The following is a 144,179-nucleotide window of genomic DNA, read 5'->3' on the forward strand; positions in this document are numbered from 1 at the left end:
CAGCCAAAAATAAATAAATATTTTTAAAAAGATGAATAAATAAACTAAATGTGGTATATACATACAATGGAATGTTATTTGAGCTTAAAAAGGAATGAAATTCTGATACATGCTATAACACGGTGAAAACTTGAGGGTGAAACTTGAGGACATTATACTAAGCAAAATAAACCAGACACAAAAGGACAAATACAGTCTGATCCCTCTTTCATGATGTTATGGACTGAACTGAGTCCTCCCATGGTTCTCATGTTGAAGCTCCAACCCTCAATCTGGCTGTATTTGGAGATGAGGCCTTGATGAAGGTAATTAAGATTAAATGAGGGGGAAAAAAAAGAAAAAACAGGACTTCCCTGGTGGTCCAGTGGTTAAGACTCCACGCTCCCAATGCAGAGGGCATGGGTTCAGTCCCTGGTCAGGGAACTAAGATCCCGCATGCTGCATGGCGTGGCCTTAAAAAAAAAAAAAAAAAGGTTAAATGAGGTAATAAGGGTGGGGCCCTAATGCAATAAGATTAGTGTTCTTATAAGACACCAGCTAGTTCTCTCTCTCCCTCTCCTTCCCTCTCCCACTCCTTACCAGGTGTGGACATAGTGAGAAGGTGGCCATCTGCACGTCAGGAAGACAGCCCTCACTAGAACCTGGCACCCTGATCTCAGACTTCCAGCCTCCAGAGCCATGAGAAAATCAATGTCTATTGTATAAGCCATCCAGTCTGTGGTCATTTGTTATGGTGGCCTGAGCTGACAAAGACATATGGGGTATCTAGGTAGTCAAATTCATAGAGATAGAGAGTAGAACAGTGGTTACCAGGGGCTGCAGGGAGGGGAAGTGGGAGTTCTCATTTGATTGGCACAGAGTTTCAGTTTAGGAAGATGAAAAGGTTCTGGAGCTGTATAGTGGTGATGGTTGCACAACAATGTGAATGTACTTCACGCCACTGAACTATATGCTTAAAAAAATAATTAAAACGGTAAATTTTGTTATGTATATTTTGCCACAATTAAAAAAGTAAAAATTTTTTAAAACAGGAGGAAAATCTCCAACAACCTTAACAACTAAAGAATCTCAGGGGCCTCTTGTGGCCTTTCTGAAACCCTGATTCTGCATGATCATCCAAGGCCAAGGTGGCATCTCTCCCACGGCCATGGACACAGTGAAGCTGCCCCCCTACTAGGGCCTTTGGAAGGTACACAGTTCAGCAGATAACAAACTGGAGGACAGTTTAAGTTCTTTCTGAATGGGCTCTGGAGCTCTGCTGTCACTGAACTGAAAAGTCTTTTTCCCAAGAGGGAAGGAAAAATTAAGAAGAAAAATATGTTCACAGCTGGAGCCTGAATTCGCAGTTTTGTCTCCAAAAACCGGAAGGCACCTGGTCCCAGCAGACTTTCTATTGAATTTTATATGGCCTTCAAAAATAGGCTCATTCTGAGCTGACTGGCAAGATTTCGTTCTGTTTGGTTGTCTAACACAATTTTATCTAAGCTCAAGCCATCACACAACATTTTATTTATTTTTTAGCAGGGAGAAGGCTACACAAAATTACTGTCATAGCTTTCCTAGATTGAGTTGTAGTTTTGAGAACTCAGGAAGCTTAGAACAGAGCAAAGCCCATGGTATCAGAGAACACAGCAGTCAGGGGTACAACAGACCAACACTGCAAACCAGGGAAACCTGCTTCTCTGAGCAGGTTCTGTGTCAGGCAGTATTTGCATGTTCTCAGAGCTTGTTGGAAATGCAGGACCTTCCACCCAGAGCCACTGAATCAGAATGTGCATTTTAACAATTCCCTAGGAATGCATGTTAAAGTTTGAGAAGCACTGCTCCTCAGAGGGTGCTCTTCAGACCCCCCTCAGCCAAACTGCCTGGGAATATTTATTAAAAATGCATCTTCCATATACCTGGACAAAACTCTAATTCGAAAAGATCCATGCACCCCAATGTTCACAGCAGCACTTTTCACAATAGCCAAGACATGGAAGCAACCTAAGTGTCCATCAACAGATGAATGGATAAAGATGTGGTACATATATACAATGGAATACGAGTCAGCCATAAAAAAGAATGAACTAATGCCACTTGCAGCCACATGGATGGACCTAGAGATGATCACACTAAGTAAGTCAGACAAAGACAAATATCATGTGATATCACATATGTGGAGTCTAAAATACAACACAAATGAACATATCTACAAAACAGAAACAGACTCACAGACATAGAGAACAGCCTTGTGGTTGCCAAGGGGGAGGGGGTTGGGGGAGGGATGGAGTGGGAGTTTGGGATGAGCAGATGCAAACTAGTATCTATAGGATGGATGAACAACAAGGTCCTACTGTAGAGCACAGGGAACTATATTCAATATCCTGTGATAAACCATCATGGAAAAGAATATGAAAAAGAGTGTGTATATATAAGTATGACCAGGTCACTTTGCTGTACAGCAGAAATTAACACAACAGTGTAAATCAACTATACTCTAATAAAACATTTTTTTTTAATGCTCCTTTTTGGATCCTGCCCAAGAACTAGGAGAACTACCTCTTATGATTCTTAGGCAAAGCAGTATGAGAACTGTTGCTGTAGTTCTCCCCCAAAAGCAGCTTAAAAACTCGCTGGAGGATTCGGCTTCCCCTACTCCCAGCCCAGCCCTCCCCTTTGGGAACGGGGTTCTAGAACGTGAGGTCTCCTGAGGGGGGGAGGAGGGAGGGAGAAGTGAAACTGTGCAGGCGGGATTCTAGGTGGCGCTGACTCTACACACCCGGTTTGGATGGATTTGTGTGTGTGTGTGTGGTACGCGGGCCCCTCACTGTTGTGGCTTCTCCCGTTGCGGAGCACAGGCTCCGGACGCGCAGGCTCAGCGGCCATGGCTCACGGGCCCAGCCGCTCCACGGCATGTGGGATCTTCCCGGACCGGGGCACGAACCCGTGTCCCCTGCATCGGCAGGCGGACTCTCAACCACTGCGCCACCAGGGAAGCCCCAGACATTTTTCAAATGTCATCAGTTGCCTCACGAATATCCATCCAAGAGCTCATATCATACTTAATTGTCCTGCCCTTTCAGTTTCCTTTGATCAGGGACAGAGTCAATGAGAGGCTTTCAGTGACAGGTGGCTATGACAACAATGACAACCCACTTGAATTTCTTGCTCATCTTTGAATTCACGTGGTTCTCAAACATCAGCGTTCATAAGAAACACCTGGGGAGCTTGTTTTAGCACGTTCACTCCCAGAGAAACGGAATCTGTAGGGTTTGGGTGACGTTTGGGAATGTGCATTTTTAAAAAATATTTATTTATTTATTTAGGCTGCGTGGGGTCTTTAGTTGCAGCAGGCAAACTCTTAGTTGCAGCGTGCATGTGGGATCTAGTTCCCTGCCCAGGGATTGCACCCGGACCCCTGCACTGGGAGCGAGAATCTTACCCACTGGACCACCAGGGAAGTCCCCGGAATGTGCATTTTCATCAGCGGACTAGGGACTATGACGCAGGCAGTCGGATGGAGGACCGGACTTGGAGAAACATGCGCAGGTGAGGCTGGCACAGCTTCAGTTAACACTTGCGGCGCAGTCCTCCTTCTACAAGGACAAGCTGCCTCTGTTTCTTAACAACAGTTTCGGAAGCGTGACATTGACTCAGCACACTCCCAGAGACAGTGTAGACCTGCGTACCACCACTGCCCCCATTCCTGGCACAAGTGCCAGAGCCGCAGGTCGCCCTGCTCTGCGTTTGGTGCCACCTTTCCTCTTCCGCGTCTTCTGGGCAGTTGGGGGTTTGCTCTTTTGCCAAGTTCGCCACGAGGGGGCACCAGTGACGTCCTCCCGGTGCTCATGTAGTACCAGTGCTCGTCAACGTTGCCAGATTAGCAAACAAGCGGCAAGTCTTCGCAGAGGGAGCCATAGGACACCTCATTAGCCGGACTCGACCACCTACGTCCTCAACGATCTGGACTGTTTGCCTTTGGCGGCATTAGGATGAATCCAGAACCACTTGCTTTGGGCTGTCTGCCCGCTGATCAGAGAGGGATCTATCTGCACAGAGTTGGGTGTGCAGGCTTGGTTCGGTCCGCAGGGGTTTGATCTGGGCTGTCCCGTGCAGCAAGGCCACTGTGAGTGATGCAGCAGTTGTGCAGAGGCTGAGACACAGAACTGCAGGCTTGACACACTCTCTCCATCAGGTCCTTGCGATCTTTTTCTGTTTACATCCCTTTCCCCCGGGGCCAGTGGCGGAAGTAAAGCTCTTTACACGTCTCAACACTCACCCTCACTATCCTGAGCACTGTGCCAGTGGCGAGTTTGTCGTTCAGTGGCAGACAGGACTGAGACCAGCATCTATGCTGAGCCTAGTGGTGGCTGGTACATGCTCAGCAACCAGCACTCCAAACAAACAAACAACATACAAACAATTTTTAGTGTTTCCCAGTCTCTGCGGGGGTAAATACTCCCATCATGGCCGATTTCAAGCTATGAAAGAGATATCATTGAACGCCGAGTTCGGAAGTGCTGTGCAGAGGCCCAGCTGTACATAGTATGTCTACCTCATAAACACAGTAGAAGTAAGCTCAAGAGTGTAAACTGGATAGAGCAAAGTAACTAGGAAATGATGAGGTCTGTTTGTTTATTATCTTTGATTTAAAAAATTTTTTGTGATAAAACACACGATATAAAATTTACCATCTTAACCATTTATTTCAGTAGCGTTAAGTATATTTACATTGCTGTGCAAGCCCCAGAACTGTTCTCATCTTGTAAAACCCAGTCTCTGTACCCATTGAAGAATATCTCCCCATGTCTCCCTTCCCCCAGCCCCTGACAACCACCATTCTACTTTGTTTCTATGAGTTTGACTACTTTGGATACTTTATGTAAGTGGAATCATACCTTGTCTTTTTGTGGCGGGTTTATTTCACTTAGCATAATGTCCTCAAGATTCATCCATGTTGTAGCATGTGACAGGATTTCCTACTTTCTAAAGGCTGAATAGTATTTCACTGTATGTATATAGCACGTCTTCTTTATCCATTCTTCTGCTGATGAACACTTGGTAGTTTCTACCTCTTGGTTATTGTGAATAATGCTGCTGTAAATGTGTACAAATAGCTCTTCTAGACTCTGCTTTTAATTTCTTATACATATGTGCCCAGAAGTAGAATTGCTGGGTCATATGGTAGTTTTGTTTTTAGTCTTTGGAGGGACTATCACACTGTTCTTTAGCATTTGAACCACTTTACATCCCCACCAACAGTACACAAGGGTTCAAATTCCTCTGTGTCCTCACCAACACCTGTTATTTTTATTATTTTTTTTTTTGCGGTACACGGGCCTCTCACTGTTGTGGCCTCTCCCGTTGCGGAGCACAGGCTCCGGACGCGCAGGCTCAGCGGCCATGGCTCACGGGCCCAGCCGCTCCGCGGCATGTGGGATCTTCCCGGACCAGGGCACGAACCCGCGTCCCCTGCATTGGCAGGCAGACTCTCAACCACTGCGCCACCAGGGAAGCCCTCTTTTTTTTTTTTTTTAACAGTCATTATCCTAGTGGGTATGAGATGGTAGTATCTCATTCTGGTTTTGGTTTGCATTTCTCTAGTGGTTAGGCATGTCGAGCATCTTTTCATACGCTTGTGGCTATTTGTAATCTTCTTTGGAGAAATGTCTATTCAAATCATTTACCCATTTTTTTATTGGGTTATTTTGTTGTTAAGTTATAGGAGTTCTCTATATATTCTTTTATTTAAAAAATACTTTATAATTGTAGTTGATTTACAATGTTGTGTTAGTTTCAAGTGTACAGCAAGGTGATTCAGTGATACATATATACATATATCCATTCTTTTTCAGATTCTTTTCCCATATAGGTTATTACAAAATATTGAGTAGAGTTCCCTGTGCTACACGGTAGGTCCTTGTTGTTTATGTATTTTATATAGTAGTGTATATATGCTACTCCTAAATTCCTAACTTATCCCTCCCCCCCCCACCTTTCCCCTTTGGTAACCACAAGTTTGTTTCCTATGTCTGTGAGTCTGTTTGTTTTGTAAATAAGTTCGTTTGTTTCAGTTTTTAGATTCCACATATAACTGATCTCGTATGATATTTGTCTTTCTCTGTCTGGCTTATTTCACTTAGTATGATAATCTCCAGGTCCACCTATGTTGCTGCAAATGGCATTATTTCATTCTTTTTTTATGGCTGAGTAGTATTCCATTGTATATATGTACCACATCTTCTTTATTCATTCATCTGTTGATGGATATATAGGTTGTTTCCATGTCTTGGCTATTGTAAATAGTGTTGCAATGGACATTGGGGTGCATGTATCTTTTTGAATTATGGTTTTCTCCAGATATATGCCCAGGAGTGGGATTGCCGGATCACAGAGCTTTGTGGTAAGCTTTAAAATCAGGAAATGTGAGACCTTTAACTTTGTTCAAGATGGTTTTGGCTCTTCAGGGTTCCTTGAGATTCTATATGAATTTTAGGATGGATTTTTTCTATTTCTGCAAAATTTGCCATTGGGATTTTGATAGGGATTGTTTTGAATCTGTAGGGTGTTTGGGGTTGAACTGACATCTTAACAGTATTAAGTCTTCCAATCCATGAACACAGGCTCTTTCTATTTATTGATGTCTTTATTTCAGCAATGTTTTGTAGTTTTCAGTGTATGTCTTTCGTTTCCTTAAGTTTATTCCTAAGTATTGTATTCTTTTTGATGATATTGTAAATGGAATTTTTTTTCAATTTCCTTTTCAGATTGTTCATTGTCGTTGTATAAAAATACCACTTACTTTTGTGTTTTGATCTTGTATCATGCAACTTTGCTACTTTTGTGTATTAGTTCCAACAGGTGTTTTTGAGAAATCTTTAGGGGTTTCTCTATATAAGGTCATGTCATCTGTTACAGAGATAGTTTTACTATTTCTTTTCCAATTTGCATGCCTTTTCTTTTTCTTGCTTAACTGCTCTGGCCAGGACTTCCAGTACTATGTTGAATAGGAGTGGTGAAAGCAGGCATCCTTGTTTTGTTTCTGATCTTAGAGGAAAAGCTTTCAGTCTTTCACCACTGAGTATGATGTTTGCTCTGAGGTTGTCCCATAGGCCTTTATTATGTTGAGATAGTTTTCTTCTATTCGTAGTTTGTTGAGTGTTTGTTATCATGAAAAAGTGTCATATTTTGTCAAATGCTTTTTCTGCATCAGTTGAGATGATCATGTGTGTTTCTTCCATCATTCTGTTAATGTGGTGCATTATATTGATTGACTTTTGTATGTTAAACCCTCACTTCATTTCAGGTCACTTGGTCATAGTGTATAATTCTTTTAATGTGCTATTGAATTCTGTTTGCTCATATTTTGTTGAAGATTTTGCATTAATATTCATCAGGGATATTGTTCTGTAGTTTTTTTTGTATCATTATCTTTGTTTTTTTATAATTTATTTACTTCTAAGTTTATATAATTTACTAATAATGGCTGTTTAACAACCAGTTCATAAAATTCCCGAAAATTTAACAGTTGATTCTCATGAGTCAATGTGAGCTGGTTCCAGCATATTACTGTCCAGACTTTTCATGTGTCTTTTCCTTTTGCAATTTAGGCCACAGTAAATTGAGAGACTTACTTAATTTCTCATAATAATAGGAAGGGCAAGACACGAAGGGTACTTCTGTGTGTCAACTTATTTGGCAAAAAATAAAAACAAAACCCCAGAACAAGTATTAAGCTGTGAGTTATTTTCCCAGTTCCCACCTGACTGCATCATCTTGACAAAATGAAATTTAATTCTTTTTAGGGGAAGGCACTACATTCTTTTTGGTTTTTTTTTTAAACATTGGCCTGAGTACTGTACTTGCATGGTCTCATTTAAATCTCCCAACAATGTAGGTGCTATTATTTTCCTCGTTTTAGAGTTTAAGACACTGGGAGAGGTTAAGTAACTTACACAACGTCACACAGGCGTACAGCCAGAATTTGAACCAGAGCTGCCTGGGCTTCAGCTGTCATCTGAACACACACTGGCACATGCTAGGTTATATGGTGCCCCATCTGATCCTTGGTTTCTGATACAGAACTGTGTCCCTTGTCCTCCGGTGCTGACTCTCTACAGCTCTGGCTCCATCTAAGTAAGCTCTATCCACACCTCCTTAGAAGCATGGGGTAAATTTCAGCTGCTTTACGATGCCACTCCTGGACCGTGAGAAACTATGTAGGTATCTCAGGCATTAGTCACCTAGATATGCCACACAGTCATTTTTGATTCTTACTGGTCATAATGTCATATCATTTGTATATATTGTTGCAACTGACTTGCTAAAAAATGTTTAGCATTTTTTGTGTCAATGTTCATGAGGCACGTTAACCTGTACTTTTCTTTTGTTGTAGTTTCTTGTTTTTGTTTTTAAATCTATTTCTTCTGGAGAGAGCTTTGGTAATTTGTGTCTTTTAAGGGATTCTTCCATTTCACCTAAGTTGTCAAATTTATTGGCATATAGTTTTTAATATTTCCTTGTATTTGAATTTCAGTAGAATCTGTAGTAATGTTTCCTCTTACACTCCTGATATTGGTAAATTGTATCTTCTTTTTATTCTAATTTGTCTGGCTAGAGGTTTATCAATCTTATTGATCTACTCGGAGAACCAGCTTTTGGTTTCATTGGTTTTCTCTATTGTTTCACTTTTTAAATTTTCCTTCCATTCTGATCTTCATCATTTCCTTTCTTCTGTCTGCTTTAGGTTTAATTTGTACTTCTTATTCTAGTTTTGTAAGGAGGTAGTTTAGGTTATTGATTTATTTCTTAATTTTTGGTATAAATTTCCTTCAAGTGCTGATTTAGCTACATCCCACAACTGTTGATATGTATACTTCCATTTTCCATAGTTTTCCAGTGTCCATAGTTCAAAATATGTTCTAATGCCCCTTTTGACTTCTGCTTTGACCCATATTATATTTAGAAGTTTGTTTTTAGGTTCCAAATATTTAAGGGCTTCCTAGATCTTTCTGTTAATAATACTAACTTAATTCTATTCTAGTCAGAGCAAATACATTGTATGATTTAAATCCTTTTACATTTATTGAGATTTGCTTTATGGCCCACAGTATGGTATACCTTGCTAAACATTTCATGTGCATTTGAAGCAAATGTGTATTCTGCATTTGTTGGATAGAATGGTCTAAAAATGTCAATTAGGGCAACTTAGTTGATAACGTGGTTCAAGCCCTCACTGATTTTCTGTCTACTTGCTCTATCAAGTATTGGAAAGGGGATACTGAAACCTCTAAATTTAATTGTATATTTGCCTATTTCGCCTTTTAATTCCATCATTTTTGTTTCATGTATTTTTGAATTTCTGTAATTAGATGAGTAAATGTTTAAGAATGTTATGTCTTCTTGATAAAGTGATCATTCTATCATTATGAAGTGACCTTTTAAAAGTCCTGGTAATATTCTTTGCTCTGAAATGTACTGATATTAATATAGCCACTCTAGATTCTGATGAGTGTTAACATGGTATATCCTTCTCCATCCTTTTACTTTTGTCCTATTTTGTGTCTTTAGATTTGCAGTGGGTTTCTTGAAGGCAGTATATAGACGGGTTTTTCTTTCTTTATACCATCTGACAATCTTTGCCTTTCACTTGGGTTGTTTAGACCATTAGCATTTAATATTGATGTGGCTGGGTTTAAATCTACCATGTTCATATTTGTTTTGTATTTACTCTGTCCTCTGTTTCCTTTTTCTGTTTTCTTTTGGGTCAATAGAATATTTTTTACGATTTTACTTTCTTTCCTGCTTATTAGCCGTACCTTTTTGTTTTGTGATTTTAGTGGTTGCTTTAGGACTTAAGTATACATCCTTAACTTAGCACAGTCTACCTTCAAGGGATATTATACCATTCTGAGTGTAGGATCAGGCCCCTAGGCCCTCTTCCTCCCCTGACCTTTGTGCTACTGTTCTCATGTATGTTCCTTCTCCTTGTGTTATAATGCCATAATACACTTATTATTTTTGCTTCAAAAAGCCGATTATCTTTTAAAGACTTAAAAGATCAGGAAGAGAGTTTTAATGCGTACACATATATTTACCATTTCTGATGGTCTTTGTGTGCACCCAGATTTCTGACACCATTTTCGTCTGCTTCAGGGACATCCTTTAACATTTCTGGTATTGGCCGTCTGCTTGCGATGAATTCTGTCAGATTTTGTAGGTATGAAGAAATATTTCACCTTCGTTTCTGAAAAACAATGTTGCTAGGTTTAGCATTCTAGGTTGAGAGCTTTCTGTTCAGTAAGGATGTGGCTCCACCGCCTTTCACTTGCATGGCTTCCGGTGAACATCTGCCGTCACTCTTATTTTCCTCTGTAGTACGTCTCTTTCAGAAGGTTTCCCTCTTCATCACTGATAGTGAACACTCTGATTGTGCGCTTTAACAAATGTTCTCCGTGTGTGTCCTTGTGGCTCGCTGATGTCCTGAGGCCTGTGGATGGTCCTCATCACATGTGGAGACATGTTGGTCCTTTACTGTATTCTGACACCTAAGCCGGGGTGAGCCTGTTCTGACCACATCACTCCTCTGCTCTGAGATCCTACGTCCTTAAAGTCACCTACCAGGCCCGCCACAAGCAGCCTCCCCGATGCCCTCTGACCTGACCTACTCCTCTCCTCTTTGCCTGTGCGCCAGAGCCACACTGCTGTTCCTGCAGCAAACCAGGCACACCCCGACCTTTGTATGTATCCTCTCCACCCACCCTGCCCCATCATCTCTGTGGGCGCTTCTCTGCCCACCCTACTGGAAACGGCAACCTCCACCCCATCCTGGCACTGCTTCTCCCCTCTCCTTGCTTTACTTTCACCCCAAATACTTACCATAATACAATTTAAATTTTACATATTCATCGTGTTTTTATCACTCAATGAAATTATAAATTCCAGGAGGGCAGGAATTTTTTTCACCGTAGTAGGACCTAAAACAGTCCCAAGCATACTAGGTAATCATTCAATAAATAATTGTTGAAAAAAGTGAACTGGAAAGTAATTGCTCACGTTCCCATGACCGGCCCTGCCCCCCCCCTTTACTAAATGATTTTAATTAAAGTCACACAAAAGTTCTTGGGTTGAAAAGAAAAGCAAACGACCACTACACATTAGTTTGTCAACATGTAATGCCCTGGGTTTATTTTGTGAGAATTCTATCACAATTTTTCCAGGTGGGATTAAAAACCTTACGGATACTGTATGCCACTGGACTGGGCATTCGGACTTCGGTTCTGACAAAGCAGTAGTAGTAGTCTGTTAAGTACCATTCTCTTCACAGAAGAGAGGGCAAATATTTCCAAAGGAAGGCACCCGATATTCGTGGTTCTGGCCTCGCAGCCTTCTGGAGAATCTGAGAAGGAAAAACGCTGGCTGGCTGTTCTTAGAAACTGGAATGATGATACACGTACAGCAATTACTGCATTCTTCTCCCTTATATCCTTTTTGTAAGAACAAGTAAAGAATGAAGTCTTTGAAACAATTCGACAATAAAAAAGTACAATTGTTTTCTTGTGCTAAAAAAAGGGCAAGACAACATAAACTCCAGTTGTAAGGACTCCATTTGCATACTTGATTTAACACTTTCTGGTGTGGAAGGAAATGGGACTACTGGGCTGTTTGCAGAGCAGCAACATAACATTAGTGCTTTAAGTACCAGAAACTACCCACAGCTCTGTGGGCAGGTGGCGATGGGAAGATTCAAGAGACTTCATGTGTAGCTCGTTACTTGTCCGAATGATAGTAGACCAGGAAGATCCCCATTTAACAGTACATTCCCCATTTTTAAAAAACTGATGCCTTTTTTTTTTCTTGTAAAATTCTGTATGTATGTCACCATTTTTGTTCACGATACACAGAAAACTCAGGGACCCAGAGGGGAACCAAGTTATGTTATACCATTTACAAAATACCAAGGAGTCCACAGCTACCTAACACATTTACTACAGCACAGGAACCAATGAAGGTACAGTGTACAAAACTGTAAACACGGCACAATAAATAGATAAAACAGCAGGTTCTGCACCATGCACATGATGTGATGACACCTCATCTCTACACACTCTCACATCTCACACTCTTTGTTGCAATTTATTTCCCTCCCCCCCACCCCCAAGTGCAAAGCATCACAAATGAACATCTCTGTATTCAAGTAACATATATACAAGGGTATTACAAATATGCAGTACTGTACAGATAATTGCTGTATTCTTAATTTACAGATGTTGATTTTTTCCCCTATTAACAGTAAGAAAAGAAAAATTGAAGCATGAGAGATGAGCATTGCTGTCAAGTCCCCACAGCTGCCACAGAAACGCATGTGCTGCATTCCATCATCCCTTGCATTCAAAATGCTACTGATGCATAGCACCTAATCAAGTCCCCAGGCTGCGGCTCCGCTCCTGAGGAAGCTACGTCACCTCCATCGCTACTGTATTGTCCGCTATGTTGTTTAGTGCTGGCTTTTCTGATTCATGGCTTTCCCTGTTGAAAAAAGTTCAATAAATTACTTATCTGCAATCAAGTTAACAAATCAAGATGATCTTCCCAATAAGAAGTTTAAATGTTTTTAATAATAGAAAGAGATCTGACTCTTCTGGGGCAGGATAGCAAGTAGAGGAATATGAACTTTTACGGTTTATTATTAGGAACACACAACCGGAAGTCAGGCTTGTGTCCGCTGCACATTCCATGGTCAACTACATTACCAACAAACCTGTAGTAGCACCCAAGCAACCGAGATGTTACAACACACAAAGAATAACCGAGGTTTAGTTTAGAGTTTCAACCTCCTCCTCTATTAAACCTTTCCTGAGAGTTTTAAAAAGGAACCACGTGAGTGAAGCTCATTCACGCCAGGACTTCTAAGTCCGAGCTCTTTCTCTACGTGGAGCTCAGCAATCAGGAGACCAGGGTCCCCGCTGCCCCTACCCCTCGACTGCCCACGTGCTCGGAGAGCTCAGCTCCTCCTCTGGGTCTCAGTTCCCTCGTCTTTATTTATATATTTATTTATTTTTAAAATTTTATTTTATTTACTTTTTTATACAGCAGGCTCTTATTAGTCATCCATTTTATACACATAAGTGTATACATGTCAGTCCCAATCGCCCAATTCATCACACCACCATCCCCCCACCCACCGCGGCTTTCCCCCCTTGGTGTCCATACGTTTGTTCTCTACATCTGTGTCTCAATTTCTGCCCTGCAAACTCAGTTCCCTCACCTTTAAACAGGGGGGCTAAAGTAAGTGATGTGAACGTTTCCCTTACACTTTGAGTCTCCCGCGGTTACAGAATTCTGTAGTGATGAAAACCACGTATTATGTATTTAAGTAAGAGCTATAGTTGTCTGGCTAGCTATGACTAGATCCAGAATATTAAGAATGGATGAGCACCGAGCAGATGTGACTACCACTTAAGTTCAGAAGCAGAAGGGATGCACGGGTCCAGAAACTAATAGCTGCAGTCTGTTGCTACGAAGCCTGCTCCCTGCCCTGGGCCACTCCCAGCTGAGGAAGTCTACGTGTCAGAGCGGCAGCCAAGACGCCTCAAAGTCCGGCCGCCAACCCCTCCAGCTTCTACTACGAATCTTCCCAAGTCTCTAGACAAACTAGGTTACTCGTTAACCCCTGAAACACATACGGATTTCCCCAACTCTTCTTCCTCCCTTCTGCCCAGCCAAGACGAAATCGGATTTTCTTTTCTTTTTTGGTAGAACATTCCCAGAATATCCCTGGTGTAAAAAATATCTCTTACATGGAAATTAGAGCCACACTCTATACATGCTAATTTGACAAGCATATTATATTTCGTGACACCTCTAGAACAATTTTTACCTATTACTTACAATTAATATTATTTAACTTTTCACACTTTTATGCTCATCTTCTAACTCAACTGAAAACTCCCATCTTTCTCTTTTTGTTTCTCCTCAAGTAGACAGCAAGATTTTAATTCCTGTCAATATTTAAAACAGAATAGAGCCTGAGCAAACATTCTAAACCGTCTACTGAAACCTAAGAAAACAAGTTAGCATAGAAAATAATGGTTTGATTAAAAGTTGACCTGACATGAATACTATAACCCTTTACATTATTTACATTATTAAGAGAGGCTTAATTAGTGCACTAGCCATGGTGGGTTTTATCAATTCTGTCTACGTGAGAAGCTGTGGAAGAAATCATAAGCAAAAGAAACATTCTAAAGAGAACTCCTTCGATCCAAAGGTGAAATAAAGAGTGAGAATATTATAAGCTCTTATTATACTAAGTCATGTCCCAATCATACATGGAATATTCACTATACTCCCTTTAAAGTTCAAATCCTCAGCAATATTGAATTACAACATCTATCTGTTTAGTTCTTACATAAATAAGGAATTCTCATCTATACATTTTTAATGTATATAAGGAAAAGAGCAAAAAACACAAAGAAATAAGTAGAAATGCCAGAGAATTTAAGTCAGATTTCATATTTTTCAAACACTCTGGGCTTAAATAACGACTCACCGTGGAACTGCATCTACAGAGGATGAAGACGGGACCTTGGAAACTTGACAGTTCGCTGCGGCAGCCAGCTTTAAGGCAGACGATGGGACAGCACTTAAAGTCCTAGGTATGTGTCGTGCGTTTATGGGGGCGAGAGAGTTTACAGTGGCGACTGATGAAGGTACAGTTAATCGGATGTTGTTCCCAATCAGAACCTGAGTTGTTGCAGAACTGGCAGCAGTCACTGGGTGACTCGGCGCACTGTGGGAACCCGCCGTCTGCGTCACGTTCGCAGGCTGTAGCAAAGCTGGCCCTGCCGTCGACGGACTCGTGTGGACAAGTGCCGGGGGTGCAGTACTACTGAGGTGTAAGCCCTTGTATACTCCTAGGGAAAAGGAAAGCAGCAGCTGAACAACTGTAACCCTGCTCCTTGTTTATTACAGACATACCTTACAAACATTATCACAACACCTTCAACGTCTTTGCCCTTTTACCTGAGGCTGGAAGGACGCCATTCACCCCGATTCCAAGCACCACATCCTCCTTCATCTTGAATCCCATCAGTTGTTCTGATGTCACCAAAGCAGAAGCAGCAAATTGAGCACTAGCAGAATCCAAAGTCTTGGAAACAAAACCCTAAAAAGAAAATACAAAACAAATCTAATCAGCATCACTTAGTCTCAAATTATTATTAAAGCTACACAGGTTACCAAAATCAGTCTGAATATAAATGAAAGGTGCAAACCACTGAAATATCTTCATGTCTCCAACAGGCGTAAATTTGATTAATGTTCAAATCATCTTATAACTCAAGGATTATGAATTTTGATCTTCTTATGTGACAATATATAATATGGAATTACCAAAATAAACCTTTTATAATGTGGAAACAGTAAACCTCCAACACAAAGTGTTAGACACGAAATATGCTAGTAAAACATTTCAGTGATTTGCAATGAATGAATCAATGAATGAATAAATTCATATAATTTGAATAAGTATGTAAAACTTCCTTCATCTAACTTACACATACATATACACACGTGACCAAAGGCACCTTTGGGACAGTAAGGTAACTATCCCTTTAGAACAGAAGGAACAAAACATCACATTCTAACTCAGCCTAGAAATTAAGAAGCGCCTTGAGTTTTTTAAAATGAATTTTTCCTCTAAGATGCTTAGAGACACGAATCTCAGCCTTTAGTTAAGCCTTAAATATGTTTAAGTGGCAAACACTTATCATGCTTCAAGTTCAAAAGTGATTTAATAGTAAAAGAGGTTATTTTAGCATAAATTTTAATAATAATTAAAACTCTCCACATAGAGAGCTGGGTGGGGTTGTATAGTAAAGAGGTACATTCACAGACTACAGGTCAGACTTGAAGACAGGGTCCCCATCTCATCTGACTATGCTTTTTAGTTTTACTTTTTAAAACAGGGAGCAGAGGGCAACAGCTTCTATACTCACCTGTAACATTCTTTCTAAACCCTGTTTAGAATGGCTATGATGTAGATTCAGGTGAAAGCCACTTTTCTGCTGGGTAGATGCAAGGCTCTATGACAACAGTTGGTAATTAGAGATGAACTCTGGTGGGAAACCATGAGGGATAATCATAAGACAGACAAATCCCTCACCTGTGACGTGGTGGTGGAGGAATTACTACTTGCTTGCTGTTGCTGAATTTGTGCAAGCTGCTGTTTCTGCATGAGTGCCAGCTGCTGCTGATGTTGCTGGTATTGTTCGGCTGTAAATGCTGAACATAAAATGAGAAAACACTTTATAAAAAGGCACAGCGATCACACACATCTTACAGTACACTAAAACAAATTTTAGCATTTAAGAAAAAATTTGTGCAGAATTAAAGCATTTTAGCATCCTGTTAAAGATCACTTCCGAAAGAAAATTTCAGCATTTTTATAACCACACTTATCGAGAGTGGCTTGAGTTTAAAGAAAAACAAAATGAAACTTTCCGAGCTGCAGATAGGAAAAAGCAGTGCTCACTTCCCAAGTTTCAAAACCATTATTTTTTGTAAGCTGTGACACTTGTGCTAGACAGTGTAAAAGGTAACACCAGCTTTTTTCATCCGCATATTTGAAATTCAACTTTGCACTGAGCTTGAGAAGAAATCTGATAATCACCACTTAGTTTCTAGTTTATTCATACTACTGTCCCAATGCATTCAGATGATCCCTAGCAGTTCTGTGTAGAAATACTAATTGTTCTACATATTTTCTAATTTTAGTCATTACAAAAATTTCCTTCATATGAAATATAAGGTTGTTGGTTTATTACTTTTTTTTTTTTTTAAAGAACCCATCCTTTAAGTTTAACAGGAAGAAAAGAGGCTCCAAAGGTTAATTAATTTTCCCCACCCAATTAACCCACCTGGAAAAAATCCAGTCAATAAGAACGGAGATGTTTATGTTGGTTTACTGTACAGAATGATGTCTGAGGAAAGACACTGTGTTATGCTACTTATGTTTGTCTATGGAGAGCTCAGTTCTAAAAAAAACAAACAAAAAAATGTTCATTTATTACTCCCCCAAAAAGTGTGTGCAGTTTTTAAAAAGGAAAACTTTTTCTTTTTCTTTTTTTTGCCAATTAAAAATAAAGAAAAAAAAAAAAGCACATACAATCTCACAACATCTGACTTTAAGGCTTCTTTTAAGAAGCCTGTGATGGTTGCATAAGAACTATTTAAAACAGAAAAAAAAGGGTTATCATGCATCCCTGGGTACTAGGGAATCTATAAATCATGCATATTTCCTCAATCTAAAGTTTAATGTTTTCAAAATTCTGTCAGCTAATTTGTTGTTGTCTTTAAAGACATTTTGATAATTTCTTTAGAATATTACTTCATCAAGTTTTGCAATTTTTACTTATAACTCATAAGAATCTTTATCCCCCAGGATACAGCTTCTGCCTAGGACACCTACAAAATGCTTAAGATAAATGTTAAGTAGAAATTCTACCATATTTTGAACGAATCAGAAAACTGGGAAATAATGTTTAAGAAAACCTCAGAAGTTATTAGTATTTACACAGGCTTTTATACTTGCGCTGAACTAATTTCTTGGGTTACAAAGGCAAAAAATAATTTCTTGTTGGAAAAATTCTACTTTTCCATTTTCTTATTTTGGGTGCTACAAATCTGTTTAGTTGATATATGTCCTTTGATGAGTTTCTCTTCCTACTATGTTTGTAATTCTCAGATCTGAATTCTACCGGAAAAAGCTTTTATTGATAATAGGATAATCCATAAATATTGACATAAACTTTCTGTCAACGTGACCATTTCCATATAACAGAAACATGTTAAATCAGAACTTGAAGGAAAAAAAAATGCTGCCCTAAAAGAGTGATTATTTTTTTTATTTATTTTTTTTTTATAAAAAGAATTTAATTACCGAAACCAATTTAGGAAGCTATTTAGTCCATGGGCTTCTTTAGTTGAAAGATGATGTGAGTAGTGTAGAGTAATGACATTTTCTTATCCACATCAGAATATTAGCAAGTTACTAATGGCTCCATTTTGATACCGTCACTTTTATTTATTTATTTATTTTGCGTTACGCGGGCCTCTCACTGTTGTGGCCTCTCCCGTTGCGGAGCACAGGCTCCGGACACACAGGCCAAGCGGCCATGGCTCACGGGCCCAGCCGCTCCGCGGCACGTGGGATCTTCCCAGACCGGGGCACGAACCCATGTCCCCTGCATCGGCAGGCGGACTCTCAACCACTGCGCCACCAGGGAAGCCCCCAGGAGTGATTATAATTAAAACAATATCTCTATGTTGAAAAAAAATCCATAAAAGCAACTGTTTAAAACTAAAGATCCTTAATTTATTAGATAGGTTCGCTAATATGTTTTTGCGATTTCTACTTTAATTTCCTAAGCTTGAGTGCGTTGCCTAAATCTTGAATTTCCGGGTAGGAGATATTTAATAAACTTAAAAGAAGAAGAAGAAGAAGAAAAAAGGACCATTTCTGGAAGGTCAGGTCATTACACATCTAGAAAACAATAATTTAGCATTCACTGTAAAGATCTATATACAAAACTCCATTTATATGAATGAAAATATTCTTTTGCAGAATTCTGCTGGTATTTGTTTTAATTTAAACATTAGCAATATTAAATTGGAAATCGATTTGAATAAAGGTTCCAAATATTTTTGCCCTATTTAAATCAACATTTCAGTCCTCAGTCTCTGAGGGTTTTGTGAATTTCACTTTTTTTTTTAACAACTGTTAACTTCCTCCAAATAGATTTAGAAATAAAAATGCAACTGACATTTTAGATTACTAACGCTCATTGAGATTTTAGATCCCTATGTTAGCCTATTTCTTACATATCTCTATACTCCAGAGTCTAGTTATAAAAATTTCCCCTGGACATTTCTGATAAATGTTCTAGAAGAAATGCACAGAGTAACATATAAGCTAGAAGTGATGGTAATAAAAACCATGGGTCTAGGGGCCAAGAGATCTTGATTTTTCTTTCATTCTCAGCTCTGTCATAACTGGCTGAGTCCACCTGAGCAAGTTATTTAATCTTTTGGGGCTCAGTATGTTCATCTGAAATACACGAGATTAAATTAGGTCACCAATAAAGTCCTTTTCAAGCCATGAGATGCTAAGATTTTATATTTCTTCTGAGAAATAAAATTCCAATCCAAAAGGCGGTATGAATGCGTAGGAAAGCTTGGACAAAGGTAAGGCAGTACATTTGGGCAAATAAAATCTGAGCTGGGTTTTGCACTATTACTTACACAGGAAACTGAGCAAAATCTAACCAAATGCTAAGTGGAAATAAACAAAAATGAGCATATTTCCCTGTATCTCTATCAAGGTAAAGTTTTTAGGTTGTATGTCTACCTCCAGATATTGTGTGGTAGTCAAGTTTGCAATTCACACAAAGATGGACAAGGTGGTTTCGTGGACAGATCACTAGACCTAGAATCAGAATCATTTCAAAGGACCAAAAAATTTTAGATCAGGAGGGATTCCTGGTTATTTCCTTCTATAATCTCACACTAGAGATGAAGAAACTTTCATCTGAGGTCACAAAGATATTTAGTAGTGGAAGGGGAAACAAAACTACCCCCAAACCAATGAGATTTTAAATATAAAAAGAAATAGACAAAAGTTTGTTTTAGATTTAATATTATTTACAAAAAATAATCAAACTTTTAATGTACCAACAGTGTGCATCACGCTTTACAAGAAATCTCATCTACAGAGCATCTGACAGACAGGGGTCTAGGGAGGAGAGCAGAGACACAGGAGGGACAAGATTAAAAGCTGAAAACAGGGAAGGAGCACGACGGGCCTTCAAATACCTGGAGGACACTATGATGTGGGAGAGCAAGAAAACGTACTCCGTGTGCTTCCAAGGGCAAACAGGACCTGCGGATTTGAATTTAAGGAGGCAGCTTCTGCTCGATATATGGACAAACTTTCTAAACAAGACTCCCAACTGCAGAATAACCTGATCTAGAAAGTTGCAGACTTTTAATCTGTCCCTAGAGGTGCCGAGGCAGAGGCCAGAAACCACCGCTGTGTGGGTAGCTTCTAACAATCCTCTGGGGTAGGAATTTAGATGAAATAATCTAAAACTTTACGAGTCCACGTCTTGTGCAAGGACCTATCATGTGGTAGGTACACCAGCGCTGGGAATGGCCTAGTGTTCAGCCTGCTGGCCTTTAAGTCACATTCCTGTAGCGGGAGCAGATCAATGGAATGACTGGGGGTGGCAGGGCTGTGGGGGGAGGGAGGTGACAGGTACTTAGGAAAAAGTGAACAATGTGAAAATTCAGTTTGAGAAGATGGTTTCTAGATTACCAAAATGTATATTTTGTTAAAAGAAAAAAAAACAACCCAACAAACCCAAACACCTGTTTTAAAAGATACTCCTCAATTAGAAATTTCTCTGAGCAGTACACAGGCAGACAATTATTTTAATACAGGAGAGAAGGGTAACTATAAAGAAATAAACATAAGCTGAAATGACTCCAGACAGTATTACAGTACGATCCCCTGATCAGTAAGCCTGAAATGATAGACTGGAGGTTCGTGAGCACATATCAGTTACCTAAAACATCCAATCTGAAAACAAAAGTTTGTTGTAATTCATATGACGGCAAAACACGACCAAACCTGAATTCATTTGGCTGCAAACGTCTTGAACATGAAGTTATTTGTGGTCAAACTTTCCACTGAGTGTGACTATTCTCGCACTTCACTACACAATTGCAGAACTATTAATGTATTTCACTATGGGTGTTACTCCAGAATCTGCTGAGGAAGTAATTCTGAGTTTTGAAGCACATCTGGGTAAGGATAAGGTCCCACACAAATCTACAAAATCTAACAATGAAAATATTCAGTGTTCAAATCTAGAGTTCCTTTTTTACCGTAATATTAAAATTTTATGCTAACTAATAAGGACCTACTGTAGAGCACAGGGAACTCTTCTCAATACTCTGTAATGACCTGTATGGGAAAAGAATCTAAAGAAGAATAGATAGGGTCTTCCCTGGTGGTGCAGTGGTTGAGAGTCCGCCTGCCAATGCAGAGGACACAGGTTCATGCCCCGGTCCGGGAAGATCCCACATGCCGCGGAGCGGCTGGGCCCATGAGCCATGGCCGCTGAGCCTGCGCGTCCGGCGCCTGTGCTCCGCAACGGGAGAGGCCACAACAGTGAGAGGCCCGCGTACCGCAAAAAAAAAAAAAAAAAAAAAAGAGTAGATATATGTATATGTATAACTGAGTCACTTTGCTGTACAGCAGAAACTAACACAACACTGTTAATCAACTATACACTCCAATAAATTTTTTTTTAAATTTATGCTACAAATAGAAGTAAACCGCACTGCTGAGTAAGCTACAGATATTGAGACTTATTAGAACCTATCATTCTTGCTACAATTTCTTATTGACTTATGAAAATAAACCAAATCTATACTGTAGATATGGGAGTTTGGAAAAATGACTTAAAATGCTGATGAAATTTCACTGGGAACTAGGAATTCAAATCCTGAACATATAATGGTTTTAAAATCACTTTTCTGGAAAAAAAAAATCACATTTCTGTTTTCAGTCTTTCTGAATTACAGATTCCTTCCTAATTATGAAAAAAGGTATTAATTCTGAATCTGATATTCCCTCAAACAAATGCAAATGAATACTTAGTCACTGAACAAACACTAAGTTTTCAAATATTTTTTTTATAAAGTTTTTTTTTTTCTTTTCTCTTTTGGCTGCACCGCCCAGCTTGTGGGATTTTACTTCCCCAAGCAGGGATTGAACCCGGGCCCTCGGCAGGGAGAGAGTGCAAAGTCCTAATCACTGAACTTCCTGGGAATTCCCCAAAGATATTTTTGTAGATTAAAAAAAAATTAGAAAAATGTATTTGGAAACTGTCCAAATCACATATTAACTAAAGATTATTTAAAATACACAATTTATCCTTAAGTACTAAATCCAGTCCTAAAAATTCTAACACTGTGTCATTCTGCTGTACAGTATCCAGAGGCCCAAGCACTCTAGCACTGACTAACCAGGCTACTGGTCTGACTGCACAACTCCGCAAAATGGTCAAGACAGGGAAGCAAGCAAAAAAGACTCCAAGCAGCAGCTGACACAGAGGCTACGAAAGCTGGCGTGTTAGAACTCAGGCCTTTACCAAAAACAATGGCTCCTGACAGCCTCATTAGAATTTCCTATTTCAAAGTGAGAACAGGCCCTTATAGAGGCTTATTTAGAAAAGGGACAATCAGTCCAGAGGGCATCACTATGTCACAGCATACACATAAATATTAATATTTAAAACAATGATAGAATAATCAAAAACGGCTAAATCAAAACCCACATATTTGGCTTAGGCGGCAGGCAAGTATATCAGCTGACTCGTAGGTCATATAATGACTGGTTAAGTTCTACAGTCAGTGTGGTAAAAATTAAGCCTAAAAAATTCCTTTAGGGCTTCCCTGGTGGCGCAGTGGTTGAGAGTCCGCCTGCCGGTGCAGGGGACGTGGGTTCGTGCCCCGGTCTGGGAAGATCCCACATGCCGCGGAGCGGCTAGGCCCGTGAGCCATGGCCGCTGAGCCTGCGCGTCCGGAGCCTGTGCTCTGCAACGGGAGAGGCCACAACAGTGAGAGGGCCATGTACCGCAAAAAAAAAAAAAAAAAAAAAAATTCCTTTAGCGTGTACCACAATGGGTCCATCTCCTCCTTTTAACAAGCCCGACACAGCCATGTTTCCCCTGGCATCACACTAGATCAGAGTTTCTGTGGCTGAATACCAGACGGAGCAGTTTGGTTTATATCTGGGGGCTATACCAAATGAAAAAAAAATCTTTAAAACTACAATTACATTGACAAGATGAGATGCTTAACAGAGCGAGGCAGCAATGCAGGCACTGATGCAGCAAGAGGAACAGTAATAGACTCACTTCTCCCGTTCCCAGCGTGGCTCACTCTTTTAGTTCCACTCTATTTAGAATCCTGTATAATACCTGAACTACTAAAATTTTAATTTTTTCTCCAGGGGCCTATAGCTGAATTCCCTTAAGTTAAAGCTACACATGATATGAGTCCATTGTTACATACTTTATAGAGCACAAAGAGAAAAGCTTTAGGTTTCTGGAATATTCACAAACATGAAAGAATGAAGCATTACCCTAAAGCAACCTGCAGGTATCTATGCTCTAAGTATACAGGAAGATCTAGTAACATTTAAGGGAAAATTGAAAACAGTTAGATGCAACAGAAAAAAATGGATAAACCCATTTAATTTTATCACATATACAGGGGAAGGAAATGATTAAAAAGAAAATTATACGGTTATTAAAGATTTTTTTCAGCTAAACTTTTGGTAATACTACTGTTCCATGTTCACCTTTTAATATTCTTTGGCAAACACAAATCAAGTAAGTTTTACAGTATCAATGCTTACTTAAGTAGAAAGGCAAAACAATTTACATTAAAAAAAATCACTGTAAGAGCCTTAGGATAGTTATATGACTTTATTTTAAGAGGTGGAGAAGATGAGGAATTGACAGAATAAGCCAATTTTCTATGTCTAGTCTCAAAAGAACTTTAAACATCTTAAAAATCTTTATCAGGCAAACATATTACAAGTTTATACTATTAAAATCTCTACTCACACCAATGTATAAGTCCTCCTTCATACTGAAAAATTCACTTTGATTTTTAAGACTATAAAAGCAGAGAGAAACTGACTCTTCATGATATAGACTCTGAAATTAATGGGATTATAAATAATCTGTTAGGTAGGCCTCAGAATAAGGTAGATTATCTTCTACTTAATTTCTGAAATGTTATTATTTTTCTTATGAGCTGAATGACTTCCGCTTCGCAGAAGTACTTTATTTCTAACCACAAAGTAAATTAGTTTATGGAACCTTTTCTGAAGGTCTTTAAGAATAAGAAGCACATTTTCATATTTATTAGGTTTAACTGTAGCCTTACTAGATAATTAGGGGGACAGAATAAACATCTTTATAAAAATCTGTATGACAATTTTAACAGTGAATTTCTATAATCTACATGCCTCAGACAACAGAGATTTGCTTTAAAACAGAAAACTAAAATTTGAGGAATATTTTAAGCAGATGGCATTTATTTTAGACACGTTTCACAATGTAGGCCTAATGCTAAAGTAGGTATTACCTGAAAATGTTTCCAAAATTATTAAAATAATCCTTACACAAACATTGTTCTTTGAAAAATTAGTTTCCCTCTTACAAATTATTCTGAATGACTGTGTAAGCAGAGAAAGCTTGTATATCTATCAACTTGCTGGCTTACTTTAAAGCGGTCTAAGTAAAAGACCAGAAAAGTGTCCAAATATAAAACACTATCAAGTTATGGTCCATTTTCTTTTTATTTATTATTTGAAACATAATAGTTGAATCTTGGTTGGTAGTTCACAAAGTATATCCAGGAAACAAATGTCATATATTAAATAGCAATAAACATCTTACGTATGTGGAAATGTTTAAATGAAGACACACGTACAATCAGGACTCAAATAAATACTTAAACCTTGATTTTTAAAAAATTCTACTTTAAGAGAAAAGGACTTCTGGCTGTAAGTATAATAGACCACATATTCCAAAAACTGATGAACCTGGTGCTTCTACAGAAACGCACGTCGTAACGAATGAACATACCAAAGTGCGCTGAGCCACTGCTGCTTTTACTCTGCACAGAGGTGCTGCATGTCTGGGTCCCGGGTTGTGCTGCTCCTGTTCGACTTACACTCCGATACCATTTTCTACAGGAGACTCCATCACTGTCACTGTCACGTAGGGATGGTGTCCGAGGCCTAAAATGCCGCCATCTACATGATTTGATATTGACTAGTATCTGACTGAGGTCTTTAGAGAAAGATTTGTCCGAGGTATTTGTTTCTGAGGTATTGGCAATCTGATTGACTGGAGAATGTTGTGGTGAGGAAAGCATTTCCAAATCCAGATGGTGAAACATGCTGTCATAGTCCGAGTGAGCTCTGTCCAGTAAGACCCTGTTAAAAATAAGGCACAAACAGACATGTAAAACAGCTACTCCCCCAAGTCCCCCAAAGCCACGTCATACTGAATATTTAAGAGCTATAAATTTGATTATTTTGTTATTTGGCTCTATGGGCTAAAATCTCAATTTCTGTTAAGGTTCTTTCACTTTATAATGATTCGATTAAAGAAGAAAGTAATCCGCCTTAAAGAATAAGGTATACTATCCATCTTACAACAGCTAGATTCTTCTAACAGTTCTACATTTGGCTTTACTGTCACCATACAAGAGAATTTGATTTTCCACTTCCATTATAAAGCACCAAAACATTCATGAAATATTGCTAACATATCTGTTCTTTATTTAAGTAAAAACTTCATTTTTTTTTTTTTGGAGGGGGTAGGTAGGAGAAAAGCAGTAAAAGGTATGTGATCTTTGGATATTTTACACTATTAAAATTTTTTATAGACAAAATATTTGAAGCTACCACTCGAGAGGATATATTTTCATTTTATTTATATAAACTTTATAAATGATTCCATCTTAAGATGTTAACACTGACTCATGCTAGTATCGAATAAAATATAGCCAATGTAGAGAATTTTCACTACTATGATGTCAACATAATGATGGGGTTGAAAAAGCACTCAATAAAATGTATTTTAGTGACTGGATAATTCTAAACTAACGGTGAAGTGATAATAACTGCAATCAAGATTCAAAAATGAAAGAAATGTGTATAAGTCATTAACTGACCGTAAATTATACCCTTAGCTTTCTTCCTCAAAGCACCTTTGATGATTTACCTGTTTTGCCTTTTAATTTTTTTTCACTAATATTATATGAGTGTCTTTCTTTTCCTTCGCTTTCATGTGTTCTGCATCTCCCCCCCCCTCCCACACACAACTTCTCACATAAAGGCATCCAGAGTACGAAGGGCTCTATCAGGTCTAAACAAAGGCAGGCGTCCTGACAAGCTGATATCAAGATCAGGTCCTGCATGGACCCTGGAGCCTTTCCACTGACTAGTTAACTCAGTGTACCGGTTATATGACACTTCTTAGCTTCCTTAATCCTTTTTCTCAATATCTACCAGAACTCCTAAAACGGTTTTTTGTAATCCTGATTCACACTTGCCTTCATCTATCTCGGAGGCTTTCGATCTTGGGAAGAAAAGCAGATCCATTAGGGAACCATTAGTTATGCATTAAAAGCTACGGTTGTATAAGAAACAGGTAACAAAGTAGTGAAGTATCTCAGTCAAAAAAATCAGTTAAGAATAGCAGACAGGAACAAAACGAGCTCTTTAGAAGGATCACCTCACTTTAAGCTTTAGATCCCATCGCCCACCATCTAAAACATCCCTCTGCTAGGAACACGGAAACGCCTTACCTTCCACCGCGCCCAACCCGTCTTCGCGCAAATCCAATACACCTCTGGGGCACGGTCAGGGTGGTCAAGCAGTAGCGGTATCGCACATCCCCTAATCCTCCGTCGCTAGGACTAGTCCAAGGCCAGTTGCCAGTTTGGTCTAAGTGAGGCTTAAAAAGAAAAATCTGAATTATTTTTTTTTTGTCAGCTCCAGGTAAACAGTTTGTTACTTAAAAAGAGAACCCGAAACTTACAGCATAGTACTGACAGCCTGCCTTCCTACGGAAAGCAAAAGGACCATCGGGGTCATTCTCTTCCTCAGCTTCTGAAGAGCCAGACAGAACCTTTAAATAAAAGGAAGTGAGTGAGAACATGTGCCTTCCCACATTCCTCATCTGTGTTCATGAGAAATCAGAAATCCTTACACTCACCTGGGAGAGAGGCTCTTCATCCGAGCTGGGAAAGTCATACTGGTTCAGGTCTTTAGCGTTGAAGACGGGCAGCGCGGCGGGGCTGGCCTGTTGAGGAGCGGCAGCAGCAGACGACGGGAAGACTTTGGGCTTCTTTTCATATTTCCGTTTAGGTCGGATAAGATCGGCCTTATCTGGCTGCAATACAGTCATGAATGACACGTGAGAAACCATGTTCAACAAACTGAAAGTTTGGGGGGAGTTTTAAAAATAAGTTGACTGCTAAAATGAAGGCGTTCCCACTCATAAGAGATACAAGACCCTTAACATTTTGTCTTCTTCTGTGGTAAAGTCTTAGAGGTGGGTCTCTGTGAAAACAGGAATATGTTTCTACAACCTAAACATAATCATAATCAAGTAAAAGACGAGAACAGAAGTTCTCCAGCTGCTGAAATCCTTGAACAACAATTAGTATTTACTGCTGGATCCTGTATCTGTTTCTTAATCTTCTATGAAAATTCTAGGAGAGGATTTTTTAAATGGGATGTCTAGTCTTTATTCTAAAGAATCAACACATCAATATTGGGAAAGGAATAATGAAACATATACACAAAGCAAACTTCAGATAACTGTTAACATAGTGAAAAATAAATCCATAATGCTGAGATATTAAAAAAATAAAGAGTAGTAAGGACTTGCTAGCTAAACCATGAAAGAGAATTGCGAGCAGTGTTAGAGGAGAAAGATATGAAACCATTATATAGGGAAACACCACGGGAATAACACACAGAGGGCCAGAGGGACAGAGCAATGAGCACGGTGCATGTGAGAAGTACGTGTGGCCGGTGAGGGCACAGGCCGGGAGAGGCATGCATTGGAGGCACAGGCAACAGGCAAGGAAGACCAGAGGCAGAAATGGTATTTGTTAGGAAGAAAAAGATCATGGCAGGTATCACGGCTGACATAAATATTTATACCAAGTTTTATGCAGTTTAGGGCATTGCGGTTTTTAAAGAAAAATTAATTATTAAACTATAAGGTATCTCTCTTTACAAGTTCTACTGCTCTATCTACAGGCCAGTCTTAAATCAAAAGCTGGCTTTCATGGTAGGGTTTATATACATATTTTTTCTTTTTCACTCAGAATCTGGTGATAAAACACCACTCAACATTATCAGCTACTACCGCCCACAGAAAATTTTATCACCTTATTAGCTTTAAACTCCTTCACATCCATGGCTTCCTGGTGTTTGAACTGGCCGCTGTTGGTGAGGGGGACAACGGGGATGGAGTAAGCAGGTTTCATGGGCTGTCTCTGCGCCATGACCTCAGACACGATCTCGCCACTGTAGTCACCCAGACTATACCTGAAATGGCAAAGAAAGGAAGTTGAAAAAGTTAGTTCAGGAAGTACTCATCCTCGTGACGACTAATAACTAACTGAGCTATAACTATAAATCCTGATTAGACCTAAGGTAACATTACAGGTAAACTATTTGCTGAATGCTTATTAAAACTAAAGATGACATAATTCCTGTTGTTTCTTTCTTTTGCTTTTTGGCTTATAGCTTTATCTTGGCACCATTAATAGATAACTGTGGGAAAGGAAACAAAGGCTTAAATTTTAACATAGCAATTTTGGTGAAAGATTTGGTGGAGATGTTGAAATTCACGCCTAAAATGGTGTGGAAGAACTTTCTGCTAATTTGAGTTGCCTGTGCTATAAAACTAACTTTTCTGAAATGAATCACAATAAACTGATTAGTGGTTTTCTTTGGGAATAGGGACTACGAAATAGGGGAGTGAGGCTTGAAGTTTTCACTGTGCTCCCTGCTAAAGGATTACCTGAGTGTTAAGATTATGGGCCTTGTCCTCTCCTCTTTTTATACTTCCCTGTTAAAAAGCTCAGTTAAGTGTTAAGAAAAAATTCAGTACCATCTAGTAAATAAAATAAAAACTTTAGAAGTGACAAATGTTCTCTCCCTCACAGCCCTGCACACAAATCAAGTAAGGGCAAAAGAATATGATTCCAAAGTGTAAATACCTGGCATAACTTAATAACTCAATTTTACTGAACCCAGTCACTTTAAAAGTGAAAATAAAGAGAGGAACGTATGTAAAATTATACAACGCATACCACAGCACACATTTCAGTAGTCTCTATTATTAAAAGAATATATTTCTGGAGTTACAGATAATTGCTTAGGACATAAATTAACTCTACACAAAATTCTAATGGTACCACGCTGCTAATGCTACTAAAATATACTTTACCTCTTTTCCATAATTTCCAGTGTTAAGTGCAATAGCTCCCTTTTACTCTTTTCTCTTCTTTTTATCATCTCTAGAATAGTAACAGCCCGACTTAGATCTCGACGCAGCTTAAGCATTTTTTCATAAGAGGCTTCATCGTTTTTGCGATTCTGCAAATATGAATTTGCTTTGTTTAATGTCAATAAGCATTTCTGACTACTGGCATTCTGAGTATAGCCAGAGATATGTAAGAATATATATATTGGAAAGGTGAGATTACAATTTAAAGACACTGAAAGGGAACACGGATTACCAGGAAATCAATTTTGAATATGGTTTTTAATGGATTAACATTAAAATATATCATTAATAACTCTAATGAATTTTAAGGCTGACATTTTAAATTAATATTTTTCATTACAATATATAGGAAGTCTGTCTAAACACAAATTAAAACACAGCCTTTAGATACTGAGATACTCATAATTATAAATAAATTTTCTTACATCAAAAAAAATTACAAAAGAATTTCCCCAGGTTCTCTTACTTTTCGAGTCTGCATTTTTTCAGTACGTCTTCTAAAAGCCACATAAGGATCATTTGTGCTGGAACCATCTCGCTTCTCTTGTTTTACTGATGGGATAAGAGATGGCCCTCGACAGTTTTTTCTCTTTTTAATCCAGTATTCATAAACTTCTCTAATTAATTCATCGTCTTCTTTTAGCAGTAGTTTGGCTTCCTGCAGACTGACTGGCTAAATGTAAAATCACTATGTCATTTTCACATAATACAAATAAAAGGCTCAAAAGTACCTCTAAATTTAAATGACAATAATCAAAATAACAGCATTAACAACAGACATGCTGAGCACCCTGTACATGTCAGACCATGAGCTAGATGCTTTATATAAATTATTTAATTTTCACAACAATCCTGCAATGTTTATCCATCTATTTTACAGATGGGGAAAGAGAGGCACAGAGAAATTTAAACATACTAAATATTACACAGGCCGGTAATGGGCAGAGATAAGACATGAACTCATGCTTCTCCAGAGCCTGCTTGCTTACCCTCTCCCCAGCATTACACTGTTTCCATATGGAAGAGAGATTTATATAGACATATACACACAGTTAATATAAATGAAGCTGTACCTGCTGACCACTGCCTTTTTCTAGACGGTCAATCATCTCCTCAAATTGCAGTGGGCAGATGTCCATTTTCTTCTTCAGTTTATTCACAAATACTTCATCTTCAGAATCCAAATCATAATCGGGCTGCTCAGCATCCAAACTAAAAGCTGACAGAAGAAACCATAAGCAATCGTTTATTGTGTGAATACACGGACTAAACCTCTCACAGATGTCTGGAAAATCTCTAAAGAAATAGGAAAGATTTTTGAAAGATTTTGTTTTCAGACTCACAATCTAAGCTTCCCACACTTAAAGTTTAAGAAAGAAGGGACTTCGCTGGTGGCGCAGCGGTTAAGAATCCGCCTGCCATTGCAGGGGACATGGGTTTGAGCCCTGGTCCCGGAAGATCCCACGTGCCGCGGAGCAGCTAAGCCTGTGTGCCACAACTACTGAGCCTGCGCTCTAGAGCCCGTGAGCCACAACTATTGAGCCCACGTGCCACAACTACTGAAGCCCACGTGCCTAGAGCCCGTGCTCCGCAGCAAGAGAAGCCACTGCAATGAGAAGCCCGTGCACTGCAACGGAGAGTAGCCCCACTCGCCACAACTAGAGAAAGCCAGCGCACAGCAACGAAGACCCAACGCACCCAAAAATAAATAAATAAATAAACAAATTTATTTTTTAAAAAAGCCTGTTCGAGATCACTCCCCTTCTTACTTTATAGTCTTATTTGTTAAGCATTCGAATGTGCTTGATCTCCCAGAGGGGAAGCACTGTGTCTTATCAGAGGCAGAGGCAGTACACATGTTCCTCTTGTACACCAACTCTGCACGCAGTACTCTACTGAAAAGCATGTGGATTTTGACTCTATTCAAGTGGGAGAAAACGCTGAAAAAATCTGCAGTCAGCGTGGTGACATCTGTGACAGGAACAAGGGGGGGGAATCTGCCTGCCCCACATGTGCCATCCCTGCTTCAAGACTGACATAGTATCTGGCCCATAGGAACCCAACGAATATTTGTGGAACTATAAAGCTATGCTTCATTTTCATTTTGACTTGTATCACACTTCTGTAACATTCCTAATTAAATAAATAAGTATTCAGATCCTTCATAAAAATCTCTATACATTACCCTCTCTGCACCCATGTTTCCTGCACCATCAGCCCTTCAATGATTTTCCACCATCTAATTCTGTTTGCTGTTGCTATGTAAACAGAGATTTTGGAGATTCCCAAGTGGTTTAAAACTGTTGGATTAATGGGCTTCCCTGGTGGCGCAGTGGTTGAGAGTCCGCCTGCCGATGCAGGGGACACGGATTCGTGCCCCGGTCCGGGAGGATCCCACGTGCCACGGAGCGGCTGGGCCCGTGAGCCATGGCCGCTGAGCCTGCGCGTCCAGAGCCTGTGCTCCGCAACGGGAGAGGCCACAACAGTGAGAGGCCTGCGTACCGCAAAAAAAAAAACCCCAAAAAACTGTTGGATTCAACACACTTGTTGTTTGTCCCTAACCAAAAAAATCCACATCTGTGGAGTAACCACTAGCCACGTGTGACCAATTAGATTTAAATTAACTTAATGCAAAATTCAGTAGCCACATTTCAAGTGCTAAGTATTACATGTGGCTAGTGGTTACTGCTGTTACCAGATGCTACAGATTATAAAAACATTTCCATCATCATTGAAAGTTCTATTAAAGAGTGGTGATCCAGATAATCCAGAAAGCCAAGCTGATAGGGACCAACTATCAATGTTCTGCCTCCTTAAGGGTGTATTTTACATGTGTTTAGGGTCTCGTTTATACACTGCTTTGGCACCCTCCACTATAAAATTTATTTTTCTTTAGAGCAAATCACATTTACAAAGCTTAATTATTCATAAAAACTAAACAAGCCTGCCTAGTATCACCTTACTTATGCATTATCCAAATACACTTGACATACTTCTGGCATACCTTATATCATCAATGACAAGTCACACCCAACAAATTAAGGAACAGAATGGAGATGGGAAAGGAAGATTCCCGCCCTAGGGAGCTCCATGTCTTCACCACTGAAGTTACCAAGTGCCTGGGAGGCTGCTCTTGCCTCTGCCAGAAGCTTTTCTTTAGTTAATGCAAACACATCTAAGACCTTCAAATATGAGGAGAACCAAATCTTGTTCAGATATAAAATATTAAAACCCTAGAGAAAAGCTAACATGTAAAAACTCATTTTAGGATTTCATTTGACCAAAAAACCACAGCCAATGATTGAAGTGTAATTTAGCTTCAGCCAAATGTCCAGCTGACAAAGATGTAACATATGTATCATGGTTCTAGAAACAGGAATATCTTCAAATTTCCTGGGCCATGTTACTGAGTGCAGAAAACAAGGTCTAAAGAGAAACAGGCAAATGAGCTGCCTCTTCTAATTACAGTGAGCCCTAGTTAGCCAATAATTGTTAAACAATGGGAGCCATACTACAGAAGCTGACTGTTTAAAACATTCTGCTAGAGATAAACCCAGATATGTATATGGCTAAACAAAATACAGTAGTCTATAAAGATGGAGGAGAAAATTCTATAGAAAATAAACCTAATAAAAAGAACACAACAGTACACGTAAATTGATTAGATTATTTTAAAGGAGATACAAAGTGGTACAAACCACTGTGCTTAGAGTCCAGTAGTAAAGGTGAAATGCATATAAATGTCTGCGTAACAAATGCCATATTACAACAGCTCAGACTAAGTGTGCACAGGTAGGTATGTCCATAACTCCAAGCAGCATTTTTAAATTACAGGAAGCAAATAGTGAAAGGGTATTTGGGTCCACAAAATGGCACAAAATGTAGACTGGGAACAGAATATAACTCCTGATGGAAAAGAAGGCACCCTATTCAGGGCTGAGGAGAACCTCCCACAGCAGGGAGGGCACACAGGCTTCAGCTCAAGCACTAGCTCCCCGTGACTGGTAACAGCTACTTGCAAAGACCCTGTGGGGTATTTGACACCCTTGCTTGGACCTAAGAAGACAAAAGCGATCACTGGCTAGCTAGATCATGAAATTCTTCAACTTCTTTATATTTATAAACTACAGAGTCACTTCTAGAATGTACTTGGGGAGAGTAAACAGAGAATCCCAGATCTGAAAGATTTGAAATCCTACACGTGAAGTCCTTTGTAGATAAAGTTCTGCTATATCTGCATGGTTAGTTGATGCTATAGATATTATCTGTGAGAAAGTAAAACCAGAAGAATAATGGGGAAAGGGAAGGAGAAAATGTAATCTTTCAGATTCAGGGCATAAAGAAAGGATACATCTGTTCTGAGAGGTAATAAACAAAAGGAGGCTCTACAAGGATCTATTTTTTTAAAATCTTTTTATTTATAAATAAATCCAAACTTATAAAAGCCTCCAAATAAAAACAGCACAAGGGACACCTGCATATCCTTTACCCAGATTCACCTGCTGTTAAAATTGTACTCCATTTGCTTTATCACTTGCATGTGTGTCCTCTCCCCCTCCATGTGTATACACACACACATACCGCACACATATACACCCCCCCCACACACTATTTTTTTGAGCCACCAGAGGGTAAATTACCTTCATTATGGCTCTTTCCTGCTAAATACTTCAGAGTGTGTTTCCACATGATCACAGTACAGTCATCAACTTTATATTCCACTTTTGCCAGCTGATCCAATAATTCATAACATTTCCCACTACAGTACACGACCACTCTGGGATCAGGTATTATTTTCACTGGCATCTCTTTAGCCTCCTTTACTTTGGAACATTTCCACAGCCTTTCGCTGTCTTTCAGGACACTGATGATGTCTGTTTCAGGAGTATTGCCATCCCCACTACTAGCAGGTTGCTCACTCTGTGTCTGTGGGATTTTCCCCGCTGTGGTTAGGTTATACTCTCTTAGCTGCCACACCACTCGACTTTATTCTTAGTCCTTCCCAGGGTCTCACACCTAGAGGCACATGGTGTTCATCTGTTTCTCATAAGTGGTGATAACTGTGGCCACCAGTCAACATATTGCCCCATTACCCCACCGTATAACTGCCGCCCCCACCTGCCGCCGTAACTAATGAGCAGTTCGTGGGGAGAGTTTAAGGCCACGGAAACGTCCTGCCCCTCATGAGAATTTCCGCTTACAGCGAGCACACACTGGCGATTCTTGTGTGGCTCAATCTCGGTCACGTTTAGTGCGAAGATGATTCTCCAGCACTCTCTTCGCATAGCACCGTTCAGCTCCTGACACTCTGTACTATAAAACCACGAGACTACACTTCTGATAATAGTAATAAGCCCCCATTTAGTACGGCTTATTACCAGTGTGGACTCATGAATTCCTACTTTTTCCATGTTTATAAGTCGTTCTTGTACCCACTTATTCCACTGTTTAAAATGTCCCCAAATTAGCCAGTGGAATATGCCTCTGCCATTTTCGTGAGTTCTTCATTGCTGGCATAACAAGATGTTCCAGGTTTATCCTGTACCTACGCTGCCCCAGCCCTGGGATCAGCCGTTTCTCTGCGTATTCTTGGCCCTGTTTAGCGGAACAGATCAGGGAACAGGTGCTAGGTGTGCTTATTGCTACTGAATGTTTTTTGCTTCTTGGCTCTACCAGTGGACAGAACTGGAAATGCACAGATCTGTACCTATACACACACACATATACATATTCAAATATACACCAAGACTGCCTGATAAAAAAAGAGTTCCTCTGAGGATTAACAGGAGAGAACCTTGAGACCCAAGCGCGAGGGGAAGGGGGAGAGAGCATTGTTGCTGCCTATCCTGGTCAGAACTGTTTTTGTCCTTTCGGCCAGTATGAATAGGAAAGGAGAAGTCCTAGCTATACAATCTAGAAGGCTTCCAGATCACCAGTCAAAACAGAAACAATATTAAGACCCTTTGGAGCAGGAGATGTTGAACAGCACTCTGAAACAGTTTAGAAAGTAACCACAGTTTGGAACGAGAAGAACAGGTTTCTTCCTTTACAGCTCTGATAGGAAAAGATTAGGCTCTCTTTCCTAAGCTTGTTAAAAGACGAGAAAAACGTTGAGATTTTCCAAATAAATGTTCAATGAAATGTTAACAGATAACATGTAATGAATATATTTTGAAAATGCTGTGTTAAAAGAAACTTTCTTTTTTAACCGCAAGATTCCCAGAGCCTGTAAATAATATGCATTGTAACTCTGGGGGTGGAAGGAGAATATAACAGGCAATAATTCTCAAACATGTTTGTCATTACCTTTTTTTTTTTTTTTTTTTTGCGGTACGCGGGCCTCTCACCGCTGCGGCCTCTCCCGTTGCGGAGCACAGGCTCCGGACGCGCAGGCTCAGCAGCCATGGCTCACGGACCCAGCCGCTCCGCGGCATGTGGGATCCTCCCGGATCGGGGCATGAACCCGTGTCCCCTGCATCGGCAGGCGGACTCTCAACCACTGCGCCACCAGGGAAGCCCTATCATTACTTTTTTAGGCAATACTAATTACCATCTTAAAAACTCCAAGGAGCAGTTTGTGTAAATTAGTTTAAGAGTTTTACAAAATAGAAATTATGAGAATTGAAATGAACCGGTCTACATACATAATTCAAGGCAATGTACCCTTCATAAGCAACTTGTTAGACCACCTGTCATTCAAGATTCAATTTTAACTTTGCAGAAATTTACAGTATAACTAGCCTTTTCTTGTGTATTGTAGTATACTAAAAGCCAATACCAATTTTGAAAGAATTAACATCAATTTTACATAATTTCTTCCAGAAAATAAGAGGGAACACTTCCCAACTTGTTTTATGAGGCCAGTATTACCCTGATACCAAAACCTGACAAGGCAGAGCACACACACACACACACACACACAAAAGACTACCAGCCAATATCTTTCATGAATTTAGATGCAAAACTCCTCAATAAAAGCCCACACAACAGTGTATGAAAAAAATAATACACCACAGCCAAGTGGGTTTATTCCAGGTATGCAAGGCTGGTTCAATATTTGAAAACCAACCAACGCAACCTATCATATCAAAGGCTAAAGAAGGAAAAAAAAGTCACATGGCCTTATCAACTGATGCACAAAAAGCATTTGACAAATTCAACAGTCATGGTACAAACTCCCAGTACCCTAGGAATACAGGGGAACTTCCTCAAGCTCATAAAAGCAACTACAAAAAAAAAAAAAACACCCTACAGGTGACATAAAACTTAATGGTGAAAGACTAAATTCTTTCTCTCTAAGATCAGGAACAAGGCAAGGATGTCTGCTCTCACCATTCTTATTTTAAAATCATATTCAAGTTCTAACCACTATACTAAGGCAAGAAAGAGCCATTAAGGACATACAGGTTGGAAAGGAAAAACAAAACCATTTCTATTTGCAGACTACCACATGATTTTCCATTCAGAAAATCCCAAAGAATCTGCAAACATCTCCTAGAACTAATATGTAATTTCAGTTAAGGCCACAGGACATAAGCTCAACATACAATTAAGCTGCATTTCTGTATACAATGAAAAAGTGGAAACCAAAATCAAAAGTGCAATACCATTTTCAATTGTTCCAAATAAAACAGGTATAAATCTAAAAAAAAAAAGTACTAAGAAACCATGGCTCTCTATGATGAAAATTATAAAGTGTCAACTTTATAAAAGAAATCAAAGAAGACCTAAATACTTGGAGGGTCATACGGTGGTCATGGACTGGAAGACTCAACACAGAAAAGATGTCAGTTCTCCCTACAATGATCTATAGGGTTAAATGCAATTTCTATCAAAACCTCAGCAGGTTTCTTTGCAGATACAAACTTATTGTAATATTTACAGGGAAAAGCCCTGGAATACCCAAAACAATCTTGAAGGAGAAAAATAAAGGAGGAAGTACTCTTCCTGATGTTAAGGATTATCATAGAGCTGCAGTAATCAGGACAGTGGTACTGTCTTGGGATAAACACAGAAATCAGTGGAATAGAATACAGAAGCCAGAAATAGAGACACATCAACATGCATAATTAATTTCTGGACAAGAAGCAAAAGCAATCAGTGGAGGAGGGATCACTTTTTCAATAAATGGTGCTGGAACAATTAGATACCCAGAATGAGGACAGGGGGAACACCGTGACCTAAACCTCACACTCAAAATTGATCACACACTTAAATGTAAAAGGTAGGGACTTCCCTGGTGGCACAGTGGTTAAGAATCCACCTGCCAATGCAGGGGACACAGGTTCGAGCCCTGGTCCGGGAAGATCCCACATGCCGAGGAGCAACTAAGCCCGTGCGCCACAACTACTGAGCCTGTGCTCTAGAGCCCATGCACCACAACTACTGAGTCTGCGCTCTAGAGCCCGCGAGCCACAACTACTGAGCCCACGTGCCACAACTACTGAAGCCCACGCGCCTAGAGCCCATGCTCCGCAACAAGAGAAGCCACCGCAGTGAGAAGCCTGCGCACCGCAACGAAGAGTAGCCCCCCGTTCACTGCAACTAGACAAAGAGTAGCCCCCACTCGCTGCGACTAACGAAGACCCAACGCAGCCAAAAATAAATAAATTAAAATAAATAAATTTTAAAAAATGTAAAATGTAAAACTGTGAAACTTCTACAACAGGTCATAGGAGAAAATCTTTGGACCCCAGGCAAAACAAAGAGTATTCTTAGAGTTGATACCAAAATCATGAACTGTAAGAGGAAAATTGGTAAATGGATCTCATCAAAATTAAAAACTTCTGCTCTGTGAAAAACTGTTAAGAGAATGAAAAGACAAGTTATATACTGGGAGAAAATATTTCCAGATCACATATGACAAAGGCGTGTGTCTAGAATATATAAACAAAACAAAATCCTCAAAACTCAACATTAAAATAAACAATCTAATTAGAAAATGGGCAAAAGACCTGTGCAATGATTTCACCAAATAGGATATAGAGATGACAAACACATGAGATGTTTAACATATTAGCCATTTAGAGACACACAAATTTAAAGTACAATGAGATAGCACTGCACACCTATGAGAATGGCTAAAATTAAAAAGTGGTAACCTCAAATGCTGGCAAGGATACAGGAGAAACTGGATCACACATACACTGCTGCTGATAATGTAAAACAGTACCGCTACTCTGGGATACAGTGTAGACGTTCTTGTCAAACTAAAAATGGATGACCCAGCAACTACTCTTAAGGTATACTTAAGCCAGAGAAGTAAAAATTTATGTTCACTCAAAAAATCTGTACGTGAACACTCGTAGCAGCTTTATTTGAAATATCAATAGTTAAAATCTGGAAACTACCCAAATGTCTTTCAGTGGGTGAGCAGTGAAACGTGCAGTGCACATGGATCACGGAAGACTGCTCAGCAAGAGGAAAGGACTACTGATACATGCAACAGCTTGGATGAACGTCAAGGAGGCTACACTAAGAGGAAAAAGTCAATCTCAAAAGGATATATACTGCATGATTCCATCTATGTTATCTTCATCAACAAACATAATTACAGAGACGGAGAAGAGATTAGCGGTTGCCAGGGGCTAGGGCTGCATTTAAAGGAGCAACACGATGGAGTCTTCTGGTGATGGTACAATTGAGTATGTTAATTGTGGTGGTGATTATACGAGGCTTCACTTGTTCTGTGAATCTATAATCGTCCAGACAAAATGTTAAAAGAAATCCAAAGGCAGCTAACACTAATTTAGCTGTCTTTATTAACATTCCAATGTAATACATCTTTCCAAATTTGTACTGATGCAAAAAATTTTTTCCCAAATAATTTACAATTCTGCTCCCATTTTATTACTATTATTTGATTACAATGTCAGCAAAGTCAATTTCTTTTTAAATATAGTCCCTTTTGACTCTTCTGACCACAATTTAATCCATGAGCTACAAATGAAATGTGGTTTGTGACTTTTGGTCATCAATAAGCAACTATTTGTAAAACATGCATTCAAATTTTTTTTCTGATAGTAATGATAATGTAAATTGATTAATGTAATTTTATCTTGCTCAATGCTGCTTTAACCTGAAAGCCTGCATTCGTGAGGTAATACAGCCGGTGGCTGTGGAATGCAATGTGGCTCTAGTTCACCTGTAGAGGAAGGATCAGCTCTGGAACTTTCACACTGACATGATTTTCCAGAGAACTAATTTTTAGGTCCCAATATTGGTCAAAATTGTTTAGAATGTCTGTATCTGACATGTTATTAAACATGTGACTGGGCAAGAATCACTTCAAAGTAGCCTTTAATAAATTGGAAAAATTTCTTTTTTTTCCTAAAGGAAGTCAGTAAGATTAGGTACAAGTCAGAGGTAAAGATGAAAAAACATTACAAGTTAAAAATATCAAACGCCAATACAAAACTGATAAGAGTCAATACAGGCATTATGTCTACTTTTAGTTTTCATATTCAAGAAATAGTTGAATCCAGGACAGGAACTAGATCATATGGAGAGAGGTTAAATGAGTCAGAAAAGTAGTTAATAAGTTGGAAACTGGTTAAAGCTAGTTTCTCTATGTCCGTAGAAAGAACAATAAAAACAAAACAGATTTCTATTGTCCTGAGAAAAAGTTGAGACAGGCTCCTGGAAAAACCTCTTGATCATAAAGGTCAGCAAGACCACAATGAAAGCTCTAGCAATTTTACCTTAGTAACCTTTCAATTATGTGTTTAAGTTGTCCACTACTTGGGGACTGAGTGAATGAAATATATTTGCCTAAGTCTACAAGCTCTCAGCTGTTCATCATCAAATGTGATTAGCTATCAAAGGATCATTTCCAATGAAGAGCCTATCAGTACCAAGTGAGACAAGTTACCAATTAAAAACGCTATATTTTTAAAAATTAGGGGAATTCTCTGGCGGTCAGGTGGTAAGGACTCAGCACTTTCACTGCCAAGGGTCTGGGCTCAATCCCTGGTTAGGGAACTAAGAACCCACAAGCCGCGCAGCTCGGCCAAAAAAGAAAAAAAGAAAAATATTAGTAGAAACACAGACGGAGTTGGCAAACTACAGCCTGTAGGCCAATACTGGGTTGCCATCTGTTTTAGTCAATACAGTTTTATGGGAACACAGAGTAAAATAGCTGTGACAGAGACTGAATGACCCGCAAAGCCTGAAATACTTACAGAAAAGGTTTGCTGACCTCTGACTTCTATTAAGAAATTCTTTAAGGCAATTAACATTACTATTTCTGAAGAGTAAGAAAATGATCTCTACATCTGAGGTACATTCTTTATCCTACTCATCTACAGTAGCATAAGGTCCCATGTTGAGATGAAGCTAAAAATCTAGGATGAAAATGCTATCTTTTCTGTCAGGCAGAGAGCCCAAGCACAATTATAAAAGGTGAAAATGGGCTCTAATAACTCTCAAGCTGATTCTGGTCAGTGAAGTGGGTACTGAAAATGGCCCCGAACTGATAAAAACCTGTCGAGAGTTACAGAAGAAGGGAATGCAAAGTACAGTTACCAGAAGAGAAATTACTTACGCTGTATGTGAATGAGCTGCTTTGGCATCCTGAACTCCCCGGGGTAAATGGACTCATAGTAAGCGATGTTGCTTTCTGCCTCTGGGACTGGAATGACCATGTTGTCCCTCTTCTCGCCATACACCTGCTGTGCCGAGATAGCCCGCTGAAGATGGTGTTCCTAAAAAGAGGGAAAAAGAGGTAAGTTACATATTAAAAAACTAGCAAACAGAACATGCAGCCTCATGAAGAGGTTTTCATTTGTTTTTAAAATAGAGGAATTTTAGTAGCCTTGTAAGGATGCTAACAATACAGTCGTGGTAAAAACATTTTGAATAGAAACAAGATCTTGTTAGATACACTGTATATTTCCTCAATTTAAGAAAAGGTACTACACCAAAATTGAGAGTTAAATTATACAAAAGATTCCAAAAACTGACTAAAATTGTTATTAAAGTTTGCATTTTACAGGGACTTCCCTGGTGGCACAGTGGTTAAGAATCCGCCCGCCAATGCAGGGGACACGGGTTTGAGCCCTGGTCCGGAAAGACCCCACATGCCTCGGAGCAACTAAGCCCGTGCAGCACGACTACTGAGCCTGCGCTCTAGGGCCCGCGAGCCACAACTACTGAGCCCGCGTGCCTAGAGCCCATGTTCCGCAACAAGAGAAGCCACCGCAGTGAGAAGCCCGCGCACCGCAACGAAGAGTAGCCCCCACTCGCCACAACCAGGGAAAGCCTGTGCACAGCAACGAAGACTCACCGCAGCCAAAAATAAATAAATTTATTTAAAAAAAAGAAGTTTGAGACTGTTTTAAAAAGAGGGTTAAAACATTCGAACGTATTGTATGATGAAAGCAGGCTTTGTATAAAAAATATTTTATCGATTCTAATTGCTTATTCATACAGGGTTTCATAAATGTCATACAAATCAACTAATATGATCATTCCAAAGAAGGGTACAGATTATTGTCTCCATTTTTCATTCACGAAGCTGACACAGATTCAAACCTGGTCTGTGTCTCGAGTAATAACCTTTCTTCTGAATTTCCAGAGCCCTTTTTGAACGGTAGTAAAGTATAGGGATTGAAGGCAAAGGCTCCAGAGTTTGTGACTCCTGGCAAGACACTTCATTCTTCTAAATCTGTTTCCTCCAGGAAAAGAAAAATAGAATCTTCCACGGATGGTTGGAGATTTAAGTAAGATAAATGTGCATTAAATGTTTAGTACAATGCTTGGCATGTTACAGGTGCTCAAAATAAGCTTTGGTTGAGGTGCCACACAGAAAGAGTTTTACCAGCTGCCACAGAAATATCTGTTCTCACCCACCCCATCATCATTGAATTTTGGTAAACATTTCATTAAATTTAAGCTAGTTTTTAAAATACTGTATATAAAATACAAGTTGAAGGATGAAAAACATTCCAACAGTATGAAAACAAAAAATTCCAGTCTTCGTAAGCAGCCTCTGTTAATTTTACATATACATACATATCAGTTCAACCTAGGATGCTGTCGCGCAGCCCACAGAGCTTTACCCCTAGGGCTTTGGTCCCTTGACATACCTCAGAGATTTTTCCATACTGATACTTTCACCACCATTTTTGCAACAGCTGCATTGTATTCCACTATGTGGATGTACCGTAACTTATTTAACCAGACACGAATTGATAGGGAAAAACCCTGGAAGCAACTTAAATGCCTATCCTTCTCCCTGAACGCTGCAAAAGCCAATCCTGTTCTACTACATATATGAGACCCCTTTGTGAGCCCATGAAAGCATCTGTAGGACGAGAGACGGAAGCGCTCAAAGGGTGTATGAAGTTACCGCACATGTTCCTACCACTCTTGCAGTAACTCCTTCACGTCTCTTTTCAGTTTTAAAATGACCCATTTTGTTATTTTAGGTTGATTTCTTTACAGTGAGTTTTTCTTCCCTTACGTGTTGCTGTTCGCTCATTTCCAAAAGTGCTGCTTTTCTCTTTCTCATTGATGTTTAAATAGGTGGATTATCTTCCTTTTCAATATTAAGGAAATTAGCCCCCGTGTAATAAAACGGACAACTATTTTCCTGAAGTTTGACTCCTGATTTTGTTTAAAGGACTTTTTCCACACAGGAAAGTTCTATTAATCAAATTTATTAACCTTTTCCTCTATGATTCTGTCATCCTTAGTAACAGGTATAAATCGTACAGCCACAAACTAGGGTGTGTGAACAAAACCTTTCATTTTTATAACTCAACTTATCTTTGATTCAGGCTGCCTCGTGGCTCCTGGGAGCTGGTAGAAACTCAGTGTGAGGGGAGGGAGGGGTGACTCCGAACAGCCTGTGGGCATGTGTACTGGCCCTTGTGCCCTCTGACACAGGGTGCTTCTGAGCCCCAGCTGAGAAATCAATCACAGGTGTACTCTTCTCTCGGATACCCTCAAAGAGCAAGAGAAATGCTCTGTGACCTATGCCCCCTACTTACATCAAACTCAAGGAGGGAGCGGGGGAGCGAGGCGCACTGTTCTTCATTTGCATTTTGTCCTTAATCCATTAGCACTTCTCTGTGTAGGAGAACATGTGAGAGACCGTTTATTTTTTTGTATAAGGAGAGACAGCAAGCCGCCTCAAAGGGTATATGAACGTCATAAAATCACCTGTTCCCCTTAATGACTAAACATGTCCCTTTCTCAGAATTCCACTTGCACTTGGGAGTATTTCCACGTTCTTTTGCCCTCCTCTCCTCAACTGCCTCCTGCGCTAGTATTTAACATGTTTTTAAAAGTGCAGCCTCAGACTACATTTTATTATCCAGTGCTGACTAGATACAAATGCACTCCTCACAATTCTTTTTCAGAAATTTTCTGGCTATTTCGTTCATTTCTCTAGATGAACCACGATGAAAATTACTTTCTAGGTGTGAAATGGGACCACTAAGGGCTTTAGATTTTTTATAGGCACTGTAGTATGGTGGTTAAGAACATGCTTTGTAATCAGGAGTGCTCTGGCTTTGAACGTTGGCTCCACGGTTTACTAGCTCCATGATTTGGGGACTTGGGACAAGATATTCATACCAGCAAGTTTTATCACCTATAAATGTACACTGTGTGTACCTACCATATGGGATTGTGGTTAAGATAAAATGGCTGAGACACACTACCTACCTAAAACATGGTAGCAAATGTGTACCTTTCATTCCTAGAGAAGCTGAAGATTTACCATATGCTTGTTACCATTCCTATTCTTCCTAGTGTTAATAGCATTCTGTAGAAAGACTTCCTTATCCTTACATCCATTTTCCTAGAATCGTGAAATCAAACTTTTTATCAGTATTATAGTAAATACTGCTTTAAAAAAGTCTTCCATGTGTTTTTTTGTTTTATAAAATATTTGACAAAATTTCCTCATAAGGAACATAAGGAACCAAGATGTGTACAATATACAACAAATATGTTCTTCTAAGCCTTAAAAATCACTCAGCAACAACTGGTGTGTAACTATAACCTTGAACCTTCCTATTTACTGTAGCCCTGTGTATGTACAAAGACTCGAGGATGGGAAGGAGACCACACACAGGTGCCGGTGTGGCTGGAGCACAGGGGGTGAGGGCGCAAAGGGGGTCAGGGTCAAATCACGCAGGGACGTGGGGCATGTTACGGATTTGTCCTTGTACAAAGAGCAACAGTGGCTGAAGGATTTTAAAGATCACCCTGGCTGCTGTCTAGAAAACGGACCATATTCTAGAAAATGGAACATGCATAGACTTTAAATGGTTCAGAATAATACTTAATGAAATGGAAAAACCCATCAATTTATTAAGTAAAAAGACAGATCTGAAAATTGTACAGGATATTTGTATTTAATCTTTTTTAAAAGCAAAAGACATAATTGAACACACACAAATATAGGAAAAAGTCTAAAAGTAGCTGAACACGTAACAATCCTTCTCTCTACGCTCCTTTATTCTTTTCACTGCTGTATTTTTCCAAAGCTCTTACAGTCCTCTGACATGTCACATACCCTTGGTTTGTTTACTGTTGTCATCCCTTCCTCCCCACCCCAATCTAAGCATCGTGAGCGCAGGGATTTTTGTCTATTTTGTTCACTGCTAAAAAACCACCCAAAAACAGTGCCGAGTACAAAGCATGGTGCTTAAATATTTGTTGAATAAATGAATATGTACGTAGGTATCTGTGTATGTACACACACACACACACACTACACAGATGCAAGCAGGCACATAGGTGTCAAGTTTCAAAGTATGTACACCAAACAGTTAACAGATCACCTCCTGGTGATATAATTTTGAAATACTCTTCTATAATTTTATTTCCCTTATTTTCTAAAATTCTTTGTAATTCTTTTTGACAAAAAATATTTGAGTACATCTCACTACATGATTTTCTAAAACAAAGGTGATTTCTGAAAGACACAATTTATTTAGTTCAGTAAAACCCTTCCCACTTAAGTCAAGTTTAGTTCCAGAGTAAAACATTACACTTGCAGCTTTCCAGGTAAAGAACGTATTTTTAAAACCCCAAACTATACACATCTATTTCCAAGAAAATAACATTAAATTAAAGTAACATTAAATTATAAGTGAAAATGAAATTTTTGCTTTAAGTAGGAAGCTGTGAATGGTGAAGCCAAGTAATACATGAAATAAATTAGAATAAGATGAGCTGTGAGTTCAATTCAATAATTACTTATTGAATGCCTTGACTAAATAAGATGATCCGATCCTAAATTACAATTATACAAAATGCCAGATGTTCCTGGAAGATATTATGTCAATGAAACTTCTAAATACATCTACTTGCAGCACTGAATAAGCCAGCCTTCCCAAACTGTGTTCACTGGAATACTTAATTTCAAATTATCAATAGGTAGTCCAATAATGAGCTTGACAGTTAAAAAAAAAGAGAACGTTGGATTTTTAAACTTTTGGAATGAAAGCTTTTAACACGCCAATGTAAACTGTGGTTGCTCATGAAGGCGGGTTCAGTCATTCCAAATCTATGACCACAGAATCACTTTTTCAGAAAGTATCCATTAATAGCTCATGGAAAACTTTTGCAGTGCAGTTTGGGAAATGCTGGTATAGGACAGCAACTGGAGATACAGGGCAGAACATCTGGGCTTACGCTTCTCATTAATTAACTTAGTCTATATTTACTGACGGCCCACTATGTGCCTTTCCTGGGAACACAATGGTAAATAAAATAGCAGGGTTCCTGACACTGTAGTAGGGAGGACAGACACTAACAAAACAGCCCTAAAAATAAACTGTAAAGTGTGATAAGTGCTGTGAAGGAAAAGAACAATGCGTTAATGGCAAATATAAATAGGAAAGGGATTTCAAGGACAGTATCACTTTCACTAGTGCCAAGTGACATTTAAGCTAGAACAGGAGTTAAAAGATTATTTTAAGAAAAGGAGATAGCTGTGTGTGAAGACCACTTACTAGCTTGACACCTTGGGAGGGTAAAGTTTCCTTATATCATAGAATATTTATAATAACTAGGCTCAGTTGAAATTTAAGAGTTAATCATCAAAACACCAGGGTCAATTCCCATTTTTCATAAAATAACAGAGGCATACCCTCTCAAATAAATCTGATCTTACAGGGAACAAAGTAAATACTATTAAATAATCTAAAGAATTTTAAGATATTCAACCTTACATAAAATGGAATCAGATGAATCGTAACTTACGATTAGGCAAATTACTTTAAAAGCCTCTTGCGCTGCAAGTAACGATAATGTTTTCTATACACAGCAATGTGAACAATGAAGAAGAGGATCAGAAAAGACTGGACGATGATCTTCGGAAAGTTCAGAGGCACACTTTCGTGCCCCCATGAACCCTGCAATTGCAGGCTCCAAATATTCACTTTTGTTACTTCAGCCCACCTGGTGCACTGGAAGAGCGTGGGCTTTAGAGACAGAAACCCAAGCAGGAATCTTAGCTTCCTCCTCAGACCCTAAGTCCAGCAAGTCACTCTGCTACTTATTTTTATTATTTGTTTTATATACATATATCTTTTTTTTTCTGACCCATCTTTCCCTCTTTTCTTTCCAGCACTTAATGTTTTTTCTTTTACTTTCCCCTTTGTTATTTTTGCTTACCCCTAGAAAATTTCTGCCTTTTCAGGTGGTAATGGTCTCTTTGATAAAAGCATTGGTAATTAATGCAAAATGGTTAACTGGTTATAAACAGGGCATATCACATATTTGAGAAGTCAGAAAATATCATTTTTATTGATTAAGAGTGACATGAGGTATCAGTAGAGAAGACCCATCTGAAAGGACAGTACTGTGTCTTAAACATCTGTTGTGTGCCTTCGCTCACACAGACGGACCATACGCCAGCCCCACCCCCAAGAAAATCCCCACTTGTTCTTCAAAGTCTGGTTTAAAATGATCTTTCTTTTTGTCTTGTTTATAGTTTCCTTTGCTGTGCAAAAGCTTTTAAGTTTCATTAGGTCCCATTTGTTTATTTTTGTTTTTATTCCCATTTCTCTAGGAGGTGGGTCAAAAAAGATCTTGCTGTGGTTTATGTCAAAAAGTGTTTGTCCTATGTTTTCCTCTAAGAGTCTGATAGCGTCTGGCCTTACATTTAGGTCTTTACTCCATTTGGAGTTTATTTTTGTGTCTGGCGTTAGGGAGTGCTCTAGTTTCATTCTTTTATAGGCAGCGGTCCAGTTTCCCAGCCCCACTTACGGAAGAGGCTGTCTTTTCTCCCCTGTATGCTCTTGCCTCCTCTGCCGTCACCATCATTAATCATTAGAGGAATGCACATCAAAACCACAATAAGGCCATCATCAGAAAATCTACAAACAACAAATGCTGGAGAGGGTGTGGAGAAGAGGGAACGTAATTGCAGTGCAATTCCCACTTGCATTGCAGGTGGGAATGTAAACGGACGCAGCCACTATGGAGAACAGTATGGAGGTTCCTTAAAAAGCTAAAAATAGAACTACCATACGACCCAGCAATCCCACTGCTGGGCATATACCCTGAGGAAACCATAATTCAAAAAGACACATGCACACACCACAACTACTGAAGCCCGCGTGCCTAGAGCCCGTGCTCCACAAGAGAAGCCACCGCAATGAGAAGCCCGCACACCGCAACGAAGAGTAGCCCCCCTGCTCGCCACAACTAGAGAGAGCCCGTGAGCAGCAATGAAGACCCAACGCAGCCAAAAATAAATAAATTAAATAAATTAATTTTTTAAAAGTGCTAAAGGAAGTTCTTCAGATGGAAGGGAAACATAGCAGATGGAAACAGATTTATCAGGAGCGAACAAAGAACCAAATTATGGGTAAATATAAAAGATTGTTTCCCTTTTCTTAAAATGCATGTGACTGTTTAAAGCAACAATATAACAATAAATTGTGGGTTTGTAAAAAAAAAAAAAAAAAGACTCATGCACCCCAATGTTCATTGCAGCTCTATTTACAATAGCCAGGACGTGGAAGCAATCTAAATGCCCATCGACAGATGAATGGATGAAGAAGATGTGGCACATATATACAATGGAATATTACTCAGCCATAAAAAGAAACGAAATTGAGTCATTTGTAGTGAGGTGGATGGACCTAGAGACTGTCATACAGAGTGAAGTAAGTCAGAAAGAGAAAAACAAATACACTATGCTAACACATATATATGGAATCTAAAAAAAAAATGGTTCTGAAGAACCTAGGGGCAAGACAGGAATAAAGAGACAGACACAGAAAATGGACTTGAGGACATGGGGTTGGAGGGCGAAGTAAGAGTGGCATGGACATATATACAGTACCAAATGTAAAACAGATAGCTGGTGGGAAGCAGCTGCATAGCACAGGGAGATCAGCTCGGTGCTTTGTGACGACCTAGAGGGGTGGGATAGGGAGGGTGGGAGGGAGGCTCAAGAGGGAGGGGATATGGGGATATATGCATGCATATGGCTGATTCACTTCGCTGTATAACAGAAACTAACATAGTACTGTGAAGTAATTATACTCCAATAAAGATCTATTAAAAAAAAACGATTTCCCTCTGCTTTCCCTATCTGTGCCTTTACAGCACTACATCCTCTACTTAAGAACTCGTGCTGTAATCATTTACTTGTCTACATACTGATCTCCAAAATGTTAAGCTCCTTAAGATTAGATGCTATGTCTAAATAACCTTTATATCTTTTCCTTTAAAAGATGTATTCTCCTGTAGTATGGGGGACTCTAAATTCTTTTAAGGATGAGGACTAAACAAGATTATCTTTGTAATCTACTTAGCAGCTAGAACTGTATTTTCCTTTATTGCAGGTACCCAGTATTTTATAAAATATCATTATAGAAAAATAAGGATAAGACTAAATTGAATGAAAAAATTGAAAAAGGTATTTCTACCTGCTCTATAGTAAGTTCTAATAAATATTACCAAACCAGAAAGAGTTATTCAAGGTTATACTGGGAAAATTCCTAAACAAAGATTAAATTAACTTATTCATTAAGTATAGTTATTTAAGAAAATAATGGCCTTAACGGTCAGCCATAACAACAATTAAGACCACGTTTAGACCTTTTGGGTTACTGAATTAAAAACAGGTTATTGAAAGCAACAGTATAGTATAAGATTTCTTATGGGTAAATAAGTGATGACTAATTTGTAAAAAGCCACTTAAGAAGTTACTGAACCCCTGCTTGTTTATGCACGGAGGGCTAGACGCCACTGCTACCACAACAGAAGGGCTGAGCCGAACCACTTTCTCTGCTGCTTCCTAACGACATTCCTAAGAACCAGACATCCAGGCCTATTCAGGAACAGTGCTCCAGCAAGGGCTCCCAGCTTCTGCATCCAAACACCCAACTCTTGCCTGGCTCATTACGACAGCCTTCTGACTGGTTTCCCTGCTTCCATTTCTGTCTGTCTTCATGCAATAATCAGAGTAACCTGTTAATATACAAGTCAGACCATGCCATTCTTCCGTTAAAACATTCCAATTATTTCCCACCTCACTCAGAATAAAAGCCAAAGTTCTTAAAACTGCTTACAAGGTCCAACAGGATGTGCAAATTCCCCTTCCTTGTGCCCAGGCAACCCTTACTTCCATTCTGCTCTTGTCATACTAGCTTCCTTGCTCTCTGTCAAACTCAGAATGGCTTGCGCTTCCTCACTTTCTTCAAGTCTTTGTTCAAAAGTCCCCTTTGCAGACAGAGCATTATTTACCAGCTCTTCCACCCTACAGTCCCCAGAATGGCTACAACTGAAAAGGCTGACCACACCGTACAATGGTGACGATGAGGAACAACTTCAACTGTCAAACACGGTTAGTGAGAAAAAGGGGTGGCAGATCTCATGAAACCAAACATACACGTTCCACAGGGTCCAGCAATCCCACTCCTAGGTATTTACCTAGGAGAAATGAGGATGCAAGCCCACAAAAAGACCTGAATAAGAATGTTCATACGGTTTTATTCATAACAACCCCAAAGTGGAAACAGCCCGAACGTCCATCATCAGGACTGGTGCACAAACTGCGGTTTGGTGACACAACGGAGGACCACCCAGCAACACAGCGGAACAAACCACCTACACACAGCACGAGCAAGTCCTCAAAACACTGGGGTGAGGGAAAATAGCTCTGCATAAGACAGTCCATACTCTGAGTCCATTTATGTGACGTTTCAAAACAAGCAACATTAATCTATGGTAAAAAAAAAAAAAAAGAAAGAAAGAAAAAATCAAAACAGTAGCTGCTTCTGAGGCCTGGGGGCAAGGATTGACTGGAATGGGAATGAAAGAATTTTCTGGGATGATGGTAACGTTCCATATCTTGTTGGGGTTGGGTTAGACAAGTAGGCGAATTTGTCAAAATCCAGCTAATATACACCAAGTATTTGTGAATTTCTTTGCATATAAATTTTACCTAAGAAAAAAAAACAGTAAATAAGTGAACTCTAATGAATGATATGTATGCTGAAGTATTTAAGGAAACATGCACTGATGTCTGTAATTTACTTAGAAATGCATCAAAACAAGAAGGACTGATAGATGGAGAGATGAACAGATGTGTGATAAAGCAAAGCAGAGTGAAACGTTAATGGTGGAGTCTAGCCACGGGGTACATGGGTGGTCACTATAAAATGCTTGCAAACTCACAGCACGTTTGAAAGTTTTCATAGTAAAATGTTGCAAAAAATATGGAATCTCTCCCCCTCAACCCTATTCTATCCCCCTACCCTGCTTTATTTTCCTGGGGAGCACTTACCACCTCACAGACTACTGAATTTACTTATTGTTTTATTCATTGTCTGTCTCTTCTCCCCAGAATGTAAGATGCACGAAGATAGGAATTTTTTTTGCTTTGTTTACCCCAGATCCAGTATTGTGCCTAACACATACAAGTATACAATAAATGTTTGTTGAATAAATGTGCCAGTGAAACTACAACAGTTTTTTGGGTTTTTTTTCTTTTTGCGGTACGCGGGCCTCTCACTGTTGTGGCCTCTCCCGTTGCGGAGCACAGGCTCCGGATGCACAGGCTCAGCGGCCATGGCTCACGGGCCCAGCCGCTCCGCGGCATGTGGGATCCTCCCGGACCAGGGCACGAACCCGTGTCCCCTGCATCGGCAGGCGGACTGTCAACCACTGCGCCACCAGGGAAGCCCTACAACAGTTATTTAAGGTCCACAAACTGTTCTGGTTTGGAATGGACTTCCTTTAAAAAAAAAAAAAAAGATTAAATTTGATAAAAGCAAAAAATAAAAAAAGACAAACGCATTTTGCTTTTGTGCTTAAAATACTCAGGGTAAACACTTAAAATAGTTGAAGACAGATTAACTATTTGGCAAGAAAAAGAGCAGTTCGATACTTATATTTTTTCCAAGAAATAAACAGTAAAAGATTCTATTACTCTCTACTCCTCTCACTTAAAGCTCAGTACTCTGAAATTACTTTTACTTCTAGACTCTAAAACAGTAAAGGAAGACCTTTGCTAAGGTATGGGTAAAACTGTCCAGTCTTCTTGCTTCTCGTCAGTGTGAAGTATTTGTCAATTTAGTACTTTCCTTTTAACATATTCAGGACTTAAAGTTGCTAAGCAGCACAGGAAAGGCAGCCCTAGGCAAAATTCAGTTTAATTTTGATCCTCACCTTCTCATGTCCCTTATTTGTACCCGACATCCCTTTAGACGTGGGCTGTTAGTGCTCTGCTTATTAAGAGTCTGCCTGCCCAGTGTGATGTCTGGCAATGTGAAAGGGAAGGGACTGAAATTAGTTTCTTTCTACTCTCATAAAATTACAATCTAATCAGAATGTTTCCCTAAAAATTAAAGTTAAAACAGCTCAAAAAGCTCTTGTTTTTGTTTATAATCTTTACGATGAGGATTTCTGCACCTCCAACGTACCCCGGAGAGCTAGTCATCTGCCGTTATTTAATAACTTTTAACCATGCAGTCAAATAAAATACAAACATGTTTCTCATTTTGGGGGGTTAGACCCTAAAGCAACAGCACTGAATAAACTGAACATCTATTTTAAACTTATCGAAAACTGAACATGTTTATATAGGCTAATACGAACAAATGTTATACCAAGTCTTAGTCCTTAGCCCTGTACATACTCACTCTTGCAATTTCATCCACTACCATGGCTTTAACTACCATTTGCATGCTGAGGACACGATTCAAAATCTTACTCTCTAGCACAGATTTCTGTTGAACGTTAGGCACATGTAGAAAGACCTCTTACTGTATGTTCCACTGACATATCCTGTGTTAACATCAACGTCCCCATCTGCTGACTCTCCACACCTGTTCCTCCTCGTGCCTTACCAATTTCAGTGAATCCCACCATCATACATCCAGTCACCCAGTCAGAAGCCTTAATTTTTCCAGCTCCCTTTTGCTTCCTACGTCCCCCTTTCCATATCAGGCATCAGATCTTATAAATTTCTCCTTCATGTCTAGAAATTATTCAGTGCTTCCTCATCCCACTGTCACATCCAGGCTGCAGCTAGCCTTCTCACCTCTAGCATCACACCATTCTCCACTTCCCTTCTGTAGCTACTGTCAGTGGTCTTTCTCAAAAAGTATGGGGAATTCCCTGGCGGTCCAGTGGTTAAGACTCTGAGAGTCCACTGCAGGGGGCACGTGTTTGATCCCTGGTCAGGGAACTAAGATCCTGCAAGCCACGTGGTATGGCAAAAAAAAAAAAAAAAAAGAAAGAAAAAAAGAAGTATGATCACGATCCTCTCACACTTAATCCTTGGCTCTCTACTGCCTTCACGATCTTGGCATGGCAAAACGGGGTCCTTGATGGTCGAGCTCTAGCTAATTCTGCCAGTCCAGCACCATACCACTTTCTACCCTGACCTTCACACGCAAGCCACAGGGAGCATCTAACGGCACCTTCTAATAACATCTACATGTGATGCTGCTCCCTGTGTTTTAAGTCCATCTAAACCTCTTTCATTTCTTTATAGTTCTACTCGCACGTCTACCCCTCTTTTAGGAAGTCTTTGACGACAGTTACAGGAGACTATCACAGTGGTAACACAGAAAACAGGTACAGCTGATTTTTAAAATGTCTGTTCAATTAAGATCTTTATGAAACTGGAAACCAAACAACTCTGAATCCAGAAAGAATATTTCCTGATAGTGGTTTCACCCCTTAACTGCCTGTCTCACACATACCAGAAGGGACAGGGTACAGCAGGTAGGAAAGAACACCAAGACAAAGAACAAACTCAGTAAGAAGATGCTTTAAAAACACATTCATCTTGGATAAAATGTTAATCTTCGTGGAAGAAATGACTTCGGGAAGTCTTTTTTAGCTTTGGGTTATAAAGCCTTAGGCTTTACTACTGCGCCTACTAATTCGTATTTCCAGAACTAAAATAATAGCTGACATTTACTAAGCATTTATTACATGCCAGGCCTGAGCTTCACATTATTTCATTGTTTCACTTAAAGCTCATAAATAGACAGATAGATAAAGAGATGGCAACCACTACCTCCCCTATTTCACAGATAATAAACTTGCCTATGTTCATAGAGTTAGCTGGATTCGAACCCAGCTGTGACTTGAGTATAAGCTCATAACAACTTTACTACATCGACTCTCAAAAGGATGTAGATTCCCCACAGATTACTTATTAATTCAAGGGAAAACTAGCAACTCTACAGTGGCGACACTGGGCCACACCTTGACTGGGTGATCAAAATTAACATTACCAATGAGGGGCAGACAGATATATGTGCCCCCGGATGTGATGCCATGAGAATATAACATCATTTATATAATGTGCTAGCTGGTAATGCAACACCTGACTCTAACTGAGAAAACATGAGACAAACCCAAAATGGGATCACCCTATTCAAAAAAAAATCAAAGCGACTCTAATCTTTAAAAATGTCCACATCATAAAAGATGAAACACTTGCTGAAATATTTAGGGGTAAAGGGCCATGATATAGGCAACTAATCTCAAATGGTTTGGAAAAAAAATACATGCGTATGCATGTGTGTGTATGACAGAATGGGTGTATGGAAAAACGTAAACAAAGCAAATGGGACACAATGGCAACAATCAGTATACATGGGTGTACTCCTCTTTTTCCTGCAACTTTTCTGTAAGTTTGAAATTATTTCCAAATACAGTTGACGACCCTTGAACTCGGGGGCTAGGAGCATCGACCCTGCCCCCGCCATCAGTCGAATATCTGAGTATAACTTTACAGTGGGCTCCCTGCATCTGCAGTTCTGCATCCATGGATTCAACCAACCACGGATCTGTAGTGGTGTAGTTTTTTTTTTTGGGCACTCGGCATGGCATGTGGGATCATAGTTCTCTGACCAGGGATGGAACCCGTGTCCCCTGCAATGGGAGCGCAGAGTCTTAACAACTGGACCGCCAGGGAAGGCCTGTAGTGGTGTAGTTTTTATAGAAAAAAATCCATGTATAAGTGGATCTGCACAGTTCAAACCCATGTTGTTCAAGGGTCAACTGTAATAGTTGTTTTCTTTAAGCTAAGAGCAGAAGGAAATTGGCAGGGGAGGGGAATAGTAGACTGTATACTCAAGAGCAAGAGGTGTAAATTCTTCTTCCAGAATTGCTAAGTAACTGCACGATCTCCTAAGTCAGTGAGACCAGAGAGCCTCAGAATACCGTCTTCTGAATATAGTTCTAGGGACATAATTAGCTTTCTATGAGGAGTTCTGTGATTAAATAATTTTGGAAAACGCAGACAGTAACGGACAACGTTGAACAGTTTCTTTACAGAATGATCCTCAGTGGTTTCACATTTGCCAAAATGCACCATGATTTTCCAAATGAGTAATACAGAAGTCAACATTCCTAATTATGTACTGACCACTGTGAGTGTGATTTATATAAATGTCTGGTGGGACCAAGCCTTTAATTTTCAGTATTAAATAGTAAGGTTGGGGGGGGATGAACTGGGAGATTGGGATTGACATGTAGACACTATTATGTATAAAACAGCTAACTAATAAGAACCTGCTGTAGAAAAATAAATAAATAAAATTAAATTAAAAAAACAGAAAGAGTAAGTTGGGGCTTCCCTGGTGACGCAGTGGTTGAGAGTCCGCCTGCCGATGCAGGGGATACGGGTTCGTGCCCCGGTCTGGGAGGATCCCATATGCCGCGGAGCGGCTGGGCCCGTGAGCCATGGCCGCTGAGCCTGCGCGTCCGGAGCCTGTGCTCCGCAACGGGAGAGGCCACAACAGTGAGAGGCCCGCGTACCACACACACACACAAAAAAACCAGAAAGAGTAAGGTAAACATTAAAATAAAGCTGCAGTTAAACAGTGGTACAGGAAACACTCTCTTCTACAATAACAGACTTTATCCGTTTGGAGAAATATAACCTCCTGACTCACTGTTCAACTCATAGTGAGGTAAGTTTACTAAATTAATTTTTTAAAAGGAGGGCTGTATTAAGATGTAAGACTTGGGCTTCCCTGGTGGCGCAGTGGTTGAGAGTCCGCCTGCCGATGCAGGGGACACGGGTTCGTGCCCCGATCCCGGAAGATCCCACATGCCGCGGAGCGGCTGGGCCCGCGAGCCATGGCCGCGGAGCCTGTGTGTCCGGAGCCTGTGCTCCGCAACGGGAGAGGCCACAGCGGTGAGAGGCCCGCGTACAGCAAAAAAAAAAAAAAAGATGTAAGACTATGAAATCTCTGGCAATAGGTCTCCCTTGTAGGGACAATAACACGGACTGGGGTTTGGCAAGCTGTCGCCGTTGGGGCGAATCTGGCCCACCACCTGTTTCTGCAAATACTTTATTAGAACACAGCCGCACGTGCTCATTTACATACTGCCCGCGGCTGCTTTGCTCCGTAACAGCAGAAGAGCTGTGACAGAGACTGTAAGGCCTGCAAAGCCTAAAATATTTACTATCTGACTCTCCACAGAAAGTCTGCAGACTCTTCATGCAGATACAGTTATTTACACTCTGTCTAATGCTTGAGATTCAGCAGTCTGATGGATCCCTGGCACACACAGAGCACGCTCTGCTATTTACACGATGAACATGACAAAAGAGGGAAGCTCATTAAGTAAAAAAAATCACTATATTAGACCCTATATTAGACGCTTAATCTTCATTCTGAAGGTGTGTTATTATAATACCTAGGTTGCAGGGAAAGTGAAGCTCAGTAAGGTAAGTCACTAGCCCAAGTGGTGAAGTAGGATTTGGATTGAGGTCTGACTCCAGAGCCCATGGTCTTTCTACTGTAGTTTAATTCCTCCTTCTTGTCATCTTTTGCCTTTCCCATGAATGGCTGAGCTCCGGCTGGTACTCAGGGGAGGACTCAGAACACTAAGAGAGAAGCAGAAAGGACTTTAAACAGCTGAAGACATGAGTGACAGCATTGTGGGTACAGGAGCGCAGGGAAGCTACAACCAGGTAAGTCAAGGACGTAAGGGCAGATTTCCTCACTTCTCTTGCAGGATTCTCTTCTGAGCACTTTACGAGATGACAGCTCGTAAAGCTTAACTGCTGACAACACCCAGGCACCTGGATATGCAGGATGGAGCCGAGAAAGATTAAGTCACAGGAGAGCTTAGGCCAGGTACGTATGCTCCTCTGTGTGACTAACTACTCTTAATTGCCCACATATACAGAGGTTCATAGTAAAGGGTAAAGTATAGTCTTCTCTAATAAGTATTGATTTATCTTGCTGTATGGGCAACAGAAAAAGCATTAAAATTTGTTATTTCTTCCCCTGGACTTCCAACACTTTTGCTTACTGTATCTTTGACACCACATATACCAAATGCGGAGCCAAAATAATCTTCTTTTTATAGAAATAATTAGTAATAGGAGTTTCCCTCAAAGAAGGGAATCATCTTTTAGTTAAAAGGAAATTATGAAGGACTCACTTGGCTTTAGAAGTACTTTATTTAGGTACTATTATATAATCTACTATAAAAGTAGTCAGAGATTACCAAATGATTTACCACTCCAGAGAGCTAAGGACTCTGTGATGAACTAAGAAGGCTGAAATAAAGTCACAAATTTAGGCTACACTGGACCATCCCCTGTTCTTCTATCAAAAATAACAGATTTACCTATTGTAGTTTCCTACCAGTCAATGTAGCAATCAAGACTCGGCTGTTGATACACTGCTTTTATTAATACTCTGTTTTACCCATCAAAAATGTAAAACTTTAAATAGACTCACAGACATAGAAAACAAACTTATGGTTACCAAAGGGGATAGCGGAGAGGGGAGAGAGATAAATTAGGAGTTTGGGATTAACATATACACACTACTATACATAAACAACAAGGTCCTACTGTAGAGCACAGGGAATTATATTCAGTATCTTGTAATAACCTGCAATAAAAATGAATCTGAAAAAGAATATATATGCATTTTTATATATATATATATATATATAAATAAAATGGAATCACTTTACTGTATACCTGAAACTAACACAACACTGTAAGTTAACTACAACTTAAAAAATGGTTAAAAAAAACATACATAAAACTACTTTAGGGCTTGTAGGAATGCTAAGATTTGTCCAAGTTTAAGGTAATTGTGGAGAATACTATAACATGGTTAGTACGGGAAGAAGTGATAGTTCACACATTGTACTTATTATTCACTTAGGACCAAAACTAAAAATAATCTTACAAAATTTCCTTCCTTTTCTTAACTGAAATCAAGCCCCCTGGTTTTACCAAAACCATAAAACTCCTGTGTAATTTCTGAAGTTGTGTCTTCTGGAGTGGCTAAAAAATAGAAGGGGCTCTGATAATCTCAAAACTTTTTTGTTTAATAATGTTTGTTTCCCTCACTTAAACTCACTCCTCCTTTATTTAAAGGAAGAAACACATTGATAGACGAAAATAAATATTTCATTATTTCAAGTGATTTTGATTAATTTAATGTTATTTGGTAACATAAATTATTTTCTTATATAAAACATACTGTACAGAAAAAAATTTTCTGACTTTATTAGAATACGCTCTCGGGATTCCCTGGCGGTCCAGTGGTTCGGACTCAGTGCTTTCACTGCTGGGGCGGGGGGTGGGGGGCCAGGTTCAGTCCCTGGTCAGGGAACTGGGATCCTGCAAGCCACACGGCATAGCCCAAAAAAGAAAAAAAAAAAAAGAAAGAATACTCTATCAAAAAAAAAAAAAAAGACATATAAGAAGTCATACTATTTAAGAGCACACATTTTTCTACGTCAGAAACCTGGATTAGAATCCCAATCCTGCCCTTTACTAATTGTGACTTAACATCTCTAAATTCTAATTTCCTTATTAGTGAAATGAGGTAACTGCCATTATAAGGATAAAATGAGATAAGACATGCAGGGAAACCTCTTAGCACAGAACCCAGCACCCACTTATTAGCTCTTTGTACTATAAATAATGAAACCAATTTAACCTTTTTTCCTACTACTAAAGGGCAGAAAAAAAAGCTACCTACCTGATCAGGTTGCACTGAGGATTACATGAAGTTATATCCATAAAGCCCTGGGGCATTATTAGTGTTATTATTAGTATTATTATTATAATTATAATAACAACTTAAATTATTAATAGAAATTATTTTACGGTAGCTATATACATGAATCAGTAAATTAATAGTAAGACGAATTCCAAATTTACCGTGTGTGTGTGTGTGTGTGTGTGTGTGTGTGTGTGTTAAACCCTATAAAGGCAAATTAACTGCTGAAGTCACACCTCTGTCTTCACAAATGTCTTCTAAACATTAGAAGCCAGCACACCGCCAAAAATGCAGGGAGTTATAGGATGTAGTTTACAATAAATACCCTCTTTTCTTCATCTTCAAAGATGAACACTGAACGTGTAATAGACAGCCTTTAGTTTTGGTCACCAAATCATTTCTGGCCTCCTGTAGATGCTGGGGCTAGGTGACTAATGCTGGCCATTGAGTTGTGAGTCAAAGCGACTCACATTACTTCTGGACCAGAGTATTTAACTGCTGGTGGAAGATGCAGTTTTCAAAGCGCTCCTCCCACCTGTCACCATGTTTGAGACCTCTGCTGCATTAGCTTGGCTGCCCAGCTGATCCATGATAAAATGGGACACAAACAAGAACTAAACTTTTGAGACTGTCTGTAATCACACATCATAACCTGGCTATCCTGACTGACATAAACTGGTCCCAGAAGTGGGGTACTATTATAACACAAAGATGAAAATACATGCCATTAGCTTGGGGGTCAGGCAGCAAGGAAACTTCTCAGAGGCTGAAAGGGTGGCATTCCATAGTAGGTAGTACAAAATATTTGGTAAAAGTCAGTTACCATGACCTGGAAAGCAGATCGTGTAATTAATAAATTTGTAGCTCTAGAAGAGGTTAAAAAACCTGGACATTAAAATGGTGTGTTGGTTGCTTTGTTTGATATTACAAGAAAGAAACAAATTTTAAAAACTGACTAGTTTGTAAGCAGGAATAAAAGAGAAGAGGCCAAATATTTGAGGATTTGCAGTGCTTGAATAGTGCTTCTCAACTCAACCCGTAAATTAACAAATCAAGAAGAAGGCCTTTGACTAACAAAGACGGTAACAAACCAAGATATGGCCCGGATACCCACAGTTAAAACACACTTAGAGTCTCAGAGCAGAGACCCAGATAAAACTGGACACACAGTTTAAGTGCTTTCAGTTGAACAAAATGCTCAGAGAAAAAAGAGAGACAGAGACAGACACTAAGGATGCAGCTCTTCCAGCAAAAGCTAACAGGCTTCTGGGATCAGCATTTAGGAGACAGACAGACACCTGTAAAGAACTGAGAGGACAGGCCATCTTGCACACTGAGCTAAACGGAACCACATTACAAGCCTACAATGTCGTGCTGCCAACAAACAAGCAAAAATCAAGAGCCCAGATTGATGTAAAAGTACCCTCAGGTCTCCTAGCTTCTACAGGAAGGGAGCAGGCTGTGAAGGGCTTTGGCCCCCAATACCTACTTCAGATGAGGCTAAGAAGATGATGGAAAGAAAGGAAGCATCTCCTGGGTATCAATGCCAAGAGCCACACAAACCAGTGGACTGGGAGCCCCTTCAGGAGCCTGCACTTGGTACCTACGTAAGAATATTCCTCACATCCAGGGAAAGGAGACCCTTATAAAGCCAGCCTGGTGGGAGTCTTGAGTTGCTATGCATCAGGAACTGCTGTTTCCATTGTCCAAAGGGGAGCGTTACTGTGGTGATCAGGCCTCTGTTTTTCCAAAGTAAACTGGATGGGGGGCGGGGGGCAGATAATATTTTCACTCACAGATCTCCAGGTCAAGGGGAAGCACATCCAAACCTGATCCAGGGAAATATGTGTATCACCTGGAGATCCTAATATTCCAAGCCTGATGCTGTCTAGCTGGTTTCTTTCAGGCTGGGTTCACTGCGGGGGAGATGAGTATACTTTGTCTGTGGAAAGGACAGTGATCCAGATCTTTGGTTGACCAGAAGGGCAGATCTGTCATTAACTGCTGTTTGCCAAATATTTTTGTTCTTTGCCATCTGGTCATTATGGCAGAATTGTATCTTCTGGTCAACGATACGGTTAGGTGAAGCCACGTAACTTGCTCTGGCCAATGAGTTGTGAGCTGAGGTGATGACGCCCTGGTGTCTGGCTTCTGGCCGGAGCATGTGAGTAACGGATACAAGACAGGAGGCCTCCCAGAGCCCTTCCCTCTACTACAGTGCCCAGCAAGGTTCAGGATGGAGGCTGTCCTGTCAGCTGGGTCCTGGAATGGGGGCACATAAAACAGAACCCCCAAATCAACCCAGGCGACAGTGCAGTTAGAAGCCAATCTTTGTTATAATGCCACTAAGGTTTCACGGCTGTCTGTTCACAGTACAACCCTGCCTACCCTGTCCGATAAGTGGAGGGAAACCCTTAACGCCACTGAACACGTGAGTCAGAGGCAAACTTACAGATCAACTATGTCAGGTTCCTTCTACAACTGATAAACATGAGGTCTACCGTTAAGTAACTTGTCTGATCACAGAGTAATCACGTGGTAGAAGAATTTGATGGAAGCATCATTATCCTCATGGAATTCTAAATTACAGAGGGAGTTATGTTCTAATCTCTAAACACAGCTCCGGGACAGACTGAACTAGAAACATATGAATAAATTAGCAATAGGCCAATCCAGTCATTCACTCAGCAAGTAATGGTGGCATTAAGCTGCAATGCTGAAAGGTACTGGGAGCCCGAGTCATGCAGTAAAGACTAATCAAACATCTCCATAAATGGACCGGAAGCTCACAAAAGTAAATTGCTAAGAACGCTACTATGGGAGCATGTAACCGACCTACCTTACTGGGCAGATATCTCAGCAAGTGACCCTGAGAGGAGATGTGAGGGAGCCCTGGGAGAGCACTAAGCCAACCCGCAGGGGAACAACGTTTCAGTACGTGGGATAAATGAGGAACGACCCTGTTGCTGGAGGGAACGTGAAGGCTTTGGAGGAACAAAACGGAGGCAGGGGCCAGGACACATAAGGCCTCACAGATAAGCCACTTTAAGAGCAATGGAAACCCTTTACAGGTCTTCCGCAGGAAGTGACACAATGAGATTTCAGTTTTCAAAGGACCCCTGGTTGTGCTAAGAATATCAGGGAAGCAGCAACTGTACTCTTGGGAAGACCTGTTAGGAAGGTACTGAAATCTAGGCAAGAGATGTTAATACCCTGAATTAGGGAAGTGCCACTGAAGATGATAACATGTGAACTATTTAGGAAATTAAATACCACTACACTGGAATTTTTATTCAAGATATTTTAAACTCTTGCTAGCCTCTCTGAACTTTCATTGTAGTTCTCTAATTTCTCCACTCTGATTCACAGTAAATCCAAATACATTAAACTGAGTGAAAGGACAGCATGACACCAACATGATATGGCTGGCGTAACACATTTATATCACAAGATACTTCTCCAACAGGCCCCAGAAACACTTCTAAAAGATACACATATTATATTCCATTGTTTCCCACATGGTAAGGTAGGCTACTTACTGAAAACTTTCTAGACCAGAATCTTAGAAATCACAGATTTTTAAAGTTCAAATGTAAGATTTATTCCAGGAAGGACTTAACATGGCTGGGCCCAGAAATTAAGGGACATTATAGTTTTAAAATTGGCCTCTGGCTAGTGATACAATGTATAAGGCACCCCTGAGAAACAGTTTTAGATATGAATAAGAGTTAAGGTTCAACTGAGAAATTTTATATGGGAAAAAAACAGCCCTAAAAATAGAAAGATGAGGAAACTAAAAACGTTAATCCTATCACAAGCATTTCTTTCTTCTGTCCATCTTCAAAAAAACAGAACAAAAATGTTTCATCACTACAAAAAGACAGGAAGAATTTCTGAGGTATATTCCACAAAATCACAGCATAAAAGTTCAGACGATACATAAAGTAGAACTCAGCACATGTTTTTAAATGGTACATAGAAAAACTCAAGACAAAGTAATCAAGGAACATATTTTTATGGAATTGATTCTATGATATTTCTGGTATACAGAAAAAAAAAAAAGATGGCTTTTATTTCATTGGAATTGCATTACAAAGGAAAAATTCACCAAGGCAAAAAAAGTTCACCCAGAATTTTCACAAATAGTGTCAAGATACCACTATGATAGATAAAAAGGAAAATTCAAAGAGAGTGATAAAAACATAACTGCAACCAAAATTTTGGTTTTCAAGCCACTTTCAGATCAGAGAGAAAGAATTTTAATGTAAAAACTTACTTTTAATATAAAAATGTTAATGTAAAAACTTTCAGTAAAATAATTGATTCTGATTTTTGCATGATTCTACCTATATTTACTTCCAATGGGGTGGCGAAAAAAGAGATGACTTTTCAGGAACTCAACGTTAGAAGTTGGCTTACACAGTTTTGTTAGACTCTGAGTGATAACGTACAAATTTACCCAAAGTAAAAATAGACATTTCTGATCTTTACAACAAGAACTTAAAACGACTGCCTCAGATTATGGTTTTATTTACCATATGAAGTCTAAGCTCCTTAAAGGAAAAGACATGTCTGTGGACCCTATAATACTTAGCATCATACTTTGTAAGTGTAAGTTTACAAATATTTGATACATCAACACCATATAGAATAAGTGCTTTTAGCAGAGCATTTCACAAAACTTACTACTGGAAAGGCCAAGACATTTTCTCTGGCTTAAAATTTTGGATTATTAGAATGTCTCATGTCCCTCGCGATCCCAGAGAAAAACATGCAAAGCCATAGCTTAAATCCTACTTTTACTAGCCTACTCCAAAAGCTCAAAGGCAGGTAAAGCAGGTAACTGACCACCATTTTAGAGTGCAGATAATCATAAAGTACCTAGATTTTTCCAGATCTATACAAACACTGATTAAAGAAACATCTGTGCCAGAACAGTGTTAAGTTTCTGAGATACAACACTGTTTCTGCTTTCAGAGGGCTTCAAGTGCAGTGAAAGCAACAATCATATAACTGAATCTGTTCTCTAAAACTCCCAGTGATGTCACTCGGGGAGGCTAAGTCAAGAAGGGCTTCAGAAAAGCTGACTAAACATGGGGCCGGGAAAGGCACATGGGGTCAGGGGGGTGGAGCGAGCACGCGCGGACAGGGGAGCTACGAGCTGCGAGGGCGCGGAGCCCGCCTTACCGAGCAGCGGGCTCTCGGCGGCCGGGCTCCAAGCGGGCCAGGCACCTTCCCCTGGTCCGCACGGCCTGGGGCGGCCCTCCCGCACGTACCAGGGCTGGCCTGTGTGACCCAGGGCTGCGGCACAGGTGACGGCGGCCACGCCCAGGCACTCCCGTGTCGAGCGGTGCGCTCCTACCCACCCCTCCTACCCACCTCGGCACACCTGCTCCTGGCTGGCCTGCTGGGGGGGGGAGGGGGGCAGGTGTCAGGCTGTGTGGACACACGGGAGGGAGTCACAGAGGGGCCCGGTGATGGATGCAACGCCAACAGCTCCTGCCGACAAGAGCCACCCGGTAAAGTCGCTCCCAGATTCCGGATCCTCAGAAGCCGGGACCAGTGTTTGCTGTCGTGAGCGGCTCAACTCTGGATAAGCTGTCACGCAGCAACGGACAACGCGCACATATGTGGGCACGGAGGGTCCTCACTGAATAACACAACCCTAAGCTGCTGGAATGGTGTGGCACTGGGCCCCGGCCTCTGAGGACAGTGTCAGCGAAGAAGCTGTTAATAAAAGCCCTGTGGTGTTTCACAAGGTGAGGCGAACGTCACTGGAAACCAGAACAGGGGCATCCCTGCCAGGAAGGAGCAGGTTTACGGACACCGACCCCGTCAGGTCTGTGAAAAGCGACCTGGGGGATTCAGCCAAGGAGGTGTCCACCAGAGCGCGGCAAGTGCTGCCTTGCCCCTCTGCCACATGTGGTAAAAACGAGAAGATGAAATGAAGAACCGTTAAAGAGGAGCCAGGACTCGAAGGTGTGGACGATTTGCAGTCTCACCGGACTGAAGACGGTGCTCAAATTCAGAAATGGATTCTGACCCAAGATCAAATCCAGGGCTCTGACAGAAAAACACGGCCTAAAGACTGCGCTGAGGGAGTGACCAGAAAATCCTCTGGGAAGACCTCGGGAAGATCCAAGATGGTGTCTCAGAGCACTCTTCGGTCAGACAAAAGGCACAGAACCATGTGCTTCAAAGATTCTCTCAATCAAACAATAAGGCCGTGAGGAAGCTTAAGGGCGTTGTCTCAGCAGGAGCTCAAGGTAGTAAAAGGCTTACCTCAAAGAGGTTCATGGGTGTGCCTTTTGGCTAATGGAATAAAATTAAATAGAAGACCAACACAGCGCAGGGAAGACCCACAAAGTTTTAAAAAGAATTATATAGACAGAAACATTACCAGCTTGAACTAACGGAGACAAGAGACAATACAAAATGAAAAGAGGCCTTCAAAGTCCTAAAAGCAAGTTAAGGGCTTTGCTGGCAGGAAGCAAGTTAAGAAAACCCAGTAGCAAACAGGTTAGGTTCTACCTTCGTGAAAAAGGAAGGGTGAACCAAATGCCCAAAGAGCAAAACTGACAGCTTGCGTGAATTATACCCAGGAGTTGACACTCAACCAGGGAATTACCATCATTTGCCTGACTGGATTTCAGAAATGCTATGGAGGAACTCCCCTTGAATAGGAATGTTTTATAGCAGTTATCCCAAGCCTGACCCAATACTGTATACTGGTGGTGGCGGAGGGTGGGAGCAGATGTCTCTTTAGCTTCACAGGTTGAGAGGAATTTGTACCTGAGAAGCTATACGTAATGAACTACATTTGAGACGCCTCAACTGTACCTGAAACCAATCTGGATGAGATCCTTATGCTGTAACGGGACGAGACTTCCGGGGGCTTTGGGAGGGAGGGAGAACACTCTGCATGTGGTCAACTGTGGTAGCCAGCCTCCAATGATCCCTGTCTCCTGGCATGCACAGCCTTGTGAGGCGCCCCCTACACTTACCAGGGTTGGTTTGTGTGACCAACAGCAAGAGATAGAAGTGACGATGTGTAACTTCCAAAACTAGGTCACAGAAGACTGTGTGTTCTCTCTCTCTCTTGGACCCATTCCTCTGGGGGAAGCCTGCTGCAGCCCTACTGGGCTGCTGTCCCAACAGCTTTACTGGGACTCTGTGAAAGACCTGGGGGCACTATCACCCACATAAGCTGCTCCTAAGGCTCCTAGCCCTGAGAAACTGTGTGAGAAAGTTACGTGTTCGTTGTTTCAAGCTACTAAGTTTGGCAGTAATCTGTTATGCAGCAACAAACAACGAATACAGGGCTGAAGGAGGGGAAAGGGGGAAGGCTGGGGATGGAGGCAGCGGTCAGATCCTGCAGGGCCCAGGGAACCCCACTGAAAGGTTTTTGCATTTTATTCTATCAGAAAAAAGAGCAATTTAAGAATTTTAGATAGCAGAACAACAACCAGACTCAAACTTAAAAATATCATCCTGACAACTTTGAGGGGGGTGTAAATTTGAAAACTAGAGTAGGGAGACCGGTTAAAAAACAATTATAAACCTTTCAGAATTAGAGCACATCCTAATCTTTTAACAGAAATTCTGAGACCCAAATGCACGGATGTACGTGAAGAGCAGCCTCCAGAACTAAAAATTTGTACAGCACAGAGAACTATATGCAATATCCTATGATAAACCATAATGGGAAAGAATATATTTTAAAAAGTAATGTGTGTGTACGTGTGTATATATATATATTTATGTATATATACATACGTACACACACATATATATAACTGAATTGCTTTGCTGTACAGCAGAAATTAACACAACGTCGTACATCAACTATACTTCAATTAAAAATTGATTTAAAAGTCTAAACATTTTTCAAAAACAGAACCAAAAATCACTAAAATGTACAGAACCTGTTAAAAAGTAAAGAAAACGTTTTTTTCCAGCAAATTCTTCGAAACACATTTCATACATTTGAGGCTGGGAAACCAAGCATGTATTTAAGTTGAGAAAATAATCCATTTGAGTTGACTTCCTTGACACGACTTAAGACCTTGTTTTTTGATACCTTGCTTATTATCTCACATTCTGTCATAAATACAACTAGATACATATAAAAACCATACCCACTCACTATCAAAACACTCCATATCAAAAATCATTTGCTATGATGGAAATCTGTTGAAATTTTAAAATCCTACCTAAAAAACACATTTCCATCCTTCAAGGACAAAAATTAAACTAAAATAATAAGTAAAAAAGATCCGAGCACTTACTATAAGTAAAGCACCATGCTATACACTTTACACAGGCTCATTTCATTCTCATACCACACTTAGAGAGACCTGGGGGAAATGTAAGTAGCACAGACCACAACTTAGCTCGTGTTTTGAACCCAGCAGAACAGCTGTTTTCAACCCTGTCAGACCCAATGCTCCCTTTTTTCAAATTACTCCACTCTTCTGCTTATGCACGTTTTAATATAATCAATCCAAGGATCTAACTGCAAAACCAAGTAGAAATTAAAGGAAAGTAAGTTATAATAAACTACTATGTGTTTCAACATGTAAATAATTGGGATATGTACCCAGGAAGACAAAATGAAGTAACTACAGAAGCTTAGATGTCTACAGAGAGCTAAAAAACCAGACTCTTTGCAGGCCTGTACTACTGTTGGCTGAAATACCACTAACGGTGTTGATAAAGTTATTACTATTTCCAAAACGGTAACAGTGACTGCAGAAGTTCTCAACAACATAAAGTACAACATTCCCTTACTTTATATACAGTTGCAGCCCTGGAAATTTTAGTGTATACCAAAACTACACAAAAAACACTTTACAAGTAAAATGGAATTAGGTTCTTGACTCAGATAATCTGTAAATGGAAATCTCACCAACTGGGATGTTCTGCGGGACAGTCAAAAAGTCAAACAGGCAATTCTTTGTTTTGCCAGGCTGTCCTCTGCGTGGTGGCACTTGCATTGTTCCTGGCCCCCAAAGCACCTCCCCCAAACCTGTGACAATCAAAAACACCCCCCCCCTAATTTTCCAGAACGTTCTGAGGGTGAGCGACTGGTGCAGGGTCGAGAAGCACTGCAGAGGAGGGAGAGTTCTCAGGCGCCCAGTAACAACCGTAAAGGCCCATTTCCTCGGTCCTGAAGCAGGCGCGCCGTACACAAGCTCTTCTCTGGACAGATTATTACACACCTGAGCGGCAGGAGTGACAGGCCTCGGAGTTCATCGAACCACCAGTGCCTGTCTAGTGGGGCCGCCCCTGCTTTGGGCTCTTCCCCCCCGTCCCCAGCGGCAGGAAGGGATTGTGGACCATCCGAGCGTCGGAGGTTGGCCGGATAAATCCCATCGTTCCTCACACCCATTACCAACGAGTTCACGACTTGACAGCGTGACTCTAGCTCTTACTACCACTCTGACCCAACGTCCCCTAATCTGACCCAGTCTTCTGCTCTTCCCCCCTCCCCCACACTTCCACGCTGTTCTCTAGAATAAGACGCATCAGTAAACTCCTCTCCACAGTCTCAGCCTCTTTCAACGTTCCCTCACCCCCTTGCTCTATTTTAAGCCTGGCAGTGTCTTCCAGAAGCAGCACTCCCGGAGCCCTTCCAGGAGAAGCTGTGCATCTTCCCACGTCCCGCACACTTACAGACAGGCTAAGTGGCCTCCCTGCCCCCCACTGCCAGGCCACACCATTTCCTCTCCGCTGTCCTTTCAGAAACCCTAACCCCTCAGGGGTTCACACCGTCACTCCCTCTCCTCGGAGCTGCCGTATCCACTCTGTTGCTCAGTCAGAGCTCACGGTCTTCTCAACTATTCCCACACCTTCGGCATCACCCTGAGTAACGACGTCTACGTGGACGATACACCGCTGCAGTCGAAACTCAAGCATCTCACTCTTTAACTGGCACCCTCCTGGCTCAGGCTCCCCCGTTCCAGCACGGCACCCCTCCCCCGCAGAGCCATCCCGGTGTGTCCGACCACTTCCCCGTTCCGCACCAGCTCCCTGAGGCCTTCCTTTCCCTGCTTCACCAGTTTGGATCCAGGTCTATCATGATCATGTACCTCACGCATACTTTTAATGCCCTCATCCCCCTTTCCCCCCTTTGTACTTGCTGGGCAAACCTCAACCCTAGAAAAACCTTATTATATACCTGCTTTATTCTTGAACTCAAGTTGAATGCTTGCATTCCAACTGCCCAAGTGAGCAGATCATTTTAAGATCACTTAAAATGATCACAAACCCTGAGCCCCCAGCTAGCCCATCAGTCCTGTTACACTTCTCTAGTAGGTGAGCTTCCCACACATACCTTCGTCTCAAGGCCCCCCCTTGCTTAGGTGATGACGTCACCTCATACTGCACAGAGGCAATAGAATCAGAATAAATACCCCACCCTCCCACTGCCAACTCTACCACTGGTCATATCATGTCCTTCCTTACTTCTAAAAAGGAAAAAGTACTTCTGCTTAAATCAGTGCCCAAGCCCTCCATGAAACCAATCCAGGAAAAGATAGGAAACAGTTTTTAGGAACAAAGTCGTCGAGTAGGAGAGGAAATAGGATTATTTCATCCTTTTTAATGACACCATTCCAACGATGACACTAGTTCTAGTGACTTATTTATAATAGCCATTTTAACAATTTTGTCTACTAACTCTATTACCTGGGTTATTTCTACGTCTCTTTCTGTTGACTAACTTTTTCCTTAGTTATTGGTTAGATTTTCCAGCATCTTTGCATACCTGGTGATTTTTTTTTTTAACTGGATGCCAAACACTAAGTTTTATGTTGTAGGATCTTTTAGTATTCCTCTAAACATTGTGGGGCTTTACTCTGGGACACAGTTATCTGAAATTAGTTGGCTCCTTTTGAGGCTACTGTTTAGTCTTTATTAGGGTAAGTCCAGAACGGTTTAGTCTAGAGCTAATTGGGCCCTACCACTAAGGAAATGACCCCCTGAGAACTCTTTATCTGATGCCCTCTGCATTAGGAGGTCTTTCCACTCTGGTCACTGAGGACATAACATATTCCCAGACCTGTGTGAGCTCCCAGAAGTGTCCCTCCTACATCTTTCCAGGTGCTTCCCCCCGCCCCCCACCACCAGACAGGCTCAGACCAGTTTTCGGCTTGAGACTCCAGGGGACCTCTCTGCAGACCTCGGTGCATCTCTGGTACCTAGCCCTGAAGCCACTGTAGCCTCCCCAAACTGAATTCTCTGCCTCTTCAACTCCAGGAGGCTGGCAGGCTCTATCCGGGGCCTCCCCTACCTGTGCCTGTGGCCTGGGCAATGGAGGACTCAGCTTAGCTTCCCTACTTTGCGTCTGCCTGAACTTTGTAACTAATTTTTAAAAGAAATGATTTGTTGATGCCCCCAATCCCCCCCGGCTATTTTTTCAGTGTCTCTTCCCAGCACAACTATTCCAAGGAGTCGCCTATACTTGCTCTGACCCTTTTATTTATCTTTCAGTGTTTCTTCTATTCCACTCAGGCTTTCCTTCCCACCATGCCATCAAAATAGGCCAATGGCACATATCTAATCAAATCAAACGGTCACTTTCCCCTCACTCATCTTCTCAGTAGACGGATTTAACCAATGTCCTTTCTTCTTGAGACACCTTTATCCTCACTTTCTTCCTAATTCTCTAATAGCTCCTCCTCTTCTTGAGCCTCCATGCACAGCTTTAAAAACACCTGTAACCCAAAGACCTTCAAATTTATCGTACAGCCCATGACTTCTGAATTGTGCACCTCTACTGCAGATTGCTCTAGCTTACATTCTTGTGTATCCAGCTAAACACAAATGAGTAAGAGGCACTTCAAACTGAGCAGCAAGTCCATCCTTTATAAACCCTCCCTCCTCCAATCTTCCCTGCGTCAGGAAGCAGGGGCCTAATCACCCATCCACCCAGCTGCTCAAGGTAAAGATCAGGGATTAATCCTTGATTCCTTCTCTCCACATAGTACATTCTAATCTGTCAGCCAAGTTCTGTTGGTCCTACCCTCAAACGATACCTCCAGTTTACCCATTTCTCTTCTTCCCCACCACCACCCTGGTTAGAGCCACTCTTGCCCGGTACGACTCATTCTGCACATGGTAGCGAGAATAACCTTGCCAAGACATAAACCGGATCATGGCCCTGCCTTGCCTGAAACTCTCTAAAGGCTTGTTACTTCACCTCAGAACCACCCCAGCTCCGTGCAGCAGCCTGCAACGCCTCACCAGATACGGACCCCCGACTGGGTCCTCTCAGTCCTCGTACTGCTCAACCCTCTTCGCTGCCCTCTAGCCACACTGGCCGTCTGCCCCTTGCCTGGGCTCCCTGCATCTGCAGTCTCTCTGCCTGGCACGTTCTCCATGCAGGCCGTCGCAGGGCTGGCTCCTCCCACTTCAAGTTTCAGAGCCCGCGAGCCTTGACCCTCCACACAAAGAAATCTCTATCCTCCTCCTGCCACCTGAAATTCTATACTGTCTTGATCCACCGCCACTTTCATTCATTCGCTTTTTGCCTCTGTTTTCCCATTAGAATTCAGTCATTCAACTAAACAAATACTGAACACTTACTATGTGCCAGGCACTATTTCAGGTGCTGAAAAAACATCAGTGAACAAAGCAAACAAAAAGTCCTGCCCTCATAGGGCCTACGTGCTAGAATGTGACATCCATGAAAAAGGGAACTGTTTGCTGACTGTCGGATCCACAGAGCCCGTAACAGTCCTTAGTTCACGGTAAGTGCACAATAAATATTTGCTACAAAAGTGAATGAAATTGGATTTATCTATATTTTCTTAGTCTTTGTACAATATACCTCAAAAATCTTCACTTAGCCATTAGAATAATGATCAAATTCTTGCTTTAGACTTCAAAACAGCCATATTTAGATTTTGTTTCCCCTTCAGACTCTCATTATCTTATAGGTAAAGCACAAATTTGCAACCTTCAATACAATATTCTGATTCTAATTTCAAACTCTGATAACAATAAAAGCATTCTGTGACTACTGCAACCGACTTATATTCTTTAAGTGCTTTAAAACACAAGCCTTCTAGACTAAACTGGAACCAATTATCCATGCACCCAGGTTACCTTTACTTCTGTGTAAACTGTATTTATGTAGAGTGCGAATGAAGCCATCAACTAATTAAAGATTTAATGATTATTCTATAAACACATAAAATACATAAGTTAACAGACCTAAATGCATTGGTAACAGTATATGCTCGTTACTACAGGAAACTATCACGGCCCTACTTCATCTTGCAGTTAAGAAAACCCGGGTGTGTGAGAGCATGCAAGCACGCGTGTGCACGCACACACACGCATGTGCACACACAGTCAGAAGGTGGATGAGGTCTCAGGTCTAGTAACTCCCAGCCTGATGCTCTTCCCAATTAATAATTACCTAAATTTAAAGAGACAACTTTTCACAACTACATCATACAATCCTCGGAGGGTAGACAACACATCTAACATATTTATACCAGACAATCCTAAATACAAGGGATTGTACAAATGTAAGTAGTTTTGAACAGCAACAAAAAGGCCAGCATGAACATTCACTTAGTATTTGGTAATAATGAAATGCATGTGTACAGCATTTTCACGGATACGTCTGATTCACTCCCCAGAGCTCCACCTCCCACATAAGGTAGGTCAGGAGAGCGCTGGCACATGAAGAAACTGAAGTGCATCCAGTAAGCTCAGCTGACTTGTCAAAGGCCACAAATGCCAAAGCACCTTCTTCTCAGAGGATATACCACTGGTACTTGTGATTCTAAGAAAATCAAAATAATTCATCCCAATATAGAAAGAAGATCTGAACCTTTAGTAAATCACCCACAGGATATTTCAAACCTCAGTTGATCTTTGCCCCTGGATTTACCCTAAGGCTGCGTCATGCTTCTTCAGCCAGCACTTGCTGTACCAAAGGAAATTCAACCAAAATGATTTGCTTTAATAATGCGTTGCAAAACTCAGCAAACTGTCACCAGGCGTATCTGAAGCTGAACCAACTTCTTAAGGATAACCTCCATGACAACAAATAATCGAAGAAGGGCTTTCTCTTTTAAAGAACTGATTATATCCCTACTCATCAAAGAGACAACTCAGATCATGGGTCGCGGTAGAGTTATGAACAGCACGTTTGTTTTTGGTTTTCATCTACCTACAGTGGGGTTGGTGGATGAAATTCAATTCACATATTTAAAGGTGAAAAGTTAAGTATCCACTCTGTTTAAAATACTGAAATTGCTCAAAATCATTAACTATTATCAGAGGCTTTAGTAAACTTGACCAAGATAATGGGCAGAAGTCAACAGTTAAGCTTCAAGTAATTCCCTGAAAGTAGTTCTAGCAAGTCGTTTAAAACATCTGAATCACTTCTTTTCCTGGTGGTTTCCCTGTAAATGGATTTATTCTTACAGAGGAGTTATTGTGACATTAATATAAGTCACGCTTCAAGGGTTCAAAAGCTTTTACTTTAAGAGTAAAAGACACTATCTAGTTCTGCCTATGTGCTTACTTCATGCTTTCATACTGTTTTTGCACTTGGAGACTCAGAAGTCATTTTACTCCCAAATTACAATATAAAATTCTCATTTCCTTGTGGGTTGTCTTCTTCTAAGAAATAGAATCACAAACCATACCATCATTCCATTATATAAAATGCTACCCTCTACTTTAAAATTACGTTTTAACCAATTGCTGATAAAAACTACCCTTAACTTTTCAGAAAAATGGAATCACATAGTCAGAATCCACACCTTCATCTCTTGCCATTATGTACGTATGTAGATACACATACATCTTCCGTTTCTCTCCCATTACTACTACTACAGACCACGATATAGTAGAATGCAATATATAGACTAAACTAAAACCTAGTCTTAGATACTATTAGGAATGGCTAGTTTAATATTTAATTCTATCCACAAATTCATGAACCTGTAAGCACAGGTTATTATTCCTTATTTACAAGATTTAAGCTCTCCTGTATTTAGATGGCACTTTTAATTAAGTCCTGTTGATTAACAGAAAGAAAAGGTAGTTCTGCATAAATTCCATTACAGATCACAAGCACCCACAAAACACCATTAGACACATAAGCCCATTAGTTTTCATTATTGTTTTATAAGAAAATGAAGTCTAAGTACAAATGGTACTAATCCAAAATCTTAAATATCAAACAGCACACCGAAACAAGAGCTAATATTAAATATTAACACTTTAGGCACCAGGCCCTACAGTTTTCAAGAGGCTCCTTTTGTGGGTAAGAGGCCCCTTTTGTGGGTAAGAGGCCTCAGTCTTCCAGAGTTATTTTTGCCGATTAATTTTTGCCTTTAATTTTTCTTCTCTGATTAAGTCTATGTAATAACTTCCATACTGATGAAACCAAAATGACTGTTGAAATTTCTAGAACAGCAAATCTTAACCTTGGGCTTTCTGCCTTTATCAATACCTTGAGAAACTGATGACAAACACGAATTTCCTCCCAAGGAAAATACACTGTCACAAAACCGTATATGCGTATCATGGGAATTCACTACTTCTATCATCATTTCCACATAACCCTCAGAACCCAGCTGATACACTCAAAAATATCTTGGGCAGGACAGAAAGTTGGAACTAGACTTCATTATTGCTTCTCAATTATCTTTGACTTAAATTATTTGCTACTTAATGGAAAACCCAATATCCTCAATTCCTTTCTAATTCAAACTAGCTGTAAAAATTAAGCTTTGCTTCTAGTACAGTTGCAACTTCACATATTTCTTTTCACTTCCAATGCAGTGGACAGAATGGAGGAATCTAGATTAAGGACTAAGAAATCTTGGTTTACAAAATTTTGAAGGAAAAGGTTCTTAGTTTCTGTCAGAAAAATGAGAAATCGGACTTTAAACTTATCACTTAAAGTGATTTAAGCTTGTTTTTATAAAGCAAACTAGATTTTTATCGTTTTGAAAATGTAGTGCTTAACTACTTTTCCTCTTAACAGAGATATGTACGTATTTCCACTTTAACCCGTAATTAAAAACAAAAAACACCTACCTGTCTACTTTATAAACTTGGTTTTCTTAACGTTGTATACTGGCCACTAACGAAGGATACAGTTTGAAGAGAGGAAAGAGAGGGGTATGGGACTATACGTCTGATTAGAACCCTATTAAAACCAGGTGTTGGACTGCTATGGCTGGGCCCTACACCCAACAGTCCCAAAGGTGGCTGCGTAGGGCAGTAACAAGGCGGTATCATCATTAACGTTTTAATTACCGTCACACTTCCTTCCCTTCTCTTCGGCTGGAGAAGAGGTTAAGCCTCCACCCCTTACAGTATATGGAGTCACACACTCTGGCATCTCAATGAAAAAAGTAAAACTACTAGAGGAACCAAGCAGCTCCACTTTGTTGAGTGTCACTTTAAAACCAACTTTTTCAGAATGTCTTTCCTGAAGTGAGAAGTAACCATAAAGGAAAACGTAAAGCTCCAATTGTAACGAAAACATTCGATTGTACTGATAGCTTGGAAAAACTACCCTTTCATTTAAAGGTGAAGCCATGGCACTAAGTAGTATTTCAACATTTCTAACCTTAAAGTTAAGATTATAATTTGAAAATTAAAATGTTAAAAAATTATAATGGTGCAACCTCTGCCCCCCCCATGTGTTTAAATTAAGGAACTTATTTCATATTTAGAGCTGACAGCGTATTGATTTCCCATCATCTGAAAATTACTTGTTATTCATTAAATCAAAGCATGTATCAACTGTTACTTTTTGACATAGCAAGTTACAACGTATCACATTATAGCAATTGAGACACTGAATCTCTAACATCTATGTTGCAGTCAAGTCCTTCAGTTTATTACAATCTGGAGTTATTTCTCAATCCTCATCAAAAAAGGACTAACAACTAACTTCTGAAGTTGAGTAGAATTCATGTTTGGAGGGGAGGGGGGACTTCTACTTAAAGTTGTTTCTTAAAAATTAAGAGGCATGCCTAATTAAGGCAGTGCGTTCAGCTTATATTAAAATTAGTTAAATGGGAATACTTTAGTGTTATTTTTCCTGTGTTTACACCTAGCATTTCTGCCACGTTTACCACAGAAACAAAATATGGCAACAGTCAGCAGGTACAGTTCACATGACAATATTCCAGATATATTTGATCATAAAATGCCTTCTTAATGAGGTGACATATATACAATACTGTCCTCATCTAATTCTGCCCTATCTTTCATGATCAACATAGGATTACACGTTTTCTAAACTAGACACTCAATTCAGGTTCTAGATCGCTCCTGACCCTGACGTGTCAATCGGAGGCATAAGTTCGTCTTTATACAAAGCACATCATCCTTCAGCAAATTATCAAAAAGTTTCTTCTCCTCAGGCTAACCCGGAATTCAATTACCTTTATTTGTGCTTGGCATACATTTCAGGGCTAACATGCTACTTTCAATCCTGTGATCTACAGAGCCTCCTCCCCCCCCCGCCAGCTCCAGTCGCAGGACTGGAGAGCAGCTGTTTGCCTGGGACTGTTTACATTCTTCTGTTCAGTTCAGTGACTATTCCTGAAGTCTGTGTTTCACTGGTCATAGTTTTGGTTGGATGTGAAGTGAAACAAATTCTACACGGACGATGGGAAAAGGTAGTCTGAAGGGGAAAAAAAAAATCCCTCAAAAATAGGGACTCCACATGTTAGAAAACAATGAACTACAAAACGTCAAAATCATTTCAGTGAACAGAAATGATCCGTAAAAACTTAATAAGCCTTGATACTTCAGTTGAGCTCAGCTCTGATTTCAGGTTGGGGCCCTTGGGACAGTCCAAAGTGCTCCGAGGAGCAAGACTTCACTGAATTTTAAAGTGTACTGCAGTGTTATCTGTTATCAAAGCTCTCCCCTTCCTCGGCTGCAAAACAGGAACTACCAATTAATTTCCAGGGCAGTGGTAACGACGACACCCCAATTTGAAAGTATTACCTGCAAAACTTGGAAACAAAAATAAAACCAAAAGACGAGGTTCTGCAGTCACAAGTACTTTAATTTTTCAAAACAAATCACTTATTTAAAAATAAACAAGCGGCACCATTCTACTCTGCCGCTGATACAAGTAAAACAAGTTGAGAGGTGGTGTCTCACAGGCAACGTGCTTAAAGGTCAGGACCGCGCTGGGCAATCTCAACTACTCCACACGCTAAGACACTACTCTCTCGGAAAGAACATGCGACGGTCACCACTATTTGACTTTGAAAGGTCAAACCACCCAAGGAGTTTAAACAGCTTTATTTTTCGAAATCGACGTTACAGAGCAGGATTTCTGCATTTAGAAAATTCTTACAGCACCAAACAGAGGTATGACAGAACGATTTTCCACCACAAAACTGTAGCACCAATCCAGCGACTCCTCGACTTCCTGGAACTGTCAACACACTGCCCCCCGTTTAAGTGGCTGTACCTGAAAACCAAGGTATGCAATTCCTTAGGGTGAGAAGCCATCAAGTGACCCTGCCAAGGACCTGGGGGAACGAGGGGAAGAGCCTATTATCCGTGGGTCTGAGCCCAACTTCCACGACCAGGGAGAGCCGCCGCTGCGGTACGGCGTCCGGGAGCCGTCGACACTTACATGCCGAAGCCCACCCAACCGAAACACCTCCAGGTTAAGATTTCTAGGAAGGGGTTCACTTAACCTGAGTTCGGTGGCGGGTAAGAAAGCCGTCTTCCAACAGGTACATCTGTTAACACCTGCTTACATGGGGTCCTTTCTCCCCCAGCTCGAGAAACCCAGCCATCGGGCGGACTCAGGTTTTATTAGGGAAGCAACTAATAACGTTACAGGCTCCAGAAGAGCCACGTAGTACCGCCCCCCAAACCCGCAACATATTCTCAAGGATCAAAGGAAAAGTCAGGAGGAGTCCGACCAGGTAAGACTGGGGAGGGATGGAGGCACAAGTCCCACAAAGAGGACGAAGCACCTAAGTCGGCTCAGGGCGGCTCGGGGGCCGCGACCTTCCGCGGCAGGGCTCCCGCCGCCCCCGCCCGGCCCCTCGGCGGCTCCACGTGGGCCGCGCCGGCCCCGCCAGCCTCCCAGGCCGCCGGGAGAGCACGGCCCCCAAGCGCACGGAACCTGCGCTGCCGGCGCCGGCGGAGCGCGAAGGCCGAGCCGGCCCCAGAGCGCCACCCAGCGGCCCGCGGAGAGGTCTGCAGGCGGGGCCTCCGCGGCCCGGCCGCCGCACCCCCCGCCGCCCGCCCGCCCGCCCGCTCCCTCTCCGGATGCACAAGGCCCAGCCCAAGCGCTCCGACCACAAAATGGCTGCCGGCAGCCTCGTCACGTGACCCCTTTTGTGCCTTGCGGGCGCCCGAACTCCGCGGGGCCCGGGTCCGAGGGGCCGGGGTCGGCGGGTGGCCCGACAGGAGGCCCCGCCGGGCCGCGGCGGCCGGGGGGAGAGGCCGGGGGCGGCGGGGTAAAGGCTCCGCCGGCGACGGGAGTCGGCGGCGGAGAGAAGATGGCGGCCATTTTGTGTGGGTCTGCGCTCCGCCGCCGCCGCCGCAGGCAGCGGAGGGAGCGGGGCCCGGCGGTGGGTCGGACAGGGGAGTTAACACGTACCGACTCCTCTTCCTTCTCCATTCCGGTGGGCATCTGCGGCACGGCCCGGTTTATCGAGGCGTATTCGTGCAGGTCGGGCAGATCCTCACAGCGGAAAACCGGCAGCGGCTTCGAGGCGTCTAGCGCCCGCGCCCGAAACGACAGTTTACTCATCTCAGGCGCAGCAGATACCTCTCCGCTCTGGGGAAACGGCCCCGGCCAGCGGGATCATGGAGAACCGGGGGTTCGGTCCCCACTCGCCCGCCGCTGCCGGGGACTGGAGGGGCGGAGCGCGGACCCCGCCGTCCGGGCACTCAGAGCCGCCGGGAGGTGGGAGGCCGAGCCGCTCCGCTCCTCTCTCGCTCGCTCTCCTCAATACGCCATGGCCAACATGGCGGACATTAAAACTCCACTGTGCGCTCTTCAGCCAACCCCAGCCATTCCCCACACTGCATCGCGCAGCGGCGCGGGCACGCGGGGGGGGGAGCGCGGGCTCGAGGCCGGGCGCCGGCACGGAGCGCGCGTCCCGCCAACCCCCGGCGCCCGGCCCCGCTCCCCGCGCCGGGCCGCCCGGCCCCCGCCCCCGCAGCCGCCAACAGGCCGGGCCGGGCCGGGACGCGCGGGGCGCTCGGGCGCCGGGGGCCACGGCCGACCTCCCCGCCCCGCGCGCCCGCTGCCCGCCGCCCGCGCTCGCTCCCGCCCGGCGCCGCTGGTTGACAGGCGAGGGTGCAGGGAAGCGACCGCCCCTCGCGCGCCGGCTTTCGGCGCGGCGGCGGCGGCGGCGGCCCGGGCACCTGTCACTGCCGGCGGCCCGGCCTGGGAGTGGCAGAGCGGGCGCCCCCAGCCCGGGCCGGCGCGGCGCTTCAGGTCTCATAACGAAAATGCAGATGGCATTCGGGGCAGGATGCTACTTTGCCGGAACTTTTACCAACCATTATCTTTCCGTCTAACGAAACTCTGGATTGTATTTGATGGGCTCCGCGTGGATCCTGGGTCAGCTCCCATCATTGCGCTCCGTGTAAACAGGAGGCGTCCTACGTTGCTCCAAAGTAGGATTTTGGTGGGTTTTTATTTTTTCATCCTGCATTTTATCGACCCGCACTCTTTTATTGTCATCGAAGCAAAGGGAATAATTATTACTGGACACCGTAACCTTCAGGGAAAAATTTTTTAAAGCAAGACACTTCAAAATTTGAGAGCCGGATGATTTTTCTACACTGGAAGAAAATGCTGCTTCAGCATAGCCATGGGTTGACACTTATCATTTGTCCTCTGAAAAACTTTATACAATTGAATTATATGAAGACCTATAGTGCTCCTGTCAATCCAAAAAAGAAAACTTAAAGAAAAAAAAGGAAAAGATGTATTGTTAGAAGAGATTTAGATAGACGTGATAGCTACCATGTGGCTTATATTACACACGAAAATGAGTATCCAGAAAGCTCTTTGCAGTAGAATATTTTAAAAATCCGAAAGACTGTTGCAGTGGGTTTAATAGGTTTGACAGCAAATTTTCAAATATTTGCCGAGATACAAAAATGTCCTGTAGCTCCGCTTTTCTCCCCGGGGGATACCTAGTAAAAATAATTACTATTCTTAAATACTGGATTGGATGGGAACTGTTATTGGCTTAAGGCACAGAAGCAAAGTGCTGTCTTTCAGGCTGGCTTCGCTACCACCCTCTGGGGTGGGGAGAAAACGGATTGCAGGTCGTCAAAATTATCCTCAAACTCTAATACTGACAGCTCACCTACCATGCGGCAGATGGACATTCATCTACATGTCCTATACTAAGACGATGCATTTATTCATTCAATGAGCAAACATTTTTTGAGACTTCACGGCCCTCTAAGTATGCTGCTAATTACTCAGCACCCACAGGACTCCCAGAGGAGATTACATGGTGGGAGCAGGACCGGTGGATGGCAGCTGCCACACCTGGGGTAAGTGTGAGTGCGAGAGCTCAGGCTATTTGGAACCAGGCAGGAGTGGCACCCAATCCGTGGGGAGGGAGTGGCTCTAATGAAAGCATTCAGGGAAGGCTTTTTGGAGGAGATGATATCGGGGTAAAAACTGTGTAGGGGGCTTCCCTGGTGGCGCAGTGGTTGAGAGTCCACCTGCCGATGCAGGGGACACGGGTTCGTGCCCCGGTCCGGGAAGATCCCACATGCCACGGAGCGGCTGGGCCCGTGAGCCATGGCTGCTGAGCCTACGTGTCCGGAGCCTGTGCTCCGCAACGGGAGGGGCCGCGACAGTGAGAGGCCCGCGTACCGCAAAAAATAAAAAAAATTAAAAAAATTTAAAAAACTGTGTAGGGTAAGTATGGGTCAAGGTTGCAAAACTGAAGAGGAGAAAGGTATCTTGGGCCAGGGGAGCAGCACGTGGGAAGACCCAGAGCCCTGAGAGGGTGTGTCACATTCTGGGATCCTCACCGCACTGTGGACCGTGACACTTAATTAGCCAGGTTGAACAGTTCTGAAAATACTGGCTGGGTATTAGTACAGTAGTCCTCGCCAGCCTACTATATTAGATTTCTGAAAATCCTAGTAGTAGAATTCGGTTGATTGAGGAACTTAAGAACTAAAATAGAGTCTTAAGTCATGAGTGAACCACCAAGAAAGTGAATATATATATATATATATAAAACCTTCATTAAAATAACAGACTATTGATAACATTCTCCATATCCTACACGAGTAATAATGGGCACTATACAACTAAGTTCCTTGTTCTCTAGAAATTCTAGACTCACCCTCCATGGCAGGTTCAGAGACATGCTTACCAATTAAGCTTGCCTTTTGCAGGTGATCTGCCTGCCGAGAGACATTTTCTTTCTGCCACCGGTCCCCATCCAGCTCAATGCCCTGGATTTCTGACTTGTAGGTCTTACTTGGTTCCCAAAGACCCACAGGCTGGAGTCCCAAGCCTCTTACATTCAGTTCACTTCCCTCCTTCCTATGGGGCAGGAGTGCAGCAATAAAGGCTCCGGTTTAATTTTCCTCAGCATCCTTTATCCAACCCAAAGGTCCCTTGCAAAAATGGCTAATCCTGCACTGTCTTTCACTTTTTCTATTCCCAACTCAAACTTCCCTTTTTTTCTAAGTACCCCCAACAAGAATGAGATGAAATTCACAATGTTGCAAAAGATACATACTAATGTAAAGCTGTATATACTAGCCTTTCCCCAAAGGGAAGCTTTGGGTTGGGAAGGAACTTGCAGTATTTAAAATAGTTTTGATTCACGCCACAAATCTTTATTGAATAAGTAGGCATCACACAGTACCATCATGGTGGCGATACAAATAAGATCCTGCTAAGGAGTCACCCTGTTAACAAAATGACCAGGACCAGGCAGGATGGTGGCATGCAGTGCTCTGGGAGTTCAGAAAGAAGGCAGTCAGTTCCAGGTGGGTTGATCAGACATTATGGGGAAGATAGCGTGTGACTTGGTTCTGAAGGATGGCTAATATTCCAACTGGTAACGGGAGTGAGATGGTAGAGGAAAAGGTCTTCATGGGAGAGGGCAACTCTCTGGACAGAAAGCGGGGCGGAGGCAACTGCCAGGTGTGTGTGGAGATGAGAAGGTGGACTTGGCCAGGGTTCAGTAGGAGATGGTAACAACACAGGTGTAAGATAAAACTGGCAAGAACTTGGGTGGAGGGAGAAGGAGTAGAAAGGAAAGAGACATACGTTTTAACGGTGATCATAATGGCTCCTAAGATCATCACCTTGCAACGTGATTCGTTGCAATTGATTTCACATACAAAACGTCTGCTTAAACAACAACGAGAATATGTCAAATGCTAGAGCTCTGACGCTGCCCTTTGCTCTATATGATAAACCTGAAATGCAGCTCTAGATATTAGTTGATGCCCAGTATGTGCCCAAGTCCCATCAAATGCTCTTTGAAATTGTTTCTAAGATTTGCCTCCTTATTTCCTTTCCCACTGTCTTCACCATCACCTCAGCTTTCATCACGTCCCCCCTAGAAACAACCTCCAAGTCCAAGTCTCCTTGATTTCGCTCCTTCCTTCAGTAAGCCTCGATGAAACTCCTACTTTATAGGCAACGGGGCTAATGCTCTCCTAACGGTGGCGGCTGGGAACCAGCGGTGGCTTGTTGAGGCTGTGGGTCCTGGGGGATATGAAGATACAGAACAGACTGCCCTTCCGGCATTCACGGTGCAGCGCAGGCCCCCAAATCAGTGAACCTGAAGCCCCACTTCCATCTGTATCCTCCCTTCTCCAAGTCACTGATTCATCTTGCTCATTAGATAGAGCCAATTTTTTTTTTTTGTCATGGTTGTCGAGGCCTCATAATTTTGCCTCACTCTCTCCAACGTCATTTCTCCTTACTGCTTGAGACAAAAAAGCTCGTCACTCTGGATTTTACATCTCATCACCAGCTTTAGACATCGGCCAAGTCTTTCCTGTCTCCAGGTTTTTTCTTTATTCCTTTCTCTCTATTCTCCCTGTCCAGCTTCAGACCATCTACTTCTAGCTACTGAAATGCTACTTCACAGGAATGTTTTGAAGATCAAATGAAACAATCCATGTCAAGCATTTATACGGTCTCCAGTCCACAGTAAACATTCAATAGATGTAAGCTACTGTTGTTATCCTTCAAAATGCAACTCAGTGATCTTCCTTCATGAAATTTGGACGGCGTCACTTCTCTGGGTTCTAATTTCCTAATCAGAGGAATCAGTAAGTAGTTAGGTGAATTCAAAATAATTTTTAAGCCTTTGTCAGTCTTTCTCATCTCTGAACTCCTATTATAGTGTTCAATCAGTAAGAACGATAACTGGGCTTCCCTGGTGGCGCAATGGTTGAGAGTCCGCCTGCCGATGCAGGGGACACGGGTTCGTGCCCCGATCCGGAAAGATCCCACATGCCGCGGAGCAGCTGGGCCCGTGAGCCATGGCCGCTGAGCCTGCGCGTCCGGAGCCTGTGCTCCGCGGCGGGAGAGGCCACAACAGTGAGAGGCCCGCGTACCGCAAAAAAAAAAAGAACGATAACTACCACTTATCGAACGTTTACTATGTGCCAGGCAGCGCAGAAGTACATTTTAAACGCATCATCTCACTTAATTTTCAATATCTATGCGGCGCCTCCTGTTAAGAGAGGTTGCAAGTCCTGCCTCTCAAAGCTGGTGAGAGGCAATGCTGAGACCAGAATCCCTGGGATCTGACTCCAGAGTGGACCCCCCAAAAACCAGGTGATAAAGTAAAGTGAGGGGTGAACTGGGAGTGAGCAGAGAGAGAGGCTTGGCAATCAGGGCAGGAGGCAGAGAGAAAGAAAGGGGGACGTATCGGGCCACCGGTTTCGTCGTTTTTGAGGGTGGGAGAGATGTGGGCATATTTGTTTGCTGACAGCAAAGAATCATGTAAATGGATTAACTTTAGGACCGACTTTCTCTGAGGTTAAATTCTCAGAGAAGAATTCCAAAGAAGATAAACTCTCATTGATGGGACAAAAGATTAATAATAATAATAATAATAAATCCTGATACCAGTTTGGGTAGCAGGAGCATTCAACAAATATTTCCTGGATGTTTACAGACAGCTAGGCAAAGCTGTTTGTGCAGAAGAACAATAATAAACAAGACAGGATCCCTGTAGCCTCACAGAGCTAAGAATAAAGTAAGATACTGCATTTGTATTTACTTGGGAAATGTGCAGTTAACCTCTTCAAGACGTGTGATGCACAATGATCTCAACATTAAAAAAAATGATACAGTGCTCTAATTGAGAGCATTGTGCAAAAGTACTAAATACATCTTCACCTGCAGTAATCATTTTCCTTCACTTTCTTTTTATTTTCATAATCTATAGCGAAATGGCATCAAGTAATTCTTCCAAAATAACATTTAGGAAAATAAAAACTGGAAGCCCTTTATGATGTGTTGTATGTTAGAAAGTAAATGTTGCAATTGCATTGCAGCATATTTAATAGGGGTCACAGAAGCAATATCTGAACTGCTGATTTCTCTACAGAGTTGATTTATGCATGGAATTCTGTACATAATATTCAAGAACTATGTTTTGTATAAAATAAAAAAGTTCAGAATATATCCAGAAACAGTCTGCCTCTACCTTAAAAGAATAAAAGGCGAGGGCTTCCCTGGTGGCGCAGTGGTTAAGAATCTGCCTGCCAATGCAGGGGACACGGGTTCGAGCCCTGGTCCGGGAAGATCCCACGTGCCGCGGAGCAACTAAGCCCGTGCGCCACAACTACTGAGCCTGCGCTCTAAAGCCCACGAGCCACAACTACTGAGCCCACGTGCCACAACTACTGAAGCCCGTGCACCTAGAGCCCGTGCTCCCATGCACCGCAATGAAGAATAATAGCCCCTGCTCGATGCAACTAGAGAAAATCCATACGCAGCAACGAAGACCCAACACAGCCAAACATAAATAAAATAAATAAATTTTAAAAGAAAGAATAAAAGGCAAATTATTAATCCTAGCAAACTACAGCAGGACAGGCTCAAAATTATTTCAATTTAACTGTGTCTCCAATATTCATGACTGAAACCAAACAGGCCTGTGTGAGAATGAGTTAGACTTTAAAAAAATCCACAGAATGGTTCCAGCAGTATTGGGGTTAGAAGAAAAAAAAAAAAGAAGATAACGAAATATGATACATCTTATTGTGTAATGTAAAATCCTAAATTTATAGAAAATCTACTCCTAGCACAGCAAGGATTTTGCCAAAATTTAGACCACCATCCTGCTCGGGGTGGGAGGCAGGTGGTGACCAGTGAAGTCTGACCATTTTTAGGCCTGGCCTTTCTTAATTCCCAGGTCCCCTAAATCATCCGATCTTTTCCTTACCGTCCTGGTGGGCAGCTGATGAGACCTCTGTGGCAGCATTTTAATGAGGACACGACTAGATGCAGTTTGGGAACTGGTGGGACTCATAAATAGGAAATCATTTGGAACTTGAACAATAACAATTTAGTACTTGAGAGGAATGTCATATACTCCAACAATTTTCCAGAAGAATAAAAGTACATCTTAGAAAGTAAGAAAAATTGAAAAAAAGTAAACCACGTATATTAAAAATATGTATTTGCGGGGCTTCCCTGGTGGCGCAGTGGTTGAGAGTCCGCCTGCCGATGCAGGGGACACGGGTTCGTGCCCCGGTCCGGGAAGATCCCACATGCCGCGGAGCGGCTAGGCCCATGAGCCATGGCCACTGAGCCTGCGCATCCAGAGCCTGTGCTCGGCAACGGGAGAGGCTGCAGCAGTGAGAGGCCCGCGTACTGAAAAAAAAAAAAAATATATATATATATATACATATATATATATATATATATATATATATATTTAAACTGGATTTTGTTAAATTACTGTTTTTTCAGTATACTTATTTATTTATTTTTGGCTGTGTTGGGTCTTTGTTGCTGTGTGCGGGCTTTCTCTAGTTGAGGCGAGCGGGAGCTACTCTTTGTTGCCGTGAGTGGGCTTCTCATTGCGGTGGCTTCTCGTCACTGAGCACCAGCTCTAGGTGCATGGGCTTCAGTAGTTGTGGCTCATGGGCTCAGTAGTTGTGGCTTGGGGGCTCTAGAGCACAGGCTCAGTAGTTGTGGCGCACGGGCTTAGTTGCTTCGCGGCATGTGGGATCTTCCCGGACCAGGGCTCGAACCCGTGTCCCCTGCATTGGCAGGCGGATTCTTAACCACTGCGCCGCCGGGGAAGCCCCTTAAATTACTGTTGCCTTATTTAATCCAGTGACTGGCACTTACTGACAGACACTGTCTGTAGCCTACGTGTGGGTCCAATGTAAGACGCAGAAGGACAAAAACAAGAGGGAGGAGAGAGGGAAATGCAGGAACCTTTAGGTGCCCTACAATCTTGAGTGTATGAAACATACTACTTGAGTGTTACACAGATCAGTATGGTATAAATGGTGCATGAGGGGTGAAGGGATGAAACTTAGAGGAACAAGAAAGAAAGCTGTTTAATGAAGTAGAAATTTATGTTGAAAGGTTGAAGTCAAAGTTACCAGTGGGTGGTGGACCAAGACACCTTGACAGGGAAGAAGGCATTCAAGAGAGAGACCGTGTGAAGTGCCTTTGCTCCTATGACCCAAGGAAGGAGCTTACTCCTATATTCATCTGAAACGTAATATAAGCGAAATAAAACTTTTACTTTCACTATATGTATTCTTCTTTATGACACTTTGAGTAACGTTGTGCCGATTGCCGAGATAAGCACTCCGGGTCCGGTTCCTCCTCTCTTCCAGAGACGCGAAGGGCAAGTGAATGGTTTCAAACCTGAGGAATGTGGTTATGGGTGTGAAGAATGATTCATGGAATGAGGAGAAGGGGCTGGGGATGGAACCGCGGGGAACACCAACATCTAGAAGACAGCAGAGGCGGAAGGGCCAGGAGAAGAGCAGAGGAGGCTGGGAGAAGCCAGATGACTATTCAAGGTGGTGATCGACGAGGAGGTCCCTGGAGACGCAGCAATCCCGACTGCCACAGGACAACGTGGGCGGAAAACTGAAGGAGTCACGGGCTGAGCGGTGCCTGAAAGGTGTTAATCAGTCATTTCCCAGGCAAGTCAAGCGAGGTCAAGTAATGAAGTGCCTCCTTATGAGACTTTTCTAGGTAATCGCTCACAGGAGTGAGAGCACCTTGAAGGCAAAGAAATCAGCTTAGCCTCAGGACACAGCCAGGGACACATCATCGGCACCGCGCCACCACATGACCCATTAGAAGAGAATATATTGCGTTATTTCTCGAGTCCTCACAAAATCCTGGTGACAGGAGGAAGTGAACCACATCTTCCATCTTTAAAGTTGCAGAAATAGTAAACAAACGACCAACCTGACTTGTTTAAGTGAGTTACTGACAAGAGCATACGCCACACCCAGATCTTAAAATTTCTTCTGAATTAGGTTTCCCAGACACTAGACTCATTAGCTACAAGCAGCACAAGGACACTGTGGTAACACATATATTTGGATATATATTTTGGTGTTAATAGATTTATTTCATAAGCCAGTTAACTTTTTGATGTTTTTATTCCTTCCAGTCTTTCTGGCTTTGTTTTTGTTTTTCACTTTCTTATTTTATAACATTGGAATAATACTGTATATTATTTTGTGGTCCTCACTTCTCAGTATAATTTGAGATAGTCCCACCTCATTAAATATTCTTCCCAAATGTTAGCTTAGCGTTTTTTTCAGAAGTATGTTTCATAAAACACTAATCCCAGAAGTTATATTCTGAGATGACAGTTCCATCAGAGTTCCATATAAAACCAATAAGTCAGGGAAATACTGCCTATTATATCTTTCTCTTTAAAATACATACAGGCTCACAATGTATAGGCTCAAAGAAGTCCTGCAGACATTTATTTACTTAGAACAGTATTTTCCAAAGTTATCTCACCTTGCAACCCCTTACCATGCATGTACTATCAATTATTACCTTTAGTTTTATAAAAGCACACCTTGGGAAATTCTAACCTAGGCAATTCAAGGAAATAGAAGTTTTATCTGATCAAGTTATCTAATTACTTAAGAAGTCTCACATGTGAACTTTGAAAAAACATAAAGTTCTTATAAATGTAAAAATGTATCTTTATTAACACTTCTTAAGATTTTTATCCTGGTAAAAACAGTGCAAATGAGACAGGCACTAGAATTGAGCAGGTTGCTATACTTTGGCAATATATTTGGTGTTTAATACTAAATTAACTAAAATGTTTAGCTACATTTCTTTCCAAAAGTGTCTCCACTAAAAAGGGCATGTTCAACTTTGATTCAGAGAGGTTTTTTTTTTTTACTTTTACTTATGCTCTTGGAGCTGCAGTTTCTCCATCCATAAGATAGGAATCATGATACAATCTATCACCTATGTTGTTACATTGATTCAATGAAATCATTAATGCAAAGAGTTTAGCAGGGACCTGACACAAAAGTCACGATCAACCCACATGAGCTATTTTCTTAATAATATTTTTTATTCTATTCCTTTGAATAGGTCATTCTACTTTTCTGAGCTTTATTTTTGTACATACAGTCTAAAAAATAACACTCATTGTAAAGGCTTCAAAACTCTTAGCTAAGGAAACAAAACTAAGAAATCCTCAAATGAAACCAGAGACCGATACATATACCAACTAATCTAAACTCTTAACACTCATCTTTTTGTTTTGTTTCCATTTCGGAGTTTTGTTTCCTATGTTGAAATCTACAAGGACCTCTGCTGTACCCCCTCCCCCCATTGCCAACTGATTCACCAGGTGGTTGCCCAGTGACTGCTTAATCTCCAAATCTGGTCAAGCCACCTCCCCAGGGGGTCAGGGCCTCTCTACACAGGTTGCTACAGGTTTCTCTCAGGGTGAGTGCTGTGTGAAAAAAGAGTCCAATCCTTTGTAACATTTTGCATTCAAAGTAGCAACATAGTGTAGTTAGACACAGCATTCTGTACTGGAAGGAACGAACACTGGCTTCCATGTTGGAAGATCCAGATGCTCATCTCAGGCCTACCATTTACAGCAGCATGAGCCTATAGAAATGGTTTCATTTCTGGGCCTTGAGCTTCTTGTATGCCTGATCTAAGAGAATACTTTTTCTCCTCCCTCTTAGACCATTATGAAGAACAAATAAGATAGTATTGTGTGTTCATTGCAGCTCTATTTACAATAGCCAGGACATGGAAGCAACCTAAGTGTCCATCGACAGATGAATGGATAAAGAAGGTGTGGCACATATATACAATGGAATACTACTCAGCCATAAAAAGAAACGAAATTGAGTTATTTGTAGTGAGGTGGATGGACCTAGAGTCTGTCATACAGAGTGAAGTAAGTCAGAAAGAGGAAAAGAAATACCATATGCTAACACATATATATGGAATCTAAGAAAAAAAAAAATGGTTCTGAAGAACCCAGGGGCAGGACAGGAATAAAGATACAGACATAGAGAATGGACTTGAGGACACGGGGAGGGGGAGGGGTAAGCTGGGACAAAGTGAGAGAGTGGCATGGACATATATACACTACCAAATGTAAAACCCACAGCTAGTGGGAAGCAGCTGCATAGCACAGGGAGATCAGCTCGGTGCTTTGTGACCACCTAGAGGGGTGGGATAGGGAGGGTGGGAGGGAGGGAGACTCAAGAGGGAGGAGATATGGGGACATATGTATATGTATAACTGATTCACTTTGTTATAAAGCAGAAGCTAACACACCACTGTAAAGCAATTATACTCCAATAAAGATGTTAAAAAAAGAGAGATAATATTGTGAAAAATCTTTGACAATTGCAAAGTGCCATATAAATATAAGGAAGAATATGCTATTTAATATCCATTTCACCATAGTTGGTTAGGAAGGGCATAGGTATATTTGCTCCCAAATAACACATTGAAACAGAACATCTATCAGCTGCTCACATCGTGCAGTTGATCACAGAAGATTTTATTGCTAGTCTAGGGCCCTTTAGACATTTTCTTAAATAGGAAATCTTCAAGACAACACCAAAATTCACCCACTTTATTTATTTTTCAATAGTCTTTCTTTCACCACTTTTAATTTATCTTGCCATATATTTTCAGTTATTCTAGAGAGAGTGTCTAGCACAAGATAAAAATTTAGGAAATCTTTGATAAGTTTGAATTATTTTGAGATAAAAAGTGTACCTGTATTATACTTTTTATGGTTATAAATTTTTATAGTTTTCTCAAATTTTTCCTTATCTAAACCCCCATTTAGAACAGAAAATAAAAATGTTTTCTTGACTTTGTTCACTAATTTACCTTTAAAGCAGCATTCAAGGTTTCTGGCAGATGATGATATGGAGGAGATTTAAGAACAATTGTTAAAAGAGTGTAATATAGTGGTTAAAAGTGCTGGCTACAGAGTCAGACATGATTTGGGTTTGAATCTCCACTCTGCTCTTTCCTAGCTCTGTGAACCTGGATAAAATTCCTAACTTCTACACTACACTGAGATAATGCATACTTCCAAGTATTGTTTGGAATAGATAAATAAGCCACATAAACAAATTTAGTGAGTTCTTACTTTGGCCTGTGTGCTTTACTTGCATGATCTCATTTAATCGTTACAAAATCTTACAAGATAGCTTCAGTTCCTGTCATGATAGTAAGATTTCAATAAGTGTTAGATATTTTTTCACCAAAAAACCTGAGTATTTTTCTTATAGACTAAGAAATAGTTTCCAGTGGAGGGTGGAAAATTGGTTGCTCAGATAGGGTGACCCAGGTCCTAATTACCTTCATTTTAACATAAACACTACACTGGTTTTACACTAGCTGTTTAGTCCTCCTTTCTCTTGAATAAAAACATTCAAAACCCAAACCTTAAAAAAAAGAAATTCTATCTAAATTAAAAAGTGTTCCCTCTTGAATAATTTTCCAAACCCCATCCTTTCTCATTCCCTTCACAAAAATACCAGTGCCTGTGTGCGCATGCATGCACACACATACACACTTTTTCACATCAGGCTTGTAGGGGACACTATTGCGTGTTTCTCCAGCATCTAGTTACCCTCCTTCCATCTTTTTTTTTTTTTTTTTTTTTTTTGCGTTACGCGGGCCTCTCACTGTTGTGGCCTCTCCCGTGGCGGAGCACAGGCTCTGGATGCGCAGACCCAGCAGCCATGGCTCACAGGCCCAGCAGCTCCGCGGCATGTGGGATCTTCACGGACCGGGGCACGAACCCGTGTCCCCTGCATCGGCAGGCGGACTCTCAACCACTGCGCCACCAGGGAAGCCCCTACCCTCCTTCCATCTTAAGAGAATTCTCTTTGCCTTTATTTTCTTGGGTTGTTCCATAACCTGTGCTTTTTTTGAATAACTAAACTTTCATGATCTCCTTGAAAAACAATGATTCTTCAGCATTAATTTTTAACAATATTCTATATAATGGTCTTTCTTAATTCCCCATGGGAATAAAAAAACAAAACAATTTTAAGTATACAGGAAATAGTCTAATTTTATAATAATATTGTCTCCATTATGTGAGTTTTTAAGACTAGTTTTTAAAAGCAAAGAGCTTTTTAAGCCATATTACATTTTTATAGTTGTCATCAATGAATTAAAAAATAATTCACACTAGGCTATCTCATCTGTATTAAATATTTATTTACTAGCATTTTACTTTAAAAGATGTAGGCTCCAATCCTGGCTTTGCCACCAACTAGCTGTGTGATCTTGATCTTAATTTCCCTGGACCTCAGTATCTTCAACTTTGAAAAAAAGGACTAAGACTTACTGATCCCTTCCAATGCTTCCAACTCATATTTTATGATTACCTCCCCATTGCTGTAGTTGGTCGAAAAAAAATGGGGATACATGAAATTTTCTAAATGTAAAAAGCTGAGAAAAGAAAATTAAATTTGAGATACGTGACTTCCATGGAAACTATGCCTTCAGCATTTCCTGACTATATGTTTACATAGTATAGAAGGCCCTTATGAAGATTATGAGAGCAAATAAAGTCCTAGAAGATATGCCTTAGGGAGAGAGTAATTTCAATGAGTCGATGTTATACTGTGTTAGGTGATAATTAGTAACACTTGATGATTAAACAAAACGTTCTTAAAGGATGCTTAGTAGAAGTAGTCTTGCCATAAGTGTGGTCAAATGTGATCTGAGAAATCCATGTAGCTTACAAATATATCATTAAAACTGGAAAATAAAGATTCAGAATTAATATGGAAAAGATACAAACTTCGAAACAAAAGCTGAAGCAGAAATGGTCAAAATAAAGTCTGGGGCTTCCCTGGTGGCGCAGTGGTTGAGAGTCCGCCCGCCGATGCAGGGGACGCGGGTTCGTGCCCCGGTCCGGGAAGATCCCACATGACGCGGAGTGGCTGGGCCCGTGAGCCATGGCCGCTGAGCCTGCGCGTCCGGAGCCTGTGCTCCGCAACGGGAGAGGCCACAACAGTGAGAGGCCCGAGGCCTGCATACCGCAAAAAATAAAAAATAAAAATAATTAAGTCTGGTAATAAAATGTCTGCAGTTAGTCTGATATTATCACTGGAAAAGTGCAGGGAATTTCTATGTAATAAATTAAGAAAGCAATTAACACAATATTATTGTCCAAGCACTGAGAAAAAAATACCAAACAGCAACAATAACAACAATAATAGTAACAATTTAACCAATAACGATTTGAAAAGTATGAAGAAAGTATGAAGAGTACATTTAAATCCTACGGCAAAAAACTAGGTTACGTTTTATATACTTTAATAGGTTTTCCTAACAGTGTTTCATTTATGGGGCTCCATCTCTGTGCAAGCATTGTATTATGAACCATGGGGGATACAAAGAAAAAGATGGCATTGTCCTTAATGAACTTAATTTGTGTAAAAACAAACAGGGTATGTCCTGTGTGCATATTCTGTAATACCCCGGTTTGAAAGGAACATTTAAAATAATTTTATATCTTTATATTTTCATGTTTACAAATGGTTGAAATAAAATATACTGGAAATGTTTCATAAATTTACAAAGTGGTTTATTTTCATCTCCTTTCATGATATTTAAGAACTAATTTTCAGGTTAACTATCTTAAACCGAAAGTTTATTCATCATTTCAGATTTTCCATAATGAAGTTGGAAATCAATATTCAACCATCATGGAATAGTCAGCCATCAATTTATGTGACTATTCATCATTAAAAACTCTACAAATAACAAATGCTGGAGAGGGTGTGGAGAAAAGGGAACCCTCTTATGCTGTTGGTGGGAATGTAAATTGATACAGCCACTATGGAGAACAGTATGGAGATTCCTTGACAAACTAAAAATAGAACTACCATAAGACCCATCAATCCCACTCCTGGGCATATATCCAGACAAAACTCTAATTCAAAAAGATACATGCACTCCTATGTTCATAGCAGCACTATTTACAATAGCCAAGACATGGAAACAACCTAAATGTCCATGGACAGATGAATGGATAAAGAAGATGTGGTATATATATACAATGGAATACTACTCAGCCATAAAAAAGAACAAAATAATGCCATTTGCAGCAACATGGATGCAACTAGAGATTATCATACTAAGTGAAGTAAATCAGAAAGAGAAGACAAATACCATATGATATCACTTATATGTGGAATCTGAAATATGACACAAATGAACCTATCTTCGAAACAGAAGCAGACTCACAGACATAGAGAATAGACATGTGATTGCCAAAGGAGAGGGGCTCGGGAGAGGGATGGAGTGGGAGGTTGGGGTGAGCAGATGTAAGCTATTATATACAGAATGGATAAACAACAACACATACTATATAGCACAGAGAACTATATCCAATATCCTATGATAAACCATAATGGAAAGAATATTTTTAAAAGAACATACATATATATATATATATATATATATATATATATATATATATATATATCTGAATCACTGCTCTACAGCAGAAATTAACACAACCTTGTAAAGCAACTATACTTCAATAAAAAAAGTAAGTAATTTATGTATCTATTAAAGTGACAATGGTGTTATGGCAGTACATGGAAAGAAGCAAAGGTGAAATGAGGGAGCAAAGAGCAGTACATGAGGAACTCACACAGGGCTCACGACCTCCTAAACATCTATGATGGACAATGAGAGAATCACGAAGGAACAGAGAGAAGAAAGTTCCTCCCTAAGTGTGTGAAAGTGTGATACCACCTTCCTCACACACTTGAGAGAGAGAGAGAGTTTCTCTGTTGGGTGTAATGTAGCATTTGCAATGGTAAATTCCAGAGCTAAAAAGAAGCTACCTGGAAATTTCCAATTTTCCACTCTTAACATCACTAACCATCCAAACTTTTTAAAAGTTTAGTAGGAGGTGAATTACGCCAGAAAAATTTTATGAAATTTAGTGTAGCTAATCTTGAATTTTAGATCTAAAGAATAAACAGTTTTAAAATAAAATTTCATAATCATAAAAAAACAAAATTTGAAATTCCATGTATTTGGTATGTCAAATAGAATGTGTATTTAAAATTTCTATTCATCGTTTCACTCAAATTTTATTTTCAAGATTTCCCCCACTGTTTCATTAGTTCCTTTAACATAGAGTGGCTGAACAAGTGTGCTTCCAAAAAAATGCAAAATCCTAAAGAGTCAAATAAAGATGTGTTTCCAATTGAAATGTATACTTTTAAATTTTATACGAAATTTGAGTTCCCATACATTTGAAAGGAAATAATACATAGAAAACCGTCTATTTTTATGGTCTCAAATGAAGAGCAATGTCATTCTGCCATTAGCCAGCCTGTTATTTTTCTTCTTTTCTCTTTACATTTCTATTCATTTGGGGGAAAAGAATACTAAGGTATTATCAATACAAGTAGCCTTATAGATACAAACTCATAATTGCCAAGAAGTAGTAAACAAAAGCAAATAAATCCCTTCTGCATTCTTTCAATTCTTCAGTGCCCTCATGCTGCCCCCTGCTGCCCAGTGTCCACACTTAACTGAAAATTGTCCCAAACTTTCAACCTATTTTACTTCTCTTTACTCTTCCCATCAAAACTTATCTGGCCGGAGATCCAGACCACTGGAGTTTTCCTCTACCAGCCTGATGGGTAAACAGGTTTATATAACAAAGAAGTAGTTCCTCCCTATTTATCCCATCACCATTTTCTGGCCAGTTACAAGCACTTGAACTGATGTTTGATGGGCAATGACTGATATCCAGGTTCCCAAGCTTGGGATTCCACGTCCTCCCTGTGCTGTTTCCCAGCTACCATCATGGGTCTATCTCCCCCCAGTTTCTAGCCCCCAAGCATTACAGCTTACTGTCTACCCACACCGGACTTCTAGCTGGTATTCCCAAGTGCCATAGTGTTTTCTCTTCTCCTTGCCTATGCTCACACTGCTTTCTTTACCCAAATGTCTTCTCTCAATTTCTACATGTTGAAAGCCTATCCACCTTCCAAGGTTCTGGTCAAAAGTACCTGCTCCACGAAGTTTACCCCAATTCCCAAATCTTTCTCTTCTGTTCTCCCTTTAATCCTTTAAGGCCCTGCGCAATATAGTTGTTGCTTTAATGTAGTAGAAGCTCAATAAGGATTTATTTAATGAGTGAAGAGCAGTTAGCAAAGGAATCTTAATTCTTGGAGAGGCTAGCTGATTCATTGACTTTTTGTAGAGGACCTGGGGGAGGACAAAGGGAGCCTCTCTAATATTGCAACAACCTTACACCTGAGTAGAGTGGTCTTTTTAATTCCCATCACACCAAGTAAGGCTGATTTTGATCCCTAAAATCAGGAGCGACTGAAAAAATGAACTTAAAGCACATACTGCGTGCTATGTCAGGTCAGGCACTATTCTAGCTTTAGATGCATGAACCCCACTGTAACCTCACAGCAGCCAGGTGAGTAAGTAATATCACTTTGATTCATAGAAGAGAAAACTGGGGTTCTGGACAGTTGAGTAACTGGCCAAAGGATATACACGTTGTAAAGGGCAGACCGAGGAACTCAGATTGGTCAAAGCTGTGTATTTAAAGTGTTCTCATAACGTCTTCAACAGAAATGTGTATGGAGAGACTTCCAGTCAGCTAATCTGGGAGTTAAAAAAAACCTTGTCAATCGAATCGCCTTGGAAATTGTGACCACATAGTCAGACCAAAGCCATGAGAGAGATTCAGTGTCAGTTAAATCTGTTAATATCTGCAAGAGTTGATTGCCCTACAAGACAGAATGTGAAAGAATGTAGGAGCCTGCAAGAATTATTGATTTCTTGACTGGAATATTCTATATTTGTTTAGACTAAAGTGAGCCTAATGATGCTATATGTACATTTTTATTTATTTTGTTTCTTGGTATTTTTATTATATGACTTGCTCTGAGCTGTATGCTATGGCATTTTGTTTTCTTGATTAAGAAAAGTAACATCAAATAGTACAGGGTTTTTTGGGTTTTGGTGTTTTCCCCCCATAATAGGATAACTGGAGGTTTTTTGGGCCTTTTTCTTTTTCATTTACATCTTCCACTTTTTAATACTACTTTATGAAGATAACCTGGAACGAGAGGGACTTCTATTTGAGTTCTTTGAGTGCTTGTAGCTTGTAGCAGTGATTAAGGGCAGGGGCTCCAAGGCAGACAGCCTGCATTGCAACCTTGGCTCCCCTGATCCCTAATTCTGTGGCTCTTGAGACAGTACTTCTCTAAGCCTCCATTTTCTTCTTCTCTGGAAATTGGGGGGACGGTAGTATTCACAGGGCTTTGAGGGTTACACAGCATAATTCACTTTAAGCCCTTAGCACAGTGCCTGAAACAGTAAAGCTCAATAAATGGTAGCTATTATTTCTATTATTGTGTTGATTGTTATTTTTCACAGGAATGGGTATAAGTAGACAGCTCTTAAGTTTTCTCATAATTGTAATTGAATAGTTACTTATAAGTAACGTCTGCCTTTTCTACTGAGCTACGTCTATTATCAAATTCCATTTTTGGCAGTTGGGAAGTAAAACAAGATTGTCCCCATGGGGAGTGTTCTTATGTGGTGGGGGAAACTGAAATCCTTAAATGTGAAACATGTTTATTTACAGAAAATAAAATTATTAAGAGAACTAAAAAAAAAAAAAAAAGAATGTAGAAGACTGCCAAGTTTAAAGGTCTCTAAGGGACAGTTATATATTCTAAAAGATTAAGAAATGAGAAATCCAAATATTTGTCAGTTGATGTAGCCACTTGTACGGGGACCAACGATTCTGACCTGACTTGAAAAAAAGGTAAAGATATGACTCAATATCTCAGGGAAGTAGGCTTTGAGAATAGTTTTTGTTTTGTTTTTTTTGATACAGTGAACATAAATAAGGCTCATTGTGTCACATCAGTGTCTCAGACAAGGATCTAATTGTGTTCTAATCAAAATCTCTGCTCATCAAGAAACTTCAATTAGCTGAGAAGGCAGACAAAAAATAAACTTGAGACGGCAACAGCACAAATTGTTTGGTAGGATAACTCTTTTCTTAGTAGGAAAGAATCTTTTTTTTTTTTTTTTTTCTTTTTGTGGTACGCGAGCCTCTCACTGTTGTGGCCTCTCCCGTTGCGGAGCACAGGCTCCGGACGCACAGGCTCAGTGACCATGGCTCACGGGCCCAGCCGCTCCGCGGCATGTGGGATCTTCCCGGACCGGGGCACGAACCCGTGTCCCCTGCCTCTGCAGGTGGACTCTCAACCACTGCGCCACCAGGGAAGCCTGGTAGGAATCTTTTAACTTCAGAAAGATTTAGAATAAGTACAGAAATGTTTTTTAGTCTATGTAATTGTTCTGTTTCAGAACATTTGACCTAATGGAGTAAGGGGTTAGCTTATTACACATTTAAGTAGAATTCCTACTAAGTTATATGAAGTAGAAACATTAAAGAGAACTTAAGAATCACCATATTTAGAAGTTCAATTTATGAGATAGGTAAGACTTCCTTAACGTCTTAAAAATGTCTGCTAAAGTACCAAAGTAGGCAATCAGATGTAATAAAGGTATAAATGTATATAAAAAGTTGGGAGGTGTTTATATAAGTGAAACCAAAAGTCCTTCAATATACAAGACTATCTATAGTCTTTCAATATACAAGACTCACTCTTGAGGGCATCAAGTAACTTGTAACTGAAGAGTGGCAGTTGATCCATTTCTCTTCCAACTAAAGTTGTTCATTAGGCAATCAGAATATGTTGACAGAACTGGTCGGACCGTCCAATTATTCTTTCAGTTTGAACCTTCCTCACTTCCTAGAAGATGGATGGTAGCTTTTGAAGGATTGAGATGAGAAGTAGCAACACAATCTACTGACCACCCCAATTTTTGGTTTAGTGGTTCTCTTCCATAGTGTCGCTCAGCAATTCTCAACCCTGGCTATGTATTATTGATAGAATCACGTGGACAGCTTTTGGAAAATGCTTACGCCCAGATTCCACCCAGATCAGCTAGAACCTCTGAGGATGGGGTGCAGGCATTTTATTTCTAAGTTTCTGGTTGATTCTAAGTGCAGACAGAGTTGAGAACCACTGGTCTACAGTGTGAGCCTACCGTGGTCTGAAGTTCCAAGAGAACTTTCCACAACTACGGACATTGCTGCAGACTGAATGTTTATGTCCTCCCCCCCCCTCCAATTCATATATTGAAATCCTAGCCCCCGATGTGATGGCATTTGGAGGTGGGGCCTTTGGGAGGTGACTAGGTCATGAGGGTGGAGCCTTCATGAGTGGGATTGGTGCCCTTGTAAAAGAGACCCCAGAGAGCTCCTTCTCCCCTTCTGCCGTGCGAGGACACATCTATGAACCAGGAAGTGGACCCTCACCAGACACAGAATCTGCTGGCACCTTGATCTTGGACTTCCTAGCTTCCAGAACTGTGAGAAATAAATTTCGGTCATTTATAAGCCACCCAGTTTATGATATTCTGTCACGGCAACTTGAATGACTAAGACAGAAACATTCCATAAATCTGTTGTCCAATAACCACCAGCCAGGTGTAGCTACTGAATGTTTAATTTTAATTACTTCAAATTTAAATTCACATAGCCACATGTGGCTAGTGACCACTGTCCTGGACAGCACAGTTCTGGCAGTTCTGGCCATTTTAAATGATGTGTGTCTGTTATTACATAGGTGCTAAGTGATGCTTTTTGATACTGGACAAAATCAGTACAAAGCTGCCTCTTCGGGGTACTTCATCCCAGCTTCTTGACGAGGCCTCCAGTGGATACAAGGATAACTCAACGCTTATACAGGCTTCTGGAAATGTTAAGGACTTTGAATTGGCTGTCTGTTTTTTACTCATTTATGTGGGAGGTTTGTTTCTTGGACTTTATACTTTAATGAAAAATGTGCAAGGGCTTCCGTGGTGGCGCAGTGGTTGAGAGTCCGCCTGCCGATGCAGGGGGACGCGGGTTCGTGCCCTGGTCCGGGAGGATCCCACATGCCGCGGAGCCGCTGGGCCCGTGAGCCATGGCCACTGAGCCTGCGCGTCCGGAGCCTGTGCTCCGCAATGGGAGAGGCCACTACAGTGAGAGGCCCGCATACTGCAAAAAAAAAAAAAAAAAAAAAAAAAAAAAAAAAAAAAATGTGCAAAAGCCTTCAGAACTAAATTATTTCTTTTTTTAAAATAAATTTATTTATTTATTTATTTTTGGCTGCATTGTGGTGCACAGGCTTCTCATTGCAGTGACTTCTCTCCTTGTGGAGCACGGGTTCTAGCCGTGCGGGCTTCAGTAGTTAGAGCACGCGGGCTCGGTAGTTGTGGCACACGGGCTTAGTTGCTCCGCAGCATGTGGGATCTTCCCGGACCAGGGATCAAACCTGTGTCCCCTGCATTAGCAGGCGGATTCTTAACCACTGGGCCACCAGGGAAGTCCCTAACTTGTTTCTTATGTCTCAAAGCAGTGAAGCAATTAAACTCTTGGAAAGGCCCTCTTGGCTCCTTGGCACGTGAGAGTGTTTTTCAGCTGGAGGTTGTGACCTCTGTCTTGGGAGGATGGAGGGTTTCCAGTGCATTGGGGCAGCGGCCTGAGTTTCAGAGCTAAATATAGGTCATTGGCATGATGGCCTCTCTTTCTCAGTCTCATCGAAACTGTGTCCTTTTAATGAAAGTGGGGCTTTAGTGGCTGGTGGGATAAAATCTTGGGAAAAACCATCAAAATGCCACAGATACACAAGTCTTTTTCAGATGTAACTTGCTACCGAGTACAACTAAGTTCTATTTTTACTTGCTTTTAAAAATAATTGGTAAATTATGGATTATTTTTTTTAAGTTAAAAACACACATATATATGAATTGATGGAAAAATAAGTCTCAAATGTGTTGTTCATGCTGAGGCATAAGAGGAATCCTCCTTCAAGTCATCACTCAGCTCTCAAGCAGGCTATCCTGACCACCTATTCAATCCTGCATATGTATTTATTCATATATTCGCCATTTATGAAATGACATCCTTTACAGTTTGGCATATTTCAAGCTAGAATATTTACCACGGCAGGTACCATCTGATCCTCTAGAGCAATGTCTCAAAGGGTGGTCACTGGACTGAGAGCATCGGCAGCATCTGGGGGCTGGCAACTTCTCTGGCCCCACCCCAGACCCACTGATCCAGGAAGCCCAGGTGTGGGCCCAGACACCTGTGTTTTAGGTGATTCTGGTGCACACTCAAGTCTGAGATCCACGGATCCAGAGTACACCAAATCCCCCAAAAATATCCCAGAGGGGAAAACTTCCATACATCCCAAAGATGGAAACATTTTGTACATAAAATTGACCTTGTAAGTTGTGAAATAGGAGCCAGTATTCTCTTTCGACCTAGTGTTATGAATCATGAATTTACCCACTTCAACAAAGCCTCACTGACTCTCTACTCTCTGATCTTTTTTTCCCTATAGAAATGCAACTTCTAAAAGAATTTCATGAGATGTTCCTGAAGAGATGAGATGCAGTACATGTGCCTTCAGCAAATTCAACATACAAAAATTCAGATATGTACAACTGATAAATTAGGTAAGCACTACTCATCTTAAGAAAAGATTATTAGATTTATAAAATTAGTCACTAGAGGATTCATTTAAACAGGGGTATCATATAGTGCGTTTAAAATATGCCAATTTACAGAACATAAATTCACAAATATCCAGTGTGACAGTATAGAAGAATAGGTAGTTATACAGGCTCTGATTTCAGACTTTCCAGGTTCAAACTCCAGCTTTTTCATTTACTGTGTAACCTGGGCCAAACATCTCTAAGCCTCAGTTTCTTCATTTGTAAAATGGGTATAATAATTATCCTATCCCCAGAGTTTCTGTGAGGATTTAAGGAGATATTTAATAAAGGTAGCATTTAACCTAGAGGCTGGGACATAGTAAGCTCTAATTAAATGTTTATTTTTTTCTAAATTAGCTGCATCCATGAGCAGTCTGGTCTCTATGAAAACAGATATTCATGTTTTATCATTGAAGAATGTTTTTAGAAAGCTGTTAAAGTTTATACAAAGCAAATGGGAGCTAGCCACATTGAGCACTGGCTACTCAGCAGGTGTTCACCTTTCCAAGAGATCCTCCCTAGCTAAACCGATTAAGGTAACTTCAATCTCCCGGTCAGTGAAAGGGTTTAGGTATGAGCATTTCCTACAAACCTGGCCAAAGAACTGTAAGAAGCAGTGTGCTGTGGGCCTCTGGGAAAGAATTTCGTCCCTTCTAAAAAGATACATAAGAGAAACTCTCCTCCCTCTGGAAATTGTAATATCAGGATATGATGCTTGGAGCTGCAGCAGCCATCTTGTGACTATGAGGAAAGACACTGCTGACATTACGGCAATGTAAAAGGATGGAACCTACCAAGGAACTTGATAACATTGTTGAGCTATTGAACCAAACCTAGAACTGGCTTGCCTCCTGATTATTAATTTAGTCGAAATAATAAATCTCCTCATTTTTTCACACCATTATCAGTAGGATCCTATGTTAGTACAAAAGCAAACTATATGATATAATACATTTAGTATCTTAATTGGCTGTATGACAAAATAATTTGGTGACTTTATTCTGGAGGTGATCTTAAATCACACGTAGAGATTTAATGAAGAGTTCCTTCCCTTCCAATTCATCTGTATATAATAGCAGTCTTACTTTCCTGCTCCATATCTGATGTACTTAACTAATTACCCATTAGCTAAATGTCTAATTATATTACCTTCATAAATTAAAATACAAATGGTTATTATAAAAATTTCTGTTACATAAATATCATTAAAATTTTCAGAAGGTTTCAAAATAAAGATCTTAATTCTGATGTAATCCTTCAACACTATAATTGTATCTCCCTGCTTCATCTCACAATTTTTATTGACATTGACATTTATTTCATGACAAGGAGAGCAAAATGTACAAAATGAGGCTTCACCACGTTAAAAAAAAGTTTTCATTAAATGGACCTCACAAGGACACATCCAAAATTCCTACAACCAGAGTGATCCCTGTCTCCTTTCTTCTCAAGGGAATAAGTTAATATTTTATTTCTCACTTTGCAATAGGAATTTGCATTAGCTAACCAGCTATTTATATAGCATCTGTTTGGGCTATATCTAAAATCTGAGGGCTATCTTCCCCTCACTGTGTCCCAAATAATGGTCCTTCAGTAGAAGGACGGAAGGACACTTAAATCCTATATAAACAGATTAAAAAAATTTTTTTTAAGTTTTTACCCCAGAAATCTTATTTTGCCTTTATTCTCAGATGGGAACCTCCCACATCCAAGACCTTAGATTTAAGTATCTTTAAAATGTTGAACCACATTGGACTGTAAACTCCCTGAGAGCAGGGATCCTTGCCTCTTTGTCTTAATATTGTATCTCAGCCCTTTAGCATCATAGCACATAATAGGAGGAAAAACTAGAACAAACAAACCCCCAAAAGAAAAAAATGTTGAATAAATCAAGTATAAAGGATACTCCTTTCATCTTTTTCTTCAAGAAATCATTATCTTTGCTTTACTTTCCCTTTAGAGTCTCCATCTGAGAATCTTTTGGGAAAGATAAAAAACAAAGTCATAACACAAACACCCATTTGGTCTCTTATTTTCTTTCCCCATCTCTTCCTTTGCAAAACATGTAATGATATGTCCAAGAAATAGCACAGGTAAGTACGCACAAAAAGAGGGTGGAATTAGAAATATATACAGTTTCAGTTCTCTATTGAACTTGGTTTTCAGAGGGCAAAATTTTTAGCTATTTTTCCTTCTTTTAAAAAAGTTTATTCCAAGGTATATTAGATTGGTTCTGGCAAATATTGATATTTTCAGCATTTTATGATGTCATCTTAATATCACTGTAAATGTTTCTTCCCTTTGTTACTTCATCTTTCCTAATAGGTTTGCTAACCTGAAAATTTCCCCAATCTTTAGCAATACTAATGCATACAATTAATTTGCATACAAATTAATAAACTAGGAAATTATGTTGGTTCACTAAATGAAGTCTTAATAAAATTTTCAGTTTACTTCCATTATTGACCAACCTCATAATTTCAAGTTCATATTTCTGAGGTTTATTGTTTGGAATTTGATTTACAGATTTTCCATGTCTTTGGCATTATTTATTTCTTCTTTCTGCAAACTGTTTTTTGGCCATTTCACTACTCATTGACCCCTCCCCCTCCCTCAGAGGGATGGGCAGGGTGAAAAAAATGATAACGATATTTTAACATAGTCAATTTTGCTACTTGCTACTATCTGTGATAAAAAGGTGTGCAAGAAAAAAATAAGTGTGTAATTGTTGACTGAAATGACATTTCAAGATTAAAAAAATAATCCTTTATTGTTCATGATCTAGCAACTGTTACTATGAAAAACTGAGTTAGTTCCCTGTACACCAAATTTAATAAATAAATTTTTTTTCTGATAAAACATAGTTTATTATAATCATTCTAATCATAATCTCACCAAACTCAAACTAAATGCCTACAAAATGTTGTCAATAAAAAAAAAAAAAATTAACATCCAAAGAATCAAGAGCTAAAATGAAGCCCAAGGTGGATTTGAAAATGGAGAATAATATAAAACAATGAGTTGTTTTTGCCTCATAGATTTAAACCTCCTTGTTTAGTGATGTAAGAGTCACAGATAGAAGAATATCTTTAACATAAGTATCTATGGGTGATTTTAAAAAGTGAAGATGTAACTATAATGGTTACTCATAATCAATGATGTAATAGTCAATGATATAGGAGAACAAAGAACATTGCATAGCTACATATGGACTTCACAGCATCAGTCTGTTTTTAAAAGGGGGGCTACATTATATAAACATTTTTAGTTTTCACAAATTAAAATGAAAAAAGTCACCAGCTGAATAACAGAATATTTTAGCAATAAACATATTGGGCAGTATATTTTATTCAGTAGATTAACTTCGGGGAACTAAACTCCAGCACAATCAGGGGGTTAGATAATATATTTACACCTGCAGTATTTCATTCTATAAATAATCTATAATGTCAAAACCAGTCTTGATGGGGGCATTTAAATTTTATGAAAAGATAAAATGTTACAGTGAACATTTTCAAATTTTTATAGCAGAGTATAAACAAAATATAGGCATAATATATAATTATTTTTGAAGTTCAAGGAAAAGGTCCTACATAGATAAATAAATTATAGGGACACAAAAATTGGAAATACTATTCCTAGTCATTTTCACACATTCTTTTACTTCAAAATTTTAATGATTAGTGAAATGAGCATTTACATATTTCAAAGTGAATAAAAACACTTAATAATAACTCCAGAAATTTTGACTCAAGAAATCATCTCTACAATCATATGAAAAGGTGGTTTAGGATACTATTTCAGTTGTTTTGTTTGTTTTATTTGGCAAAATAATGTGTTTTTAGGTACAATGACTGATTTCTCCCACTTTCTTTTTCAATTAAGGACATACTTACTATCTTCATAAACAACTAAAATGTTCACAGAGACCAGTAAAAACTATGTCATATCATAATATACATTTTTGTTCTTGGGAGGCTTTGGGCCTAAATCCCATATTCTCTAATCAGATAACTCCCAATAAGAACAAAGATGGAAAAGATTTACCCTGCATTTAGATACACAAATACCAATATTTTTAAAGTTAAAAGCAGTTGTATCCATATTCTTAAAAAAATTATCCTATTCCAAAATATTTGCTCTTTTTAAAGCAAGGATGTACATAAATTCAATTGAAGTATCACTTCAAAATAAAACAAACAACAGTGTAGGCATTCTTACTACATTCGAACTCCTAGAAAATTCCCAGGAGAAACTTAGAATAGTTATTTAAGAAATTCCTAGGTTCAAAATGAAATTCAACTTTTACAACGTTCAGTGAGCTAAAACGCAAAACGTTTTGTTCACTTGAAGACATTAGCAATGGATGATATTGTAATAGAAGGAAAATGGAAAATGTTACTGAGGAAAGAGAGGGTAAGCTGACAGCTTACTACTGAAAATTTTCTGATCTAGAGATAATCAGATCAGAAAAAACACAACTGCAAACTGCATGCTCGGCCCTGCTGCTCCCCGGACGGGCTGTGACGACGTGTCTGTTCTCACCCTTCACAGTTCACGGAAAACATTAAACTAATACAACTGAATAATTTCCTCTGACCAAATCGAACTTTCTTTAAGGAAATAAAGGGAGAGGATAATAGATCAAATCTTGCCCCACCTCTTTTTTTTTTCTCCTTTTTTCTTTTAGTGAAACTGACGTAAATTGTTGAGAGCTGTACAGCGCCACCAGGACAGATCCATGCAAAACAAAAAAGATCGCCCACCGTGTGCAAAAAGAGAAAAAAAATGAGAAAAATGCCCCAAATTACAAAATGTCTCCCAAATATACCTTTTTGGAGGAAAAACAAGATAGATCTGCAAAGATTATCTAATGAGGAGCCTCAGAGAATTACTATCATGGAACACAAGTTTAGATCGGATCAGCAAATAAAAGATCCACTATTTAGTAACAGCCATAACTTAATATAAACCCGGTTATGTCAATCTCCACCTTCATTATACCAAGGGCAGCTTTTCTGTAGTTTGTATCCAAGTAATCCATCAAGAAAACCACAATAGGCCTATTTCAAACCAAAATACATCCATAGTTTGCCTGCTAATCATTTAGTCCTGGACAAATTAGGTAATACATCATTTTTATAAGAAGGATATGCACATATTTGGCATTACCAACATGCTGGCACAAAACAAGTCCATCTTGAAATAGCTGAGTTTCCCTTAGCTCACAGTAATTAAAGTATAATTTATATCATAAATATTTAGCTTTAGTCATGGGGTTAAAAAAAAAAAAAACACTAATTTTTTTTTCTTTTGGTAAAAATTAGCCAGACAAGATTAGCTGGAAATGTGCAGAGATCAAAGCTAAAGAAAAATACAAAGATTGGTTTTGTTAGAAGAAACACAATGAAAATCCTTCTTAGTTGGCGGCTCGTTCAAAGATGTAATAACATAAATGTTTAAAATTACAAACTTACCATCAGCGGAGGCGAAGAAGAAGCCAGTTCTGGAAAAAGAATTGTAACAATATAGGCTGGACACTTGTGTCCCTAGAAACAACAGCCTCCAGGCGGCACACGGATCTTCCAACATCTTCACAATATTGGGTAAATAAAAAGTCATACTTTCTTCCCTGATCGGTGGCTGCTCGCGGTCGCTTCTCCAGGATCTGTGGGCGTTTGGGAGAAATCGGAGAAATATCCGCGGAAGATTAAAAGCAGAGGAGGCCGAGGCAGCCTTAGAAGACTCTGGGGTTAACAACTTTGCGATGGCAAGCAGGCGGGCCCTGATTGGCTGGGAGGCCAGTGTCCCCCTCTCCTCCCGCCTCCTGCAGCTCGGAAAAAAATGCAGTGTGAGTGCCATTTTACACTGGGCTTTTAAACACACAGACCCCCAAATGACAAAGTCTGAGCTCGCTACGAAGTGACACTGCAAAACAATAGCGCCCACGACCGCCCGTGAGCTCAGGAAAATGTCCCTTTGACGATCCGGCAACGCTCTTATTTCTTGCATGTGGGTTTTTAGGGAATAGCATGCTTTTCTTAAGCAGATGGTCATTCACCGACATCGATGTCTAATTTGGTTACCAATGTGGCCGGTGAAAAATGATTCCCATCAAAACATATTTTTTTTTCCCCCATTGGACGTCCTGAAGGTACCTAAAGAAGCCTTGCACAAAATTCATGTCGTTTGCAGCTTTAACTCCTTGGGAAAAAAAAAAAAATAGAATTGATTAGCCACAACAACTTCCATTTGTGCAGAAAATAAAAATAAAATAATGATTTTTAGCGGCTACATTACAAACAATAGGCATACTTTTTTTTTTTTCCTTCTTAAAAATTGTTTCAGAAACCTTTGCCGGCTGATAGAATTCTACCAGTCTGCCTTACAAACAAAATGGCTGTGGTACTGAGTTTTTTTGGATCCTCCCACTGTGGCTCCTCCAGGCCTCCAGGAAGTGGTAAAAATCCAAAATAAATACAGTACTAAAAGTACATTGTCCAGGCTGAACTCCGGTGAAGCCTTGGGGGTCTGGGGCGGGGTGGGGGGGGGGTCTTAGAAATGTGCTGCTTTTCATTAGTTCTTTTAAAAAACTGTTTTGAAAAGAACATCAATCACTAGAGATTTACTTGACTGTAATTTGAACTTCCTGTTTTACATATTTATAAGGCCTTTCACCTATCTTGGCAGGCTTTCAAATTAAGTGGGCTGGGAAATTTGACGCTCTGTGTCTAGCTGTGAGCTGAGTCAGGTATTTGGTGGTTGCAACTGGGCTTTTAAATAAAAACGAAGTTGAAAACTTTAAAAAAGGATTAACGTTAAATGAACGCTAGGCTATGATTGATTGCAAATGTAAAGCCACAAAAGTCAGCAAATATGGAAATATGTCAAATACTGCATACATGTGTTAATTGAACACATTCGGTATAAAATTCTTTGCCAGCTAAATTTCTAGTGAGACAAGGGTAGAATCGGGTTTAAAGAAATCGGCTGAAGAAAGGAGTGGCCAAGTGCCTGCATTCTACATATTCCTCCCCCAACCCCATACACACACACACACACACACACACACACACACACGCACGCTCGGTCTGGTATCCCTATTCCCGCCTGACATTTAATAGGTAACATTCTTCTATTTGTAGTTTTTTAAGGAACCTCCATACTGTTCTCCATAATGGCTGTATCAGTTTACATTCCCACCAACAGTGCAGGAGTGTTCCCTTTTCTCCACACCCTCTCCAGCATTTGTTGTTTGTAGATTTTCTGATGATGCCCATTCTGACCGGTGTGACATGATATCTCATTGTAGGTTTGGTTTTTTTTGTTTTGTTTTGTTTTTTGCGGTACGCGGGCCTCTCACCGTGGCGGCCTCTCCCGTTGCAGAGCACAGGCTCTGGACGCGCAGGCTCAGCGGCCATGGCTCACGGCCCCAGCCGCTCCGCGGCACGTGGGATCCTCCCGGACCGGGGCACGAACCCGTGTCCCCTGCATCGGCAGGCAGACCCTCAACCACTGTGCCACCAGGGAAGCCCTCATTGTAGTTTTGATTTGCATTTCTCTAATGATTAATGATGTTGAGCATTCTTTCATGTGTCTGTTAGCAATCTGTATATCTTCTTTGGAGAAATGTCTATTTAGGTCTTCTGCCCATTTTTGGATTGGGTTGTTTGTTTTATTGATATTGAGCTGCATGAGCTGCTTGTAAATTTTGGAGATTAATCCTTTGTCAGTTGCTTCATTTGCAAATATTTTCTCCCATTCTGAGGGCTGTCTTTTGGTCTTGTTTATGGTTTCCTTTGCTGTGCAAAAGCTTTTAAGTTTCATTAGGTCCCATTTGTTTATTTTTGTTTTTATTTCCATTTCTCTAGGAGGTGGGTCAAAAAGGATCTTGCTGTGATTTATGTCATAGAGTGTTCTGCCTATATTTTCCTCTAAGAGTTTGATAGTGTCTGGCCTTACATTTAGGTCTTTAATCCATTTTGAGTTTATTTTTGTGTATGGTGTTAGGGAGTGTTCTAATTTCATACTTTTACATGTACCTGTCCAGTTTTCCCAGCACCACTTATTGAAGAGGCTGTCTTTTCTCCACTGTATATTTTTGCCTCCTTTATCAAAGATAAGGTGACCATATGTGCATGGGTTTATCTCTGGGCTTTCTCTCCTGTTCCCTTGATCTATATTTCTGTTTTTGTGCCAGTACCATACTGTCTTGATTACTGTAGCTTTGTAGTATAGTCTGAAGTCAGGGAACCTGATTCCTCCAGCTCCATTTTTCTACCATACGACCCAGCAATCCCACTACTGGGCATATACCCTGAGAAAACCATAATTCAAAAAGAGTCATGTACCAAAATGTTCATTGCAGCTCTATTTACAATAGCCAGGACATGGAAGCAACCTAAGTGTCCCTCAACAGATGAATGGATAAAGAAGATTTGGCACATATATACAATGGAAAATTACTCAGCCATAAAAAGAAATGAAATTGAGTTATTTGTAGTGAGGTGGATGGACCAAGTGTCTGTCATACAGAGTGAAGTAAGTCAGAAAGAGAAAAACAAATACCGTATGCTAACACATATATATGGAATCTAAGAAAAAAAAACAAAAAAGGTCATGAAGAACCTAGGGGTAAGATGGGAATAAAGACACAGATCTACTAGAGCATGGACTTGAGGATATGGGGAGGGGGAAGGGTAAGCTGGGACGAAGTGAGAGAGTGGCATGGACATATATACACTACCAAACGTAAAATAGATAGCTAGTGGGAAGTGGCCGCATAGCACAGGGAGATCAGCTCGGTGCTTTGTGACCACCTAGAGGGGTGGGATAGGGAGGGTGGGAGGGAGGGAGATGCAAGAGGGAAGAGATATGGGAACATATGTATATGTATAACTGTTTCACTTTGTTATAAAGCAGAAACTAACACACCATTGTAAAGCAATTATACTCCAATAAAGAAGTTAAAAAAAAATAAGTAACATTCTTAGAGAGCAATAGCTAAGGTGACTATACAATTTATTGTCTAAACCAGGACATTTTTTTAACGTTTTATTCTGTAATCTCATCAGTAGTTACCTGATGAGAGTCGATTTCAACGACAATTATGTGATCAGTCAGGAAAACATCCTTAAGAAGTCATCTAGTGAAGAGAGTAGACTACAATTCTTGAGAAATTTTTATGCAGTTGTCCTTCCAACAGAAAAAAAAATTGCTAGGGGCCATTTTCACTATATACTATTTTGTCTATCCACCTCCCCAGCCCTGTCCTTTTCTCTCCCATCCCTTCCCCCACCCTTACATATGCACACAGATTCATATATGTATATATACACACAGTTATACATGTAAATATAAGTATATATGTACATTCATATATAAGTATATGGATGTGCATGTCCATATATACTTTTATTACCTGTAGATTAGAATATTCTATGCATTTTCCACAATACCCATATTTCAAGTTATGCACTTCCCAAAGGCAGAATTTTCTTCAAAGTTTTTGAGACAATATTCATTATAGACGTGATCTGAGCATCTGTTGTTTTGGTAAAAGTCAAATGTAGAGTGAGATGTTTTGGAAAACTTATCACTGAAAGACATAGGATAAATAATTCTCATGTTGTTTATTCAAATAGTTCTTGAGAGCTTAGGGTGTGCCAGGCGTGATGCTTGGTGCTACATACACATTAATGGACAAGCAGGAAGTTCCTCTCCTTCATGAAGCTCACAGTCTCGTGAGAAGACAGAGAAACAAGCAAGTAAACAAATACATAATTGCAAATTATAATTGCTACTAAGAAATAAACAGAGTGCAGTCTTTCAGAATAACAGGGAGGGAAAGACATAGATAAGATGATAAGGAAAGTTATTTCTAAGAACATGGCATTGATGATAGACTTGAAGGATGAGAAGGAGCCAAAGGATGAGAAGAAAAATGCATGAGAAATAGCAGACCCGGAAGTGGTTACAGCGTGCGCAAAGACTCTGAGGCAGAGTGGAGCTTGGTGTATTCCAGGAAGTAAAATGAGCTCAATGGCCCTGCAGCATGTTGAGAGAAAGGGAAAATGACATCGGAGGAGGTCAGAAATGGAGTGACATCCTGCCAAAATTTTTAAGTTACAGAGAGGAGTTCCACATTGAAGAAAGTGAATCTTATTTGGAGAGTAAAATGTTGGAATTTGAGAGTTTGAAGGCTTCAGTGTGGGTAAGATCCAGGGAAGCTGTAGTGAAGTGACAAAAAAAACTCCACGCTAATTTTGAATCTACATAGCTGTATCACAGTGTTTTGGTATTATATTTTTAAAAATCCACACTTCATTTGCATTGTTACAGACATTGATTATGACTATGATCATAAAGAAATATGAGCAAGAAACAAATATGTAAGATCATACACATTGCTAGTAACACCAAAAGGAAGAATTAAGGCAACTGTGTGCCTCAGTTTTGTGCTTCTCTTTAATAGTGTCAATTCTGGTATTTTTTTATTCAAAAAACCTCACATTTCATATCAGTTGAACGAAGCTCAATTAACACTTCTTTTTAAACAAGTGAAGCAAAGCATTATTAAAGCTAGAATTTAACTCATATAGTTGGAATAAAAACAGTTATTGTTTTTGAATTTACTAACTGGTTGTTAGCAAACAAAATCCTATGAACACATGGGCAGAAGCAATGTGTTCAATTTCTCAGATCCCAAGACTTAGAACAGCAGGTTCTTAGACTTTAAAAGGAGGTCAAATCAATGATATGTAATCCCTTGAATGAGCTTTGATAGTAATAGGAATCTCTAAACAAATCAAATTGTGAACCAATTAGGTAATGCAGTTTTTAAGATCTGTACCTCTCAGAACTGTGTGGGGAAGCAAGATTTGTTTTGGAACTCAAATTTTTAAAATAATTTTAAAATAGTAATAGATGCATTGTCATAATCACCCCATAATCAAATACAATAATATATTGTAATGAAATATGTGATCAGTCACACTAAATGAGGTAAAGACAGACCATAAGAAGTCCTATATTAGATCAAGTCAGCTTTTTTCACCAAACAGATACTACAACTTTTGAGGAAGCTTTCAGTTTTCAAAGATTTGGAGAATTCTTGACCGTGGATAAGGGATTGTGCAACCATGGACTTTAATCCCATTCCAGTTGTTTCTTAAAAAAATATTCTTAGCTTAAATCAAAGCTCATAATCCTAGTGATTATAAACAGAGTTACAAAACAACAAGGTCATACTGTATAGCACAGGGAAACGTATCCAATAAAAAGAAATAAACAAAATTACAGTTTGGAAATGGTCAGATTTCCATTTGTGGGCCCTAATAAATGAATGTACTCTGTACTAACAAATTACTTTAGTTATTTGTTCAGTCTTGGATAAATCCTCTAAATTTTACCCTCTGATTTTCCCCGTATTTTCCTTCTTAAGAATAGTGAGATTCACTTTGCTGTACAGCAGAAGCTAACACAACATTGTAAGTCAACTATACTTAAATTAAAAAAAAAAAAAGGAATAGTGAAAGTTATGCCTTTTTGGCAAAGTATTTTAAAGCAGCACCTCACCAGACCTTTTCTTTCCCAAATGTTTGAATATTATGTCTCTGGCAGAGAGGCTAAGGCTGTTTACTTTAGATCTCTTTGCCCATTGTGGGATGACTTTAGATCGCATTCATCCACTGGAAGCCAAATGGCATTTTCTAGAAGGGTCATTCCCGGGAGCAGTTTGTAGACCATCAGTGTGGCGGAGACTGCTCGCTGACTAACCAATATCCATCCTCCCTTTCTTTCTTCCTAATAAAATTGGATTTTATATTGGGTTTGCCACCCAGACCTGTGTTTCCCACACAGGTTTCAACAGTGAGGTTTAATCAGAGGTCCATTGGTTGAGCTTCTGAGGAAGACTGTGAAGGGGGCTGACTCAGCGGGAGGGGCCTTTTGCTCATCACCTTTGCCCTCTTCCTGCTGGGAGTGTGGTCACCACACCTGGGTGAAGTCAGGAGCTCTAATTTGACAACCCGGGAGGAGAGCTCAAGGCCAAGGGTAGCTGAACAGAAAGAAGGAAGCTAGGCTCTCTGGAGCCTTCCTACCATCTGGATCTTTTTTTACATGAGAGAAAAAAAAAGAAAACCACCAATTTGTTTAGAGCACTGCTTTGTGGGGTCTCTTCCTCATAACTAAATGCAATTCCTAGTACAATTAGTGTGAGTAATCTTCAAAGTATCTTCTCTGTTAAATTCATCTACTTTTTTTTTTTTTCCATTTTTTGGCCTTGCCATGCAGCACGTGGGATCTTAGTTCCCCAACCAGGGATCGAACCCATGCCCCCTGCAGTGGAAGTGTGGAGCCTTAACCACTGGACCACCAGGCAAGTCCCTAAATTCATCTACTTTTTTTTTTTTTTTTGCGGTACGCAGGCCTCTCACTGTTGTGGCCTCTCCCGTTGCGGAGCACAGGTTCCGGACGCACAGGCTCAGCGGCCATGGCTTACGGGCCCAGCCGCTCCGCGACATGTGGGATCTTCCCGGACCGGGGCACGAACCCGTGTTCCCTGCATCGGCAGGCGGACTCTCAACCACTGCGCCACCAGGGAAGCCCCCATCTACTTTTTAAATGCTTTGTAGTACCAGGCTGAGAAGGAGAATGAGGGGACTTTAGGGAATGCAAGAAATCTATCTTAGTCTGGGTTGTGATTACATAGATATGACATATGAATTTATCTATGTCCATGTATGTATCATACATGTACACGTATATCATATATGTAAAAATGATTGAGCTGTACATTGATGTGTGCACTGAATGTGTTTTATTGTATGTTATCCCTTAATTAAAGAAAGCTATTTTAATGTGTTACAGAGTGAAGGTGAAACTGAAACTGAACGCCTCAGATGGGATTCGAAACCAGCCAAAACTCAGTTTCGGACTTGAACCCATGGGCTGGGACTCGAACCCACCCACCGTCTTTTAGTTAAAATCACTCACCTGGTGTCAAGACTTAGTGAAGCTCAGGTCCTTTATGTCTTGGTGAAGAAGGAATTCAGCAAGAGGCAAAGTGATTGATAGGTAAAAAGTGGATTTATTAGTATCAAAGAGTTTGCAGGATAATGGGGCACGAGAGGATGGTCATGTTCCAGGTCTCAGGTGAGCCCCTGGGGAGGGCCTCCAAGTGAGGGCCCTTTGCTTCGTGCAGGAAAGAGTTCAAGGGTGAGCCATAGCAAAGTGAAAGCAGGTTTACTGAGAGAGAAACACGCTCCATAGACAGAGCACAGTCTGTCTCGGAAGGTGAGATGGGCCCTGAAATATGGGATGGTTAGTTTTTATGGGCTTTGTAATTCCATAGGCTAATGAGTGGGAGGATTATTCCAACTATTCTGGAGAAGGGGCGGGGATTTCCAGGAATTGGGCCACTGCCCACTTTTTGGCCTTTTATCATCAGCCTTGGAACCATTATGGCGCCTGTGGTGTGTCATTTAGGTGCGGACGTGTTGCAGTGAGCGTATAATGAGGCTTAAGGTTCACTGGAAGTCGAAACTTCCGTCATCTTGGGCCTAATTTGTTCAGACCACTTTTTGTTGTATCCAATTTTTCTCAGTGACTGTGTCATTCTTTAAGGGTTGTGCCCTACCCCCTTCCCTCCTGTCTCAGTGGGATCTGATAATTTGCATATAGACACTGTAAAAGAGCTGGACAGATACAATTCTTTTAAAAAATATTCAATAATCTCTTTGATCCAAGTGCCTAAGACAACTACCCATTTCTCTCATTTAAAGATGGCTCTCTTGGGACTTCCCTGGTGGTCCAGTGGTTAAGAATCTGCCTTCTATTGCAGGGGATGAGGGTTCGATCCCTGGTCGGGGAACTAAGATCCCACATGCTGTGCGGAAACTAAGCCCACGCACCACAACTGCTGAGCCCGTGTGCCTCAACTAGAGAGCCCGCGTGCCACAAACTACAACGCCCACGCACTCTGGATCCCATGTGCCACAACTAGAGAGAAGCCCCCGCGCCACAACAAAAAGATCCCACGTGCCACAACTAAGACCCCGACGCAGCCAAAAAAATAAATGAATTAATTAATTTAAAAAATGGTTAGCTTACATTTCTACTTGTTTCCCTGTAATCACGTTGCTGACACAGTGTTCTAGAGCCACATATTCCATCACTACTCCCTCTCTGAATATTCTTTTTCTTATATTCTTCTTTGAGAGCAACGCGCATGTCTCCATCAGCAGCAGTCATCTTCATTTTATGAACCCTAAGTCTTGGGCCACTCAGATTTCTTATTCCTGTATGGCTTATCAGAATTCTAGGCTCTGTGGTAACTGACCTATTGTGGACCTAGTGAAATGGTTAAACAGCAAAACCCGAGGTTGGAGTTTTTTTGTAGTATGGTATTGGAAGTATCGCAGTAAAAACACAACAAAGGAATTTTTCATCTAGTATTCAATATGAAAGTTATTATTTTTGCTGTTAAAAAACTGGACTGTCTAGAACTCCCTCCCTGACCACCCCACCCTACCCTGGACTGCAGGTTAGTGATGAAAAAAAAAATCATACATTGACAGAGACCATACTGCTTAAAACTTCAGCATTGCTTATCGTCAGAGAAATGCAAATCAAAACCGCAGTGAGATGTCACCTCACACCTGTCAGAATGGTTATCATCAAAAAGTCTACAAACAACAAATGTTGGCCAGGGTGTGGAGAAAAGGGAACCTTTGTGCACTGTTGGTGGGAATGTAAATTGGTGCAGCCACTATGGAGAACAGTATGGAGGTTTTTCAAAAATTAAAAAATAGAACTACCATATGATCCAGCAATTCCACTCCTGGGTATATAGCCAAAGAAAATTAAAACACTATTTTGAAAAGACCCATGCACCCCAATGTTCATGGCAGCACTGTTTACAATAGCCAACATATGGAAGCAACCTAAGTGTCCAAAAATAGATGAATGGATAAAGAAGATGCGATATACACACAATGGAATATTATTCAGTCATAAAAAAAAAAAAGAAATCTGTCATTTGCAGCAAGGTGGATGGACCTAGAGGGTATTATGCTTAATGAAATAAATCAGAGTAAGACAAATACTGTATGATATCACTCATATGTGGAATCTAAAAAAATTTTTTTTTTTTTTGCGGTACGCGGGCCTCTCACTGTTGTGGCCTCTCCCGTTGTGGAGCACAGGCTCCAGACGTGCAGGCTCAGTGGCCATGGCTCACGGGCTCAGCTGCTCTGCGGCATGTGGGATCTTCCCGGACCGGGGCACGAACCCGTGTCCCCTGCATCGGAAGGCAGACTCTCAACCACTGCGCCACCAGGGAAGCCCTAAAAAAAATTTTTTTTTTAATGAATGAATATAACAAAACAGAAATGTACTCACAGATATAGAGAACAAACTAGTGGTTACCGTGGAGAGAGGGTAGCGGGGAGGGGCAAGATAAAGGTAAGGGATTAAGAGACACAAACTACTGTGTATAAAATAAATAAGCAACAAGGATATATTGTACAGCACAGGGAAATACAGCCATTATTTTGTAATAACTTTAAATTGAGTACAATCTATAAAAATGTCAAATCACTATGTTGTACACCTGAAACGAATATAATATTGTAAATCAACTACTCTTCAAAAAAATGAGTCTTAGTTACTAAAAATATTTCAGCATTGCATGGATTTATGAGGTCAAAAAGGGACTGGAATAGCTGTAGCAATAGAAACACAGTTGGTAAAGCCTCTGGATTAAAGTATGAACCTGAACAATCATAGAGAGAGAGATGAGAATTTTCTGTAAGAGATCACTACAGCTTCCATACAAGAAAGACCATTCACTGTCATGGAACATGAATCATTATTGGAATCAAAAAAGCGTCAGCAAATAATTCAGGCCTAGGATGACAAAGGAAGAGGAATTCAATAGGATCAAATTGTAAATTATTTCCCTAGCTCTATCTAGCTAAGAATTCTTATGAGTCCTTTGTGTGGAGGGAGTAGGGGTGGATGTTAATGACAGAACCTACTCAGGGGGTTTATTGTATCTTAATATTTAGTCAGTTATTCTTAATGGATCCTACTGTCTATATTGTATAGCATTAAAAGAACACGATAGGCACCGTCACAGGTTAGATTTGGGGACTGAAGAACTCTCGGCTGACAACTGCAATCAGAATTCTGGTGCTCAGAGTAGGTGATGAAGAGAAGCAGCACCTCTTACAGAAAATGTGCTTTTACAAGGCTTATTCCTGTCTGGCTGGGTTAACACCTTATGGGGCCTTACGCTGGAAAGCAGGGGCCTTGATTTTGCTAATTAGGTGTAACTAGTAAAAGAGAAACGGTTTTTGCAAAGCTGGATTGCTAGTGTGATAATTCATTTCAATCTTTTGACCATTGAAAGAATCATTATTTGACACATATGTGAGATAAATAAATAAGTAAGTAAGTAAATAAATAAATATATATTTATACTCAACAGACTATTATCCAATCTCAAATCTAGCTTTCAGATGTTCTAATTGATAAAAATAAGCAATAGTCTAAGTGACCTTTACTCTTTTTTGCATATTATTCTCTTCCATTGTATTTATTTTCTTTCCCAGATGGTGAAAGTAATATAAACTCATTACAAGCCATTTGGAAAAGGTGGAAATGTGTAATGAAGACTACACTAACCACTTGTAGTCCTGCTTCTTTGGATCTCTCTCCAGTGTCTTTCCTTGTACTTCTTTTTGTGTTGGAAAACTTTCAGAATAAAGGGTGCCAAATCAGAGATCCCTATTATATAATTGAACAAGTATATATAATAGCAGTCACAAAAATAACTCAGACAGAAATGATTACATAATTAACACAGTTGCACCCTGCCTTGATAAAGGGCAGAGATTTTGCAAGAACTGTCCCTTCTATAGTTCTAAATGATTTGTAAAATCACAAGTACAAACTACTTTTTTTAAAAATGTTTATTTATTTATTTGTTTGTTTGTTTGTCTATTTTGGCTGCTCTGGGTCTTAGCTGTGTCATGTAGGAGCTATAGTTGCGGCATGTGGACTCTTAGTTGAGGCATACATGTGGGATCTAATTCCCCACCAGGGATCGAACCCAGGCCCCCTACATTGGGAGCATGGAGTCTCACCCACTGGACCACCAGGAAAGTCCCAGTACAAACTACTTTAAAAGAAATAATCAGGTTGCTCTTTTGCTTCCTAATCATTTACCAAGATCATCTGAGCTGAATGAAGGGTTACATGGGAGTGAATGTTGAAGAGAGGGATAACTTTGGGGCAATAAACACTTGGAAAACAGGGAAAGATAGCCAATAGGCAAAAATGAAGATAGGGGATTCCTTGGGGATGAGGGAGAAGATGTGTCCGGAGAGGGAGCTGGGGCATAAAATAATATGGGATGGTGCCAGATAGGGTGACCAGGTAGAGTAAAACCCAGAACATTTTCAAGAGTGCAAACGGCACCATCGGGCTTCCCTGGTGGCGCAGTGGTTGAGATTCTGCTTGCCAATGCAGGGGACACGGGTTCGAGCCCTGGTCTGGGAGGATCCCACATGCCGCGGAGCAACTAGGCCCGTGAGCCACAACTACTGAGCCTGTGCGTCTGGAGCCTGTGCTCCGCAACAAGAGAGGCCGCGACAGTGAGAGGCCCGCACACCGCGATGAAGAGCGGCCCCCGCTTGCCGCAACTAGAGAAAGCCCTCGCACAGAAACGAAGACGCAGCATAGCAAAAATAAATAAATAAATTAATTAATTAATAAACTCCTACTCCCAACATCTTCTTTAAAAACAAAACAAACAACAAAAAAACCCAGTAAAATTTTTTTAAAAATTGCACCATCAATAATTGCACTGGGACAACAGGCTGGATTATACAGGGTAAATCAGGAAATGTGGTCATTTTATGTAAACTTTAAAAAAACAAACCTACAGCTCTGGTGGCAGTCAACCGGTGGCTGCTCTTACCATATATAGGACAAGTTTGATATTACCATCCTTAATTTTTTTTAAATAAATTTAGTTATTTATTTATTTATGGCTGTGTTAGGTCTTCATTGCTGTGCTTTCTCTACTTGCGGCGAGCGGGGGCTACTCTTAGTTGCGGTGTACGGGCTTCTCATTGCGGCAACTTCTCTCCTTGCAGAGCACGGGCTCTAGGTGTGCGGGCTTCAGTAGTTGTGGCGTGTGGGCTCAGTAGTTGTGGCTCACGGGCTCTAGAGCACAGGCTCAGTAGTTGTGGTGCACGGGCTTTGTTGCTCTGCGGCATGTGGGATCTTCCCGGATCAGGGCTCAAACCCGTGTCCCCTGCATTGGCAGGTGGATTCTTAACCACTGAGCCACCAGGGAAGTCCCACCATCCTTAATATTTGACCCGCCATCATTCACCTCTTTTCTATTTTCACAAACAGAAGGAAATGCCAGGTGGGCTCTATGGATCCTCACTGAGGGTTCTTTAAAGAGATTGTTTTTCTAGGAGTTAGTGTAAAAGGTTGAGGAGGCCAAGATCAGGTTCCGGTCGTCATGAGAGTGAGTTAGAGTCACTCTATTGTAGGGTCCAGACTTCACCCTCAGAACTGCTGGTAAAGATCTGTGCTATTAACCCTTTATTTATGGTAACTTTAAGCCAGAAGCTGGCATGATGGACTCTGTCTTGGCCTCTCTGTAGTGACTGTTGCGATATATTGTGTCATCATACAAGTCTTAAAATGTAATGTCCACTAACAGATATCTTAAGCTGTTTGTATTTTCAAACCAGTTTGCCGAGTCCATTGTGTGCATGTTTGGAAACCAGTACATCAAACCTGAGTTTGAAAACCATAATTTGAGGGATACATGCAATTGGAAACAAGACTAAATTCTTTTCTGCTTTGAACCAGTCCTGAAGCAGTGCTTCTGGACCAGCTTTCACCCTGGGAAGTTGAGGAATAGGGGTGAACTAACAGGGATAGGGTTGCAATAATTACAGAGAGGTCCTCAGGTCACCTGCTTTTTTAGGAATACCCTGTGGTGAGATTTCTCATTGAGAGCTGCAACCCGTTAGGATTGGGACTTTAAGTGGACTATGATGCTGGGAATTTGCTGTTGCCCAAAGAACCCCAAGAGCCTTCGGTAACCCCAAGTCCCTTGGGCCAGCATGTGGCAACTGGTACCATCAGAAGAGATGTATTGCAGACGTATCTCTTCCTGCTGTTCCTCTCTTTCCCCAGTGGTCTGTATCAAAATAGGACTCACTCTAGCTGGATTCCCCACCTCCAGGTGCCCCAGAGAGCCAAGGGTACATGAGAGAAAGGGCTGGAAACTCGAAGGAGTATGGATGGTACTTGGGAGACTTTCCACTGTTACTAGCTGGAGATGCTCCAGTGCTTCCTGTCAGGCAACAGACTGGGATAGGATTGAACATCAGATTATTTAGAAGTCATCTGCTCACCTGCTTTTTAAAGAATATTCTGTAGTGGGATTTCTCAAACCAGAGATTCTGGTGTCTGTGAGCTCTCCGTGAAAATTAAAAAATTTTTCATTTTCATTTAAATAATAACTTAAAAGATAATATGAGCAGGTTCTGGATCATCTAAATGATTTCCCTATAACCAAGCCCTACCCTGCAAGTTTAGTCTTGGGTCTGTGTTTGCAATTCAGTTAGCCCTGAGCAGTTCTATTTTAATCAGGGAGCTAATGAGAAAGAACCAACGCAGATTTAACATGCAAATCATGCATTTATGCCAAGCGAAGGCCACATAATATCACAACAGGCTGCAGGAATAAATGGTTTACAGTGATTTGAATGAAAAAAAAGTGATGGAGAATTGTCATCTCACAGTACCTGGTTGTCACCTGGTGACGAGGAAATTCATGCTACAACTGGTGATGAGGAAAACAATATCATCTGTCACATTAAGTTAAACTTGTAATACTTTCTGGTTTTATTGCTTGGTGTATATTCACTTTATAGACTGGTATTTTTTATAGTCACATAAGCTCTGTAAGTAGGAGTTTACATCTAGTTGCATGTGAGGACCGGGATGGTTAAAGAGCATGAACTCGGGGCCAAATTTCTGGATATCAGTCTTAGCTCTGAGTAACCTTGGGAACGCTCGACCTCTTTGTGCCCCAATTTCTTCATCTGAATAGGGATAATGATAGCACCTACTATTATTCTGAGGAGTAATTGAATGCATGTAAATTATTAGTATGGTGCCTGGGCCTGCTAGGTATTCCTATGGTAAAAATAATTTAGCTCATTAGCATGCTAAGTGAAGGAAGTCAGAAAGAGAAAGACAAATACCATATGGTATCACTTATATGTGGAATCTAAAGTATGTCACAAATCAACATACCTATGAGACAGAAACAGACTCACAGACATAGAGAACAGACTTGTGGCTGCCAAGGGGGAGGGGGGGTGGAGGAGGAGGGATGGACTGGGAGTTTGGGATTAGCAGATGCGAACGATTATATATATATATATAGAAATGGATAAACAACAAAGTCTTACAGTATAGCACAGGGAACTGAGGTCAGTATCCTGTGATGAACTGTAATGGAAATGAATATGAAAAAGAGTGTATATACATGTATAACTGAGTCACTTTGTTGTACCGCAGAAATTAAGACAACATTGTATATCCACTGTACTTCAATAAAATAAATTTTTTAAAAATTTAGCTCAAAAATAAGTGAAGATCCAACAGTGTGAGAAGCCTTCTTTATTAGATAAATTAAGGTATATAAAATAATAAGTAACACTTACAAATCACATCACGTTTATAAGAAAACTTTTTCAAATATATTATTCTATTTAGCCTTCGATGTCTACCCTGGAAGCTAGATGATATTTTTGTTGTTGTTATAAAGATGAGGAGACTAAAGCTTGGACAGTTGAAGTGATATGCCCTGAAAAACGTGTTTGCCATGAGCATTTGATATTTTTTTCCCTCATGGAGAATGAAGGAATATTTTGTAACTGAACATTTTCCCCATTTTCTTTTGGGTTGCTAGGAGGCCCAGAGCTAATTTCGTAGTTGGTCCACATTAGTACTTGTAGAGTACTTATTGCTCTGGACAGCTATGTTAGATTTTCTCTCCTGGTCTTGATTTTCTATTCTGATTTATATCTTCTCTGATTCTGAAAATTTATGCATTGTTTTATCATTTGGAATTCTTATAATCTGCCTCATGTCCATATTGGAAAACTTTGAGCATCAACAAATAAACTGACCCATGGTTACATAACTAGTAAGATTCAGATCTTGACCTGAGCTCTTTCGGCTTCGTGGGGAAGTCGCATTTATTTAGCATCTAGTATGTCCCGGTGCTTTATATGCATAATCTTGGGCAATCCACAGATTAGCTGGCGTGAGGTCGCTCAGTCACTGCTGTCTTCATTTTCAGATGAAGATACTGAAGCTTATAAAAGTTTGAAGACATTCCCGAGGTTAATAAATGTTGTTCTAACTTCTGGTTCTGTAAATTGTTAACAATTTAAATGAAAACACGTAGTTTCTCTTCTACAGCCAGATCTTTATATCCGTCTCCCCCTCCTCCGTGCCCCCTGCGCCCCTCCCTTACCCCTGCCCCTCCACCCCACGGCTTTTCCTCTTATGGCTTTGCCAAGAACAAAATTGCCATTCCAACTATCTGCCGCTTAAATAAACTATTTATCATTTTTTAGTTAGATTAATACTTGCTATGACGGCAGTAACACAAATATCCAGCAAAGATGGTCCCCAACTTACAGTAGCCTTAGTGGACTTTCAGGGTTTCCCAGAGCACTGCTCTTTTTGTCACGATTGTACACTTGCCCAGGACACCTTCTAGAAAGAGCTGGAAAAGAGGGAAACTCAGAGACTGGGGTTCCAAGGGTGAGGTGGCATGTAAATCTATGCTCCCTGATCCTGGCCAACTTGCCTGTTTCTTTATTAGGGTTAATTTTCTGGCCTTTACAGGGCTTGAAGTCTGTCACCCAGTTCGGCCCCTGTCAATGTACTCCCTGGCCGTTGCAAACCTGTGATAGGATTTCGTCTCTAATCGCCAGCCAGCGAGATGAGGGTGGTGAAGTCAGCCCTTGGCTGGATTAAGGCAGAACAGAAAGTGTAGGATTGGCCCTTGCCATTGTGACCTAGATCTAAGTCACAAGGAAGCACAGGAGGTACCATTAGGTATCATCCAGAGAATAGAGTAAATGACAGTGGAATCTCCATAGCCCAGCCATAATTATACACCAGTCTCTATAGCGTTTCCCAGAGAGTGAGGTTTCACAGACTTCAGTCATTTGATTGTCACAGTTTTTTGCCATATCCTCATATCCTTTACTATAATATATTTCAGTGTTCTTAAACGATAGTTTTACTTAAATATGTTATTTTAAAGGGAGATTTATGTTGCCACTATTAATGAGAGAACAGTTTCACTTACTACGATAGAGGGTTATCTTAAAACTAAATATAATGACAATAAAACAATACTATTAAATTCTTTGCAGACACAGGGATTAGGAATTAGGAGGCCTGTTGTTTATTTCTAACTGTCACATAAACTACTACGTAAACTATTGAACAGTATGCAAGCATTATAACTTTCTGTGCCATCGCTTTCCCCATTTGAAAAAGCTTCAAAACCATTTGCCTTTTTCATCACAGGCCATTATCTGTGAGGAAAAGCAGAGAGAGTTCCCTTTGCCAGTTGCAAGAAGTAACTGGAGACTGTAGGGCATGAGGCTATGGAGGGAAGGGGCCAGTAGAGGTTTGAAACCACAAGGGAGCATCAGCAGCCGCCACAGAGCTGAGTCCAGAGGATCCCACGTTTGGTGAATCCTACTTGCAGATTCTGAGTAGTAAGACCAGTAGAGAAAAGCAAAAACAGTGTCAGTTTAGTACTAAGGGCTTAGAAGCTGTTCAGATGAGGAGAGGAATCACAGCAGTGGAGAAACTGAAAGTGGAAGAAAAAAGGATAATAAATGTTCTTGGTGGAAAAATGACAAGTCCTGATTCCTAAGCAAAATTCTGCTTCATTTCACATTCATCTGTTGATTTTGGAAATATACACACATCCTGAAGGGTTTCTTTACTTTTTTCTTTTTTTTCTAGCCTCGTCATGCAGCATGCGGAATCTTATTTCCCCCACCAGGGATCGAACCCGTGCCCCCTGCAGTGGAAGTGTGGAGCCCTAACCACTGGACCGCCAGGGAAGTCCCTCTTTACTTTTTTTTTTTATAGGCTTATAAAATACTACCTGGGTTGCTTAGGTGGCAGCTACACTTGTGGATATTATTGATCACTGGATGAACAAAGAAAGGCCAAGAAGTCTCTTAGGAAATGTACGCAGATCATGGTACCATTTGAAATATAATTTTTTATTCAAGGAAGTTCAAATAAATCATCTATTGCCCAAATGTAGGGATTGTTTTATGAGAGCCCTGATTAAAATGCAATTGGGAATGAGTTTCAGACATATTCATTCAAGGATTCCGCTGCCAAGAATGAAGGAATATAACTTGGTTAAACCTTGGATAACTTGCTATGGAAGAGGCAACTTGTGATTTATTTTGGAAGAAATATATGGAGAACAAATGAAAATTGCTAGTTAGATATTATAGCAATTCTATGAATTGGGCTAAGAATAAGGCATGTTTACAAGTAATTATGAATGGAAAAAGAGTTGCAAAGATGACATAGTAGCAATGAAAAAACGTTAGAAAGTCTCTTTAAATCAGTTGAGCAAGATCTGGGTGTGGGGACTTCCCTGGCAGTCCAGTGGTTACGATTCCGTGCTCCCACTGCAGGGGGCATGGGTTTGATCCCTGGTCAGGGGACTAAGGTCCTGCATGCCGCCCAGCCAAAAAAAAAAAAAATCTGGGTGTAAATAAATGTGACAATACTAATGATAAGAAGAAGCCATCGGGCCTCCCTGGTGGCGCAGTGGTTGAGAGTCCGCCTGCCGATGCAGGGGATACGGGTTCGTGCCCCGGTCTGGGAGGATCCCATATGCCGCGGAGCGGCTGGGCCCGTGAGCCATGGCCGCTGAGCCTGTGCGTCCGGAGCCTGTGCTCCGCAACGGGAGAGGCCACAACAGTGAGAGGCCCACGTACAGAAAAAAAAAAAAAAAAAAAAAAAAAAAAAAAAAGAAGAAGCCATCAACCTTGGGCACTTTATTACAGAGCAGTGCTGCTGTGAATGTATCAGCAGCCACATACCTCCATTACGTGTGGATCTAGGGAACAGTTACGTACATGTTACCTTAAGATTAAATTGCTTCCTAGAAAGCTAAGTGAGAGTTCAAAAACTTTTCTGTGATTAACATTTTTTGCATGCTGTGGCAAAGGACGAGATAAAGAAAGAAATCTCATTTTTCTTTTTCCCCTTCTCCAAAGTGACAAAAATCCAAATGTCCCCCACCAGTTTAGGTCCCACAGCTATAAGTGTGGTTGCAGGCTCACATCATTTTGAAGGGGCAAAGAATCTCTTGGGGAATGGGGGGCTTTCAAAAATATCTGCTACGTAAGACTAAAAGATGGGATACGAGCTCAGATTTCAGTACGACTGAATTTAACCTAAGGTTCAACATTTTAAAGAAGACAGTTGACTTTTCCTGCCTTCTGGCAGTGTCCACCTGTCATCATTGGGTGTCATCACCTCCTCGGGGTGAGCAGGAGGCTTTTAATCACATATCAGCAAATTTGGGTCAGTTTTCTCAAAAATATGGGTATAAGAATGGAGGCCCCTCACCTCCAAAAGTGCTCTAGCCACAGAATGGTAGCCACTTGGTATCAGAGGTATCTGATTCAAATATATAAAGCTAAGGCTTTCTGGAGTAAGGTGACATTGGGACAGATGAGAAGACCACTGCCATAGCCGGGGACATAAAGAATTCTGACTTTTCCTGGATATGTTAGCAAGTGACCTATGAATGGTCTTTCGTCCCTCAAAACTTGTGGATACCCTTAAGGATCGATGGTGTTTCACTCAAGGAGTCTTTTGAGTCATACTTACTTTACTGAATTTAACATACCTACTAAAAATATATATATATATATAAATTTAAGAGTATATCTTGATGAAATTTTAAAAAATGAACAAGACACAGATGAAGAAATAAGATACTATTAGAATTCTGGAAATCCTCATTACACCCTCTTTCAGTTACTCCTTGACAAGTAACTACTATCCTTACTTCTTTTTTTTTTTTTTTTTTTTTTGCGGTACCTGGGCCTCTCACTGTTGTGGCCTCTCCCGTTGTGGAGCACAGGCTCCGGACGCACAGGCTCAGCGGCCATGTCTCACGGGCCCAGCCGCTCCACGGCATGTGGGATCCTCCCAGACTGGGGCACGAACCCGCGTCCCCCACATCAGTAGGTGGACTCTCAACCACTGCGCCACCAGGGAAGCCCTACTATCCTTACTTCTAACACCAAAGGCTGGTTTTGTCTATGTTTGAACTTTATGTAAACCGAATCATACAATGTATACTTTCACGTTTGGTTATGTTTGTGAGATTCATTCATGTTGTTGCATTATTCATTGCTGAATAATATTCCACTCTGGAATCGATCACAATTTATTTATCAATTCTGCTGTTGGTGGACAGATGGGCACCATTCTGATCACTTACTAGATAGACTTGGCCCAGAAATTTGACTTCTGGACTTTACAGAAACACTTCTAAAAGTTGGCTTAGATAAGATATTGTTTCGGGAAGGCTTAGATGAAAGATTAGCTGTGAGCCAAGGAGGGATCCAGATTGTCATCAGGATTTGCTAAGTCCTCTCTGTCTAAGAGGAAGTAAAGAATATTATTCATATATTGGAATTCTGCTGAGGTCTTCCAAGCATAATCAAATATTCATACTCCACACATGTCTATAAGGTAATTTCCTACCTTTCCTCAAATGCAGTTATGCGACCTTTAGAATTTTGTAAATTGCAGAGCCTGTTATACATCATCACTACCCTGGAAAATGTCAGAAACGATCACTATTTATGTCTAAAAAGAATACCAAGACCTTTCCTAGGGAGGATGAAGGCCTGATAACCCTTTATAAAGGTATTCTTGTCTTTATATTTGGTCCCCACGAGCCTGAGCTTTCATTAGAAAAGCTTCAGTGGGGAAGCATTGTTCTTGGCATCTTGTGTAGGCTTCTTTTAACACAGCTACGGTGGCAGGGTGGTTGATCACAGACCAGCACGTGAGTATGAGTTAGGAGATATGTAACTGTGGAGCCCAAATGGGGACACTGTGGTGGCACCAGCAACAGCATTCTCAACCATAATCTCATTGTCTGTAGTAGAGCCTCCATAGTTCTCCTTGAGACTGTCGTGAACAGGAGCTTTGTGTTGCTGCAAGAAGCATAGACAGTTGACTCTCCATTTCTCTTCCTATTTGGCATTGGGAAACAGTATTGAACCCTTCCCTTTGAGTAAGGCTTGGTTTTTTTTGAACGATCTGTAGGTGAGAAGCCTTTAGATGGAATTAGTGCCTCTCTCCCTCCCTCTCTCCCTCCCTCCCTTCCTTCCTTCCCTCCTTCGTTTGTTTGTTCATTCGTTCTTTCATTTGTCCGTTCGTTCCTTCCTTCTTTCCTTCCTTCCAATTCTGTCACTCTTTCTACCCATTCTCCTCCCTCATGGAGTCCCTGGAGGTTGAGGGGGCAGCTAGCATGGTAGACAGATCAATTACACACAGGGACATTGAGCAAATAAATACACACCGTTTCTCACTGTTGGAGAAGGGACTTACAAATATGGAAGGAGAGAGGCTGAAGAGAACCCTGAGGTGCTGGATTGGAACTGAAAGCATTGGTGTGTAAACTAATGAGTTTAAAAAATAGATACACTGAGAGGTAGGGAAACATAGCTGTCTGTGGAGTCTGTATGTTTGTGGGTCTGTGTGCACACATGCATATATTTCCTAGCTCAAGTCTCTGAGAGGTTTACAAACGACAGCCCAGTAGAAATAAACATTCTGAGTGCCCAGATCTTGGTTTCCAAATATCCACTAAAAGGAACCAGGACTTGTTGGAAATGGTTGCCCTCAGGGTTGAAGCAGAGGAAGTACAAGATGATTGTGGATCTCAAGAAAGTAAGGAAGTGCTCAAGGAATCGTGGACACTTGTCAAAGAACAGAAGCCAGCTTGAAGGATCCCCACTGGCCAAATCTGGATCATTTTAAGCATCAAAGTTAAGTAGTGGTAGTAACAGATTACAACACATTAAATAAAACAGGAATCCACATATCCACACAGAGGTAAACACATAAATATGTAGGGAGAAGGAAAGCTTTTCCTTACAGTAGAATGTCAAATTGTCTATAAATCTGAAATTATTTCAAAAAAGGTAATCTGTGCACTGTAAGCAAATAGTGTTTCTAACGCAAATTGAGTTCCAAAATTGTACAGTCTTAAAAAGACAACAAAGTGAATATTGGCAGGATTCCAAGAAACACAGTCACAGAAAAACAACTCCTAGATGAGATAAAGGGGCCTATTTTACTTTTTCAGGAGGAACGGGGGTCTTTCTTCCTTTTGCACTGAGAGGTCCCAGCAGAGATTCCTTCCATGCAGCCCCCCACTAACGCTAGTACCCCGCTTTCAGCAAACATCACTCATGGCGAGAAAAAGGAAGGGCTATATTATCATTTCCCTTAGACACATGAGGGAGAAGGCAAGTAAACACTGAGCTATTTACTTACTTAAAAAAAAGGAGAAGTTGCCGGACTTTGAGCTAAACTAGCAGGAGAGAGAGAAAATGAGAGAGCGAGGAGAGGGAAGCTTATTTCTCGTTTGTGCCCTGAGGTGCAAATATACAGGCCGTACTAGTTACAAGTCCTGATGTGGGTGTGGACCACTGGGGTTCATGCGGTAGCTGGAAGAAGCCTGCTCTCTCCCCACTGGCAGAGGCTCAGTTTGGTGCTATGAGTCGGTGGAAAGGGGGAGAGAAGCATGAGCTTCCAGCGGGTAGTGCCCCAGCGCCAGGAGGCTGCACGTTGTCAGGCAGAGGTCCACCACCTCGTGTGCAAATGTGTGCAAGCTCTCGTCCCTGGGTTGCCAGGACTTCCAGAAGAAAGAGTCCCCGCGTGCCTCAGTGTATTTTTGAGTCATACTTGCTCTGTCTTCCTTGTTGCTGAGGGCCACCACCCATCTCGACAGCCTGTGCTGAATTCACCTGGGTTCTGTTGACTGTGACCACGAGCTCCCGTGGAACCCTGCACCTCTTAGGGCACTTCCCATGCCTTCGACTATTTAATGTCGGTCTTTGTCTTGAGCTCTGGGAAAGCGATGACTGCCTTGTTTCCTACTCTGGTTTTAGGCTTAGCACAATACCTGTGCTACGGTATTATGACAGATATTCAGTAAATTCAATGTGGACCGAATTTTCTAGTACCTGAGGAGGGGTGTGTTCTTCCACTGTGTGTCCGACATCATTGGTGGTTGGGCTCCAGATGCCAACCTTCTCCAGTCTGTTGTGCTACCTGGAGAAACTGTGACTTACCTGGCTGTGTTCTGTAGTCGGAAAGCTACAAAGACGGCATCAGAGATAAGATTCTGATTACCGGAAACACTACTGTAGTTTCAAAACAACAGACTTCTGGAAAGTAACCCTGTGATTCCTTTTTAAATTTATTTATTGATTTTTTGGCTGCGTTGGGTCTATCGTTGCGGTGTGCAGGCTTCTCATTGCGGTGGCTCCTCTTGTTGAGAAGCACGGGTTCTAGGTGTGTGGGCTCAGTAGTTGTGGTGCATGGGCTCCGTAGTTGTGGCTCACAGGCTCAGTTGCTCCATGGCATGTGGGATCTTCCTGGACCAGGGATCGATCCCGCGTCCCCTGCAGGCAGGCAGATTCTTAACCACTGCGCCACCAGGGAAGTTCCTACCCTGTGATTCTTATTAAGGCCGAAAAGGATGTTTGCCAAGAGATTCAATCTGATTAAGATTTAAACTGAATATTGAGGGAGAGAGAGAGAAAATAATTACTTATTAAAATAGTTAACTAATATTAATAGCTACTATTATCCAGCGCTAGGTACTGTCCTAAGTGATTTACATGCATTAACTATTTAATCCTTGCAATAACCACATGAGTTGGGGATTCTTATTATGCCCATTTTAAAGATGGAGAAAACCAAGCCATTTGAGTAACTTGTCCAAGGTCAAGTCAGATGCTAGCTGGGATTCAAATTGGGGCAGTCTAGAGTCTGTGCTTGTAACCTCTGTACTAGTCTGCCTTTCAAAACTGCAAAGCTTAATGCTCTGAAAAAAACACTGTGTGATAGAGACAAAAAAATTAATATTTCTCAGAGAAAGATAAATACTGTATGATTTCACTTATATGTGTAACCTCAAAAAAAAACAAAAAAAAACTTGTAGTAACAAAGAGTAGAATGGTGGTGACCAGGGGTTGGGGGATGGGGGAAATGAGCAGATGTTGGGCAAAGAGTAAGAAGTGCCAGTTGAAAGTTCTGGGGATCTAATGCACAGTACTGTGTTCATAGCTAATAAGACTGTATTATATACTTGAAGGCTTCTAAGAGAGTAATCTTAAACGTTTTCACTACAAAAAGGAAATGGTAATTATGTGACATGATGGAGGTGTTAGCTGAGGCTATGGTGGTAGTTATAGTGGGGTGTGTAAGTGTATCAATTCAATAGATTGTGCACCTTAAAGTTACACAAAGTTATATGTCAATTATCTCAGTAAAGCTGGGGGAAAACATTGTAACTATAGTTGTGCAGCAAGGAAACATTGATCATTAAAAATCTTTCAAAATCATCATTAATATGTTTTAAAAATTGATCTATTCAGCTGATGATTTAGAAAAGGCTGTGTGACAGCTTTGAAATAGTAAGTTACTAGGCTATGATGTATGAACTTTCACTGCTTTCATCTTTTCCAGATGCCTTAGGCAGAGGCCTATACCTATACAAGAAGGGACATACAATATGCTTTCAGGCTGGTATTTCTGTTAATAGTGTTTACCTTTACAGTCACTTTTAGTAATGTAGAAGGCAAATGTGATTGACAGGGAAAGTATAAACACTACCAGAGGATACTTTAAATAAGAAAAAAAGTATATACATAGAAACAGTTAATGAAGTAAAATCTATTTGCAGTCATAATGCCTGGATGCTTCCATGTAAAGCATATTTTCAGAGGCAGTTTTGCCAAGTATAATATATTAATTATTATTCAGAAAATATTCACTCTACCCATCTCCACTCTCCGTCCACTGACTTTCTCACTCCATTGACATTGGACTTGGTCAAATGTCTTCCACTGGTTGATTCAATAGGGCGAAAGTGATAGCCTGCCAGTTCCAAGTACAAGTTAAGAGATGTTATGCTTACTGTTTTTCCCCCTGGGCTCCTACCACCTGCCGCGCTCTAGGTAATCATCGATCATTTAACCTGAGCTCTAGAATGAGAAGATACGGGAGGCACGCTTGATCCCAATCTTCAGCCTGGAGCCACGTCCAGATAAGTTAGCCAAGTGTATCTGAACCAGAACTGACCTGTGGACCTGAGAGTGAGAAATGAGTGTTCATTATTGTAAGCCACTGCAACTTGTGGGTTGTTTGTGATGCAGCATTATCACAGCAAAACCTGATGAATGCATTTCCCCAAATTTAGTAGTATCTTTTCTACTTTTATTAAAAGAAAAAACAGGGACTTCCCTGGTGGCACAGTGGTTAAGAATCCGCCTGCCAATGCAGGGGACACAGGTTCGAACCCTGGTCCGGGAAGATCCCACATGCCGCGGAGCAACTAAGCCTGTGCGCCACAACTACTGAGCCTGTGCTCTAGAGCCCTCGAGCCAGAACTACTGAGCCCATGTGCCACAACTACTGAAGGCCGCACGCCTAGAGCCCGTGCTCCGCAACAAGAGAGGCCACTGCAATGAGAAGCCCGCGCAGCGCAACGAAGAGTAGCCCCCGCTCACCACAATTAGAGAATGCCTGCGCACAGCAACGAAGACCCAATGCAGCCAAAAATAAATAAATAAAATAAATAAATTTAAAAAAAAAAAAAAAGAAAAAACAAACAAACAGAAAAACAGAGGACTTGTTCCAGTTGCTAGTTCTTCCTTAAACTTATTTTCACACATGACATATAAAATATTAGTCTTCTCCATGCTGGATACCACCTGTTTGCCCCTCCAAATGCACCCTCCATTCTCTCCCACCAGGCTCTGCGCTTTAAGAGGCTTAACATCACGTTTGGCCAATGGGGAGCATTGACAGAAGAGCAGAAGGAGGAACAGAGAGTGGGAGTGGGAATATTTAATTCCCGAACGTTCTCCCTGCTGGGTCGCTGCAAACTGGCTGCTTCCAGTGGTCAAAGAACATAGCCTCAGCCAGGCAGCCCTCTCTCTGCATTTCAGTCTCAGCTCACTCCCTTTGTCCACGGGGGGCCTTGGGGTGGTTAAATCCTGGTCACTAGCCTCAAGGTACTGCACTGTCCCTTGTGGTTTCCTCATACCCTGCCCTCACCTCCACAAAGAACCCCTCCTTAAACTTCCTTCAAAGTGCTCAGTTTGTGTGACATCTGTTTCCTACTGTGATCTTGACAATACAACTTCCTTGGTTAAATTTTATAAAAAGTATTGAAGTGGCGGAAGTTCAATTTAATCTGGTGTTCTGACTGACACACTTTATATCAAAAAGAAAACTGAAGCCCACCTATGTGGAGAATGTGCATGGCTCCCAGCCTTATTTTATTTTCCCCTGGGCACTCATTTTGTACTTGATCAGGCGCATGAGACCTTTTTCAGGGCCCCCTTTTCTGTCAGGCACCTTGATATTACTTCCAGCTCCAAAAGTTTATGCTAATTCACTCAAGAAACTCTCATAGCTTTTCCCTGTAATTTTCTCCATAATGGCTAGACTAACTTAGCTTTCAAATTTCTTCTCAGGATCCATAAATGAGAAAGACAAGTGAAACTAGAGTGGGGGAGGTAGAAGAATAGTTCTTCTCTTAATTCTCTAAACTTTCGTTGTAATGACCTCTTTTTTTTTTTTTTCCCAGTAATAGGCAATACTATTTGCCTAGGCTGCTCATCAGCTGTGAGACCTTAGGCAACATATTTGTCCTTTCTATACCCCAGTTTCTTCAGGACTAGCATGTCAAAATCCATACTAGAATATCTACTTTCAGGTTTATTGTGAGAATTTAATACAACATATGTAGAAGTGATGAACCTGTATGGGGACCCAACAAATGGCCATTTATTCTTTCTTCCAACTGCATACTTTAAAATAATGCATTTTATGTACTTTTAAAGTTCATTCAGTCCTTCTGCAACTGCTTTTCAGAAAGTCTGGGTACCTGGAGGACTTCCTTTTTTTCCCCTTTACTTAATATTTTTTTAATTGTGGAAAAATATGCATAACATAACATTTACCCTCATAAACATTTTAAAGTATATGGGTTCAGTATTGTAAAGTATATTCACATTGTTGTGCAACCAATCTCCAGAACTTTTTCATCTTGCAGTTTTGAAACTCTATACCAATTAAATAACAATTGCCCATATCCCTCTTCCCCAGTTCCTGGCAACCATGACTCCACTTTTTATTTTTCCTCCCAAACTAGAGTCTTTTTTAAAAAAACTGAACAGTAGTTGATTTACAATGCGGTGTTAGTTTCAGGTGTACAGCGCAGTGTTTCAGTTATACATATATATAACTGAATATATGTATACACACACACACACACACACACACACACGTTTTCAGATTCTTTTCCCTTATAGGTTATAACAAAATATTGAGTATAGTCCCCTTTGCTATACAGTAGGTCTTTGTTGGTTATCTATTTTATATATAGTCATGTGTATCTGTTAATCTCAAACTCCTAATTTATCCCTACCCCTCCTTTACCCTTTGGTAACTATAAGTTTGTTTCCTATGTCTGTGGGTCTACTTCTCTTTTGTAAATAAGTTCATTTGTATCTTTCTTTTTTAGATACACATAGGAGTGATATCATATAATATTTGCATTCTACTTTCTGTTTCTATAAATTTGACTATTCTAGATACCTTAGGTAAATGAAATCACAGAGTGTTAGTCTTTTTGTGACCAGCGTATTTCACTTATCATAATGTCCTCAAGGTTCATCCATGTTGTAGCATATGTCAGAATTTCCTTTGGTGGACCTCTTTTTTTTTTTTTTTTTTTTTTTAAATTTTTTGGCCGCATTGCATGGCATGTGGGATTTTAGTTCCCCCACCAGGGATTGAACCCGTGCCCCCTGCATTGGAAGTGCCGACTCTTAACCACTTGACTGCCAGAGATTGGTGGGCTTCCTTTTAAAAATGAATTTTCTAAGATATACTTACCAAAATTCCTGTGTATCATTTAATATTACATTTCTCCATGTGTTGAAAGTGCCCCCAATGCTGCATTATGGTGGAACTGCAGAAAGTGTAATATGTCCTTTGAAAGCATCCTTTAGTTACTAATATACTCCTTATGAATATCCCATTTTGTTTGGTAAGTGTCCTCATGGGGATATGTATTATCCTGAATCAGCCAGCATTCTCTTCCACAGCCTCTTCTCTGTCAGCACTCTTGCTTAGAATTGTTTTAAGAAGTTTAATGAACAAAAAGGATTGCTGTAAAAAAGCATATTTCAAACATTAACTATGCAGACCCTCCATTGATTCTGGAATTCCTGAGCAATTTTAATTTAAAATGCTCATTTTCCGCACTCATGCCTCCAGTGACTAGATTCCTTTCCAGACTCCACTTCAAGCCTGGATTTCCGTGTTCTTTCTCCCTGTTTGGAAAGTTCAGCTTCCCAGAGTTCCTGGAACTCTTCCGAATGTAAAGATTTGGCTCTCTTCCAAGACCTTCGCTGAATGCAGATGCGCCTCTAACTTCTCCAGAGCCCGCCCCTGGGAAACAGGCACAAGGCAGTCTTGGTGGTGAGTAGAAAATACTCCCTTGGAGTCAAACTAGAGCAACTGTTATTCACTCTTTGTAGATCTGGGAACAATTTCTGTTCTCTCTCTGCTTCATGAGGAAGTGGAGGTGCAGTGTACAGTAGGAGGGTGATCCAGCTGTGGAGAATGCCCCAAAGAGGGTCAACGTTGCCCCTTCCCCAGTTTTATTGAGATATAGTTGACATATATCATTGTATTACCTTAGGGTTTGAACACGATGATTTGAAATATCTGTATATTGTGAAATGATTACCACAGTAAATTCAGCTAACATCCATCGCCTCACATAATCACAACTTTTTCCCTTGGGATGAGAACGTTTAAGATTTATTCCCTTAGCAACTTTCAAATATACAAGAGTATTGTTAACTACAGTCACCATGCTGTACATCATATCCCCAGAACTTATTTGTCTTATAACTGGAACTTTGTACCTTTTGACCCCCATCCACGCCCACCTCATGCCTCTAAGCACCAATCTGTCATCTGTTTCCACGAGTTGGATTTTTTAAGATTCTACATATCAGTGAGATTGTACAGCATTTGCCTTTCTCTGTCTGACTGATTTCACTTAGCCGAATGCCCTTAAGGTTCATTCATGTTGTCACAAATGGCAAGATTTCCTTCTCTTTTTTATGGCAGAGAAAAAAAATCAATATCATATATATATATATATGTGTGTGTGTGTGTATATACACACACACACATATATAGAATCTCACATTTTGTTTATTCATTCATATGTTGATGGACACTTAGGTTGTTTCCATGTCTTGGCTATTGTGAGTTATGCTTCAGGGAACGTGGGGTGCTTGTATCTCTTCGAGATAGTGATTTTGTTTCCTTTAGACATACACCCAGAAGTGGGATTGCTGGGTCATATGGCAGTTCTATTTTTAACTTTTTCAGAAACCTACATGCTGTTTTTCATAGTGGCTGCACCAATTTCTATTCCCACCCACAGTGCCCAAGCTTCCTTTTTCTCCACACCTGCACCAACACTTGGTATCTTTTATCTTTTTGATGACAGCCGTTCTAACAGCTGTGAGGCCATATCTCATTATGGTTTTGATTTTTGTTTTCCTGATTACTAGTGATGTTCAGCATTTTTTCGTGTACCTGTTGGCCATTTGTATATCTTCGTTGGAAAAAAGTCTATTCAGTTTTTAATCAGACTGTTGTTTTTGTGTGTTATGGAGTTTTATGAGTTCCTTATATATATACTTGGATATTAGCCCCTTATTAGAGATATGATTTGCAAATATTTTCTCCCTTTTGTTTTGTTGATGGTTTCCTTTGCTGTGCAGAAGGTTTTTCGTTTGGTGTGGTCCCACTTCTTTATTTTTGTTTTTGTTGCCTTTGCTTTTGGTGTCATATCCAAAAATCACCACCAAAACACATGTCAGGAAGTTTACTCCCATGTTTTCTTCTAAGAGTTTGTGGTTTCAGGTCTTACACTGAAGTCTTTAATCCACTTTGAATTGGGGGCAGAAGGATGATCTAGCTGTGGAGAATTTTCCAAGTGGGACCAACATTATGTCTCTTATACTTTATGTCTCTTAAACTTTCCTAAGTTTCCCAGTTTTTTTTTTTTTTTTTTTTTTTTTTTTTTCTTTTTGCGGTATGCGGGCCTCTCACTGTTGTGGCCTCTCCCGTTGCGGAGCACAGGCTCCGGATGCGCAGGCCCAGCGGCCATGGCTCACGGGCCCAGCCGCTCCGCGGCATATGGGATCCTCCCAGACCGGGGCACGAACCCGTATCCCCTGCATCGGCAGGCGGACTCTCAACCACTGCGCCACCAGGGAGGCCCCCCCAGTTTTAAAAGTTAATTTATTTTTAAAAACTTTTTTTTAGTTAATGACCTTCATCCCTGGCCCTCTACCATAGCCCCACTTTTCGTTTTCTTTTAGACTTGCCACAAAAGGTATTTTCCTCATCCAGAATAATTTACCCAAGTCCCTCTCTACTATTCTATAGGTTTCCTGTCCTTTAAATTCATCTAAAACTCACCTACTTCGGGGATCTTTCCCTGATTAAAAGGCACGGCTCTCTGTAGTAATCTGTTTACAAGGAAGTGCATTATAATTTATATAAGAGAACGATGCCTGAAATGCTTGCAAATTACTTTCTTTATAGATGCAGTATTTTAATGCACAGTCAAGCTCTGTGCTTAAAAGAGCTCTATAATGGGATTAATCACCCTTTTAATTTCTTTTTTTTTTTTTTTTTTTTTTTTTCCTTTTTTTTTTTTTTCTTTTATTTTATTTTTTTGCTTTATAACAAATTTAATCAGTTATACATATACATATGTTTCCATATCCCCTCCCTTTTGCGTCTCCCTCCCACCCTCCCTATCCCACCCCTCCAGGCAGTCACAAAGTACCGAGCTGATCTCCCTGTGCTATGCGGCTGCTTCCCACTAGCTATCTACCTCACGTTTGGTAGTGTATATATGTCCATGCCGCTCTTACACTTTGTCACAGCTTACCCTTCCCCCTCCCCATATCCTCAAGTCCATTCTCTAGTAGGTCTGTGTCTTTATTCCTGTCTTACCCCTATGTTCTTCATGACATTTTTTTTTCTTAAATTCCATATATATGTGTTAGCATACAGTATTTGTCTTTCTCTTTCTGACTTACTTCACTCTGTATGACAGACTCTAGGTCTATCCACCTCATTACAAATAGCTCAATTTCATTTCTTTTTATGGCTGAGTAATATTCCATTGTATATATGTGCCACATCTTCTTTATCCATTCTTCCGATGATGGACACTTAGGTTGTTTCCATCTCCGGGCTATTGTAAATAGGGCTGCTATGAACATTTTGGTACATGTCTCTTTTTGAATTATGGTTTTCTCAGGGTATATGCCCAGTAGTGGGATTGCTGGGTCATATGGTAGTTCTATTTGTAATTTTTTAAGGAACCTCCATACCGTTCTCCATAGGGGCTGTACCAATTCACATTCCCACCAGCAGTGCAAGAGTGTTCCCTTTTTTCCACACCCTCTCCAGCATTTATTGTTTCTAGATTTTTTGATGATGGCCATTCTGACTGGTGTGAGATGATATCTCATTGTAGTTTTGATTTGCATTTCTCTAATGAGTAAAGATGTTGAGCATCCTTTCATGTGTTTGTTGGCAGTCTGTATATCTTCTGTGGAGAAATGTCTATTTAGGTCTTCTGCCCGTTTTTGGATTGGGTTGTTTGTTTTTTTGTTATTGAGCTGCATGAGCTGCTTATAAATTTTGGAGATTAATCCTTTGTCAGTTGCTTCATTTGCAAATATTTTCTCCCATTCTGAGGGTTGTCTTTTGGTCTTGTTTATGGTTTCCTTTGCTGTGCAAAAGCTTTTAAGTTTCATTAGGTCCCATGTGTTTATTTTTGTCTTTATTTCCATTTCTCTAGGAGGTGGGTCAAAAAGGATCTTGCTGTGATTTATGTCATAGAGTGTTCTGCCTATGTTTTCCTCTAAGAGTTTGATAGTGTCTGGCCTTACATTTAGGTCTTTAATCCATTTTGAGCTTATTTTTGTGTATGGTGTTAGGGAGTGATCTAATCTCATACTTTTACATGTCCCTATCCAGTTTTCCCAGCACCACTTATTGAAGAGACTGTCCTTTCTCCACTGTACATTCCTGCCTCCTTTATCAAAGATAAGGTGACCATATGTCCGTGGGTTTAACTCTGGGCTTTCTATCCTGTTCCATTGATCTATCTTTCTGTTTTTGTGCCAGTACCATACTGTCTTGATTACTGTAGCTTTGTAGTATAGTCTGAAGTCAGGGAGCCTGATTCCTCCAGCTCCATTTTTCGTTCTCAAGATTGCTTTGGCTATTCGGGGTCTTTTGTGTTTCCATACAAATTGTGAAATTTTTTGTTCTAGTTCTGTGAAAAATGCCAGTGGTAGTTTGATAGGGATTGCATTGAACCTGTAGATTGCTTTGGGTAGTAGAGTCATTTTCACAATGTTGATTCTTCCAATCCAAGAACATGGTACATCTCTCCATCTATTTGTATCATCTTTAATTTCTTTCATCAGTGTCTTATAATTTTCTGCATACAGGTCTTTTGTCTCCTTAGGTAGGTTTATTCCTAGATATTTTATTCTTTTTGTTGCAATGGTAAATGGGAGTGTTTCCTTGATTTCACTTTCAGATTTTTCATCATCAGTATATAGGAATGCCAGAGATTTCTGTGCATTAATTTTGTATCCTGCAACTTTACCAAATTCATTGATTAACTCTAGTAGTTTTCTGGTAGCATCTTTAGGATTCTCTATGTATAGTATCATGTCATCTGCAAAGAGTGACAGCTTTACTTCTTCTTTTCCAATTTGGATTCCTTTTATTTCCTTTTCTTCTCTGATTGCTGTGGCTAAAACTTCCAAAACTAGGTTGAATAAGAGTGGTGAAAGTGGGCAACCTTGTCTAGTTCCTGATCTTAGTGGAAATGGTTTCAGTTTTTCACCATTGAGGACGATGCTGGCTGTGGGTTTGTCATATATGGCCTTTATTATGTTGAGGAAAGTTCCCTCTATGCCTACTTTCTGCAGGGTTTTTATCATAAATGGGTGTTGAATTTTGTCGAAAGCTTTCTCTGCATCTATTGAGATGATCATATGGTTTTTCTCCTTCAGTTTGTTAATATGGTGTATCACGTTGATTGATTTGCGTATATTGAAGAATCCTTGCATTCCTGGAATAAACCCCACTTGATCATGGTGTATGATCCTTTTAATGTGCTGTTGGATTCTGTTTGCTAGTATTTTGTTGAGGATTTTTGCATCTATGTTCATCAGTGATATTGGCCTGTAGTTTTCTTTCTTTGTGACATCCTTGCCTGGTTTTGGTATCAAGGTGATGGTGGCCTCGTAGAATGAGTTTGGGAGTGTTCCTCCCTCTGCTATATTTTGGAAGAGTTTCAGAAGGATAGGTGTTAGCTCTTCTCTAAATGTTTGATAGAATTCGCCTGTGAAGCCATCTGGTCCTGGGCTTTTGTTTGTTGGAAGATTTTTTATCACAGTTTCAATTTCAGTGCTTGTGATTGGTCTGTTCATATTTTCTATTTCTTCCTGATTCAGTCTTGGCAGGTTGTGCATTTCTAAGAATTTGTCCATTTCTTCCAGGTTGTCCATTTTATTGGCATAGAGTTGCTTATAGTAATCTCTCATGATCTTTTGTATTTCTGTAGTGTCAGTTGTTACTTCTCCTTTTTCATTTCTAATTCTATTGATTTGAGTCTTCTCCCTTTTTTTCTTGATGAGTCTGGCTAATGGTTTATCAATTTTGTTTATCTTCTCAAAGAACCAGCTTTTAGTTTTATTGATCTTTGCTATCGTTTCCTTCATTTCTTTTTCATTTATTTCTGATCTGATTTTTATGATTTCTTTCCTTCTGCTAACTTTGGGATGTTTTTGTTCTTCTTTCTCTAATTGCTTTAGGTGCAAGGTTAGGTTGTTTATTCGAGATGTTTCCTGTTTCTTAAGGTGGGATTGTATTGCTATAAACTTCCCTCTTAGAACTGCTTTTGCTGCATCCCATAGGTTTTGGGTCGTCGTGTCTCCATTGTCATTTGTTTCTAGGTATTTTTTAATTTCCTCTTTGATTTCTTCAGTGATCACTTCGTTATTAAGTAGTGTATTGTTTAGCCTCCATGTGTTTGTATTTTTTACAGCTCTTTTCCTGTAATTGATATCTAGTCTCATAGCATTGTGGTCGGAAAAGATACTTGATACAATTTCAATTTTCTTAAATTTACCAAGGCTTGATTTGTGACCCAAGATATGATCTATCCTGGAGAATGTTCCATGAGCACTTGAGAAAAATGTGTATTCTGTTGTTTTTGGATGGAATGTCCTATAAATGTCAATTAAGTCCATCTTGTTTAATGTATCATTTAAAGCTTGTGTTTCCTTATTTATTTTCATTTTGGATGATCTGTCCATTGGTGAAAGTGGGGTGTTAAAGTCCCCTACTATGAGTGTGTTACTGTCGATTTCTCCTTTTATGGATGTTAGTATTTGCCTTATGTATTGAGGTGCTCCTATGTTTGGTGCATAAATATTTACAATTGTTATATCTTCTTCTTGGATCGATCCCTTGATCATTATGTAGTGTCCTTCTTTGTCTCTTCTAGTAGTCCTTATTTTAAAGTCTATTTTGTCTGATATGAGAATTGCTACTCCAGCTTTCTTTTGGTTTCCATTTGCATGGAATATCTTTTTCCATCCCCTTACTTTCAGTCTGTATGTGTCTCTAGGTCTGAAGTGGGTCTCTTGTAGACAGCATATAGATGGGTCTTGTTTTTGTATCCATTCAGCCACTCTGTGTCTTTTGGTGGGAGCATTTAGTCCATTTACATTTAAGGTAATTATCGATATGTATGTTCCTATTCCCATTTTCTTAATTGTTTTGGGTTCATTATTGTAGGTCTTTTACTTCTGTTGTGTTTCTTGCCTAGAGAAGTTCCTTTAGCATTTGTTGTAAAGCTGGTTTGGTGGTGCTGAACTCTCTCAGCTTTTGCTTGTCTGTAAACGTTTTAATTTCTCCATCAAATCTGAATGAGATCCTTGCTGGGTAGAGTAATCTTGGTTGCAGGTTTTTCTCCTTCATCACTTTAAGTATGTCCTGCCACTCCCTTCTGGCTTGTAGAGTTTCTGCTGAGAGATCAGCTGTTATCCTGATGGGGATTCCCTTGTGTGTTATTTGTTGTTTTTGCCTTGCTGCTTTTAATAGGATTTCTTTGTGTTTAATTTTTGACAGTTTGATTAATATGTGTCTTGGCGTATTTCTCCTTGGATTTATTCTGTATGGGACTCTCTGTGCCTCCTGGACTTGATTAACTATTTCTTTTCCCATATTAGGGAAGTTTTCAACTATAATCTCTTCAAATATTTTCTCAGTCCCTTTCTTTTTCTCTTCTTCTTCTGGAACCCCTATAATTCGAATGTTGGTGCGTTTAATGTTGTCCCAGAGGTCTCTGAGACTGTCCTCTGTTCTTTTCATTCTTTTTTCTTTATTTTGCTCTGCAGCAGTTATTTCCACTATTTTATCTTCCACCTCACTTATCCGTTCTTCTGCCTCAGTTATTCTGCTATTGATCCCATCTAGGGTATTTTTTATTTCATGTATTGTGTTTTTAATCGATGTTTGATTCATCTTTAGTTCTTCTAGGTCCTTGTTAACTGTTTCTTGCATTTTGTCTATTCTATTTCCAAGATTTTGGATCTGGGAAATAGAATCTTGGATCATCTTTACCATCATTATTCTGAATTCTTTTTCAGGTAGAGTGCCTATTACCTCTTCATTTGTTAGGTCTGGTGGGTTTTTATCTTGCTCCTTCTCCTGCTGTGTGTTTTTCTGTCTTCTCATTTTGCTTATGTTACTGTGTTTGGGGTCTCCTTTTTGCAGGCTGCAGGTTCGTAGTTCCTGTTGTTTTTGGTGTCTGTCCCCAGTGGCTAAGGTTGGTTTAGTGGGTTGTGTAGGCTTCCTGGTGGAGGGGACTAGTGCCTGTGTTCTGGTGGATGAGGCTGGATCTTGTCTTTCTGGTGGGCAGGTCCACGTCTGGTGGTGTGTTTTGGGGTGTCTGTGGACTTTTTATGATTTTAGGCCACCTCTCTGCTAATGGGTGGCGTTGTGTTCCTGTCTTGCTAGTTGTTTGGCTCAGGGTGTCCAGCACTGTAGCCTGCTGGTCGTTGAGTGAAGCTGGGTGCTGGTGTTGAGATGGAGATCTCTGGAAGATTTTCGCCGTTTGATATTATGTGGAGCTGGGAGGTCTCTTGTGGACCAGTGTCCTGAAGTTGGCTCTCCCACCTCAGAGGCACAGCACTGACTCCGGGCTCCTCAATTTGGGATGATGTGTTGTCTATTCATGTATTCCGCAGATGCAGGGTACATCAAGTTGATTGTGGAGCTTTAATCCGCTGCTTCTGAGGCTGCTGGGAGAGGTTTCCCTTTCTCTTCTTTGTTCTCACAGCTCCTGGGTCTCAGCTTTGGATTTGGCCCCGCCTCTGCGTGTAGGTCGCTGGAGGGCGTCTGTTCTTCGCTCAGATAGGACAGGGTTAAAGGAGAAGCCTCTTCGGGGACTCTGGCTCACTCAGGCCGGGCGGGAGGGAGGGGCACGGAGTGCGGGGCAAGCCTGCAGCGGCAGAGGTCGGCGTGACGTTGCACCAGCCCGAGGCGCGCCGTGCGTTCTCCCAGGGAAGCCGCCCCTGGATCCCGGGACCCCGGCAGTGGCGGGCTGCACAGGCTCCCGGAAGGGCGGTGTGGGCAGTGACCTGCGCTCGCACACAGGCTTCTTGGCGGCGGCAGCAGCAGCCCCAGCGTCCCACGCCTGTCACTGGGCTCCGCGCTTTCAGTCGCGACTCGCGCCCGTCCGTGGAGCCCCTTTAAGCAGCGCTCTTAATCCCCTCTCCTAGCGCACCAGGAAACCAAGAGGGGAGAAAAAGTCTCTTGCCTCTTCGGCAGCTCCAGAGTTTTCCCGGACTCCCTCCCGGCTAGCTGTGGCACATTAGCCCCCTTCAGGCTGAGTTCTCGCCGCCAGCCCCAGTCCTCTCCCTGCGCTCTGACCGAAGCCCGAGCCTCAGCTTCCAGCGCTGCGCGCCCCGGCGGGCGAGCAGACAAGCCTTTCGGGCTGGTGAGTGCCGCTCGGCACCGATCCTCTGTGTGCGGATCTCTCCGCTTTGCCCTACCCAGGTATGTGGGGAGTTTCTTGCCTTTTGGGAGGTCTGGGGTCTTCTGCCAGCGTTCAGTAGGTGTTCTCCTTTTAATTTCTCTGTTGTGTTGTAGGAATGTATACATATGTATATATAACTTAAATATAGATGTTTATACGTATATATCTTAAAGTTAATTATAATGAAAATTAACTAGTAGTACTTGTGTTTAATACTCTTGAGATAAACTGCCTTGTAAATATTTTGGTTGTGATATGTGATTAAGTGCAAGGACTCTGTTACTATTTTGTGTTCCTCAAAAGCAACTGGCACACTGCTCAGGCTGTGGTGGACGCCTAATCCCATAAATTTTTTGTTAACAATTGCTTTATTTTAACCAAATTTTTTTAAAGTTTATTTATTATTTATTTATTTATTTTTGGCTGCATTGGGTCTTTGTTGCTGCGCGCGGGCTTTCTCTAGTTGAGGCGAGCGGGGGCTACTCTTCGTTGTGGTGCGCGTGCTTCTCACTGCGGTGGCTTCTCTTGCTGTGGAGCACGGGCTCTAGGTGTGCGAGCTTCAGTAGTTGTGGCGCATGGGCTCAGTAGTTGTGGCTCGCGAGCTCTACAGCACAGGATCAGTAGTTGTGGCGCACGGGCTTAGTTGCTCCGCGGCATGTGGGATCTTCCCAGGCCAGAGATTGAACCCATGTCCCCTGCATTGGCAGGCAGATTCTTAACCACTGCACCACCAGGGAAGTCCCTAGATTATAATGAGTTGAAGATAAATG

General features: G+C 40.7%; 1 protein-coding gene across 4 annotated transcripts; it reads right to left on the reverse strand.

The window, feature by feature from the left end:
- Positions 1-11,142: 11,142 nt before the first annotated feature.
- On the reverse strand, positions 11,143-106,661 carry EPC1 (enhancer of polycomb homolog 1). 4 transcript variants are annotated; one of them, XM_082620008.1, is made up of 15 exons: positions 106,265-106,661; positions 40,708-40,867; positions 30,239-30,384; positions 29,632-29,838; positions 29,106-29,254; positions 28,039-28,198; positions 26,853-27,029; positions 26,676-26,765; positions 26,443-26,591; positions 24,711-25,063; positions 16,148-16,266; positions 15,981-16,067; positions 15,007-15,148; positions 14,534-14,897; positions 11,143-12,510 (listed from the first exon to the last, which is right to left on the reverse strand). In XM_082620008.1, exons 1-15 carry the CDS (start codon positions 106,265-106,267, stop codon positions 12,438-12,440), a joined length of 2,379 nt encoding a protein of 792 aa, XP_082476134.1. In that variant the 5' UTR covers positions 106,268-106,661; the 3' UTR covers positions 11,143-12,437. The 4 variants fall into 4 exon arrangements, with proteins under 4 accessions (XP_082476134.1, XP_082476132.1, XP_082476133.1 ...); XM_082620006.1 differs by lacking the exon at positions 106,265-106,661 and adding an exon at positions 78,279-78,766; XM_082620007.1 differs by lacking the exons at positions 15,981-16,067; positions 106,265-106,661 and adding an exon at positions 78,279-78,766.
- Between the last annotated feature and the right edge of the window lie 37,518 nt (positions 106,662-144,179).

This window comes from Mesoplodon mirus, assembly GCF_964341445.2.
Source record: "Mesoplodon mirus genome assembly, chromosome: 4".
NCBI lineage: Eukaryota > Metazoa > Chordata > Mammalia > Artiodactyla > Ziphiidae > Mesoplodon > Mesoplodon mirus.

What these genes read in the sequence shown, in the direction of transcription:
- EPC1 (XM_082620006.1), bottom strand. Translation starts at nt 78,431, where the DNA reads ATGAGTAAACTGTCGTTTCGGGCGCGGGCGCTAGACGCCTCGAAGCCG. An exon ending in AAAAAATGCAGACTCGAAAA is followed by an intron (nt 29,255 to 29,631) that starts GTAAGAGAACCT and finishes TCATATTTGCAG; the next exon opens with AATCGCAAAAACGATGAAGC. An exon ending in AGGAGTTTAAAGCTAATAAG is followed by an intron (nt 27,030 to 28,038) that starts GTGATAAAATTT and finishes ACTGTATTGCAG; the next exon opens with CCAGATAAGGCCGATCTTAT.